We start from the raw sequence: 144,179 nt of genomic DNA, 5'->3' as shown, positions 1-144,179 counted from the left end.
TCGCTATTTAACTCATCTTTGAATTTCCCTATTACCTTCTTATTTTTAGTAGTGAAACATTCATGATCTTTTGGATAATCACTTGTATCAAAGTCATCTATATTTTCTTTAATAATTTTAAAAGGATCTCGTTTCAATTCTAGAAAATAACTGTCTGTATCCATGTAACACAGATTCAAATCTGGATCAAACTTCTTTAATTTGTTGTAATAAAACTCGTACATTAGCAATTTTGAGAGGTCGAGAACTGAAAATCCTATGTAAATCGGTTTGTTAAATTTAACCTTTTGTTTGTACATGTGACTCGCTATACAGTTGTCGTCAAAGATGTTAAAGCATTTGAAGTTCGTTTTCTTGGCCTGTTTCATTGAAAATTCTTCATTTCCTAGTCTAATATCACATCTGTTTCTCACATTTTCCATAGATTTTCCAAAAACTGAGTTGTTCATTAACTTGTAAAAGTCCTTCTCAAAGTCACTTGTAGCTTTGGTTCTCATGTTTGTGTTAAAATCAATGTAATCTTTCATAAAAGGCTTCTGATCGAATGCAATAACTCTATTCACATGTTTCAAAATCATACCTTGTTCCAGATAGAATTTCAAATTTCTCGAATGAACAACGTATTCAGTTTTATCCAGTAGAGTTGTGCAAAGTTTGTTTTTAAAATGTTCTGGAGCAAGAGGTAAATCCTTGTGATGTTCGTGTAAATTTGTTGGATATTCTAGATCGACTTCAAGAATATAGCCATAATCTTCGTCGCCAGTGAGTTCCAAAATTGTTTCTTTCCATTCTGCTGTTGTATACGTTTTAGGATCCATCCACTTGATTTCGTTATATGGTAAATTTTGCATAAGTCCATACCCATAAAGGTTGTTTGCATCGACGTACAACAAATAGTTTTCGGGCTTTGTCTTATCAAAATCTTTCAAATATTTGTTATTTGCTTTAACATATCGTTTAATACATTGAGAAATGCCTCCGCGAATACCTTTTTCGATCATCAAATACATATTATAATCACTAATTAACTGTAATTCTATCTTCGTTAATTTTAACATAGCGTCCCATGCAAGACTGGGAGCTGTTAGATAGTGTGCTGGATCAAGTTTATAGCAATTCAAACAAATATTCCTAAAATTTTCAAAGATATCAGCGAGCAATAGAACATCTTGAATGTTATAGAGATCAGAGTAATTTCCAAGATTTTTATCTTTTAATTTGTTCCAAACATTTAAGTAGTGTTGAAAATCTTTCTCAGATATGCTCTCATCTGTCAAAAGTGAATAGAAATCTTGAATTCTCAATTCTTCTGTGTAATCAAGTTTTTTCAATACTGTCGATAAATTCATAGGGAAATATTCCTTTTCCAGATAGAATTTTAAAGATTTCTTCTTCGTCATTTGGTTGTCTATCTAGAATTGCGTTCAGACCATCTTGTATAAAATGATTTGTATGTTTGAAATCATCTTTTTTGAGGTTTTTAGCTAACTTTTCTATAGACGATGCCATAAATCTGAACGTATCTACAAAAGAAAAACTTGATGAACTTTCTTGGTTTATCATCTTCAAACTCATACCCATATCCTGAATTTACTGAATAATTTATGTATTTTTCATCGGTGTTTGCGATCAAATCAACATTACCATACTGTTTTGCCAATTCTTTTATGTACAAATGAGCATCGTAATTTGACATATTGTGGCAGAAAACGGGAATATTTTGAGGAAATTTGAGATTCAAGTTACAAGATAAATGAGCAGCACCTCTAAATTTACCTGTTAAATGACAATGATCTCGTACTTTTTTTCTTGTTTGATTATCAAAACCCTCACATTCACAAATATGACAAAGACTGGAATTTTGGTACGCTAATTCTTCTTCTTCGGTCAATTTCATAGGTATTTTATTCTTAGAATTATACTTTTTAGCTATGTATTTCGATAATTTATTAAGTTCTTCAAACAATTTTGCAGGAACATTTGGCAAATCTTCTTCATTTTTTGCTCTATAACATATAGGTTTGTACATGCGATTTGTCACATTTGACACTAAATATAGAGTAAAACCATAAGGAATGTGCTTCTGAATCTTGGTTGTAATCGATCTTTGTGGATTGTTCTTGCATGTCGGAATTTTTTCTAATATGCTTTCAAAATCCATATAAATAACGTAAGGATGAGAAAATTTCTTTTGATAATTAGTAAATGTTGTTGTTTGACCTGGAAACGGCATAATTGGCTTACAAACTTCGTGTTGCTTGCAAATTTCTAAATGATCTGTTAAATCTCCAGATTTGTAGAAATGGCTTAAACATCTTCTGCATAGAAATTTTTTATTTTTACACTTAGATAACTGAGAAAATACAAGTTTGTTTAAATCTGTTATCAAAACATAATGAGATTTTTCATCTTGTTTAACATACAATAAATCGATTTCTAACTCGGCATCATAAATTTCTGAAATTTGTAACGGAACAATATTGAGTTTTTCATCAAAACTATAGACATTTACAGACATTTTCGGATAATTATACTTTGCTTTACTGCTTCGTTTTTCAAATAATTGTATATCTTTTAAGGACATTGGATACTCGAAACCTGAAAATATCTCGTCATTTACAAATTTCTCGTATTGCTTTGCTCTGTCAGCATTCTTTTCAGGTTTTTCAATAGCGCATCGGATAGAATAAACAAAACAGAAATCATCTTTATTTTTGATATTTACACAAGCTTTCTTATCTTTGATTTTCTTTGGCAAATCGATATATGATCCTGCGTTCATTATTTCGTGTTTATTAAGGCTCAAAACTAGTTGTTTGCAGCTTTTAAATGTCCATCCAGAACCCTTATTTGGATGATTTGTCTGTTCTCGATGTGTTAATTTATTAAATTGCTTAGTAATAAAGTCGTTTACATCAAAGATCTCGTCTGCTTTTATAGTAAAGTACATTGGACAAGTTTGTGTTTCACCGTTCACTAAAGTTCGTTCGTATTCGCATTCTAAAGAGAGATATCCTTTACTATTTTTCACAGTTTCTTGAAATTTTTCGATTAAACTTTTAATTTCTGGGCGCAAAATAGAAAGATATTTGTAAATTGACATGAAATTGTCGTTCAAATTTGTTAAAATGTATTGCTTAAATAGACCATGTATTGAGGATAAAACTTCTACATCAATGATATTTTCAGGTTTCTCATTAAGAGTTTTGTCAATTTCTTCGATAATTTCAGACTTAGTTTTATCGTTTGTTTCAATGGACAATTTCTCAGCGATTGATTGAATTTTTTCATCTTTAAATAGATTGAGATCTTTTTTACTTTCCTTAAAATTTTTCTTTAGTTCACGCAATTTTTCTATATTATACATGTTTTGGTGATCGGCAATTTGATTCTCTTTAGCCCAAGTCCTCAAATAATTTAGTTCTTTATTATAAATTTCTTTGTTCTTCAAATGATTTTTCGACTTATAATGTCGGGTAAAATGATGTTCGAAAACATCTTTTTTGCAGTACGGGCAGGATATCTTTTTCCTCTCCATTTAAATAGGGAAAATTTGAATCTGCCAAGTTTTACTTTTTAGTAAAATATCTTTTTATTAAGCTGAAAAATAGCAATAATTCAGTAGATTTCTAAGGATTTTTATCAAAATTTGATAAAAATCAGCACAATTTATGGTTGAACAGCCTTTGATTCTTCTATTTAAAGAAGAAAAATTTGTTTAAACTAACACTTTGAAAAGTACAGATTTTTACTAAAATTTGATACAAATCAGCACAATTTATGGTTAAACGGCCTTTGATTCTTCTATTTATATAGAAAAAATTTTATTTAGAGATTTTTTAAATTTCAATTTTGTAGTGATTTTTCGAGAAATATCGTTCACATTATCAACTTTAAAGCTAAAAAATTCGCAATAATTAGAGAAATTCAGTAGATTTTCAGGATTTTTCAAAAAAACTCTAGTATATATGCACCTTAAGAGCTGTGGTTTTGACCCTAAAAACACGTTTTTAGGGTCAAAACCCCGGTTTTTTGTGTATTTTGGAAGTATAGTGTTGATTTTTCACCTTAAAAGTGTAGAAGTATTAATTTTTTTTCTATGTAAATGGCACTGTTACAAGAGTTGAATAAGGTTGGTGATTTAACATTCAAAGAATACAAGAAATTAATAGAATTAGAAGAAAATAAGAAATACAAAATTGTGAATTTGGAGAAAATGAAAGATAAATTCGGGTTTACAATAATTGCCGAGTTGGAAGATTGTAAAGTACACTTGCCAAACAGATTTTTGACTGTTTTGGATGAAAAAAAGATTAAAGAATTGAACAAAAATGAAAAATTACACTTGGTTGTTACTGGAAAGAAGACTATTAAAGATAAAGACTGTGTTACAATTAACTTCGTGGAATAAAGATTTCGAAGATTTCTGGATTTTTTCATTAAAACAGCTTATAAATTAGAAGCCTACAATGAACAGTAAAACGGCTATAGATTCGGTTAATTTTTCATTCGTGAGTTACAGATTAGTTTATTGTCCTTTAAACAGTATTTTACGTTGATTTTCTGACTGTCCCAAAAGTGAGCTAGAACCCTCACATTCATATCTACTTATGTGTACCTTTCAATACTAAAATAAACAAAGCTGTTCGAAAAACCTTTCAAAATTCAAAATTTTCCATCAGTTACCAAACAAGAAATAATACGTTTAAAACTAATTGAAAACAAAATAAGCCAAAAAGATGACAAACAAGATTTATACAAACAATGTGGAGTATACAAAAATTAACTGTAGTGACTGTGAAAGCTACTATATTGGACAAACTGGCAGAAATTTTAATAAAAGGTTTAAAGAACATATACAAGCTTTGAAAACAAACAACATGTCTACAATAAAATCAAATTTCGCTGAACATTTATTAGAAACTGGACATAACTACAAAAATATTGAAAAGAACATGGAAATTTTGGATATCGAAAGGAAAGGAGAAAAATTAAACACTAAAAGAAGAATTACACATTTATCTAAATTATAAAAAAGATCCTCACAACATATTAAATAGCAATTTAAAAAATAAAACAAATCCTATCTTTGAAAAAATAAAACAAATCCTATCTTTGAAAAAATAAAACAAATCCTATCTTTGAAAAAATATCAAACACAGAATCTTAATCAAAATTACAACTGTGTCATATAAGTTTAACATCTGTTTAAATAGTCGACAGGTGTATATTTATTTGTTTTGTTTATAATTTAATTAGAGGTTAATGTTCACACTGAAGATGGTTTATACCGAAATACGTGTCTGAAATAAAAAAATTAAAAGGGTTTTAGTTTACGATTTATTATTCTAACATAAAGATAACCCTATAATGTGGAGTTCATAATATAATATATATATATATATATATATATATATATATATATATATATATATATATATATATATATATAAACGTTGAATCGCAAAAAGTACTTGCTCCGCCGGGACTCGAACCCGGATCTCTCACTTGCCGGGTGAATGTGCTACCATTACACCACAGAGCCCTCACTTTTTACGATTCAATTATTTTGTATTTGGCCGTTTCTTTCACATATGTGTTTAAATAACCAAACTAACATATGATCGGAAGACCAAACACCTGTCAAATGACTTCTATTTACATTCATTAAATTTGTATAACTGGCAATAGCCTAATTTAATTTCAATAAAACGTTGAATCGCAAAAAGTACTTGCTCCGCCGGGACTCGAACCCGGATCTCTCACTTGCCGGGTGAATGTGCTACCATTACACCACAGAGCCCTCACTTTTTACGATTCAATTATTTTGTATTTGGCCGTTTCTTTCACATATGTGTTTAAATAACCAAACTAACATATGATCGGAAGACCAAACACCTGTCAAATGACTTCTATTTACATTCATTAAATTTGTATAACTGGCAATAGCCTAATTTAATTTCAATAAACGTTGAATCGCAAAAAGTACTTGCTCCGCCGGGACTCGAACCCGGATCTCTCACTTGCCGGGTGAATGTGCTACCATTACACCACAGAGCCCTCACTTTTTACGATTCAATTATTTTGTATTTGGCCGTTTCTTTCACATATGTGTTTAAATAACCAAACTAACATATGATCGGAAGACCAAACACCTGTCAAATGACTTCTATTTACATTCATTAAATTTGTATAACTGGCAATAGCCTAATTTAATTTCAATAAACGTTGAATCGCAAAAAGTACTTGCTCCGCCGGGACTCGAACCCGGATCTCTCACTTGCCGGGTGAATGTGCTACCATTACACCACAGAGCCCTCACTTTTTACGATTCAATTATTTTGTATTTGGCCGTTTCTTTCACATATGTGTTTAAATAACCAAACTAACATATGATCGGAAGACCAAACACCTGTCAAATGACTTCTATTTACATTCATTAAATTTGTATAACTGGCAATAGCCTAATTTAATTTCAATAAACGTTGAATCGCAAAAAGTACTTGCTCCGCCGGGACTCGAACCCGGATCTCTCACTTGCCGGGTGAATGTGCTACCATTACACCACAGAGCCCTCACTTTTTACGATTCAATTATTTTGTATTTGGCCGTTTCTTTCACATATGTGTTTAAATAACCAAACTAACATATGATCGGAAGACCAAACACCTGTCAAATGACTTCTATTTACATTCATTAAATTTGTATAACTGGCAATAGCCTAATTTAATTTCAATAAACGTTGAATCGCAAAAAGTACTTGCTCCGCCGGGACTCTAACCCGGATCTCTCACTTGCCGGGTGAATGTGCTACCATTACACCACAGAGCCCTCACTTTTTACGATTCAATTATTTTTGTATTTGGCCGTTTCTTTCACATATGTGTTTAAATAAACCAAACTAACATATGATCGGAAGACCAAACACCTGTCAAATGACTTCTATTTACATTCATTAAATTTGTATAACTGGCAATAGCCTAATTTAATTTCAATAAACGTTGAATCGCAAAAAGTACTTGCTCCGCCGGGACTCTAACCCGGATCTCTCACTTGCCGGGTGAATGTGCTACCATTACACCACAGAGCCCTCACTTTTTACGATTCAATTATTTTGTATTTGGCCGTTTCTTTCACATATGTGTTTAAATAACCAAACTAACATATGATCGGAAGACCAAACACCTGTCAAATGACTTCTATTTACATTCATTAAATTTGTATAACTGGCAATAGCCTAATTTAATTTCAATAAACGTTGAATCGCAAAAAGTACTTGCTCCGCCGGGACTCGAACCCGGATCTCTCACTTGCCGGGTGAATGTGCTACCATTACACCACAGAGCCCTCACTTTTTACGATTCAATTATTTTGTATTTGGCCGTTTCTTTCACATATGTGTTTAAATAACCAAACTAACATATGATCGGAAGACCAAACACCTGTCAAATGACTTCTATTTACATTCATTAAATTTGTATAACTGGCAATAGCCTAATTTAATTTCAATAAACGTTGAATCGCAAAAAGTACTTGCTCCGCCGGGACTCGAACCCGGATCTCTCACTTGCCGGGTGAATGTGCTACCATTACACCACAGAGCCCTCACTTTTTACGATTCAATTATTTTGTATTTGGCCGTTTCTTTCACATATGTGTTTAAATAACCAAACTAACATATGATCGGAAGACCAAACACCTGTCAAATGACTTCTATTTACATTCATTAAATTTGTATAACTGGCAATAGCCTAATTTAATTTCAATAAACGTTGAATCGCAAAAAAAGTACTTGCTCCGCCGGGACTCGAACCCGGATCTCTCACTTGCCGGGTGAATGTGCTACCATTACACCACAGAGCCCTCACTTTTTACGATTCAATTATTTTGTATTTGGCCGTTTCTTTCTTTCACATATGTGTTTTAAATAACCAAACTAACATATGATCGGAAGACCAAACACCTGTCAAATGACTTCTATTTACATTCATTAAATTTGTATAACTGGCAATAGCCTAATTTAATTTCAATAAACGTTGAATCGCAAAAAGTACTTGCTCCGCCGGGACTCTAACCCGGATCTCTCACTTGCCGGGTGAATGTGCTACCATTACACCACAGAGCCCTCACTTTTTACGATTCAATTATTTTGTATTTGGCCGTTTCTTTCACATATGTGTTTAAATAACCAAACTAACATATGATCGGAAGACCAAACAACACCTGTCAAATGACTTCTATTTACATTCATTAAATTTGTATAACTGGCAATAGCCTAATTTAATTTCAATAAACGTTGAATCGCAAAAAGTACTTGCTCCGCCGCCGGGACTCGAACCCGGATCTCTCACTTGCCGGGTGAATGTGCTACCATTACACCACAGAGCCCTCACTTTTTACGATTCAATCATTTTGTATTTGGCCGTTTCTTTCACATATGTGTTTAAATAACCAAACTAACATATGATCGGAAGACCAAACACCTGTCAAATGACTTTTATTTACATTCATTAAATAAAACGTTTATTGAAATTAAATTAGGCTATTGCCAGTTATACAAATTTAATGAATATATATATATATATATATATATATATATATATATATATATATATATATATATGTGTTTGTGTGTGTGTGTGTATATTTAATAAAGTAATAACCTATTTAGAATGTTTTAAGCTTAAGAATTACTGCTTATAACATCTGGGCTCAAATTCTGATGTTTTTCTGAAGGAGGTATCTACATGCATGCAAGATTAAGGAAAGGGAATAATAAAGTAGTTAATTCATGATATCATCGCAACATAGTACCTATAACGTATAAACGTACAATCATCCTCAATGCTCTGTAGAGGGCGAGGACATTATAAGCACCTTAACAAATTAGCAGTTTTGTTAAATCAAATTCTTTATATCAGTTCTTGAAGTTCGGGTGTAAAATTTACAAGCAGCACGTTCTTTGATACATGTTATTTAATCTATTGTAAAATGATATCATAATTCAGATTTTCGAGTGCCGCAGGGCAAATACAGTAAACCAAGGGCAATTACAATATTGTACTTAGTAGTGTATTTGTAATTATGGAATCCATCATGTTAATCTTTTGGAATAGGAGAGTAGAATTTTGATTAATGCTTCCCCGGGTAACTGCTGCAATAACTCGTCATATTTTTGCCTCAAATGACATAATTCAAGCAATAGTTTTATTTTGTTCTATATTATTAGACCACAATAAGTAATTGTAAGGTTGGGGTTGTACGATGCACTGTAAGACGAACATTTACATCGACAAATAGCACGTCTCTGCTTCAAATCCATAGATAAAAGGTCCTCTAAAGGCACCACCATAGAATCTGAACCCATACACCAAGCACTACCTTAACATCCTTATATAATCTTTTGTTCCTCGCGATGAGAGAAGTATTTATTAAAAATTATGCTTTCTAGCAATGGAGTTCTTCAATATTTTTAATCTAAACCATCGTAGAGTATTACTATTTCATGATACAAAGTCTAAATTGTTAAATTACAACGCTTTTGGTTCGATACATTCTTGTATTTGTTGTAGTATTTAATTTTGAGCTGTAATGCTTGATATTGGTAGCAGTCAGGAAATGTTAGTCCACATTTGGTTTTTTTTTGCTATTTGACGTTGGTAATTCTGCAAGGAAAGTGTGATTTGATTTTAGTGATGGGAGAGAATCGAATACTTTAAAGAATCGAATACAGTGAATTCGAATTCACCCCTGTATTCGAAATATGTATTCGAATACTTTTGCTCAGCTGAGCGTTTCTAACAGACAGGTCTAGACCTGTCTTACTTGTTTGTCACGAGTTCATCACTGTATTCGAATACTTTGGCTTTTGGTGCCTCGTATAAACAAGTCATACCCATGATATATGAACTTCAGAAGAAATATCTTTGTTTACCTGCTACTTCAGTTCCGTCTGAAAGACTATTTTCCACAGCAGGTCCTGTCACTAATTACCGTAGAAATAGACTGAAGAAAGAAAACCTCAGTTATATAGTTTTACACAACTATATAAAATAAATATTCATATTATATAATATTATATCATATATATGATATAATATTTATTTTTAAATTTAATAATTATACAATTAATTATACTTTTTTTTAAGTATTAAAATTTGTAATTATTTTTTTAAAATTATAAATCTCCCCTAAATTATTCATTTCAAAGTCTCCATATATGTATTCATTTTAAACCTCATATGAATACGGAATACAGCTCTTGGATATTTTATTTGAATACTATTTGTCAGAATAAACGAATACTCCAGGTTTGAATTCAATTCTTCCAGAGAAATTGTATTCATTTCAAAAGTATTCGAATACATTTTGATGTATTCGAATATGTGAATACTCTGGCTGTATTCGAATACTATTCGATTCTGTATTCGATTCTCCCATCACTAGATTGATTAGAAAAGTGAAGTGGCCAGGAGGGGAAGTACGTCGTTTATATGTACGCTTTGTTTGTGTTAGTCAGGATAACCTCAAATATCGTGATTTTAACATAAATTCCACTAAGATCGTATTTTATAAGTTTTAAAATATCAACGGTTTTTAATTTACTTGTTTGTATTTGAATTTTTCTCTCCTTTCAACAGATAAAATGGCTATGATGCAGAAGAGAGCAAATGTAAGTACATCGTTTAAAATGCCCCTAGTTTTATGATATAAAGATTAATAACCGATCTTAGACTCAATTTTGATTGTTTTTATGTTGTGTTTTAGTATATAAGAGACAAAATGATTATAAGGTAAATTGTAGCCTAGTTAAGTTTATGCTTTTTCATTCAGTAAACAATGTTTTTCTCTATGATCCATAACCTCAACTCACATACTCGAAGGAAGCTGCCTATTATATATGTGAACCATTAGCTTATTTAGTAAATTCTTGCATTAACTATAATATTTTTCCTGCATGTTCAAGTAATTAAAAGTTGTACCTATGCATCAAAAAGGTCCTAAGTTAAAACCATGGACTATGGCCTTTAAGCATTATTAGTGTGATATCCAAGATTTTTGAAACCATACTTAATTGTCATATTGTAGGATATTTTGAGTTTATCTCTTTGTTCAGTAGACTGTAAATACGGCTTTAGAGCTAACCATAGCACAATTGAAGCTTTATTATTGTCTTTAATTCAGAGATGTAGATGTGTGAAGGCTTAGAAAGTGGTCTTAGAGTTTGGTGCCCAACTTTGTGATCTTACAAGAGCTTTTGACGAGGTTACTAACAGCATCTTACTTCATAAGCTCAATTACTATGGTCTCTGTAGTTCTAGTGTCTCGTATTAAGTCATACCTGAACAAATGGGATCAAACAGTTTGTAGTAATGATGTCTCATTATTGGCTGGTTGAGCATGGTGTCACACAGGGCTCTATGCTAGGGCCTTTTCTTTTTCTTGTTTATATAAACAACCTCCCGGCCAATGTTCGGAGTGGATTCACAGAGACATACTTTTTTGCTGATGACAGAAGTTTCCGTTTTTGGGAGCAAAGATATACACCTTAGTTTGAGGCTGGATGGCCTATCTGATACCATTAGAGACTGGTGTTGTGTCAACAGTGTTTGTTTGAACAGTACCAAAACAGTTGATGTTAGGTTCACTTCTAGTCGCACATTGAATTACTTCATGAATCTTGTTAAGTTTGTTCTGGATTGTTTATTGTATCCTATGTTAGGAATAATCTAAATAACTTTTTTGCGTGTGAAAATGTAGGCTACATAGTAATGAGAAAAGGCAAAAAAAGTAACCTTTATATACATCATAAAAAATATTCCGGAACTATGGAAAGCTAAGTAGTTATTCATTGCCTCATGGAAGGCCGTCCATTACTCGACTGCAGTGTGTTAACTCTAATACTGTCAATTATGTTTTAAAAAAGCTAAAACAAACTACATAACTAACTAAAACTAACTGCATAACATAACTCTATATCGTAACTGTATAGCACTTGGAACAAAAATCAGCTAAAACACAAATTATATTTGACATATAATACATTCACTTCTGTAGTTTAGTCACATATTTAGAAGGAAATAAGTCGTCTTGAAAGGTATTTTTGTGAAATTTTAAAGGGCACAAGTAGGTATGAACTTACCTTGAAAAATTGTTGATTGTTTAATCTAGTTATTTATGTAATTTACATACACAATACTATATTCAAATGTGTATAAAATACATTTTTGAAGTTTATACACTTAAAAAGAACAGCAATAACACAGTTTATATCAGAAACAGAGTGAAACAATATAAAATTCTTTGATCTTAATATAACAGTGACACATTTTTCTGATCTTGCTATCAATGTAATTTTACATTGATTGAAGAGCGGCAAGTGTAAAAAAAGATAATTAGAAAAAAACGTAATCCTTTCCTGGGTGAGTAAGATACATTGATCAATGGAATGTTTCAGGTGCGCTTGCCGCCTGAGGTTAATAGAGTTCTGTACATCCGCAACTTACCATACAAGATAACTGCAGAGGAAATGTATGACATATTCGGAAAGTACGGTGCAATTCGTCAAATACGAGTGTAAGTTAATTTCTTAGTGTAATTCATGGTCATGATATTATAATAGAGTTATGGTATTGTTTTTAAAGAGTGGCTGTTATCTTTTGTGTAGTTAAATCTTGTTTGACATGAAAATTAAGTTTTAAACTTAAAAATCCAAAAATTTGCAACTGTTGACTTTGCCCAGTCTCTACAGTCATCTTTGTTCTGTTTGTCTAAATGTGCCCTAATCAGGGGAAGCGACAAACACAGGTATGAGACTAGAGGCAGAGATATCTACCGTACTGGAAGACACAGAACGGTGGTTTATGAGCACTAACCTTCACAGGCAGGTGTTCATTTCATTAACAGATTGCCAAATTCTATGAAAAACGCCCAATGCGTCAAAAGCTCGTTTTAAGCGCTTTCTGGTGTCAAATGCATTCTAAAAACGTTGACGAGTTTCTAGCGTTTAACTGGTTGATCACCCAAGTCGATTACTGACTCCAGCACTAGAAGTGGGTTGAGATTGGCGAAGGATGAATGAGACTAAAATGTATGAAAAATGATGTAAGTTTGGATGTGGTGGTAATGTGTGTAAGAGTTTAAAATTTGTAATTAATTATCACGTTTGCCATACAATGTGCAATTGTTACGAGCAATTAAAGATTTTGATTTGATTGAAAGTATAGTAAGTAAAAAAGGTTTATAAAGGAGACGTAAAATGTAACATCCTAAACAGCATGCCTGCTTCCCTTGATGCCCCAGTTGGGAAGTTGGGTCAGTTCCATCCTAAACAGCATGCCTGCTTCCCTTGATGCCCCAGTTGGGAAGTTGGGTCAGTTCCATCCTAAAACAGCATGCCTGCTTCCCTTGATGCCCCAGTTGGGAAGTTGGGTCAGTTCCATCCTAAACAGCATGCCTGCTTCCCTTGATGCCCCTGCCCCAGTTGGGAAGTTGGGTCAGTTCCATCCTAAACAGCATGCCTGCTTCCCTTGATACCCCAGTTAGGAAGTTGGGTCAGTTCCATCCTAAACAGCATGCCTGCTTCCCTTGATACCCCAGTTAGGAAGTTGGGTCAGTTCCATCCTAAACAGCATGCCTGCTTCTCTTGATGCCCCAGTTGGGAAGTTGGGTCAGTTCCATCCTAAACAGCATGCCTGCTTCCCTTGATGCCCCAGTTAGGAAGTTGGGTCAGTTCCATCCTAAACAGCATGCCTGCTTCCCTTGATGCCCCAGTTGGGAAGTTGGGTCAGTTCCATCCTAAACAGCATGTCTGCTTCCCTTGATGCCCCAGTTGGGAAGTTGGGTCAGTTCCATCCTAAACAGCATGTCTGCTTCCCTTGATGCCCCAGTTGGGAAGTTGGGTCAGCTCCATTCTAAACAGCATGTCTGCTTCCCTTGATGCCCCCCAGTTGGGAAGTTGGGTCAGTTCCATCCTAAACAGCATGTCTGCTTCCCTTGATGTCCCAGGTGGGAAGTTGGGTCAGTTCCATCCTAAACAGCATGCCTGCTTCCCTTGATGCCCCAGTTGGGAAGTTGGGTCAGTTCCATCCTAAACAGCATGTCTGCTTCCCTTGATGTCCCCAGTTGGGAAGTTGGGTCAGTTCCATCCTAAACAGCATGCCTGCTTCCCTTGATGCCCCAGTTGGGAAGTTGGGTCAGTTCACTCATATGTGAGTTAACTGCCTCATAACAAGAGGATTCGGATTCCAGTACTAGACCAATTGCTATGCATCAGATTAAGCATCGTATAAACTAAAAATACCATAACAAGAGGATTCGGATTCCAGTACTAGACCAATTGCTATGCATCAGATTAAGCATCGTATAAACTAAAAATACCAGTTTTAAATCGATCTGTTTTATGGCTGTGAAATAACGTTTAACATGTTTTGCTGAATTGTTAAATTTTGTAATCGCTCTTGTATTTCAATGTGAGTCACAGATGACTCATATAGATGCATAATTTCATTTACATTTTATGGTTTACCGGTGAGTTATGTAGGTGACGGACTTTGATGTCTGACAGTTTCGTGTGAGACAGCACCAGAGCGCTCTAGGTGGAATTGTGCGAATGTTGAGTCTAGTTCCATTTCACCTTCTGCTTAGTGCAGTGTCTGAAATCTGATGCTGTCTCAAATTATAAATACTTTTAACCCTTTCCACGCCGTAGATGAATATATTAGAATGGTAAAATTTGATCAAAACGCCCAATACAGGTATGTCCAATATTATAGTTTATGTCTCTTGAAGAGTTTTTTTTATTTTACAAAAGGCCTTCAAATGCCCGGTGCACGCACGCTCCGTGCTTATTGCAGTTGCCAAGGAACTATTTATAAATGACCTTCAATCTGCGGTAGGATATCAATACCCCATACGCACATTTTAAGAAAAAATGCCTTGTTTTATACTTATTTTGCTTTTACCTTTTATAATTTAGTTATAATAAAAATTAGCTTTGAACGTAAAAAAAAAACTTGCTTGTGTTGGCGTTATAGGTAAGTTTAATGGATTTATTAGTGGCATGTGAAGGGTTAAGGGCAACGTACAAACAGTGATTGTGTTTACAGGGGAAACACTCCCGGACACCAGAGGCACTGCGTTTGTTGGTCTATGAAGATATTTTTTGATGCCAAGAACGCCTGCGATCATCTCTCAGGGTTCAACGTGTGTAACAGATATCTGGTGGTGGTTCTGTACTATCAGGTAATGGAATCAGTTAACCTTTATAAAAATTGATTAGTACTAGTTTATTGAAATTTATGCGTACGTTAAGTATTTTATTTCATGTTAGTGTGCAGAATCGATTCAAAACTCATTTACATAACAAATATTTTTTTTCATTTCTGCCTTAAGTTAATAATTTGCTTGTATTTCAGGCCAACAAAAGCATTCAAGAGGGTCGATGTCGACAAGAAGAAGGAAGAGATTGATAAAGTGAAGAGCAAGTATGGTCTTGATGAGAAGAAATAAACATTCCTCGCAACAGAACTTTGATTGAAACTGTACATAAAACTGTTTGATACTTGTGGAATTCTAGCATAAGTGAATTCATTTTTGTAACATAAAATCTATTATCATTTAAAAGCAGCAGTTTTTTTCTTGTGTTATATATTTAAAAATTCAGGTGTTTTACAAAACATATGTTTGATTTTTACCTATATTACCAATTAGGAGTTTACCAAATATAGTAATAGGCAAACAGTACAAAATAAACAGTATTATTAGTATTTTCTATTGTACTTGGCCATATCGGATCATAAAGATGAGTTTTGTAACCAGGCAGTAACACACTGATAAATTATAAAAACAACAACTATTAGTCAACAAACTTTTTTGGAAATGTAAAAAAAAAATTTTGCTATTTTTCAGGACATATTGAAGGTAATATTTCCATTTAAATAGTTGCATTGTGTTGGGAAAAGATGCTCCATGTCATAATTCAGGAAAATTCAAAAACAGAATCACACTTTACATTATAGCTCTGCTTTTTTACACTTAATTCTTTTATTGTTTGTCATCAGATTTGAGATAAAACAAAGAAAATATTTCAGCACATATAATGTTTCTGAATGTCCCGACGAATTTCAGTTATTTTATATTGACATTTTAAAAGGCTGCTATTTTTAAATCATGAATAGATCTGAATAGTTTTTAAACATTATGAATGTTACTCTGAAAAGCATTTATACAGAACTAAATAAAAAATTATTCAGTATACAATATTTACAAAAACTAAAAATAACAAACCTTACCTATTTTCTGCATACTTTGTACAATAGATCATTATTCCAGTATATTTTGACTTCGAAATAATTCCTTAGAATATTGATAAATCAGTTAAAAACACTCTATACGTAATAGATTTTTGGTTCAACTAGGAAATAAATAGAAACATTTAACTTAAGATCCATTAATTTATAAACAGTCTCATTTACATTAGTGCTATACTAAATTTTCTAACAGTCTATTAATAATAAAAGATTAAAATTGGGTTACTATATAAAAAGTTCCATTAAAAAAGACATAGACAGGTCACAAGGCTGTGTAAATGATGGGGATTAGAGAATATGAGGTCTGCCTCCTCCAGGTATAGTTATCATCTCCCCCTGCGCAGACATATAAGCGGTGTAGAAAACCTACAAATCTGTGTAAATTATGGTTGTTAAGAATATAAGATAAGCAGTGTAAACTCCTGCATATTCTGTAGGTTTTTCAATTATCAGCTGATATCTGTGTCCAGGGAGTCTGACCTTCACCATGCAGAATTGCTTGTGCTCTACCAGGTATAGTTATCGGCTTGTAAGCTGATGATACTATACTGTATTCTTATTTAATTACAGTATAAAGTAATTATATTTAAATAAGTATAATATCAATGGCCGGAAATAAAAATTAAAGTGACTTTACTTTTGAATTTATTTTATGTTCAGAATTTTTGAAAAACAACATACAAGGTTTTTACAATTATATAATAGCAATGGCCGATAATAAAAAGTAATGTCATTTTAATTTTGGATTTATTATTTTCAGAATGTTTGAAAAACAACGATACAAGGTTTTTACAATTATTCTTGTTTTTTAATATAAATTTCATTCACACACAAAAAAACTAAATAAAGAGTCTGGCTATTTTGCAAAATACAGGGTGATTCAAAACTAAACGGCAAATCTCTCCGAGAGCTTATTTCTATAGCTAAAAACAAGTAAAAAAGTTCATATAACCATATGCCCGGAAACGCTTCTTTAGCGAGTTACGCCTAGCGAAAGATTTCGCCTGGATTTTCAGAAACCCTTGGTGAAGTCAGGCCCGTAATAAAAATGGTAAAGGTAGTTACAAAGATACAAATACGATTGTTTTTTATGTTTTTTTAATTTTTGAGTTGACAATTTATCGTGCATTTCACAAGGAGTGTTAATTTGAACAAGTAGTGGCATTAGAAATGTATTAGTTTAGTGTGTCAGAAGACCAATGTTAGTTTGAGAGGTATGGGATGAAATTTTTATATATGACGGACGAACCATTGCCTAGTGATATTATTGTCCTGATCCTACTGATTTGGAAAATAGACTGGACCAAATGGTGTGCTGACATACCATAGGTCCAAATAGCCTATAGTGAAGATTATTCCTATATATAGGACATACGTGATTTTTCCACCGATAATGGAAATGACTATGAACCAAGTTCTACTTCTTTCTGATGATGACTTGGATGATTTTTTGTTGGTTTGGAGGAAGAAAAAACCCAAAAAATGCAACCCTCAACACCAAATTAAAAAACCGTCTTAAAGGTGGAAAAGGACGGACAAACACGCTCCCAGACCAGCCACACGTATACACAGGGTGTCACAAACTTCTGTGTGTGATAGTTCTCATTTCAAAACACAAAATGTCACATAAACATAGGTCGAGAAATGTCTTGTTTAGCTGCTAGCTGTCATTTTGTATTTTTTTATAAAACAATTATCTTTAGTTAAGGTAAAGAAATCAAAGTTCGTATTCAAACTATGGATAAGAAGAAAGTCAAAAAAATTGTGTTTATTTCCTTTAATATTAACAGAATGGCATCTGTTAAATATTTTAAATGTCAAATAACAAAAAAACCTGTATAGTTATAAAAATTTGCTATATACCAACTATTTTTAAATTTTTATTATAATTCCAATAATACTTGTTTCAACAAAATCCGTCAATGCATAAGAGAGCACATCCACTTTAAAAGTACGCTTGAACAAGCCGGGAGCAGCAAACATTTTGTCTTTTGATAAGAACCAGCTGTGTGTGAAATAGTTTATAAACATTTTACAAAATGTCAAGCTATTTTACAATTTTTATAACAAACCAACGGTACTTTTTTCAATGAAATCAGTCAACATATAAGCAAGCAGTTGTTTACTGTAGATGGAGCTTATATTGGTCGCTGTTAAATTACATTAAAAACATAAAACCAATATTTAATACATTTTATTGTTTTGTGAGGACTTTCGATATCCAAGATATCTTCTTCAGACACATCACACAAAAAAAAAAATTGTGATGTGTCTGAAGAAGATATCTTGGATATCGAAAGTCCTCACAAAACAATAAAATGTATTAAATATTGGTTTTATGTTTTTAATGTAATTTAAGCAGTTGTTTGTTGCTTCCGGCTTGTGCAAGTGTATCTTTAAAGTTGTACTCGCTTATGCGTTTGACGGATTTCTAAAGAATTGTTATAAAAATTACTAAACAGTTGGAAAATGTAAATGTTTTAACTAATGTAAACTGTTGCGCCTATCAAAAGACAAAATAATTTGCTGCTTGTTTATGCATTGACGGATTTTATTGAAACAAGTGCCGTTGGAATTGTAATCATAATTTTTAAATAGTTGGTTTTATAGTTTAATATGTTATAGCTATACTTGTTTGTTTTTTATTTGATTTTTCAAATTTTCAACAGGCACCATTTGTTAATATTAAAGAAAATAATATTTTTTTTCTCTTATCTATTTAAACCTATGTGCCAAATTTAGTTTCTTTACCTTAACTAGTTTGAGAGATAATAATGTTTTTATAAAAAAAAATGCAAAATGGCGCTAGCGGCTAAACAAGACATTGCATGGCCTAAGTTTATATGACTTTTTTTTGTTTGAAATGATAAATACTATCACCCACAGAAGTTTATGACACTCTGTATATTATATATGAGGAAAATAGAATCATATGTTTAACCTGTCTGGTTGCCTGGATTTTAAAATTAACTGATGACCTTGTAATAGTGACACTATCCTTCTTCTTTTAGTCTGTGTATGAAACCTTTCCTCTTTCTCTCTTCTGTAGAAGAACTAGATATTACATTATAATATTATAGTTGCAAGAAAAGTGTAATAAATTCATATTGAAAGCATAGCAGCGTAAGATAAGAAAATGTGGAGTGGAGGCAATGTAGTTGTGGGGTGTTACAGCTGCGGGAGACTGACGCTGAGCTCGGCCGCAGTTCACGCCTGGTGCAGGCAATGATCGCTCGCTCCCTCCAACACCGCTTCGTCTTATTGCTGGTCGGCATCGGGTTCTGTCTCGTAGTCGCCGTCAGCATCTACATCTCCGCCACCAGGGACAGATAGACAGCCTACTCACTCCACTCCAACTGTGTCCTGTATTGTTTGCTTCGTTTCATTCCCGGGCTGGTACGAAGTAGTTTCTCCGAGAAGATGGGAGATCGACTGTTGAAGAAAACTGACATTTTCAAACATATTGCGATTTGTTTGTAAATCACTATTAGACTTGATATATGAAATAATGTACAATAAAGATTTGTCTCTATGTTCGGATAATACTCCATTGTACATCTATTTAAGTTAATTCTGAGTGAATTGTACATAATGCATATGCTTAGTCAAGTCTTAATCTAGCAATAGTTTTATAAGTCTTTGAGCACCAAAATGAGTATTTTACTTTTATCCCAAATCGTACCTTGTTATTACATAAAAGTGTCACTGTTGTTTCGGTTAATAAACTAATTTTTAGATATAGTTTACATTGAATTTTAACAAATTATGAGTTATAAATTGAATTTGTTATCTAAATCTCAATTCATAGAATGTAATTTTTTGTCACATTTTAAATATTACACAAATATTAAATATTATTTTGTTACACAGTCATGTCATATTTCAATTATATCATTAACAGTATATCATAATGAACAAATATACCACCAAAGCAAATGTCAACATTCCTCCAGGTTTGCCTGTAAGTAAGCAGGCCCCTCTGTGTGTATTATAGCACAGGCTGTGATTGTTATTGCTAAGCTTGTATTGTAGTCGTGATTGGTTTATTTTAAATGTAAATATATAGCTAACAGCCATGGTTTGTCATATTTTACCGTTTTGGTATATTTTGTTATTGTTTGTATGTTTTAAGTTTACAATGCTATTAAATTATTTGTTGGTTTAACGATGTGTTTTATTTGAGGGATCCGATGAAAAATTTGTGACATCTGTTGGTTGTATAATTACTAATCCTGGAATGTTTGGGTTGTTCAAATAATTATTAGTCTTTTCACAATTGTGAACCTCGTCCAGTGTAAACTTTTCCCATCATATTTTACAACCAGTAGGTAGTGAATTTGAGGTTATGGTCATTGTCTCAAGTGAGGGCTGTGTCGCTGTGTGCTTTGTTCATACTGACGTTATCACTTAGATTTAGTGCAGCTGCTTAAAATGGCTGATGGTGTAGCACATGGAGAAAGTCTTGTAAATATTTAAATAACAGTCGAAGTGTTAAAACATATCATCTTCCAATCAAATTTAAATTTCAGTAAAGTAATTCTTAAATTAAGTATAGTTCTTAGTCTAAATTTATTATTGGTGGTGGATAATTTTAAGAGATAAAAGGATTACAAACATTTGCATTAACAACAGAAGAAAAACTCTTAAGAACTGGTTTCTGTCCTTTTCTTCAGATGTTACATTCTAAAAACAAGGCTACACATACGAAAAAGTAAACAACTCTAGTGCATGGTGATGAACACGCCAAAGTATTAAGTTGGTAACTAATTTTACAGAATAGAATACACTCCGCTCATTGTGTGAACTAATTGTACAAAATCCAATACACTCCACTGATTGTGTGAACTAATTGTACAGAATACAATACATTCAGCTGATTGTGTGAACTAATTGTACAGAATACAATACACTCCACTGATTGTGTGAACTAATTGTACAGAATACAATACACTCAGCTGATTGTGTGAACTAATTGTACAGAAATCCAATACACTCCGCTGATTGTGTGAACTAATTGTACAGAATACAATACACTCAGCTGATTGTGTGAACTAATTGTACAGAATACAATACACTCCACTGATTGTGTGAACTAATTGTACAGAATACAATACACTCCGCTGATTGTGTGAACTAATTGTACAAAATCCAATACACTCCACTAATTGTGTGAACTAATTGTACAGAATACAATACACTCCGCTCATTGTGTGAACTAATTGTACAGAATCCAATACACTCAGCTTATTGTGTGAACTAATTGTACAGAATACAATACACTCCGCTCATTGTGTGAACTAATTGTACAGAATACAATACACTCTGCTCATTGTGTGAACTAATTGTACAGAATACAATACACTCCGCTCATTGTGTGAACTAATTGTACAGAATACAATACACTCCGCTCATTGTGTGAACTAATTGTACAGAATACAATACACTCTGCTCATTGTGTGAACTAATTGTACAGAATACAATACACTCCGCTCATTGTGTGAACTAATGTACAGAATACAATACACTGCGCTCATTGTATGGACTGATTGTGTGAACTAATTGTACAGAATACAATACACTCCGCTGATTGTGTGAACTAATTGTACAGAATACAATACACTTCAGCTGATTGTGTGAACTAATTGTACAAAATACAATACACTCCACTCGTCTGAACTAATTGTACAGAATATTTTCTGAATATATTGCTTCGCTCACAAGAAAGGTTTACAACAAACTGTAAGTAAGATCGTAATAAGGAAGTAGGAAGTTATTTACCTGAAGAAGAGATCAGATTGCAGATCTCGAAATGTTGTGTTACTGATTTTTTTGTTTCACAGAACAATAGAAAATGTCAGGAAAAATCCTATTCCTTTCACAAATAAAATATTTAAAATTGCAGAATGTATTTCCTAGCCAATGATACTGGCCATCCTACTGTTGTAGGAATTCTGTGTTGGCCAGTCTTAGTGGCCATACGACCGCAGAGGACAACTCAACTGGAAACTAATATGACTTAGTGTACAGATGGTTGTGGCTTATCAGACTGTCCACACGATCTTAGAGGACATACTATAAGTACTGTATCCGATCACAAAGGGTTAAAAGAGAGTTTTTTCCAGATGTCCTTAAGATTTCTCGAGTCAGCCCCATCTGTAAGAAAGGTCCTATATAACAACCACGAAGCTGTCAACCTGTACTGCATTCATTCCAGTGATAGGTAAATTAATTGAAATCCTTGGATGTACACTTGACTTAATTATTTAATTTTAAAATAAAAGTAGTGTGCTGGATTCATCTGAACTTTGCTTTAGAAGAGGAGAGTACACCATATAAGCCTCGGATACATCGGTAAGGCAGGTTATTTTGAAAGAAAAACATTCAAGGTTTTGCGAACTGAACGAGGCTTTTTGTTGTATAGATAGTCAATTCTAAAAAAACCCAAATTCAATGGTTTTAAAGATTTTTTTCTGAATTTTTCAAATCCTACCTTAGCAATTGTAAGTTGCTAGTATTAATGGTAAACAATGTTCATGTTAAATGGTATGTTCCTCAGGGTTCAGTCTTGGAACTTCTTCTCTTTCTTATTTATATAAATTGCTTGCCCTCTGTATTTATTCAATCACTATTCTCTATGCTCTATACATAATTTTTTAAGTTATATAACGGCCTAATGAACTATTAATTGGTTATCACAAAAATGCTTGGACACCATAGTCTAATTTATTTATTTTTAAACCTCATTGCTGTGTATTTACAAGAAATAAAACCATTTGAGTACAACTTTTAACCATACTTAAGTCATTAATTACGATATCTCTAAATACAAAGATAAACTTAAAGATGAATTAATTATGTACATCAGTAATATTTTATGTAAACTAATCAAAACTAATAACTTACACTTACAATTACACATTAAAACATATTGAAAACTTTAAGAATAGTGTTAAAAAGTATAATAACAGAAAAACACTTTGCACTGTAAAATACACCGCAACCAGCCGTCCCAACAGACAAAGTCCAATTACAGGGTGAACCGTTAAGTAAATTAAAAACAAATATTTACATGCCAACCCATCTAGTTACAAAAAAACCATGAGGATGGCATGATCAGCTTTCCAAAAGGATAAAAAACTAAATATACAAGTGTGATATGGAGATTTAAAGAAATAATATCTATAGTATAGTAAAACTGTAAAATTTAATATTGCAATTTTGTAATTAATGTAATAATAACCAATGCTGTAAGTAGAGAAGAAAACCCCTAGGGAAAGGAATCTATTGCCATGCCAACACACAGAAATGGTGACAAAAAAGATTTCAGTAAACTATAAACACATTTCTCTGCTAAACTGTACATACAAAATATTGTCAAAACCAGAATAGAAAAGAATTCTATACTGCAAATATAACTGGAAAACATCATGCAGGCTTTAGCAGAGGCCAATCAACCAGCAAACAAAATTTTAATCTAAAAGAATGAATAGCCAAGTATTATCAATTCAACAAAACATTCTGTTGTATCTCCATGGACTTCTGTAATGCACATGACTCCATAAATAGGGAAATTCTATGGTGAAGTATGGACAGGTTTGGAATACAAAAAAACAAACTTATCAACCTAGCAAAGTGGAGCGAATTAAGATCCAAATGCAAAGTGAAAGAAATGGAGAAATATTTGCAGACTTTGAGCTGAAAACAGGAGGGGTTAGACGAGGGGATGGTTTTTCCCCATTACCGTTCAACACAGCCCTTCAATAAATCAGAAAAAGAAATGCAAGCATTAATATATTAACAAATATAAATATTTTAACATTTTCAGATGACGTGGTAATAAGAGCCAAAAATACAGAGGAACTCAAAAATGTTGCGATTATTTTAATTTACCACACAAAAAATAAAACTACAAATAAATAGGAAAAACAAAGTTTATAGAATGTGTAAGGAGGCAAAATGATGTTCAAGTACATCACCCAAATCAGGACTACATTGAGGTTTATGGTTATAAATTTCAAAAGGTAGGTAGTTTTCCGTGTTTATAGATATCCTCGTAATGACAATAATGAAGATATTGGAATAAAAAATTGATTAAACTTGCCCCAGAAAAGTTTTTCAGCATGCCACAAATTAATGAGTTATAAAATACAACAAAGATCTAAATTTACAAAACTATTATCAGACCAGTGTTACTATATGGACCTAAAATTTGAATATTAAATTTAATAAGAAAACAGAAAAAAAGATATTAGTTTTGGAAAAATACGATTAAGAAAAGTGTAGGAATCAACCTATGGAAATTGGAGGATCGAACCCAATCAGGAATTGAGAAAACTGTATACAGAGGTACAGGAGGTGCTGATGTAGGAGAGGATGAAATAGAAGGATCAGGTGGACAGGGCTCATCTTGAGTAAAGAGGACAACACCATGATAAAATTCTGGAGAAAACCCCGGAAGAAAGAAGACCCCTTGGACAACCAAAGATAAGATGGTAGGACCAGGTGGAAAAGGACATGAGAAGACTGGGAAGAAGGAAAAAGGATGGAAAATACAGAAACATTTGGAGACAGTGTGTTTGCAAGGCAAAGTTCCACCAGGAGTACCAATGGCACAGCAATAAGTACTGCCAACAGTTGGTTCCACAGCAACGGATTTTTATTTTATAATAAAAAAAAACAACATATAAATACATTTAAATGTAAAATATCAATTTCATATTAAAATCAAAATCTTATTTGTTCTTAAACTTTGCAGCTAAATAGATGAAGAGTTAGCATGAGTTAACCATATAGATTATTTAAGTATAGAATTTCAAGAGTTATTGATCTCCTATATAGACTTTGTGAGACTGTCCCTAATAGTTATATTAGAAAAGCCTATTTATCCTGCTTCAAATCAATATATTATGAGGTTATGAGGATTCTATAGGCTGACTATACTAGAGCTTAAGGAATTTTTATAATTCAAATAAAATCACTTAGAACTATAACAAGAGCAAAGCCCAGAGCTCATTTTGCAGGATATTTTGACAATAACAAATTTTTAAATTTTTCTATTTAGTGGTTTACATAATGACAAATCTAAATTACCTGAAATTTCATTCTGACAAACTTAGTTACAGTGCACAAGTAATATTAGAGCAATTATAGATTCTCGTCGCCTTAGTAAAACTAAAACTAATATCAATTAAAGTTTTCAACAGTGTATAACCTTTAATAAATTCATTCCCTTGGCATTAAAGAGAACCAAAACAACTAGTATTCATGAAGCCACGAGAACAGCATATCATGCGTTATTCGAAAGCCACCTGCGTTATGGAATAGCAGTCTGGGGTGCTTCTTCAGCTGGCAATCTCCACAGAGTTCTGGTGATGCAGAAAAAAGCAATAAGGTTAATGGCTGGAATAGGACCTAGAGAGAGCTGCAGAAACATCTTCAAAAACTGGAAAATATTGACAGTAACATCCATTTACATCATAGAAACCATACTTTACTGCATAACTAAGAATCCTCCAAAACAAAGAGATCTCCACGGCCACTACACTAGACAAGCAGGGGATTACACTCTACCAGTCCATAGAACAGCATTGTTCGAGAAAAAACCATCATATGCTGGAATGAAACTGTTCAACAAGCTACCAGATCATCTGAAAGACAACCCAAGAGCTATAAAGAGAACCTTAAGGTGTTGGCTGCAAGACCACGCATACTGCACGCTCGATGAGTTCTTCTCATGGAATGATGAATTTTAAATAGACCTCTCATTTAATAATACAATTCACTTTTAAAAACTGTTTGACTCTGTAACATGTCTTGATGATATTGTTAATAAAGCATATTGTCTATTGTCTATTGAAGTCTAAATTAAAATTTTATAAATGGATATTACCCACTCCTTTTATTTGATGTCTTAATGAATTTACAAATATACAATCTTTCCTTTAGATTTGTGTAAGGAAAATAATGTAAGTAGTTATAAGTTCTGATCATGTATCCTTTTATGATTACACGTTTTATAACAGTTTACTATATTAGAGTGGTTTCATTCCTGTGAATTGTTTCATAAAGTGAATTAACTACCTTATTATCCCTTGTGATTTGCAAAGTTTTATTTTGTGTTTTATGTAATGAAACAATTTTGTTGTGCCTTAGACTTAAAATTATTAGATGTTTTTAAAATATTTATAATTTATGATTTAGAATTATTCTCATTTTAAAGTAGTAATAATACTTTTGTCATAGCTGCAGTATACTTCAGATTTTGACTTATTCCTAACTGACTGAATTTTAACTTTTTTAACTTGTGTGAGTTCTTACTACAAATAAAATTGATTGATTGATTGCACAGAATATGCAAGAGTATCAAAATTAAATTATATCAGTGTTCCAGAAACTATTGAGTGTTTTTAATATTTTCTTAAAAATATCATTAGTGTGATAAGTGCTGCATTGGGGGCAAAAAAATCAGGAGTACAGGTCTGTTAGGATATTTATTTCATAATGAACTTTACTTTATTATTTACAAGACTATTTTTCAAAGTTATGCCTTACTACCTTTTAAAAACAGCCATGTCTCTATTATACTATCCATTATACAGAGTGTATATGGTTAATTATGTAAAAATAAACAAAAAGCTCCTCTAAAACTGTGGTCTATTTTGCTTTGTTTAGTGTCTGTCTGTATTTTTAATTTTTTTAAATAATCCTTTAGGTAGTGTGCTAAAAGTTACGCTGAAGTAAAATGTGCGGATGTAGAACACAATAACAATAACATTACAGAGTTAGAACGCACTTATTTATTACAGCGGGTAGTCACATGATAACGATGAATATTGAGTTTTTCTTTGAAGTACAACATTTTATTGCAATCTCTATATTATTCAAGTTTTTTTGGTATCCGAGGAAGCCATGTTTAGCTCACTTAATCAAACTTCTACTGTGTTTTAAATTTCGAGCTGTTCAAATAAGAATTTCTAAAAGAGAAAAAAGTTGCCATTAGTATTCTGATTTCTCACTGGTCAGTTCTCTGAACTTAGAGCATTTCTTTAAGACCACATCCTATTTCTAAAAACTTATCAATTTGAAATAATGTAATCTCCACAATTAGTGGTGAGTTGTGGGATAATCCTCTGATTGGTGTGGTAACAATTTGTAATCCTGATAACGGTGGGAAGTGGGATCCCACATCCCTCCACCTTACCCTCATTCAGTTTCCTGTTCTAATCGAGTTGAGGTTTTTACGTTCACCTCACAAAACCACAGGATGTTTTCTTACCAATAACGGCTGTAGTAAGATCCAGAATGAATGAAGATAAACTAAACTCGTTGGCTTTTCTAAACATCAAGGCTGAACTTTTGAAAGGTGACCAAATAAAAGTTGAAAGACTTAATAGAAGAGTTTGCAATGGTTAAAAGTAGGAGAAAACTATGCAAGAAAACATAATAAAGACTTCCCAAAACAGAACATTGATACGTTAGTTTATTTTTGGTAATTATTCTTTATATTCAAGTATTTTAATAATAATGTATTTTTTTTTTGTAAAAGTAGAGACCTTTTCAAATGTAATTAAAATCTTAAAAAAGTAACTCTTGGTGTTTTTATGGACTTGTTAGGTTTAGTTTTTTATTTAAATAATGACTGTAGCACACAAGTGGCATGTTCCAAGGAGGTGGCAGTCAGGATAAGTAACTTTTTTTTTAAAAAAAAGGAGACGCCAGTCTCCTTTTAAGCCTTACTCTGCCCGTCCTCATGGGCCACTGGCCTGTGCAAAGATCTTATCAAACAGAATAACGGGGAGAGTTGATACAGTACAAGGTCGATGGTACTGATAAAAAGTGCAACGATCACAGACAGGATTCGAACCTGCACTATCTCTATCTCAGACTCAAGTCCAGCGTCTTAGACCGCTCGGCCATCAGCACTAGGGGGGAAAAATATATAAATCCGACCCTGTGACACAGCCCTCATTCTTGCCAACAAAACAAAGATCAGCTTGACATTCTCAGTTTATTGCCTTTGAAATGACAAAGCAATGAAAACAACAACAATTAATTTTCACAGCACCTAAGAACAACCATGACCCTTCCACAGATTTCCATTACTGACTCAATCAAATACCTTAACTTAACCATTGACAATACTCTTTCATGGTCACACCATATAGATCAACTCTTTAAAAAACGAAGCAGTAGGATATATGTCATGAGACGAATGAACCAAATAAGTGATTCCCAAAAGAGATTGCTTACTTTGCCCTGTTTGAGTTTCACTTAAGATATGGCTTAGTGGTCTGGGGTGGAACAACAGCCCGAAACTAACAAAGAGTATTAGTTGTACAAAAAAGAGCTATTAGGGGCCTCACTGGACTGAACTATCGTAAAGCTGTAAGGAAGCCTTCAGAGAGCACAAGGTCTTGATGGCAGAATCATTGTATATCCTGGAGACCATCATGTATGCTGTCAGTTTTAATAAAACAAGACTAGCAGACCAGCACTAATACAGCACTAGAAACAAGCACAATTTTCTCCTGGATCATTACCATTTTAGCATTTATGTAAAAAACCTACATACAAAGGTGCAGCTTTATTTAACTCACTACCAGACCACTTGAAGAGACTTCCTGTAAATAGACTGAAGAAGACTTCCACAACCAACTGGCTCCTACAACACTCATTGTACTCAGTGAAGGAGTTCTTGGACTAGGAGGAACATTACATCAACACTGCCTTCATAGAACATTGGTTTTTTCTTCGTTTGTTTTGTACAAAAAATGACTTTATGTACACTTGCTCTATCATAAATTTGTACTGTGATTTACTGTATTGTACTAAATATAACTAATAATAATAATCTTTATTTGTCATTTGAATTTTTACAAATCATTGACCATGTTAGAGATTACACCACACAGAACAACAGAAACAACGTTATGTTATGTTGTTGTTGATTGTTCCAAGTCAACAGAATATCTCAATTACTAATTAATTACAGCTGAAAAGAAAATAAACTTTGAAATAATTTGAGATAAACAAATTTAATACAAATTTATGTTTAAAAAATAATGTTGTTTAAATTCAAACATTTGTTGTATTCAAAAACGGGGTTTTTAAGAGCCAAGAATAAAACTTATTTTGAAATTTCGTTAAATCAGGGTACCAAGTAATCATAGGTCTCAGCACATTAAATATTTTCAAAGACAAAACAATGAGGCTATTTTAAGGTCTTACTTAGGCAGTAATATCTTATGACAGCATAACCTTTTTTCTTGGTATCATGTTTATGACAATCATAATTAAATTTTAGACTATACTTGATGATGCGCTTACCAAGATCAAATAAGTATAAGTTAGTTACAGTTTTGAATTTGTAAATGTTGTGTATTTGTAAGTGTGCAGTGATCTCTTGGACATTCCTTGGTCATGACCCCAATCACTTTCTTTTGCAGAATCAATATGTCCTGAGTTCTGTTATAGATCCCCCAAAAAGTTAAATCATATCTAACCACAGACTAGAAATAAGCAAAATAAGCTGTCCTGATATAGTTTTGGGGTACTACATCATTCAAACATCTAATTAAGATATATAACCTGGAACAATGTAGAACATAAATAATGTCTTATTAACCAACTTGTCAAGCTCACTGAGACTCTTAGTAACATTATGAAAGTTTGTGTCATCTGCATAAAGAATAATTTTACATTTGACTGCCAATGTTATAATCATTTATATAAATTATAAATAACAGAGAGCCCAGGACTGAACCTTGTGGAACACATAACTTCACTATAACGTCATCCAACCGTCTGCCGTTCGTAGATACCATTTGTCTACGATTTTTAAGGTATAATTTTTTTTAATGCAGGCAAAAGCCCTGGAAATTGTAATATTTAAATTTTTTAATGAGAATTTTACTTTCAACAAAGCCAAAGGCTTTGCTTAGGTCACAGAGAGTAGTTTGAGCATATGTTTTACCTCTGAAAGTTTCATAAATTTGCCTGGCTAAGTGATCTAGTGCACAAACAGTTGATCTTTCTTTTCTAAAGCCATTCTGAGTTGGATTTAAGAGATTATTTGTTCGTATACTTTTGCTTTTCTCTAAGAAAATGTTAATAAAGGATTTATTGATTGAAGAATTCCTTGTTCTACAGGTTTTGCTCCAAACCATTATGCATAATGATCACATATTACTAGTTTCAAATTTGACTCTTGTTTACGGTAACAAAATCATGCTGAGTATAGATGAAGATAAGATTTTCCATCAAATAGTCTGATGTCATCATGATGACGTTAAATGTAAACAAAACTAAAACTGAGAAAATCTGTTTCACATAAACAAATACTAGATAGTATTTATCTGGCCTCTAAATTATATTTGTGCTGCATACAAAATACATATTTAGAGATAATCCAGAACTTGTTATTTGCTGATAAATGTAGTCACCAGCTTTTGTACCATGCTGAGTTTAACCTGCTTTAGCTATTTCATTGCCACCTTTTCAAAAAAAACATGTATTTGTAAATACTTCAGGTGTGAATTAGGTACTTCTTTAGATGATAATGCTTTGTGTATCAAGAAAATGAGCCCTGATTAAAATAGCTGCATACCTTTGTTTAAAATATTTCAAAATAACAACTTTTTAGAGTTGAATTTATTTTTGAGCAAAATTTCGACACAATATTTATTAGAGTTGCCAAACAATTCACCAATTAAAGGAAGCTTCCTCACCAACAGACATGTTAAAAAAATGTTAATGCCAAATATATTTTTCTGTACAGCAAATATAATTTTAATAGGCTCTATAAGAGAAGAGTTGTTTGTCAGATAAGTATACTAAGGATTTGGTTTATTGATGTTTTCAGCAAGAAAGACGTGGATTTTCAAATCAAAATTAACTCAAATGTTATTACTTAAATACTTAAAAATGGTTATCAAAGAGACATAATGTTTTCATTTTGGAGCTATCTTGTGATTAGGAACTACAGAAGAAATGAAGTCCTTTAGAATTTCCAAACAAAACTTTTGTAGAAGTTAATGAAAACTGGATCAATCACTGTTGTCTAACGTTAAAAGTAAGATTTTTCAAAAGTGACGATTTGTTTTGTGTAAATGTCTCATTTTTGGAATGACTTAAAATGAGGACGTTTCTGTTACATCACTTCATGGCATTGTCCCCTTTTCTCATCCCCAATTCAATGCCTAAAACCATCATAGTTTAAAAACTTTAATTATCAAAGTCGACTTAAAACTATTTTTAAATAAAAATTAACAATATGATGTAATGACTCTTTATGAACAGAAACACTCATGTGAACATACAGAAGACTATATGAGTTTTTCTGTAAAAAAGGTTTAACGACAAGGCATAATTTTGTTTCTATTCTCCTGAAAAATTGTGTTTAGGCACTTACACAATTTCATATTTGGGGCAACTAATGTGTACATCCCTGTGTTGCATTGCATTTCATTATTAGATATTTTGTCTAATATCACATTAACTAGATATTTAACCGTTTTTAGTAAAGCACACTTTTTATAAGCTAATTTACTGTCTTTCTTATAATTAAAAAAATAGCTGCATGTATTAGTTATTTGTTCCTTTTAAAGTTCAAAATTTACCAAAATAAAAATATTTTGAGTCATGGAAGGAAAAAATAAAATTTCCAGGTGGAAGAAGCATTGAGACTTGATGGACTGTGTTATTTTATGGTTTTTGACGTGACAACGTCTTAAATTAGGTTGCGGCTCGGAGTCACTCATGAAAAAGTGTAACGCCCGGTAACGTTACGATGCCCGTCCAGTGGGTCCGCCGCACAGGATCCGCACTGGATAAAGCAGATAACTGTGGGTCCGCCGCACGGGATAAAGCAGATAACTATGTTTATTCGTGAAAATGTGGAGTGCTTAGATTCGTCATTTACAACAACTACAACAATAAAGGTAAATAATTGTTACACTGATATTTCATTATCGTAAACTATGATTGATTGATTAATTGTTAGATTGACACAAAAGTTGAGAAACTGAGTTTATAGGTTATGTCATACTATTGACAAATGTTGATAGTGTTAAGTAAATTATTAGTTTAAATCACTCTGCAATCAATCGTAATTCAGTCGATTGAGAAGAAACAGCGCGTATTGCTAGTCAAACATTTAAAATAACAAATTATAATCTCTAACCTGTCATAACAGTGCGACCAAACAAACGAACTAAACCGACCAATCACCACGCGCGGAGTTAGAATTTAACTGTGTTTAGCAAGAATTTCAAATTCCAATTTTAGTAAATGTTTTATTCAACTTTACCATTTACAATAACAAATTTTAATTAATTTCAAATTATGTACAATGTTTTAGTAAACAAAATATATTTCTATAGTTAAAATTTGTGCAATTCTTATTTTCATTCAATTCCTTGTTCCTATTGTGCAATTTAATAATATTCATATCAATAAATATTCTACCGAGAAAAAGACATTGCCACGTAAAATCTTCGCCCGTAAAACCGACTTTACAGGCAACCATAATTTTTTGTTTTTTTTTCTCTAAATCAAAGTCACTTATTTTTGAACCATCAATACATTTTACTATTTCAGTCTTTCTTGTACAGTGAATGGAATAAATGGAGATGTAATGTGAAACATTTTACTAACAAATAAGTAATACTACTATTATTATGTCTTTGACTGTAAAGTTGTTGAGAGAGCTGTTCCTTAAACAGTGACTTATTACAAAGGAAAATGATGTAGTTTCAAACCAATAAATACTGTGCATCGATTATTATTGTCAAGAGTAAGTCCTAAAGACAGAGGAGAGACATTTTATAATCAAACTCATCAAGTTTGATATTTCTTTGTTATGTCTTTATATATTTGTTGTATTAAATAGGAAAGTAAAACACAATTCATGTTCGTATCAGTTATTCTTTATTTTGATCAAACATACTTTACATTCGTTTAGTTTCTTTTAATTAGTTTTTACTTATCAATCAATCAATTAAAAAGTGTTAAACAATTCTATTGCAAATTATTGTTATCTAAGTTGATATATATTTTACATTTCTTATTTCTTCTATGTTGAACATTTTAATATTTTTTATATTGAATTGAATTAAATTGAAATATCTTTATCCATGTTAGTACATAAAAAGTACATGAATGGTGATACAATAAAATAACAATTATATATTCTGACTAAGGATTATACTACAATTGTGTATTGACCCTTAACTATTAAATTATGTTCTTACCCTAAACAATGCAGCAAAAACAAATCTTGTAAAACAGTTACAATACTTAAAATCTCATAATCTCAAAATATACTTAAAATCTCATAATCTAAAAATATACTTAAAATCTCATAATCTCAAAATATACTTAAAATCTCATAATCTCAAAATATACTTAAAATCTCATAAACAATGCACAGCTGTGCAAAGTCTTCAAAATTGTATAAATTTTTGTTTGTGCTGTAAGACAATTGTAAAATGTTTTTGCTGTTGGAAGAATGAATAAATAAGTAATTTTTAACTGTAATTTGTAACATCTGTGCAAATAAAGATTTTGAATTCTGGGTCACATGTGGTTTAGACTACGGTTATACCACAAAAGGAAGTAGATGGAGATATCAAGAAGAGCGTGGCTGGAGCCCAACTCACTACCCTGTGGACCACCGCCGCCTCGACATGCTGCTCTGTCTACTGCTGTGTCTGTTGCCTGTTATAGTGACGGTAACCGAGGCCCAGTACCCGAGGCCTGGAGACTGCCCTCCTGCCTTACCCGTGGGAGTTTGCTACCCCAGCTGTTCCCAGGATGGTCAGTGTGAGGGATTCTACAAGTGCTGTGCCACGGCTTGTGGAGGCACGGTATGCAGCAGACCTGTCACCAGCCGCAGGTTTGCCAACTGTAAGTGTTACCAACAGCAGCAACATAACCTAACCTCAAATAGTTATAGGTTATAATGTAAAATATGAATAGTTAATTTTTTTGAAACTTATGGCAATAGAATTTAATCCATAACTAAACTTTATGTTGGTTTATAAAAAAAAAACTTTGATGTACACTTTCATATTTACCAAATTCAAGTTTTCAAGGAATTGTATTTTATATCCTGATGCCACTATGATGCTAATACAGAAAGGTTTCTAAATTTCAATATTTTAAACATAGATAAAGAACTACAATTTTGTAATTATTTAATAGATATATCTTTTAAATAATAATGAAACTATAGACTTAAAATTTACAATAAAAAATCAGAAATGGTACCTTGCACATAAGAAATCAATTGGTATTTTGCAATTTTATTCACAGTAATATTTTAAGATCTACTGGTCTTATTTTGATTTGTTGTAAGTGATAGTGTTCTTATCATTTGCATAATTTTTTTAATGTAACCTCTTTTTGGTTTTAATACTAATTTTTGTCCCCAAAACATCTTTTTCAAGAAATTTATTTAAGTAAAAGTGAAATATTAATAATTGAGTTTTGATACTTATTAAATTAATATTGAATTAAATTCCAAATATTTTTTGCATGGAAGAAATTCACCAAAAAGTGCAAAAAATTTCAAGGTTTAGTTTGAAATTATTTTCTAAAGCTAGATAAGAAAAATAACTAAGAATATTTGGGTGTAAAAATGTGCAGTAAAAAGCAATTACACTCATGCTAGTCAATTTTAACAATAGATAAGACATTTCATTGATATGATTGTTGGTGTTTCTACAGAAGAGAGTCAATACATGCATTTTAAATAATATAATTATATCGTTTTAAATTTGTATATATTTTAATCAAGCTTTTCTTAGCAGGTCAAAGCTAAGGATTAAAACATGTTCAGAATGTTTTTATTTATTTTTATTCTTTACAAATTCATTTTGCTAAGAATTTGTTATTTTTCTTGGTGGTATTTTACCAAGGTGTATTCTTGTTAATATTGTAACTGACCACTTAGTACTAAGGCTTTGAATTCTTAATTCAACATTTGTTTTAAATTGTTATTTAAAAATATCAGTTTTAAATAAAAATAAACCAATACATCAGCGTAACGAAGGACCTGACAGAACAATAAAACGTTGCAGGTTAAATTTAAATATTCTATCTTCATTTGAAACAAATTAATCCAAAAAATTACATTCATCACACAAATATGTAACAAACTGAAAAATGTAATTTGATTTTCTTTACAGTATACTCTGTTTACTATGTTTTTTATTTTGTATTTTTAGGTTGTGATCATGGTTACTCATAAGACCAAACTAAAAATGTTTGAATTTTAAACTTTGACTTTTCAACAACCAAAATAGTCTGTGACAGTTGAGGCAGTGCTGCCAAATCGCTGCTGACCAACAACTGTTCTCTGATGTTGAGTCAGATCAGTAATTTTTCTCTACACGTAAAATTGGAAACAGTGTTATATACAGGATGTAAATGCAGGATTAAAATGCAGCACCAACATCGTACTGTTTTTATGAAGGTTGCTCTATTAATTTTTTTTCTCTTAGAACAAGAAGCTTAGATATTTCACTCAGTCCCAAAAGTATGTTTGTGCTGTTTCTGGAGTGACAGGATATTCTGGATGGGTAAGGTTGGGGATAGAGGCAGTTGTCGAGATCCAAATTTCATGTGAACTTTTTTACAACACTTTTGTGTTAATGTAATTTTTAGCTCTAAAAATGTATGTAATTTTAAAATGACTTGTCCTATTTCTGTAAACAGATCAATGGAATAAATGATTCTTATTCTTATTCCATGAGGAAGGGTTTTGGATTAATCTTAGTCATGTCTCCTTGGAAGAAAGGGAAGCCCAACTCTGTACCAGCCTCTTCAGTCAAAGCAGGCAAGGGGGGAGTGGCACACCCTTATGTCTAGACTAGCAACAGCCTTTAACACTTAGGGATCCCCACCTACTCCAACAGTCATCCCCCGCAGTAGACTAGACTATCGAACTACCCTTGCACCCCAATATCTCGACATTTGCGGTTAATGATGTGCCGCTCCTGGACATCCATAAGGTTACCCAGATTGTGACACATCGGTTTTAGCTGTACCCAGTGTGGGTTCAACTGGAAGGTACAAACCAGCCAGAAGTGAACGTTCCTGGGACTGCTCTAGTGGTTAGAAATATAACATTGTCAATGGGTAATCCTCAGATAGATACAGATACAGAAATGTTGTGCCTCATGAGTTGTGCCACAAGTTCACTGATGACGTTGTGTTCCAGTGAAGAGTGGAGTGTGTCCTGCAAAGCCGACGGGTCCCTGGGTGTGCTCCAACAGGTGCGCAATGGACAGCGATTGTCGCGGGCGGCTCAAGTGTTGTCGCAACCGATGTGGTGCTCTGGCCTGTGTAGCACCCGAGACTGGTATCATGTTTCAGGACTATAACAATTTGTAACTCTGGTTTATAGTAACACAGATATTATTCTTTATAACATTGATAAAGTGAAACTAAACTGATTGTTTGTTAAATACTATGCAATATTTGAAATGTTCATTAGGAAAAATCTGTAAGATAAGCCAATGCATGTGTATATTTTCAGTCAATATTCTATCAATATCAAAAAGTAAGCAATCTTTTATTAACGTTAGAAAAAATACAATTTAGACAATTTAAATTTATTTGATTCAATAGCCAAATATTAGAATGACTGTATTGAAATGTAGACCATAGAAAGCTCAATTACTATTGTTCATGTCAATGCATCAAAACAATGCTATTTTGTACATTTAATTTTAATAGATTTATAGATAACCAATGTTAAAAACTGAACTTTTAAATCATACCCTATATGAAATATTAATTAAATGAAATATGTATTTTAACTTGTTTTATTTTCAATGAGTAGCTATATTTTCTATTTTTATAATTTTATATTTACCTAGATTTAGCTCAAACTGTTATTTTCATTCAAATATGCTGGAAGATTATAATTTTAGATAAAAATATTTTATTGTTTTTGGTTGAAATAGAAAAATTGATTTATTTTATCTTTTACCATTTATGGAAATCGTGACAAACTACCCCAATATATTTTGCTTTTTAATTAGCTAAAGAAAAAGGATGATGTTTGTTAAGAACATAAAGTTAGTGTAAGGTTTTTCAGTAAAAGAGTAGATCAAATCTTAAGAAGAAAACACTAACAAATGAATTAATTATAGAAATAATAAAATAGTAAGTGTAGTTTATCACCTTGTGTTTTAGAATTTTTGTAGTTTTTTGAGTTAATTGTGCATGTTTTGGTTTATTTTAGTGGTTTGATTAATAAACTTGTTTTTATAGGCTTTTATAGGTTTGTATGTGTGTACCAAATAAATTTATTCTTCCTTCATTTGGTTTTATTTTTGTATGAACTTTACATCAGTACATTAGTCAACTTTACAATACTGAACTATATAATATGCTTTAGAGTTTGTGGCTATTTCTGTTCCATATTCAATATAGTTTTGTTACATAAATCAAATTTTGGTATGATTTCCTCCACCGGTTGCGCAATCAAAAACTCTTTGTATAGCAAAAGATGAACTGATTGTGAAAATCATTTGAGGTTTTATACTTTTTAGAGCTGTTAACTCTTTCCACACATTCTATTCAGAGCTTACAAGAGCTAACTAATATGGACAGACCTCTTGGTTCTTTACTAATGGTTAGTTCAATACTTGAAATAGGTGTGGGGACTGGTTGAACAGTTTAACCACCATTCTTAATATCAGTATTCACATTCCACAATAAACTTTCTCAAACAATAGTTATTTCTGACTTTTAGAATGTGATATGTTGTGTTCTTTTTAAGGTAATCAGTATATACAACAAAACATAGTTAAAGTGTTTTATTGAGGCAAGACAATTTTAATAATCATAATTCAACAAAGTCTAATGTACCTAAATCTTGTAATGAAGGTACTAACTAGAGAGGTGATTAAGGCAACTAGAAGGATGAAGCTCTGAAGTTAGAGCAGCTATTGTGGAGATGTAGTAGGTGTTCTCTAGGCGTTGACATTAATTTAGTCTGTGTTGGCAGCAACAATGTCAGCATTGTTGCCATCACAAGTAACAAAACATCAATCATGATTTATCCATACAAGAAAAGTGATTTGTAGTTGTAAGAATTGGTTTAGGTGATTTTGCTTTAAAGAATACAATAGCTTTCTAATCTTAACAATTCACAGTTCTGTCTTTGAACAATTCTTCTTTTGTTGGAAGAAGTTGTACTGATAAGTGTGTCAGAGCTGAGTGTGGGTGGAGTTGTTGGGGATGAAAAACCAGATAGGGATGGTGTGCTATAAGTTTGAGACAGGTCAGGAGAGCGTAGGGAAGTTGCGTTGTTTCCATAGATTTCTATGACAGCCAGCACAGATAAGTCCGTCGATGACAAATGGATGGTAAGTAAAGGCTTACGTTCTTCATAGTGGCTCTCCAGTAGTCCTCTAAGTTTCTCAAGAAACTCTAAATAAGGAAGACCATCTCTTAATTCTCTCTTAGAATCCTGTTCATAAGACATCAATTAAGACAGTAGTATTAGTTTCTCGTTGAAACTGCACAACCTTCTTAAAATGTCCTGAATATATTAGACCTCTTATGCAGCCCATGGGAGTCCTCTTCTCTTGAAATCTTGGACAAGCTGTGTAAAGGCACCAATCTTCTTCCGTTACTTCCCAAAGTAGTCTTTCTTGGTAACTAGAGTATACACTGATGCACCTTTAGATGTTTTGAATGGGACTTAAATGTTTATTTTAGTGACATCAGAGAGAAGTTCCCCTATTTTCTAACTCATGCATCTACAGTTCTAGTATTCTCTACTGATTAATAACCTAGTATTTAGTATCGGTATCGTATGTTGCAATCTTGTTTTTTTTTTTTACATCTGTTTTGTGAAGAAATGCTGAGATATATACTATGTACTATGTCCTATATACGAATTTGGGTGTAACTACTGAAAAATACTAACGTCTGGGTATCAGAACGGTTCACATTTTAATTTTGTATTTTTAACTATTCAATTACATTATTTGTATTTACTATATACATATATTCGATATTTTTGAAATATGGGTTTCCTCTGACGTGTGTGATTGTAAGTAGTCTACAAATTATAAACTTAAAAGATTAGTGGAAAATCAAACATATACAATATTTATTCAAAGTGTCTTAAAAATTTTATTTTTATTGAAAAACGAATACAAATTTCTGATCTCGTACAGCCTTATCTGTAGTTTTGTGAAATAAGATATTTTGCATTTGAAATGTTTGTAAAGAATGTTCTTCCTTCAAAGAAGGGAAAGAATATTTTTGTATTTGGTAAGAACATTTTGTATTATCATTTTAATTCTTCACACATTGGTTTTATAAAAAATGCTGTGTTTACTGTTACAAAATTTATTTATGTACAATTTTTAAATCATTATTTTTTTACCGAAAATAAGGGATTTACAGACAAGACTGTAAATTAGTGCACAACAGTCTAAAAAGAGTGGATTATTCAGGCTGGCAAGTCACCAGTATTCTCCTCAGACACAAAGAAAAATGTTGGTTTGGTACCCAAAGGGTTAAACAGAATGCATATATCCATAGACATTCATTCTGTATAGAAATATGATAGATTGTGGATCCAGGAAAGTCACGATCCAAAATAGGACTTCATTTGGCTAATCTTAGAATGTTTACTCAAAGTATAAATCACTGGAAAGAACCAGACTCAAAAAGTACCTAATATTATTCCAGAATAGTTCCATCTGTAATAATATTAAGTGATACTAATTTTGGTTTTCCGAATTGAGATAAAAAAGTGGCTTTACTTATGTTAGTCTCCGGGTGCTGGCAGAGTTATGACTCCTTTCCAAAACTTTTCCAGATTTCTTAGTTATTGTTTCATAAAGAAAGTACATTTTTACTCCAAAATGCATAAAACTGTGTCTTAAGAGGTGTTTATTAAAACATTTTCCAAAGAAGGGACCCCCCCTTTCTATAGGGAATATTCCATACTCTCTAAACCCCCACCAGTGACCCCTTCCCAAACTTTATTTTAAACCGCCCCTGAATAACCTTGCTGTTTTTTTGGGCCATAAAAACTTAATACTAATCATTTTGTAACGGCAGCAATAAAAGATTACGAAGATTAATTTGAAAAAAACTTTAGTGAATTTAATTGATTTTGTTTCAGAAGATAATTTAATAAAACTACATTAATGTTCTCTTAAAGTAGACAATCCCAAAATAATCACATCTTCATTAAGGAACTGCAGTGACATAACTAGGAATTGGCTTTGGGGGGGGGGGGCATGAATTTGATTGAAGAGCATCCAGACCTTAATGAAATAAACCTAAGTTTAAATAAATTATGCAGTCCTAATTCAAAGTAAAACATTTAACTTATGTTTTTTCAAACATATTGGATTACTGCTATACAATTAATTTTAGAGCTCTTGGTTAAATTCTAACCCCCTTATCTCTCCTGTAGTTCAATTCAATTTGTTTATTGCCGTTAAATAACATATAAGTTACAATTGGCTTTGCCACATAAGTCAATTAAATGGTAGTACCAAGACATAAATAAAATGGTAAACATCAACTTCAGTGTAAATTTGATGTTGTAAGATAATTTGTTGTTTACCAAAAGTATTTTAATCTAAATATAACAATTAACAAAATATAACAATGAACAAATAATAAAAAATATAAGAATAATTTATGATATAAAAATATTACACCTAAATATTATGTCATCTAATGAAGCATTGTAGAATTCGTCTAAACTATAAAAAGCATTTTTAAAGCCATTTCTCAAGAACTAATTTAACTATTTACAAAGACTTTAAATTTAGAGGTAATTTGTTACAAGGCTCTATGCCAAATATGTATGTAACATCTTTTCGTCTTACTTAGATGTACAAATTGTTCATCAATAAGGATTTTATTTCTGATATTGTATATATGTTTACTACTTCTTAAATTAAATTCTACATAATGATCTTTAACATACACAATTGACTGCAACAAAGACACAGTGTAACGTTAGAATACTTAAATCAATAAAATGAGGTCTACACGAGTTACCTCTGTAAAGTAAAACTGCATTCAAAGCATTATCTGTTATGTAAAAAGATGCATTATAGCATTTAAATTCTTCTTTGTTTATTTATTGGAATACACAGATGTCATCAAATAAAGATATCAATCAGTGATAATATTGATTGATTGTCAAACTAGGTTAATAATTACTTTGTCTCCGAACAAAGTGAGCATTGTGAAATAGTACAAGCAGTGTAGTGACGCACAGCCACTATGAATAAAATCTTGCATTATCAGTTTAATGGGAGTGAATACAGTGAGCTCTTTAACGTCTAGCTGCACTTACACAATTTTTAGTGATAGGCCTACCTTGTATTCTTTTTAAGTTCATTGCTGACGATTCAATTCAAATTAAATTCAATTCAAAATATATTTATTCCAATTTTTATAACCTTGTACAGGAATACTGTCAATGTAAACTAATTATTACATAATTAGATATTACTATTTTGTTATGCTAGACAAGGCATTGAAGCAGAATTGAACACACATCTTAATTTAACTGTGCACATAAAAATCCATCAGTGCTATAAAAAGGATGACTAGTAAGATATCTTTTTAGTTTATTTAAAAAAAATATTTACATTATCTTCTTTTTTGATAGTCTAATGTTTGATAATTTTAATAAAAAATATTGTCCAATGTAGGTTGGTTAAAATTAATAAAACTCCAAAAATTTGGTCTGTCTGTTATATCCAAGGGAACGATTTCCAGTGTTATAATGATGATGATGGTGATAATTTGTGTTGACTTCTGTAGCTGATTCTTGGGTTGCTCTGAAATTTAATATCGTTTGATAAATATACAAACCATTAATGGTCATAATTCCAAGATCAACAAAAGCATCCCTCATAGAATCGTCCATCATAAGATTGAACATAATACGAATTGCTTTTGTTTTGCTATTAAAATTTTGTCTAGGATTGTTTTAGTAGTAGCTCCAAAGACAGCACACCATAGGATATATGTGACTGTATTAGGGATAAATATATGACATACGCCGTATGATCTTAAAGGCTAAAAAGGGGTTGTCCCTTAACTACGTACCCTAAAATCAGACTCTTCAGACTTCTCATCTCTTTGTAAAGGTAACACTAACCCCTCTCAAAAATTATGTAATGCAGCCAACAACCCCTCTCAATTAATATTATTTTAAAAATTGTAATATAATAAAGACAATTTCAAACTCCAAAGTAAACGTGATTTATTAACCCTAGAACTGGTAAAGTTTTAATTTACAGTGTATTTTTTGAAGTTGTGAGTACAGACTTTTGCATATTATAATTTAGGTGTTATTGTTGTATAGATGGTTTTTTAACTCTTAAAAGCTATTATTATGGTCATGATTCGATAATAAATATATATAAATAATAAAACATAATAAACATAATTTCTTTAATATTAAGGACAAAAACACCAAATGGGTGTTTTAGGTTTGGTACACTTACATAAGAAAGTCATTGGTCACATCAACAACATTTTTAATAATTAATACAAAATCATTAATTATTAAAATCTGAATAAAGAATCCAGGTCACAATAAATATTCACCTGATGACCAACCACAGACAACTGACCAGAGGCCAATACTATGATAAATAGCAACCATCACAGCAGGCAAGATGGCAACAAATCAGGAAATGGAGTGGCCCTTCTTTGTTTATTCATTTTAGATAAACTTCTTAAAATCATATTGTGCTCCACATTGATTTATTAGAAATCTCTATTGTTTCTATTGTTTCATTCTCCATGTTAAAATTGGAATAATTTTATGTTTGTATGGTGTTATTAACCATACTGTTTCAGTCGCTGTTTTTGTATTATTATTTTTTATTAGACAATTTTCGTTGGTTAGTAATTGTAGTATTGTTAATTATTTAATTATAATTGTAACATCGTTTGGTATTAGTAACTGTATTGTTACTTTTGTTGTTATAAACTTTATTTCATAGATTTAAACTACATGCATTAAAAAGTATTGATAACACAAATACAAAAGAGTCAGCCGCCTCGTAATGGTTACCATAAATTAGGAAATTTAGTAAAATAATAAGTATATATATGGATAGGCACTATATACATAAGTTAAACGTACAATAATTATCAATAAAATTATTTAATTTATAAATTGCTAGTAGTGAATAAATAATACACAGGATCAACAATACTATTAACGACTAAAATCATACTATTTAATTTGATTAACGCAAATGAACACAGAGTGAACGAGTTTATACTAGGGCAGAGGTGTAAGGCAAGTATAACATTATATTTTTGTTCATTAAACAACAAGATAAACAATTTTATAAAGTTAATACACTATTCTATACAATTAATGTACCGGTAATAATTTACTTAAAGAAACATTACTCATGTAAGTTTTAAAACTGTAAAAACAAACATGTTAAATTTTGTACAGACATGTATTAACATATTTAAAATACAGTAATTAGTATGCATAAACTATTACTGTATTAGTATTATTGATCTAAGTTTTACTAACCTACACAAATCCTTCTTTTACCCTCTAACACTTCCTCACTGACTATTGTGATAATTCACTATTTCCACCAGTTAGGGACTGAATTATGTGTAATTCTTATACGTTGAGCATGTCCTGCTTTGAAAAAGTGCTTATCAAATATTGCTGGGCTCCCTAAATCCTTACTATATCCAACATGTACACACTAAAATATCATAGAACCCACCTTTCAGTTTAAAATGTCAGGAAATATATCACCATATTAGAATGTAAAACTATTTATTTTAAACCTACTTGTTCGGTTTGAAAAATTAAACCTTATTTTCTTACCTTTTTCAAAAGAAAAATTAGCGTAATATGACATTTTCATTTAGTTTTCCAGATTGTATTTTGCAACATAACATTTATTCCTTAATATGTATATCTGCCACATTTTTTGTTTACAAAATGTTTAAATTATGTGTCGAATGGCCCGTATGTTGTTAAGTAAATTACAAAAAAATTAGTTGTCTGGCTCATTAAATCGAGCTGGGGACAAGGATATTTTTCCTTATCCCTTATCGAAATGAAGCGACATGTTTTGGCAGAACTGTCCCCAGCTCGGTAATTTCAGATGACCTCCTGACCTGTGATAAGATAGTCTCTCAGCGGTGGCCGCTATATTAGTGATATAAATGGCGGTGTGCTTTCTGTTTATCACTCTTCTAGAGTCCGCTGATGTGAAGTGTGGTGTCTTGCGAGTTCCGACTCCAAGTCTGCTATATCTCTGCGTCGGTTTACTTATCTTTTATGCTGTCCGGCTGTAGAGCTACAGAAAGTTCAAGTAGCCAAATCGGCGCCAGTGTCACACCCCGCCCCTTCTGCTCCTTCGCCGTTTTGGCTGCTCGACTGATCGATTTTCTTTTTTCAGGTGAGATGTCACGTTTTTCACATGCAAAATATGGGTTCCTTCGAAATCTCAAGCGAAAAATCTAATATGTTTACGTTATTGGCCATTAATGTCCCATGCCACCTTATAAACAGTTCTTGTGGATCACTGATGGCTCACGGTCAATATCCTTTCATGGACCACGAATGGCCCATGAATTCATATTTATATGTTGTTTTATCTACATCAGGCATTTAGTTAACTTAGTTAAAGTTAAACAATACTGTAAAGTAACTGATTTAAAAAATATTTTCTACCTGGAAAATATTTAAATGCTGTTCCTACAAATTCAAAAATGTTATATTTACAAACTATTTACATCGTTTAATACCATTCATTAAAGCAAATGAGATGTAATCATTACATGTAATGAGACATAATTTTTATATCACAGATCATTAGGTGTAATGATCTGTGATATCAAAATTACAATCATATAAAAATCAAATAAGTTACTACCTCCAATGTGGTAATATTTCCTTGACTTCTGATGTACTGAAAGTGTTGTTATTATTCCATAGTATCTTGTTTTTATTTACTTGTTTACATTATAATATAATAATGGATATATTATATCCTTACATTGATTACGTTAGTTCATTTATGTTGACTGTCATTTTATTGGTGGAGAAAATTTGTGAAAATCAATTTGGCATGTGGCATAGTTGTTTTTAATAATAAAGATTTCAACTAACTCAAAAATAATGAATTCCTATCTTCAAGAATGGTAAATTATTTTTCTTACACCACAAATGTGTTGCTAATTTTTTAATTGATTTCATGAGTTCATACCAGAACTATCTAGGAAGGAAAGAATATTTATGAGTGAAACTCATACATTCTGTTTACAAAATTAAAACATTCATTTACACCCCATAATGGTCTTCTTGGGCACAAATGACTGACATGGATCTCTTATGCATTTTTGAGACTTACATGCCGAGATAAATTATGTTGCATATTTAGACTCTGAGCATACAATTCTGTATTAATTTCATCCTCTTCAGTGATTAACCTCTCATCTTAAGTTATTGCTTCTAATCAGATTCACATATGATTTTTCTGAAAAGAGTTATTGATGCTATGATATTATCAATACAACAAGTAGAAAATTTAAAAATGGACAGTAAAAGAATTATAACTTTTAATATTCTCAACTCAATGTCATACTAAAGATTTTTACACTTACTGGCCTAGCTAATGTACACAATTTTGCATAGCAATACTAGACTGGCTCAAGTTCACATTTTTACATAGTAACACTGGACTAGCTAAAGTACACACTCTTACATAGTAACACTGGACTGGCTAAAGTACACAATTTTACATAGTAACACTGGACTAGCTAAAGTACACAATTTTACATACCACTGGACTAGCTAAAGTACACAATTTTACATAGTAACACTGGACTAGCTAAAGTACGCACTCTTATATAGTAACACTAGACTAGCTAAAGTACGCACTCTTACATAGTAACACTGGACTGGCTAAAGTACGCACTCTTACATAGTAACACTGGACTGGCTAAAGTACACACTCTTACATAGTAACACTGGACTGGCTAAAGTACACACTCTTACATAGTAACACTGGACTAGCTAAAGTACACACTCTTACATAGTAACACTGGACTGGCTAAAGTACACAATTTTACATAGTAACACTGGACTAGCTAAAGTACACAATTTTACATACCACTGGACTAGCTAAAGTACACAATTTTACATAGTAACACTGGACTAGCTAAAGTACTCACTCTTACATAGTAACACTGGGCTAGCTAAAGTACACAATTTTACATAGTAACACTGGACTATCTAAAGTACGCACTCTTATATAGTAACACTGGACTAGCTAAAGTACGCACTCTTATATAGTAACACTGGAGTAGCTAAAGTACGCACTCTTACATAGTACCACTGGACTAGCTAAAGTACACACTCTTACATAGTAACACTGGACTGGCTAAAGTACACAATTTTACATAGTAACACTGGACTAGCTAAAGTACACAGTGTTGAACAGACCCAAAAAAGACGATTTTATTAAGTATTTATGACATGTTATGTAAGCCACTAGAAGTCCTAGAAGTTTGTTTTAACGTTAAGCTGGGCACATAATACTCCTCTGTAATATTATTATGCAAGCTTTAATGAGTATATCATTAGTAAAACATGTTACATAATTTATTCTAAAAGTGACCAAAAAGGAGTAAGACCTACAATAAATTAAAACTTTGTCATTTATTTGAAATTTTTCATACTTTTTCCTTGCTTAATAGTTTGAACTTATTAGTGCCCTGATAAGGTCTAAGGTATTGCTCAGGTATTGGTTATTAAGGTTGTATTACCGTATTCACGGTTATCCTGACAACTTTCCATTTATTACATCATTCTATTACTACTCTATCCCCATCAGTCAGTTATAAAAGTAAAACAATTTATTGTATACATAATGTTTTCTGAAAGTAAAACAAAATATAAATAAGATTTGAACCAGTAGTGATTAAATCTGTGGACTCTAGAAGATAGTTTTCAAGATAAACCAGCTGATTTTCCTATCAACTAGTAACATAAGATATTTAACATAAGATAACAAAATATAATAAGGTGTAAGAATGGATCAGAAAATTATTGACAGAAGGTGAAAGTATTTCTCAAATATATACTATCACAAAAAGCAATTTATCAACTAATTAATTAAAATCAATCAATTCATTGTATTTCATTCATAAAATATTAATTGAAAATACAAACACTGTACATTAGAGATGGAATTATTGTAAACTTGTCGTTTTGTGATAAGTAAATAATAATATTTGCATTATTGAAAATAAAATTTACTTTCTGGTTTTAAATTATGTTTATGGAAATTGTAGAGATTAATGTACAGACAAAAGTCCCTTGAAAAGAAACAATTAGTCCTACAATTCTTATGAAATGAGCATCAACGCATGAAGATAAAAACATTGATAAAATCCATTTAGAATGAAATTGCGAGTTATGAAGAGTCACAGTATTATTATTCTATTGTTTGTAGGATTTACTTCATTTTTATTGATGTTCTGTTATCATAAGTTACCAAAAGAGAACGTATTAAACTGGCTTTGTCTGTATGGAGATACTTGCCAAAACAACAGCTTATTTATCTCAAAGCAGTGATTACATATGTAGTACTATTTCTGTGAATCTGTGAGTACTGTTGCAAAACATTAGAATACTGTTACATTGTTAGAATTTTATATTGCATTATTTAAACCAATCTGATTTTATAATCTGTATGTTTTATTTCCAACATTAATAATTTAAAAAAAAGCAATATAACAATAGATAAGTGTTATGATAGAAAAAGCCAAAACATTAATAAATATTAGACAAAAATTCAACAACAATGATATTAGTAACAATGCTTGGACATTATTTTGTAAGGAACTCTTAGTTTCATCAAAGAAGTCTAAATGTTCAACTGCTTCAACTTCAGTTCTAAGAAGTCAAGAAACTTTATTATTTATAATTAGTTTTATTTATTTGTATGGATTGAGTGTTAACAAATAAATTATAATGTTATACATTCACGACAACGTATACCCCATTGAATATACACAATCTTTCACTGTTGTTGTGTATCCAGTCAGGTACACACTGAGCTTTCGTAAAGCGTATTGTGCGCCCGATGGGTACACGTTGCTAGGAATTTCTAATTGCGTATTTATTGTTTGCCTGTCTTGTTAAGTTTGATCCTGTGCTTAAATAAATACCTTAGACTATTGTGTACCCCATCGGGCACAGGATTGCTTAATATTTTGGGTAAAAAGATTTTTTATATACTCCTTTAGGTACATGGAGAAATATTGAAAAAAATATATTTAAATATTTTTGTTGCACAAAATTGGAAAGCATACATACTTTTCTCATTATACTTTAACGTTTAAAGTAAAAAAAGACGATTATGGATTTTTGCCTTTAATTTATTAAAAAATTAAACGGCTAATAAGTTTGAAAATAAGCCATTAGTCGTTTTGAATATATTTCAAAATAAGTTTTATAATATTTAATAAAGTAATTATGTTATTTAGAATTCAAAATAATTGGATCAAATGCTGCTGTTCTGACTGCTATTTTTATTTTTCTAGCCTATAAGAACAAGCTATTGTTTTCCCTAATTTTTGGTTGAATGATCCCACACAGAAATAGACTGGCAAGGAAATAAAATGCTTAAAATGTATTTTTAATTTTGAAAAAATTAACTTCTAAAGTTAATTTTCATGTAAACAGAGAAATATTTTCAAATGGCTTTTTAGGTTTTCTTAACACGACTGAGATCCTTTTTTTCTTTTTTTATGGTTTGAACATTTATATCTGTTTATAAAATGAATTTCTGAGAGGAACTCATTATTGCCAATAAATAGACTGACCACACAAAATGAAGGTCACATTATGAATAAAAATCAACATAACCAAGAAAACCAAATTTGACCTTCTTGTACTAAATGACAATATTTCATTCAGAATTGAAAATTCTCAATCAGAAAAGTTCAACAGCATAAAACAAAACAAATACAACAAACACATTCTAAATAGCTATTTTGTTTCCTAAATCAAAATAAAATAAATAAAAAAGCAGGAATGAAAGGAAACTCAAAAATTTTTTTTTAAGACAGTCATTATTCTCACAAAAATATATTGATGGGACTGACAAAACGAAGAAACCCAAATTTTACCTACCTATACTAAAAGACATTTATTTGATTTTCTGAAGAAAAATCGAGCAATGATAGGTAGGTAATGCAAGTTTATTTAAAACAATATGTGATTGAGAATTTTCGTAACTAAAGAACTCAATAAAATGAACAAGAAATCAATTGACCATCCAGCACATTTTTGTTGTTTCCAAACTCTCTCTTATTTTGATAAATTTGTAATGTTGTAACTATCAAAAACAACATCCAAGTTTACCCAGATTGGGATTTAAATTATAAGTTTTCATATGTGTAACATTTTATTTCTGTACCACAATGTGTATTTGCGTATTATTTACTTTATCGTTATATTATGTTATGTTATAAAACTGTAGGAATTAAATAAAAAAATCTCTTGTTAAATGTGAAACTTGAATTGCCTTCATTTTTTCCAGTATACTATCTCGTAATGTCATCAATTCCGCAAGGGGCTTTTGCTGCTTTTAAGGTACGCCAGGGAATTGACGATAAACCAGCTGGCTTCCAGAGGTACAAGGAGGATAAACAGGGCATGCCTTACCCACCTGTCAATAAAAAACGTGAGTATAATTAATTATGACATTTAATATCTAGAAATATAATAACTTAATTATTAAACCGATAATGCATTGAATAATGCTTTTGCCTGTTAGTGTATAAATAGAGTGTTCTATGTTTTTAACACTTCATCTCAATAAAATTAAATAGCATAATTATTTTGGTTGGGAAAATTACTTATTAACAAAATGCTTTGAACAAGGACATACACAGAGGATTACAAAATGAAGGATAAACCCCTTCCTTAAATTTTGAAATAATACGCAGGTTTAACATGCATGGTTAAATCTCAGGATTACATGACCAAAAATAATAGCAATTCAGTAAATATTTGTGGCTGATATTAAAATATAAAAACAACTAATACAGTTATAAATAGCTGTGAGGTGATAAAATTAAGGCCATAGATTAATGAATGAAATGAAATGAAATGAAATGAAATATGTTTTGAAATGAAATATGTTTATTGTCCTTAATCAACAGTAGTTGCAATAGACATAGTCAAATGTACACAGCCTTAGTGTAATCTTAGATATTAAAGGTTACATGTCAAATTATATAGGTCAAATAGAATAGATTTGTAGTCAACAAAAGTGAATAAGATATGGTAAATCTACATTTAAAATGTATAACAATACGTGTAATAAGTTAAAAACATATAAATGAATAAAACCTATAAATAAATTAAACACACAAATAAATACAAAGATTCAAGTAAAAAACACATATTTACATAATATCTTGGATTACAATTTTATGGAATAGAAATTCCCATTTTCAAATTCAGCTGCACTATAAAATACTTGACTAATCAGCCAATTTTTCGGGTCAAATAAAATTGATTGCAATAAATATAAAAAATACACAACAATTCAATAATTACTCATCACTGATTAACAATACTAACTAATAAACAGTTATAAATAGCCATTAGATGATCAAATATGAACATATTAATTAACAAATACAAGAAAATAAACCTGAGTACAAGTAAACAAATGAATATATATATAGCAAATGTAGCGATAACAAGCAACATTAACAAGCAAGATTCGTTCAAGACAAAGATAAATCAGCAACCCAAGAGAAGGCATTGTTAATTCCATCCAAAATAAAGTTCTTGGAACACCCCTGGATTTGAACATGAATAGTTTAACGCTGCAGTAATATCACCATAGCCATCCCTAGTTTGGTTTGATCAATTAAAATACCAAACAAATAATTTACAATTTTGTAAATTATTTTGTAACAAAATAATTTACAAAATTTAATGTAAATTTTACAATATATTATTACACAACAACAAAACTGAATACAGCTGGTTGATTTGTTCAGTAAACGATTTTTTTTCAATATCACTTGACAGGCTAATTGAGTGACTTCGTAAATATAGTATATATGAAGATTGAGGTACACAAATTCTCGCTTAGGTGGAGCTCTAATCTGGATATTGTATTTGACATACAGAGTGTAAATTAAGTCCTAATACACCTGGATATATTCCAAACGGATTGAGATATCAATGTACAATCTTCATCATACTTATTAAATTACTTTTTTGGATGTTTTGAGGATAACAAAAATTTCACCCCCCTTTTCAAAGGGGGGTAGAAGGGGATAACTTTAAATTTTCAAATTTTAACCCCTATCTTGTAACATGTCGTATTAAAGGTCTATTCAATAGAAACACAATGACACTAAGAAAAAACCTCTACGCTGTTTCTAGCAAAAGTTATGGGCAAATAATGCAAAAAATCTGTACAGACCTTGCCAATATCTTGTGCATATCAACACAATGCATGTGTGATATCTTTTAGTAAGATTTTGAGAGGCCCAGCTTAATTCTTTACATAGTATCTATTGTTTCTTGTGTGCATAGTTTTGGTAAGAGGTGCCTTTTTCTAGATGGCATTACAATATAAGGGCTTATTTGCCTATAACTGTTGTTAGGATTGCCGTAGAGATGTTTTGTTCATACCATTATGTTTCTTTTGAATTTACCTTTCAAATGACATGTCACAAGATAAGGGTTGCAATTTGAAAATTTAAAGTGACCCCTCTCTTCCACCCTTTGAAAAGGGGGGGGGACTTTTGTTACCCTCAAAAAAGTCCAAAAAAGTATTTTAATAGGTATGGTGTAGGTTTTACATTGATACTTTAATCCATTTGGAATACATCCAGGCATACAGGACTTAATTTATACCCTGTATAAAATCTTTTGAAAGAGTGACCCAGTATGTCATTAATGTATACAACTCAGATCATGTAAATTAGATTGGCAGCACTGGTTGAAAGCCCTTTTTGTTTCTAACATGGTTTCTAAAATGTAGCATATATAGACCAAATTTGAACTACAAAGCAGAAATTACAACTATATTTTTATGAATTAATAAAATAATTATTAGATTATTTGTACTTAAGATAGTTTTTACAGTCCTTGTACTTGAGTGATTTGAAACAATATGTTTTTGTACAGTTTATAGAAGGGTGGACATTATCAAGGACGTAGCCAGTTTTTCAATTATTTTTTAACAAATGATTATTATTATTTAAATAACTCAGTATTACAGACATGTAATGATGAAAGATCATTTTCAACATTAAAATGGGTCAAGAACTTTTTAAGGAACAAAATGGAGGATGAACGGTTGACTGCACTTGCCTTTCTTTCTGGCCACTTACAAAAAATATCAGTCGTCTTGACCCCCCAACATTTTTTCCTGACTATGTTCTTGGACATTATTGAGGGGGCAGGGCAATATCTAACCCAAAAATCTCTCAATGCTGCCCTGTTCATATCAAAAGTATTGATAACGTTCATGATTATGATTGCAGTGGTGGAGCAATCTCCTCTCAAATACAACAGTAAGATGATGAACAGCATCTGGGGCCAGTACAACCGCTATTCTGTCCACAACATGAAGAAGAACACCGATGCCAAAGAGGTTCTGCTTTGGGCGGAGCAGCGGCTGTCAGTACTTCTTCAGTCTTTTTGAAGTATAGTATATAAAATATTTTAGCAAGATTCAAGCTCTATAAAAAACAGAATAATTTCAATAGCTTTAGAAAAAGTTAAGATTTTGTGTAATGTCGATGTAAAGTAGTTATTGAATCACATAAGTACATAAAATTGTTAGATAGATTCTCCAAATTGTTATTGTTTGTGGGTTGGATTAGCAAAAAAAAAAATTGATAGTAAAAATCGCTTTGATGACAAGAACACTGTTTTATATACATTATACAATGTTTCAATATATAACGTATTTAAAAATTCTACTAACTTAGTTTTCTTTGAAAATATAATAAACAATCTAAAAACTAGAGAGAAATTATATTTATCCGGATACTTAGTACAGTAGTAACTTAATGTTAAAAATTATTTAATTAAATATAAATTTTATGAAACCATTTTTTATTTACTGTTAGTAAATACCTTAATACAGTTTCATACACACCATTGGTTGCATTATAACCTCAAAGTATCCCAAAAACTCTAAAATATTTTAATTACTGAATTAAATACTGATTAATTAGTATATGTATTTTGAAGCGGGATTTTCAAGTTTTATGTATTCAACAACGGTAACTGACCACTTTGGATTCTCATAATTGTAAATTTAATAACGAATCCAACATGTTGAACTTTGATATCATTGATGATTATGGTTATCAAAATAGATGTTGTCTTACCAGGACTTTATGTTGCAAACTTTCCAATGCAAAAGGAAAAGTTTGGGTTGTCCCACAAAGTGAAAAGGAATAATCCTTAGCAGTAAATTAAATATTTTGTTAGTTGCAGTTTGAATTTCTTCCAATGATTTGCTTTACTCAACTACTTTCATGTCTTTCATTATAGTAATTTGTATTTTTTAATCAATAGAAAATAAAAATCTAATACTAGCTTCTTTTTTAACTATACCACTATTCAAATTATTTGTAAACAAGAGATAAGGTGGGTACAAATTCTATCCTATCCACAATATATTTCCTATATAAGTCATAAGTCATTTATTAGCACATAACATTTTACACTATTACAAACTATAATACAAAGCAGGTGCCTCGTCATAATATAAACTTATCAACTAAATAACTAATTTAATAAAAAACTATTATAACATACACACAAAAAACACACAACAAATAGTTTTAGAAATTTACACGTTTTGGAAATTGGTTGAATCTAAAAAATATTAATTTACTGAATAATAGGTTTTATCGAAGAGAACGGTTTTTAATTTTGTTTGGATATTGTTTGATCATACATTTTTGAAACATTGTGGTAAAAAATTGAATAGCTTAATTACTACATAAAATGGTGTTTGTTCAAATAGTTTTGTCCTATGAATTGGGATTAGAAGCAGATTTCTCTGTGTCTTGTATTATATTATAACTGTGGGGAATGACACTTTCTAGTGCTAAATGTTTATCTCGATACATAATAATATAATTTTATGTTTCCTAAATAATATAAATCCTTTTTGAAGAAAACACATAGATGAGTAGGAAAGGACTCAGGATGCTTAATTGTAGAAATTATGTGGGAGCAAAAAGGTCTGATCTTTCTTGTAGCTTTGCATTTTATGTTAGTACAAAAATATTTTTCCTTGCCAGTGTAATTTATGTGTAGTCTATCTTGATGAATCTACTTTTTTGTAAGGACTCCATACTGCCTTTTGGTGCTATTTATATGGTTTAATAACTCACCAGCAACCTTTGGTCTTATAGAACACACTAGATTGGCAAACTAAAACCTGGGCTTCTAGAAATGTTTGATTGATAATACAGGGTGTCCAAAAAGTTCCGGACTATAAGGATTAGAACGTAATTTGACTAATAACGTTGTTAATAGTTATTGTGTTGTTAAGTTGTATTATTGTAAGTTTCTTCAAACCCCTATGATATGGGAAATTTTGGATACCCTGTACAGATTGGTTTTACATGTAGTAGGAAGGATTTCTTTACACTTTAGTAGGTTCATTCACATCCTGTTTTTCTCATCAATCTTGGAAGGCAACTGTAATGTTCTAAGATATCTTCAGTCTTTCCCAATCATGACATACTATTACCTGCAGGAATATTCATGTCATCTATAGTACAAAAGGCATTTAGAGAATTGTAGTCAACTTGGTATGAGCTTGATGTAGTAAAACGGAACATTTTGAACAGAAATGGTCCCAACAGTGAACCTTGTGGGTTGTCAGAGCTTGTAACATTTGAAAACATGCAGAAGACAGAACAGACAATAGTTTCATTTGATTTAAAATAGCGAGCTTATGAATTTGAAAGTGGGTAGAAATTTGTTAACTATTTGGTTGTTAAAGACAAACCTTTGTTGTGCTGGACACAATTCTCAGGAAAAACACAACTAATGTTAACACAAAATAAAATAAACTTTGCATTACCTTATTTTTGGAGTTAATTGTTAATTACCATGGTAACAGCTCACCCACAGGCCTTTGCCTGTGTTCCCAATAGTTAAATAACTAACAATTTATTCACAGAAGTCTTTAGATTGTTTATTTCAAAGACGTTCAGTTTCATTTTAACAAATGAATCCCTCCAGTTGACACGCTCAGTCATATAATCTTTTCACGTGCACTAGATGTCAATATTGTATTCATAAAATAATGAAAACATTCTTATCTAAATTAAACACTCCCAATAAAGATTGCACCATTGCAATACTGGGAATACGGAGCTTCATTGAAAACATTTAATGGGATTGTTTTCAGATGGTTCGTGTAATATTAAAGAAGAGTTCTGTTAGTTATCAAGGTCTATCTCAATTGCCCTTTGAAACAAAACAGCTCTCAATCTTTAGCAAAACTATCATCTCAGCCATAAAGATAAAATCTGTTTACAGTAATAAACATGTTATCTATGTTGCCACTCATCAGTACTTCTTAGTTTTATTATAATTATACCGAACTACCAGGAACGTAGCCAGAGAGGGGGTCCAAAGGGTCCGGTCCCCTCCAAATTTTCAATTTTTCAATTTATTTTTAAACGATTATTATTATTTAAATAATTCAGTATTACTCACATGTACTGCTGGAAGATCGTTCTCAACAAAGAAACGGGTCAACAACTTTTTAAGGAAAAAAATGGGGCCTTACTCTCTGTCCACTACGGAAAAATATCAGTTGTCTGGACCCCTCTCCCCCAAATATTTTTCCTGGCTATGTTCTTGCGAACTACTGTATTTTGTTTATAAGGATTTAACAACTATTCACTTATTTATTTACTATGAAACATTAATTTTTGAGAAGTAGGGAATTTCTTGATACATGGGGGAAATATATAGAACAAAATAAAAATTCACTGATTATAGAAATTAGCTTCAGTAAAATTAAATTTATTGTCAAACATACATGTTGCATAAAACAAATTTTCAGATTCATTGGTTGTTGTTTATATTTTTTATAACACCATACAACTATAACAAAAGTTGTATTTTTTCAAAACCATCATATACAAAATAATAACTATACTTAATTATATCAGTTTATGATTTTGTTCTGAACCTAATGCTTAATTAATTTTGAAGTTATATTATTTATTTATTTAAAAAAATAAGTTACAGTTTTAACATCCAAAATTACTTTTTTAAATATGCTACATTTCGTGAATATAACTTACATCAATATACAGAGCCACAGAATATTTGATTTCTTTCCATATTATTTTTAAAACACATTGCTATTGCCAGGTTCATAGTAATGTAAAAAATATAACTAAATTTTATGCCTTGTTCATATATCAGATGCCCAAAAATTATAATTGTAATTAATTGATTACTTACTCTTATACATAACAAGAGTTTTACTGATAAGAAATTCCAAAATGGCTGTCACCTTAGAAAGGTATTTAAATAAAGCCTTGCTTACCGTTTTTCAAGATTGACATATGATTACATCTGTTTTTATTAAATTATTGGTAGATTAATAAAACTATTATCAATGTGACTTTCCTTATCAAAATCGATAATAAACTCAATTTACAATGAAGCTAATATTTTGATTTCTATTCAGTCCGTTCTTGAGAAACTACCTAACTGTAAAGTTAGGTCTACAGTAGTTTAGATGGAGGGAATCTGAGATTGAAAATAAGTAAAACAATATTTTATTATTCTAGGGCTACCGCTACTCCCCCTGCTTATCATGTCCCAGGATTCACCCCAAACTTCTTCAACTGAATTTGCTGATGTTATGAGGTAAAATATCTGATTATCAGTTGTTTAAATCCTTTATAAGCAAAACATAATCAACTTAGGGCCAAAAAAAGATCAGCCATTATAAACTTCATTGTTTTAGTGCTTTTATGTGACAGCTTATATTTTGATGTGGCAATTTCTTTGATATGCATGTTAAAAAAAACAAGGCCAGTGTTTACTATGAATTCAGTCAATAGAAACTGTAAAAACAGGCTCATAATAGTTTATGTAGACTACTTATTCATGTTGTCTATGTTGCTATAAACAACAACAAACACCATACTATTTCATTCTATGCCATAACGGAACAGTGTTTGATAGAATCCTTAATTATTAGAGACTGCAGTAGATTTAGATTATCAAATAATATTAAAAACTCTTTTAGCTATAGAATTTTCATTTACAAAACAAAATACTCAACACACGTTCATGGGATTTCATCTCCTACTCCTAGGCAGAAAATTCTCTCCTACTCCTAGGAATCTATATACTGTTGGTTTGTAGTTTAGAGGGTCTAACAATTTAGGCATGAGAGGATTAGGTTTGTAAGGGCTGTCTTTACTTTATGCCTATTTTTAATTTATGTAAGGAATAAATGTAATGAAATGGGGAATCTGAAAATCTCCGTAAGTTTATCCAATTCGAAATCGGAATACTTTGTTCACTTAGTACTAGAAGCTGATGAACATCTCACTTCACTTTTTATTCTTCTATAGGACGGCCTATTGCCATACACTTAAGCCTCAAGGGTCTTTTACGCACTCCGGAAGAACACCATGAGGCCAACCAGTCTACGGTTTCAGCAGTTTAAAAACTGCTAAAAACAACCGATCAGGTCCTCCTGGGGAAATTCGCCACCCTTGTCCAAACAACCAAAGATGGTGTACCACTCCCTTGCTATTGCAGGACAGTCAAAGATCAAGTGTTCAGCTGTTTCCTCCTGCTCATCACACACTCTATAGAGCACATCCTCCTGAAGGATACTGACTCTGTGAAGATGTTTCCTCAGGTGACCACGTCCTGTAATCAGACCCATAATCACTGCACTTAGTCCTAAAAGGATCTTTGGGTTTGCTTCCGGAGTGACAGGATATTCAGGATGGGCAAAATGGGATATGAGCCACCCTCCTGTCGAGATTCTATAAGGATGTTTAGTGAACACTATATTTTTTCAATTTTTGGCACATAGTTGAGCCCTACTAAGACATACAAACAAAATTACTTCTCATTGTTGTAAAATAATTGTAGCACTTTAGTTTTGTACCACAACAGAAAAGCATGTGCACAAATGGGCTATTTCTCTTATTTTAAACTTAACGAACAAAAACACAGTAGTATTGATAGGTAATGTGTTTTTAATGATTGAACAGTACTAACCTCTTTATAGCTGATCCTTATAGGGCTAAAATAAAATATTTAGTTTTGTACTTCAAATAGGATAAGGGGCATTTAGGCCCTTCACGAGCTACGTCAATGATGAGTGGAGTATTAAACACTGTGAAGACAATTGATATTTCACAAAACATTGTATATTTTAAGAGTACAAAAGTAATAATTGTTCTTTTTTTGTTTGTTTCAGGCAAGTGGCCATCATGTAGTCAACATTAGGGGGAATTATGGGGCATTGAAGACGTTGAGATATTATTATACTGTCAATGTTTTCTACTAAATAAAATGTGATATGATATATCAGTATTATTATACCAGGATACTGAGTTTTGTATCATCCTTAGATTTGCTAATGGTAGTGACAGACTGTCATTTTATGGCATTAAAACATTGGAAATCCCTCAAGAGAGCATACTTTGAAAGTACAGTCTTACTGACAGTAAACTAACAAAGGGGTTAGGCAATGGTAGATTGATTTATGAGACCACTATAATTCTATACATCGCAGACTGCTATTGTTAACTATAATAATTAGAGTAAAAGTTGTATGATTCAATCAATATCCAGTGGTTCAGAATACTTATCTTTGCATTTCTAGAAGCACAACAGACAGGTTACTGATGGAAATAGGTGAGTAAGGGATGTTACAACGGAAATGGATGTAGTAACAATTATGACCCTTTTGAGATTCATCAAAAACTCTGGAATACCTACCCTACATAGTTTCAGCAGGTGTGGTGATTTCATCTAGATATATTCATGTGGTGCCTCAGAAATCACAAGTGGTGCTATCTTAAGCAACTCAAAGTTGAGACCCAAAGTTACACAAATTTTGCTCTTTGAGATGACCAGATTTCACATCAAAAGGATCGCGAACAAGGGACATATTAATAATGATATCAACTTCAACATTATACTTCTGAGAAATCTATCTTCAGTTTACAAGAAATGAAGTCTCCCATATATGGTTCCTTGGATCAGAAGGAGAAATAACACCAAGAAATCCTTTCTTCAGATGAATAACAACCTTTAAAATAATTCAGAAGCCATCCAAAGCATCACAGGAACTCTGCTTACTATCTGACTACCAATAAAATGACTCCAGGAGTTCTGCTCACTATCTGTGAATATTAATAACACTGAAACAGGATCTCTATTCACTACATATCAATGACACTTGACACAGGAACTCATTATCTAACTATCAATAACACATGGCATAGAAGTTTTGCCCACTATCTATGAGTATCAATAACACTAAAAACAGGAAATCTGGTCACTATCTGACTGTCAATAATGCACACAAACTTGCTTACTATTTAAAATTAGTAACGTTCAGGTCATAATACATCTTTTGCGGACTATTTAGGTCCTTAATCAGTATCTAAAAAAGTTTTTGACAGAATTCAGCCAGTATTGGATAAAGATGTTGCCACCAATAATGCAATATCGTTATGCTCAACAGAACCACTATAAAATTTCACATTCTTTAATTTACAGATTTTTTAGTACCTCTAATTCCTGAATCACTATTAACTATTTCTGACTATCAGTTTATTATAACAAGTTTACTAAACGCTTTTAGACTCTTTTGAATAAAAATAACTTTATGCTATTATAAATTGTTACACACAAGTGTAATATAAATGAAAATATATTATACAATCATTTATTTTTGTCAGGTTTGAATCTCATCAAAACATTGCTAATACAGTTAAAATAATGATTCAGTGTAGCTTCCTTAATATTATTCAAGAATAATAAGAGAAACCTTAGAAATAACAAAGAAAGAAAATAACTTCAAAAAAGAAGAATGTATCAGATTATCAAAAAGATGGCAGTCTGTAATAAAGCAGCAATACTGAATCCTGATTGGTTGAACTTCATCCAACCATGATACAGCTTCATACCTCAATATTCAACTTTGTAATCAGATGTGCAGTACAGGCTCTACCAATTTCAATTATCCTGTTGACTGAAGATGACTTTCCACGGCAAGGCCAAAAATCTCCAGAATTGCATTAGCAGTGTTTCAAGTAGTGTGAACAAAAAAACTTAGATGATATTAATGATATCAGCTATGTAATCCTAAGAAATAAGATTATATTACAGTAAATTATATTATGTTACATCCAAGGTACTCAGCGCTCAGTCTTTAAGTCAGGCTCCACTTGATTCTACATGTACATACATCGACTCCCAAACTTCAATTAATTGGCGTCCAACATTTTCAATCAAGGCAAAACCAACAGCTGAGTCATACTTAATACATACTGGATAGTTGTCATAAGGAAGGAAGAACTCCAAAAGATCCTGCGAAAAGCTACTTGTAAAGGTGTAAACACAATGGTGGCTTATGCATTATTAGATAGCACCATGAACGCAGCCAGGAAAAATTTTGGTGGGTCCAGACAACTGGTATTTTCCCATAGTGGACAGAGAGTAAGGCCCCATATTGTTCCTTAAGAAGTTGTTGGCCCGTTTCTTTGTTGAGAATGATCTTTCAACTGTACATGTCAGTAATACTGAATTATTAATTGGAAACTTGGGGGGGTCCAGACCTCTTGGACTCCCTCGCTGGCTACGTCCTTGGATGGCAAAAACAGAGAAGAAACAAGACTAGGAGGTATCAAACCTACCAAACCCACTGTAACCACCCTTTTATACAAACCAATTTACAACCTGTGACTTAGCTAAAAACCTAAATAAACCTAAAAATATGGATACAGTACAATTGTTACTACTTTACTATAACTATTAATGAATCGATAGAGAACCAATAGAATTGATCCAATACTTAAAATTAAAAAATGTTCTTTCTAGCATATTTTGTTAGAATAACATTTAAAGGGCATTAGTGAAGCATAACAATTACCTATTAATTCGCAAGAGACATAAAACAGGCATGCATGATACTTAAACAGCTGACAACATAGGTAAGAATTTGTATAATAAAAACTTTTGACGACCTTTTAAAAGATTACCCTATGAAACTTTTATTTACAATCCTACTGATCTCAGAAATACATAACGGCGATTCTAGGAGAATGTTCTTCACCCACACTAAAAACTCTGTTGTCACCACAAAATTCATCAGTCGCTGATATTATTCTTCCTCATGAATTTATTTAGTCGCTTGAAAAGTAACAGTTTTGCAAATCCATTCACTGCTAATTTCCTGCACTTCATTCGTGCTATAGTCTTTTTTCCAGCATCTTCCAATATTCTGCAGCACTTTCAAAGCCAGAACAGTCAAGAGAGCAAATCCTGTTCTTAAAATGATTCAAAATTATTCACATATCTACATGTCATAGCACACAACCTTAATCCATCGTATTAATAAACAGTTCAGCAATGTTCCAGCTTCCAAATTGTGAACAGTTGCAACAGATACTAAAGTAACTTTTTTTTATAAAAAAAGTATATATTTAAACTCTTCAAACCTGTCTCTGTAAAAAAAACAGCACAACAATCAGTAAAAGAACAACTTGAGGTATGACAATAAAACCGTTAAGGGTTAAGAAGGGACCTCCTCTGGTTCTGCATTAGCCTCCAAACTTTTATCTGTAGATCTCTGGGTTTCATGATCCACAGCAGTCATAGGTTGACAGTTCTGTCCTTTTGTTGCCAAAACCGATGGTATTCCTTTCTGCGTACCATTTGTACCAAATGGTACCGTTTAACAGTGCCACAGAGGAGACCTCAACTCAGCAGTACCAAACAGCAGTACTCCTCCAAGTGCAGACTAAATATATATCTAGTTTTTACAGGGCGGACTGTGCGGAATTTAATCTCTGCTTTTCAGCTAAGAAACAAACTTTCAAATCAGGGACTTCATCTCAGATAGTCATCCCTTAGAGCCTGTCTGCAGGTTTGTGTTGCTGCACCCCTGATCAGATAATCGGGATCCATCCCAAATCCAAATTCTGTTATTTATTTAATTCAATGATCAGTGCCATTTATCATTTTACAATTTTTTTCCTCCAATTACTGCATTTATAAATTACAACATGCAAGTGCAACATGCCTTAGCCTAATCAGATCTAACACTACATCATCCTACAAGCATCCTTGTCTGCAGCACAGCAAGAGAGAAAATTAATTTTATTGTATTATATTTTAAACAAACTATGGTAAGGAACATCAAACAATTGAGCTGTTCAATAATTAACTAAACTTAGCATGTACAATAATGACTTACCATCTAAATCTAAAACACAGCCTCAAAGTGGAGCAGGCAAAGAAATAGCTACTGTAAATTTCCGAATCAACAAAACGATCATCAACAATAAAATATCAATAAACAAATACAGTAGATAAATACACATAAGGTTGCATTAATTTGTGCAAATACAGTTCCTAGCATTAACATCAACAACACTGGTAAAAACAAAGAACCAAATAAACACCAATATATCCACCAGATGACGACAAAGTAACAATAGTATATCCAGACAATCCAGATATGTGCAGAGTCACGTGCAATTCTTCACTAAATGGTAAACTCTAAGTGCAATTCCAGGATCAAACCCTACGATCAGCAGATATTTCGCTCTCCAGCCTCCTTAATCTATTTATCTTATAGCATAAACGAACAGTACAATAAATAAATATTTACATGGGAAGGCCCGATGCAGGATTAATTTTGTGGGTGATGCCAAATATGACTGGCCTCTGATATATTCACCACACTCGGGTTCTGTGCCTTCTACTGACTCACCAACTTCCATAAAAAAATCACCAAGAAATTTAAATTATTTCACGGTTCCTCTTGAAAATGTCTAACTGGAGTGTTCTTCTCTTCTTATAAAAAATATTTGGTTGAATTTTGTCAAATACAGAATAATATTTTTTTTAACCTCAAGACAAAATATTCTGGATCTATATCTAGCTCTTAATCAGGATACTTAATTAATGACTAAAAGAAAGATGGTATTCTTCTAAGATGTAATGGAATTATCATACTTTGTATTCTTATTAGTTCAGCCCAAAGGTGACATCCAGATATTGTCAGAAAAAGAATAAACATCTTCTCAGAGAATAAACTGCCTTATTGAAATAAATACTACAGTGATACGAATAGTAAATAGTGCATAATAAAGCAATAATACCAGTGAAATTATGTAGCAAATGGACTTTGAAGAATTAAATTTTAAGCAAAAACTCAAAAATTAGTGATGAATATTTGCTATTTTTAAACTAAATTGTGAGTATTGCATTGGTATTGAGCCGGTTCAATACCTATATCTCCCCGGCTCATGTGTGTTTTTATATAGTGTATGTGTGTGTGGTTTATTGGCTGCAGAGGCCACTGACCATTTGAAGGCGTTTTGGCGTCAAGACTCCGAGCCGTGGTGTACAAGTTAGGAGTAGCTCCAGTTTAAAATTTTTGTTTTAATTAAGTGTTTTTGTTAGTTTTGCTGAGCTGTTTTCCTTCTGACATGTGCGGCTAAGTTTACGGCCCCTCACTGATGATGTCCAAGAGATGAGTTGATTTCCTCCTGTCATCTCTCCATCATGCGTGGTCGCAGAGAACCTTCGCTTTTGCGCTCTGCTGAAGGACGGCCACCATGATGGACATTTCTTCTAGTCAACATCTGTGATACCCTGCTCATATTCTTTATTTATTTGTTATTGTTATTGTTGCCATTTATATAGTTTATATTTTGTTATTTAATTTTAAGTTAGTTTTAGATATTATTTAGTTTATTTCTTGGATTTCATTAGGAGCCCGCCCTTTAGCCGAAGGATACCGGGTGAATTGGCATTTCTTGATTCAAATTATGGCGTTTCTAATTTTTGTATGCAGGTGCACCTGACAAGGATTGTTTGAGGTATATACTACTGCAGGCACTTTTATTTTTTTTTATTTTTTTATTTATAGTATATATATATAAATATATATATATATATATATATATATATATTTATATTTATATTGACTGGATAGGCCTATGTTATGTCTTAGTAAATGAACCTGAGTATACTGACCACGTTCTTTTTTTTACCTAGTTTAGTTTTGATCCGGCATCCCGATCGCCACCATGGCGCGCGCTTCCCTGTTGGTTTGCTGTGGGTGTGCGAGCGGCGATGTACGGTTTCAATGGTAGCAGAGCGTGGTTAGCTGCTCTCTCAGCTGTCTCTCAGTTCTGGTTTTGTTTTTTGGTGTAGGTTAGTGTTAGGTAGGGGGAGGTTAGAGTACACAACTTTTTTTTCATTAGGACTCGCCCTAGCACAGGATACCGGGTGGAATTGGTTTAGTGTCTTGCTTCCTGCAGACTTACCCTTTGCAGGGAGCAAGGGACTCTAAATTGCTTAACCGCTAAATTTATCTAACTGTACTCTACTTCTCCCCTATCAATGTGTTGTTTTGTTATATTTATTGCTTCTGTGGTTGTAGGTTGTGGTTAGTGTATATTTGCAGGGTATCCTTCTATTAGGTAGCAGGTATTAAGTTTCTTCACTTGGACCTCGTCAGTTGTAAGCCCTTTGTGAGTTGAGTCCACTTAGGTTACTAAGTAATTGTTGCGTACGCTTTGTTGTTTTATTGTTGTGTTTATTTTGTCTTAATTGTTTGGTATGGCGTTTTCCCTGGTGCCTGAACATCTACGCAAGCCCGAGTTGGTTTTTGAGGTCCTGGCGAGAGGACAGAAGCCCGAGGGAGATGTGAGGGCATTAAGAGCTCAATTACGGGCTTGTAATAGCGTTGGACCGCAGCTGGAATGCAGAGTTCCAAATTAATACAGAATTTGAGTTTTGTAAAACCCGAATGGAGGAATTAGAAGACGATATTAATTTTGAGTCACTTCCCATGTCCGGGTCAGCAAAGGCTAGATTGGCATCTCAGCTTTTACATTGGCGTGACAGAATAGTTTTACTTATGTCAGCTCCTAGTTTTAGACTCTGATATTAAAAGTTGGGCTTTTTTCGGCCAGTAACAAATTAAAACAAAGCCTTAGATGTTTGAGTGAGGTGCGCTCGGTGAAAGAGAAGGGGGTTACTATTTACCCCGCTGTCACTCCAACGGAGGTTCCCACTACCATTACTTTTGCTAACCATCCACCGGCTCTTTCTTTCGAGCCTCCCAGGGTTACTATGTCTCCGATGGGTAGTGGCCCTCCTGAAAGCGGCTGGTGAGGCATCATCTATAGTTGTGCCTTCCTTTTCTAAGCTTTGGCAAACTGCCCCATCCTTTGGGGAGTGTTTTACAACACTTCCCCAGAGTTTGATGGGGCTTGACACTAAATTTACTTATCCATTTCCTTCTGGAAGTTTTTAAGCTAAGAGAATTTCCTGGTATGACAGATGCCATGCTTATGCAGATTTTAGCGCAGTTTTCCTTAAGGCCGCTTTTGATCGCCTTCTAAGACTGCCTTAAGAGAGTGCCACCTTTGACCAGTTCCACGCCGAGATCTTGGAGTTCTTTGTACCTGCTCGGGTTAGGAGCGCTTGCGGGTGGAACGCGTTTACCGTCCTCAGGCACCAGACGAGACGTTGAGCCATTTTGTCGGGGAGATACGGGATGTAGCCCGGGTGTTGCGCTTGAGCTTGAGCGAAACGGAGTTGGTGAGCCTTATTTTGGAGGGCATTAAAACCTGAAGAACGCTCCCCGTTTGATTTTTTGTAGCCGTCCCGCATCTTTGCGGATTTGGACCGCCTCTCCATCATCTCTAGAGGGGTTCAGGATGCGGATGATCAAAGGGAGGCCATGTCGAGGCATCTTCCTCACTTGCCTCCGGGGCCGGTCCATGCTCCGGTGCAGTCTGAGCCAGCAGCTGCTCCTTCCCGTAGGCAGCCTCCTACCTGTTATGGCTGCAAGGCAAGTGGGACATATTAGACCGTTTTGTCCACTTAATAAAAAAAAAACTAGTAAAGCTCTTGCGGACGAGTAAGCCCGACTCGTGCCGTAAAGGTAATTTTTGAGGGCAAATATGTACCTAATTTTGATGGTAAAAAGGTAGCTGGTTTAATACAGAACAGAAAGAAATAGACTTGGGGACAGTTATCATCGTTGGCCGAGAGGGGAGAGGTTGCTGCTCTGGCTGCGCAGGGAGTAAGGGCTGCCCGCTCAACCTGCCCACAACTGGATGTGCTTGTGGGGAATGTGGTGCAGAAGGCCCTGGTTGATTCTGGGTCAGCACGCAGCCTGATTTCTTTGTCGTTTTTTGAAGATCTAAAATCCTCTGGGCTAATACGGCAGGTTGAGCCTAGTTCACTTATCTGCTGGACTGCTTCACGCACACCTTTACCTATTATCTGTAGTGCCCAGATTCACATCAAAATTAATTATTTCTCTTGGGATTGGAGCTTTTTGGTGGCTAAGGACCTGACTTTTCTTTTCATCTTGGGAGCAGATTTTATCGTGGAAAAACTGGCATGATTTTGGATTTGGCCTCCAGTCATGTTTTCTTTGCTTTCGCCAGGCGGGTGCTCGTTCCCTTTTCAGATGTCGAGTCTCGTGGGACTGCTGCCTTAGAGATGGAAGATAAGAGCTTGACTCCTCCTGACCAACTAGGACATCTTACGCCGAAAGAGGCTGAGGACATAAGGCAGATTTGTTCCAGTTCTCCTGAAGTCCTAACTGACAAACTGGGCACGACCAATCTCTTGGAATACGAGATTCGTCTTACAGACACCCGTCCTGTACGTTCCCATCCATATAAGCTTGCTCCGCCCAAGATGGAAATTCTGAGAAATATGATTGATGATTTACTTAAGAGTGGGGTAATCGAGCCGTCTTGCTCAAATTTTTTCCAGTCCAGCGTTTCTAGTGCCGAAACCTAATGGGAAGTCCAGATTGGTCCTGGATTATCGAAAGCTCAATGCTCAGATAGAAATTGACTCCGTGCCTCTCCTCCCCGATTTGCATTCTGCTTTTCTGCTTCGACTGGTTTAGTAAGGCCAAGTATTTCTCCATTTTTGATCTTAAATCAGGCATACCATCAGATTCCTCTAAAACACGAGTCTCGACCTCTCACTGCCTTTTGTGTGCCTTGGAATTTGTACCAGTTCACCCGAGTGCCAATGGGCTTGGCTGTGGGGGCCCAAACACTCACCAGACTCCCTGGATTCTATCTTTCATGATGTCAAATTTAAGTTCGTGTTCAACTATCTGGATGACCTGCTTGTGTACAGTGAGAGTTATGAGGAGCACTTGACTCATCTAGAGGAAGTTCTAACTAGGCTGCGAGAGTCTGGCCTTACCGTCAATCCTGAAAAAGGTGAATTTTGCTCAGCCTGAAATATCGTTATCTGGGTCATCTTGTCTCTTCTCGAGTGTTTGTATTGATCCAGAGAGAACCCAGGCAATCAAGGGAGTTTCCTCCTCCTAAGGATGCCAAGGGGATTGGCCCGTTTTTGTGGGAATGATAAATTTTTTATCGTCGTTTTCATCCCCAATGTTGCTGAAGTGGCGGCCCCTCTGAACTCTCTTAGGAAAAAGGGTGCCAAGTTTGAGTGGGGTGAAGCGCAACAGACTGCTTTTGAGCAGCTGAAAGAGGCAGTGATGCAGCCTCCAGTCTTGGCTATGCCTGATTTCGATCGTAAGTTCGTCCTTGCAAACTGATGCTTCCTCCTTGGCCGTTGCTGCTGTTTTATCGCAAGAAGTAGATGGTATCCGGCAGCCCATAGCTTATGCTTCACGCACGTTAACCCCTTGTGAGAAGAAGAGTTGTGTCTGTTTATGAGCTGGAATGTTTGGCTGTCGTGTTTGGAATTAACAAGTTCAGGCGTTACCTAGAACATAAAGAATTTTTGTTGGAAACCGACAACCAGCCACTTTTCTTGGCTCCTTGCCCCACCCCCCGTCAGCTCGGGAAGATTGGTCGCTGGGTAGTCCCAAATTTCTGCCCTTAAGTTCACAGTGCAGCACGTGCGAGGCACCCAAAATATCATAGCGGACACTCTGTCACGCATGTAACACTTACCCAACGACCACCAGAATTTATCAGAGCCGCCATGTTTGTGGCGTGCTCCTAGACTTTCCTCTGCATTTGTCGGACATTGTTCCACACCAACTTAAGGATCCCGAGCTGACTGCTATCATCAATGAGCCTTAAAAACGGAGGTGCCCACCCTCCTTATTTTCTGTAACCGAGGTTGCTCTATGCTGCCGTGACAAGCAGCGGAGAAAACCTAAGTTAGTGCTGCCAAGCTTTCTTGTACCGATGGTCTTTCAGTATTTTCATTCTTCTCCTGTGGGCGGACATCTAGGAATTCATAAGACCATCGCGAAGATTAGGATCAGTTCATCTGGAAAGGTATGGACCGGGATATTGCAGCTCGAGTACGTTCTTGTGAACTGTGCTCGCTAAGCAAACCGGCTCAAAATACCAAGTTGGGTCTTTTGTCATCTGAGGTGGCGGAAAAAGCTTTGGAGAAGGTTTTCATTGACTATGTTGGGGCCTCTCCCGCGTAGCAAGTCCCGGAAATAAGTTCCTACTTGTTTGTGTGGATGCCTTCTCCAAGTTTGTTTGGTTGTTCCATTGCGGAGTGCTACCGCGCAGCTCACGGTGCAAGCACTTCGTAACCATTTTTTTCAACACTTTGGAATCCCCGCCACCTTAGTTTCCGATAATGGTTCACAGTTTGTCTCCAATATCTTTAAAAGAATGTGCTTTGGGCACGGAATCCGCCATGTGACTACTTCCCCTTTCTATCCTCAGCCTTCTCACTCACGCCGAACGGTTTAATCGCAATCTTCGATCTGCTCTCATTGCCTTTCATGCGGAAAATCAGACCACCTGGGATCAACAACTACCTTGGATCCAATTTGCCTTTAATACGGCCCAGCATGAAAGTCACAAGGCGGTACCTTTCGAGTTATTATTTGGCTTTCCGCCAAACAACCCTTTGGCGAACCTTTGGAAAATTAGCGATCTTCTGCCACCTCCTGGTACTCCCCAATGTGAAAGCCACTTGGGAGGCAGCCAGGCTGAATCTCATTCGGGCTAGGGAGTTAGTAAGGAGGAAGTACAACCGAGGTCGTATTGCCAATCCCTTCCAGGTGGGGGATCTAGTTTACTGCAAGGCTCACCCAGTCAGTTCGCTGTGGATAAAAGAGCTGCTAAACTTTGCTACAGGTGGACTGGTCCCCCACCGCATCTTTAAGTTTCTGACTCCGGTGACTGCCCGACTGGGAGATCCTCAGTCCGGGAAGATTTTCAGGAAGGCGCACATATCCCATCTGAAGCCTTGCCGGAGTCATCCGTGATTTCTCTTTAGTTCTGTGCGGGAGGGTTTTTAGGTCCAGAGGCCTGATCACCTCTGCTCCTTCTTCCTGATCAAGGTTCCTGTTTTTCTTCTTTGTACCCACGCAACTCTTGGAGGGAATTCTTGCCTCCAACTGGATTTTCTTGGTTTTCCCTTCTGCAGACTTCAGGGTTTCCGGTTTATAATTCTTCAACCATTGGGGGGAGAGGCATTTCGTTTGGTTCTTCATTTTGAAGAAATTAACAGAGGGGAGTTCCTCCTTTTGGGGGGGGGGAGTCTGAGCCGGTTCAATACCTATATCTCCCCGGCTCATGTGTGTTTTATATAGTGTATGTGTGTGTGGTTTATTGGCTGCAGAGGCCACTGACCATTTGAAGGCGTTTGGCCTTTCCGGTAGAGTGGCGTCAAGACTCCGAGCCGTGGTGTACAAGTTAGGAGTAGCTCCAGTTTAAAAAAATTTTTGTTTAATTAAGTGTTTTGTTAGTTTTGCTGAGCTGTTTTCCTTCTGACATGTGCGGCTAAGTTTACGGCCCCTCACTGATGATGTCCAAGAGATGAGTTGATTTCCTCCTGTCATCTCTCCATCATGCGTGGTCGCAGAGAACCTTCGCTTTTGCGCTCTGCTGAAGGACGGCCACCATGATGGACATTTCTTCTAGTCAACATCTGTGATACCCTGCTCATATTCTTTATTTATTTGTTATTGTTATTGTTGCCATATATATAGTTTATATTTTGTTATTTAATTTTAAGTTAGTTTTTAGATATTATTTAGCTATTTCTTGGATTTCATTAGGAGCCCGCCCTTAGCCGAAGGATACCGGGTGGAATTGGCATTTCTTGTTTCAAATTATGGCGTTTCTAATTTTTGTATGCAGGTGCACCTGACAAGGATTGTTGGAGGTATATACTACTGCAGGCACTTTTTATTTTTTTTTATTATAGTATATATATATATATATATATATATATATATATATATATATATAATATATTTATTTATATTGACTGATAGGCCTATGTTATGTCTTAGTAAATGAAACCTGAGTATACTGACCACGGTGTTCTTTTTTTACCTAGTTTAGTTTTTGATCCGGCGGCATCCCGTTCGCCACCATGGGCGCGCGCTTCCCTGTTGGTTTGCTGTGGGTGTGCGAGCGGCGATGTACGGTTTCAGTATTTACTATATGTACATACTCAGGATCAACATTACAAAATTCTATACTAACATACTGCTTATCATAATTTAAACACATAATAAGAACATAGAACCATATAAATCCAGAAATAAAATAAATTAAAATTTCAAGAACTGAACTTGAATTAGCTCTATATCTGAATCTGAGCTGGGAACAATGCCTGGGCTGTGAATGAAATTGAAAATTTATTTAAATTTATTAGTATTGATTACTATATAAATACAATAAGTATACACATATATTTTGTACAAGATATACTATCGTAACATAGACTTCATTTGCATGAAATTCTAATATTTCGACATTTGGCACTTTCAAAAAGCAAGTAAACAAAAATACAACTTCAAGTCACTTGTATTAACTTTGTATTAATACAACTTATATTAATACAATATATAAATATACTGCATTTCACTATAAAAAATATAAAAATAATAATTATAAAAATGGTAATAATATAATAAATTATGGTATGTAATAGTAAAAAAAATAAATGTAAGATTCAATCTTGAATTTTACATATTTTAAATACATATCATTATATGTAAATGTAATATTGCTGTATTTTGGTAATTATAATACAATATTAAAAAATGTCAAATTCAGTGTTAACTTGTAAAACTTTAACTACTAAGGGAACATGGTAATAGTGTGTAATGACACTGGCATTATCACACATTGAGTGTCTCAGTAGCCAAAGTGTTAACATTGTATACTGTAGCTAGAGTGGTATTGTGTATAACATGTTCTCTACAGTAGAGCAGAGTAATGGTGTATGATGACACTCACATTCTCAGACATTGAGACTCTTGGTAGCCAAAGTGTTAACATTGTATACTGTAGCTAGAGTAGTATTGTGTATAACATGTTCTCTATAGTAGAGCAGAATAATAGTGTATGATGACACTCGCATTCTCAGACATTGAGACTCTTGGTAGCCAAAGTGTTATCATTGTATACTATAGCTAGAGTGGTGTTGTGTACAACATGTTCTCTACAGTAGAGCAGAGTAATGGTGTATGATGACAGTCACATTATCATCCATTGAGACTCTTGGTAGTCAAAGTGTTAACGTTGTATACTGTAGCTAGAGTGGTATTGTGTATAACATTTCTCTACAGTAGAGCAGAGTAATGGTGTATGATGACACTCACATTCTCAGACATTGAGACTCTTGGTAGCCAAAGTGTTATCATTGTATACTATAGCTGGAGTGGTAGTGTGTATAACATGTTCTTTACAGTAGAGCAGAGTAATGGTGTATGATGACAATCACATTCTCAGACATTGAGTCTCTCTGTATTCAATGTGTTAACATTGTATACTGTAGCTGGAGTAGTCTTGTGTATAACATGTTCTCTATAGAAGAACAGAGTAATGGTGTATGATGACAATCGCATTATAACATATTGAGTCTCTCGGTAACCAAAGTGTTAATTTGTATACTGTAGCTGAAGTAGTCATTGCTATAACATGTTCTCTATAGAAGAACAGAGTAATGATGTGTGATGTCAATCGCATTATCACATATTGAGTCTCTCGGTAGCCAAAGTGTTATCATTGTATAATGTAGCTGGAGTAGTACTGTGTATAACACGTTCTCTGCAGAAGAGCAAAGTAATAGTGTATGATGACACTCGTCAGGCCCGGATTACCCTTAAGGTCAACTAGGCCACGGCCTAGGGGCGTTAGCCGAGGGTGGCGCAAATCACGGACCCAAAACATTGTTTAAACAAATAAAAAGGTAACACGCATGGAGATGTGGAAGGACGTTTTAAGTGTGGCTGAATTGCTGTCTGTTTACAGAGCAGAATGCGCAGTTTACTTTAAGTCGTAGCCTGCAGTGGGAGGGGGAGGGTAGCTGGTATGGGGCTAGCGTCAGACGATGAGTCACCGGAAGTACGGACGACAAGACGTCATCAGCTTCTCTTGCCTCTTAGATCGTTTTGTTCCTTGAAGTGTCAATGTTATTGTTTGTGTCGGTGAAGTGTTTACATTTTCCGCCAGCTGGGTTTATTTGGACATTACTCATCAACTGGGATGTGTTGGGGGCACCTGAGTGAATGTGGGGTAAGTTATATGGTATGACAGTCATTATCATTACTATTATTATTAACTATCACATTCGCATTAGGTAATGTAACATTACATTTTGTTTATGTTATTTTCTATGTCACAAAATAATCATAGCGCGGTAAATTGAAACTTGGTTTTAGTTACCGTACTAAACTTGATGATATTTTTTTGTAATAACCAAATGAAATTCTTCCAGAGACTATTCTCTATAGAACGCTAAATGTTTGAGATAAATTAAACATTTATAGAAAGTACTTTCTAACCACCTAACATTTCGGTTTTGAGCTTTCTAAATGAGCCAACCACGGAAACGTCAATCTAGGGCTGAGTTCAGGGTGAGAGCTAAAATTAAATCCGAATAGGTAAAAAAAGTGCAGTGGAACTTTGAAAACTGGTTTCTCACCACAAGAGCACAAACCTAAAACAGATGAATCTCCTTTAATCTGTGCAAGTACTAGTGGCATTTCTACTGATGAACTCTCTTCCTCTACTTCCAGTGTAAATGAAGAAGAATAACTTGAAACAAGTTTAGAACCCGAAAAATGTTGCTATGATCCCAATCCGGTGAACTGGATTGTAAATAATGCATTGTGTGGTTACGTATCCTCAAACGGATTAGTTCAAAATAAAAATGCAGATTTTCCAAAGACAAAACAAGATGTATAGAAACAGTTCTTGGAAATGTAATGTAAATAGTTTTAATAGACAGGTCGCGAATAGAGAAAAACAAAACAGAGCCTGGTTGGTGTTATTTGAAACTAAAAATGCAGTTTTTTGAGGTCCTTGCCGTCTTTTTCATACAGAATCACAACCTGGGTCGTCTTTTGTATAAGAAGGTTTTAGTGACGGGAAAAATGTATCGCCGAGACCCAAAGAACATGAAAACTCAGTTTCCCACAAAGCCAATACAATGATTTTAAAAGAAAGAGAAGAAAATTTGGGTTATGTGATTCCAGACTTACTGAAATGATTGATCAAGAAATGAGTTATTGGAGAATGGTACTGCAAAGAGTTGTCGTTTTGATAAAGGCGGTAGCTTCTCGTGTGTTACCGTTTCGGTGGTCAAAAGAAGTATTTGGTCCTAATTGAAATTGGAATTACATGATGATGCTTGAAGTTCTTACTGAGTTTGGCCCCTCTTTTATCAACCACATTTTAAAATATGGAAATCCTGGAGGAGGAAACATTTCGTATCTGTCATCCATTGTGTGTAATGAATTCATTGGTCTACTTGGAAAACAAGTACTAACCTACATTTTAAATAAGGCTAGGAACTCTCAATACTTTTCAGTGGTCGAGGATTTTACTCTGGAAATTTCGCATGTGGGTCAGTTTTCATTTGTAATTCGTTATGTGAATCAAAATGGAGAGCCAGTTGAGAGATTTCTCAAGTCCTTGCCAAAAGTTGGACACAAGGCTTTTAATATGTTTCTGCCATCACCGAGGCTTTTGAACCCTTTGTATTGGACATTAAAGTGCCGCGGGCAATCTTACGGCAACGCGTCAAACATGTCTGGGATTTATTCTGGTCTACAAGCAAGAATTATTGAAGTCAGTCCACTTGCATCATATGTCCCTTTTGCGGCCCATTCTCTAAACTTAGTTGGTACTCGAGTAGTAAATTCCTGCCTTGAAGCGGTACAGATCTCCTTCAGGAGTTGTCCATTTTTTTGTAGCTCAACATACAGATGGACAGTTGAAGCCACATACATTAATCTTCAGTATTTAATTAAAATATGACATTGTCATTGTTGTGAAACGATACCAAAAATCGTTTTAAAATCCATGTCACCACCGCAAAAAGGCAATGAACAGTTCCTGTTGCAAAAAATAAACAAGGCACGTATCATCTTGTAGTACAAACTCAAAATCTTGGCTGTATTTTTATGAAGTAATAAAAATAGCTCAGTTTTTGGTCCCTTCACTAAAGTATTTTTATCATCATGTTGAAAAGCTTCCCCCACTCCTCTACATAGTTTTCCATGATTCCCAATGTTTCCAAATGACCATTATTATTAAAATAATTCAGTATTACTGACATGTACTGCTGAACGATCGTTCTCAACATTAAAACGGACCAAGGCTTTAAAAAAAATCACAAAATGGGAAATGAGCGGTTGACTGTACTTGTCTTACTACAGGAAAATATCAGTTTCTCCAGAGCCAGTTCTAGAGATACGATGGCTCAGAAGTCAAGAAGAATTTTACTTTTGTAAAAAATCTTTTACGTACTCTATTATCATTTATCAATATGGATTTGTACACTATGTAGGCTACTGCGTTTTGCAAACACTAAAAGCATCTTTTTTAATTACATTATTACACAAGTCTAATCAATTTCAATTATTAATCCTGTACATCCTACTAAAGCAGTGCCTCTACAATCACTAACATCAATCGTCAACACAACCTATTCAGAGACGTAAAACCTTTGTGCAAAATTTACTATTTTGCTTCTTGAATTTGAAAGTTAAAGAAATTTGAATGTTTCCGGGGGAGACTTCCCGATTTCATCTTGACCCCCCAAATTTCTTTCCTGGCTACGTCCCTGCATTGTATATAAAATTGTCGAAATAAAATATTTTTTTTAAATAGAAAGAATTATGGCGGTATAATTAAACATGCGAGTATAAATTACGTCTGCACTGACATTGTTTCAAAGCGTCACATATTTGACACGCGGACTGCAATCTGTGTCATGGCCGCCGCGTGTCACATCGCTCGCGTCGATGACAACATTCATGGGGTTTGTTTACGATCTAAGAGTTGTATGGAACTAACTAATGTAAATCAATCGATCCTACAGTGGCGTAGCCCCATGGTTAAAGGGGGAGGGGGTGTTTACCGGGAGTTTGTACATATTTACAATAATACAACCCTAGCCAGGGCCGTACTCAGATTTGGCGGATCCCGGAAAAGATAATCGGCCACCCGCCCCCGTACAAGTGTGGGGGCCCTGGTAAAATTGTCCGAAAACCCGGTCTGACTACGGGCCTGGCCCCAGCATAAATCTAAGATTATGACGTATCAAGAACACATTATATGGTTATAAAAAGTATTATGGTTGTAGCGAGAATTCTTACCCCCATATTTTCATTTTTCAATAACATTTTATGGCCCTCTTATGCGACCTCAATGGAAGGGGGTTGTAATCCCCAATAAACCTCCACCTGACTACGTCACTGCGTTGCTTTATCGATATCTACGATTTTATTCGAGCTCATAATAGTGAAAACGAACAAGTGTTTTCTTGATTTTATACTAAAGTCGTTAAAACGTAAATCATTATTTGTAGAAATGTTATCGAGTGGTTTTCTGAATACGCCGTTATTTTGAGAAAAAAAAAACAATCTATAGAAAATCGAAAGTTATAGTCTTATAACAAAAGTAATATTATACACAACAGAAAGATAAGTATCTACAACTAATGTAACACATAATGTAAACCCGTCCGAGTAGTAATACAACCTAAAGTTTTTATTGTATACTAATTCGCGTGCTCCGCAAGCGTGATTCATTACAGGGACACAAATAATACAATTTCTATGACATGGGTCATATAACATATCTTTAGCACATTTGTCATGTCATATAACCCATATTTAGCACATGTGTCATGTCATATAACCCATATTTAGCACATGTGCCATGTCATACAGCCCTATGGGCCATGTGCTAAAGATAAATGATGTCTTGTATAATCTGATTATGTAAATATTATTTTAAAATACCATTAAGTCCAGAGGCGGATTTCCAATAGGCATACTAGTCTTACATAACTATAAGGGCCGCACGCGCAATTGGGGGATCTTTTATCGTTTATTAAGTAAATTTATTTATGAAATTCAACGATGAAATGAATGATTTAATTATGAAAAACTGACAATTGTTTTCCTAACACTGACGTAGACGTAGGTTTAATTTTTGTTTATCCACGATGTCAACAAATAAATCTCTATGGTAAAAGGACATTCAGTACGTATTTTAGCAATTGAAAATTTTCTTCATAACGCGACCACAGATGCCAGATTATAAAAACTGACCATGTTCTCACGCAATGCAGAAATGGTATCAGATATGAGCTTTGAAGATGTTATTAAGCAATTTTTGCCAAAGAAAGCAAGAAAAGTTATTGTTTACTTTGCTAGTCTATGCATAAATTCTTTTTTCATACTTTAGTTATTTATAACATTGTGTATTTTCTCTTAAGGTGCTTTAAATTCAACTAAAAGTATACGTTATGAGGATTACGAATTTATTAATTTAGTTACTTGTTAGTAGAACAATTTTCACAATCTCATACAAATTTTTAGCGGAGAGGCAGTTGCAAATTTGTTTAGACCTGCAGGGCCAAGAATGTAAAATCCGCCACTGATCCAAATATTGTCAACCAAATATTGTTAGTAATATGGAAACAGCTTTAAATAAATCGAGAGTACTCGGCTATTTTGCAATTTATTTAAATTTTATTACTATTTAAACAAACGTGTGTTTTTATTTTCATTTAAGAAATAAACTAATAATCGTTATATTTATTGTTTGCAATATACAACTCTTCACAAATAAACACTTATAATTATCAAAGAACAATCATGCCGTCTTATCAATTAATTAATTAATGATTTATTTCATTCATTAATTTGGACGCCAAATAACAAACAACCCGTGACAAAACTCCGTTTAGTGAAGCAACAGACAAACATGATTTGTCATAAAACGTTTAGCAATAAGACGAATGAAGTATATTTTATGTCTAAATTAAAGCAAAATGACTGAAGAACAGACAGACAGTTTTGTTATTGTTCGCCTAAATATTAGGCAACCCACAATATTTGGGCGCACTGTGGGTGTGTCTGTCTGCAAGGCGTTTCCCATGAATGAGCTGCGACGCGATGTAATCGATCCAGTTGTACGCCAGACGGTTCTGCGACGTAGTAATCGTAATCACGTCAATCGTCAGTCTGATCAAGAAATTGATAGTGTTTGTGGCTTTATTTAGTATATTCGGTGATTAAAATACCTCATCGTTACGTTTTATAAGTGGTCATTGTAAATAAAGTGTGTGCGTTTGCTATTTTGTTTCCTCGTTTTAAATAACGGTAGATATTTTTCTCTGCCAAAGGCAAGGCGGTAGAGAATGTCAAGGACTAATGCTGTTTCTTTTAGTCGCTGACAGAGAGGTATTCGTGGACGTCAGTGGCCTCGAGTCTGAAACATTTCAGTGTGCGAGCTGTTGTGTCTAATTTTATTATAATCCGTAGATGTGAAGATGTTTTTAAATGAAGTTCAATGATCAAGATGATTCATGCATGACGTGAATTCATTCCTAGCTGTGCCAGTATCGAGTTGTAGGCCTGTAGCGCATGCGTACAAGTTGTTTACAACCTCGGCCGACATGTACACAGTCACACATGACCTTTTCCACGATGTTTAGTGATACGTATTTTGTTGAAAATTGTACTCCAACAATCGTATTGTTTTCTCGGGAGTGTTCTTATTTTATGAACTCAGGTGTTTTAAAGTTGGTTATACAACAGTTTGGACGATTTTGATGTTGGTGTTATTCCTAGGAATCTATTAATTGCGCATTTTATAATATTACTTTGAAAGCACATTTTGTTTAGTTGGCTTAGAACTTGGTGTTGTTTTACATTAGACAATCACAACAGTTGGAACTTTCCGACTTTGTAAGGTAGAAATGAGTGTTTTGCGTTGGTATGGATTTCTATGGACAAACGTATACAGGAAATTCCATTCATCAACTTGGGAGTATTTACGTATTATGGAATTGCGCATGAAAAAATGCTGGCCTTGTTGCCTACATCATAGGCTGTAGGCATAATTCTATTGCGTACTTTTGATTTATTTGTGTCTGAACTTTTGTAATATAGTCTAATAACATAAAATTTACTTTATTCTAAAAGTGAACATTATATAAAACAGTTTTCAGTTAGAAAATATAAGTGACAGGAGGATTGGTTGAGAAAGTTATAGTGCTGTCAAGTATATTTCATTTTAAGATGGTGTCCTTGTAAAAAGACTGAAGAATCTCCAGTGTATTTCTCTGTAAGTTAACACAAAATTGAATAAGTAATGTAATGTAGCTTTAAATTACTTATGTCATAGTTTATGATAGAGGTTTCTAGGTTAGGATACATAACTAAACGTATTTGCGAGATCGTATGTTTGGCTAGTTAGTATAAACTTTGACTTATTGACTCGTCATGTTTTTATTATGGAAGTATAAAATTAGATTTTCAATTAACCTTGCTCTACTTAACCCCAAAACTCCTGTATACCTACGCCTCACTTTAAAATCTAACCTACAATTCGCCATGTGTTGAGAGTAATGTGCAGTCCACAACTGTCGTGGTGTGGTGACAGTTCACATGCATTCAACACAACTCTAATTGTACTACTTAAAGCTTTTATGCCTAGTGTTAGTAAACGTTTCATCACCAATGTGACAAGTGGATCGTCTGTATTAAGTTTCTGAATTCTCAAACTATAACCTTTTCCAACGCACTAGGAGTGGTACTGTTTTTGGTTAGAGTACCATAAGCGGATCCATTTTTTATATTGCTTACAATCAACAATACTTTATATGTTGAATAACATTTACCACTCATATTTAAATACTAAATTAATGTCACATGTTTCAAATTATTAGAAATAGTTTTAACAGTTATGTAATGTTATTAATGATAAAGGAACCATAACCATTACCAAACGATAAAATTAAGACAGATGGCAATAAAAATGTTGTTTAAATAATAAAGAAAACAACAAAACAAACATCTTGAAACCGAGAAAGACGCAGTAAATAATCTTAGTGTTATTTTTTATAGTTTTCTAAAGTTTTATCTTTTTTTATTTAAAAGAAGTTACTTATAGAACAAATTGTGTTTAGAATATGAAAATGACGTGTATAGTTGATAGATGATTTAGTTATTGTTCAAATTAATTACTATTTGTTGATTATATCAATGGTTATAATAATTAAATACTGATAATATCTATATAAAAAAACTGATCCGCTTATCATATTCTACCCTCATTTTCTTACGGAATAGAGTAAGGTTAAAGTGACAGGCTGAGAACTCAGCACACTGAAATTCCGGGCGTCCATGTGAACATTAACTAAGTTTCTTGATCCTCCATCAACCGTAGAGTTTTGGCATGCTGTGGGCGGGGCATGACTTGATGGATAGACTATATACTAAGGTAGGCTACCAATTTTGCTCCAATTTGTAGGGTCTACTTTAATAAGCAGTAATAATTAACTATTATAATAAATTCATTCAATCCAAATATTTGAAAATATGAGTGACATTGCAATGTTAAATAGAAAACAAAACTTACTTAATTTGTTTAGTCCCAATAAGTCTATTTAATGTTAGTAATTTAATTTTACACATGTAAAACTAAAAAGATAACATCAATTATTTTAAAGTAATGAATGAATCCTCCTCAAAATAATCTTTAATCACAAATAGTCCTGGTACTGCATGAAACAATAAAATATTGCCATTTAATTTCACAATAAAAAGTTATATTTTAAGTTCAGAGTAAAATAGTACTAGCTTACGCATTCGAGTTTCTTAAATTGAAATTAGAGCATTAACCCTCTGAGCGTCCATCGTCAATTATTTTGACGACTCAGACTTTCATTAATCGTCATCTCAAATCTTTTAATGATAAACATCCATCTCTTTAAATTTATTTCACCGAAGCTAATACTGGGCAAATCGCATTATAACCTATGCCGTTCAAAAGCCAATGAGTTTTTCCTTATGTTAAATGGTCTTCGGATTTCTCATGTAGTCTGTAACTTTAGTCAACATCGTTTTCATCAGCTGTTGTTTCCAACTTATATACATTGTTTGTTGTTGCTGAGATACGAATGTGTGAATTTCGCCATATACAATCTATTTTGTGCTTGTTTTCTTTTCAATTCATTGTTATGTAAATTAGTTACTAATTTTTAGAAATAATGTTATAGTATGTAAATATTTTTCAAGGTTTTCATAAAACACATTCCCTATTTTGACTTTTTATATATATATATATATATATATATATATATATATATATATATATATATATATATATATATGAATTTCTAAAATATCTTACAGCAATATATATTTCTGTGTTCATGGGAAATTTTGTTACAAGTAAGCATATTGTTGCTATATTTAGTGTAATATAAAAAGTAAAAATATTGTTGTGATGCGTTATATAATAACTGTAAGTAGGAACAAATTTCAAATGTACGCTTGTTATTAATATGAACTGTTCCAACATTAGCCTATACATTTCTGTCTTTAGAACAAACTTTCCTTAAATGTAGCTATTCTGAATTTCGAATATGTGTAATGTTTTCAATACATGTGTATACTTTTTTGCAAATTGTGTTTTTATTTTTTTTTATTTCTAAAATAAGAAATTGGTTTTGGAACTTCATTCTTACACAGTCTGAAAGCACAGTTCATTCCAAAAAAAGTAGTATATAACGTTATATTTAAGTTACTATTTAAATTTATTTATAAATTTTACAAGGAGAGCCTACAAAACCTCACAAAATGAGTATGCATTTCACAAAATATGGTGGTCGCTTGGAAGGTTAAAACCATATTTTCAAGCTATTTTTACAAATAGTAGATAAGGACAGAGAGTGGAGAGAGTGGCCTCTCTCGCTTCCTTTTGAGTGGCAGAAAACAAGAATCGAATGACATGTAATTTGTACAGTAAGCCAAATAAAGTATTTTCTTTCTAATAATTTAGTTGTTTTATGTCTTCTATAAGATAAACTGTTATAAAATAGTAGCCTCCTGATAATACCGAAGTACCTAGAATGTTTATAAATAAAAACTCCTCAAAACATATAGGCTTAAGTTTTAAGAAAAAGTTGTAAAAAAAGTTATTAACTTAAGCAGATATTTTTATGTTGCAGTTAATAGCCTATTTTTTATATAAATTTAAAATTGATGCCGGCTGCTCAATTTTATGTGCCGGCAGCGCGTACTGAAGAGGAACATGGTGGTCAGAAGGAGCTAGGTCATTGCCAAAAATATATATTACATCCTCTAGCTGTTCCAAACTAGACATCATGTTAAAAAAAGTTTATCTGGCTAATCAGATTAACACTCAACAGATGAAAATAAGTAAAAATGTTCAATTCAAAGTTTTAGTTTTCCGTTTAAATTAGCCATAAATCGGCTATTAGTCAAGTTCTCTAATGTCAAAATCATCAACATTTTGGGAAACTATTGAAATTAGAGCCTAAAACAAAGCTATAACAAGCCATAAACCAATAGCACCAATCCAATTGTCAAGCTATGTTTGCCAATGGCTTATTATAGTGGGTATAAGGGTTATTGCAAGATAACTGGATCAAGCAACGTCGAGCGTGGCTGCTGCTTGGATGGGTGACCACTGAGCAATCCTGTCCTTGCAAGCAAGCCCGCCTGCCTGGGCGTTGGTGATGGTTCGGAAGTCACCTTTAAGTCGTTGGTCCCTAGGAAAGTTGAGTTTAGCTCTAGTTCACCTTTTTTATTCCAGTGTGTAGTATCTGACGCTGTCTCAGACTTGACTCCTTGAATCTGGAGTCATGTTCGTCTGAAGAGATCCAAAAAAGGTCGACGATGAATAAGCTCAAACTGTATACCTGATGAGACATTGAGACCAATTCACCTATTATAGGTGTTTCTGATGTCGAAACGATGTAAATATATTCTGTTCTGGTATATAAATATAGATGGTAGTGTTGATCTATTGTATGAACTGTTAAAACAGGTGCGTGTCAGATCGACATTATAATGTCAATTGCCACTACGGAATTGATTCAGACCGACATTATAATGTTGATTGCCATTTCCTGGATTAACCTTTCAAATGATATAAGCTTCTATTTTTTTCAGGTAGAAACAAGAGGAAATGAAAATGTCCGTTAGAAGTTGGCCATCGCTGGGAGGCGGAGACAGTTCGAGCAAAGACTCCATGAAACCTCTACCTCCCGACGTTGTCAAGTGTGGAATACTCAAGAAGTACCATACGAGATACAAGGTATATGATTTATTTTATAAAAAGTCTTTATTTTTGAGGTGGGATTAAGGTTGTACTGCCTTCTATTCTTTGTTTAAAATTTGTTATTGATGATGGATAGTATGATAGGATAATACGATTTTAGACATTCACCAAATGTTATGTGTTACAAAAATAGAACATTATGTTTTGAGCATTAAAACCTACCTGAGATGCCAAAAATCCAATACATTTGATGCACATAAATACCTAAAAGTGTGGTGGTGAATTTGTCATACACTAAACTAAATTTGACAACATAATATATTGAGATTGAACCCTAGCTATGGCACTTCACAGAACCAATGATCATGATACAATACATTTGATGCACATAAATACCTAAAAGTGTGGTGGTGAATTTGTCATACACTAAACTAAATTTGACAACATAATATATTGAGATTGAACCCTAGCTATGGCACTTCACAGAACCAATGATCATGATACAATACATTTGATGCACATAAATACCTAAAAGTGTGGTGGTGAATTTGTCATACACTAAACTAAATTTGACAACATAATATATTGAGATTGAACCCTAGCTATGGCACTTCACAGAACCAATGATCATGATACAATACATTTGATGCACATAAATACCTAAAAGTGTGGTGGTGAATTTGTCATACACTAAACTAAATTTGACAACATAATATATTGAGATTGAACCCTAGCTATGGCACTTCACAGAACCAATGATCATGATACAATACATTTGATGCACATAAATACCTAAAAGTGTGGTGGTGAATTTGTCATACACTAAACTAAATTTGACAACATAATATATTGAGATTGAACCCTAGCTATGGCACTTCACAGAACCAATGATCATGATACAATACATTTGATGCACATAAATACCTAAAAGTGTGGTGGTGAATTTGTCATACACTAAACTAAATTTGACAACATAATATATTGAGATTGAACCCTAGCTATGGCACTTCACAGAACCAATGAATGATCATGATACAATACATTTGATGCACATAAATACCTAAAAGTGTGGTGGTGAATTTGTCATACACTAAACTAAATTTGACAACATAATATATTGAGATTGAACCCTAGCTATGGCACTTCACAGAACCAATGATCATGATACAATACATTTGATGCACATAAATACCTAAAAGTGTGGTGGTGAATTTGTCATACACTAAACTAAATTTGACAACATAATATATTGAGATTGAACCCTAGCTATGGCACTTCACAGAACCAATGATCATGATACAATACATTTGATGCACATAAATACCTAAAAGTGTGGTGGTGAATTTGTCATACACTAAACTAAATTTGACAACATAATATATTGAGATTGAACCCTAGCTATGGCACTTCACAGAACCAATGATCATGATACAATACATTTGATGCACATAAATACCTAAAAGTCTGGTGATGAATTTGTCATACACTAAACTAAATTTGACAACATAATATATTGAGATTGAACCCTAGCTATGGCACTTCACAGAACCAATGATCATGATACAATACATTTGATGCACATAAATACCTAAAAGTGTGGTGGTGAATTTGTCATACACTAAACTAAATTTGACAACATAATATATTGAGATTGAACCCTAGCTATGGCACTTCACAGAACCAATGATCATGATACAATACATGTGCTCACAAATTTTGTAATTTTTTTACACTCACCATGACTGAGATCGCTGTACAAACATAAGGCCAGAGGAATCTCCCCTTTACCCTTTCCTTTCCCTTTACTAATTGTATGATTTACTCCCCAGTCTTCCAACTTCCCTGATGTATGCGACATGTGTTGTGTTGTGCTTTTTGTTCTGTGAAGTGCCATCGCTTGGGTTCATAAGCACCAGTCCGGACTTTGTACCATTGTTGCTAGCACCCGAGTATATGCTTAGATTTTTTAGTTCCGATAATAATCTTGCCTATGTAGAAATGAAGGTTCTTACAAATTTCACTACAGATTCAACATTTCTGTGGATATCTTGGCACATAGATATCGTAAATTCGCAATTTTGCTCATTAAATTGGGTTTAAATAGTTAGTCTACACACCAAGTCACCATAAAATGATGTTGAATTGAGCTGCATACGTGTATGTTACCTGTTAAAATCTCTTGTGAAATGATTGTATACAGTTTGTTAACAAATTGATTTATTCTGCTATTTTCTCGTTGCCATAATAATTGTTACCTGTAAGACCAGTGTATAAATATTCCGTTACGCTCAACAAAATCTCATGGTAACATAAACGCTCCTTAATCAAACTCAGCGTTCCTCATTTCAAAATGAAGATTCATGTACCATTTCAAGTCTGTAGGTTTCGTTTTTGAGATATCGTGTGGACAGACACAGATATACAGACAGACAATGAAAAATTAAATTTTTCCAGTCCCATTACTAGATTTCACTAATGCTTAGCCAATAATTAGACTTTGTTAACTTTCCTTAACCCTTTAAATGCCAAGTCTGTATATACCAATGTTTAAAAACTACAGATAAATGCCAATGTCCGTATATACATATGTTGTGAAAATTACCGAAGAATGCCGACATCCGTATATACAGACGTTCATTGTAAAAATTCTACTGTGATAATCTTTTTATGTATTATAAATTGTTGGTATATAAACATTCAGAATAAACCAAAGTACAGGAAATAAATATTTATAGCAATTTTGTAAAATTAATTCATGTTTATTTAAAAATTTACTCTAAAACGACACAAAAAAAGTGAAAATGTAGCTTTCTAAAAACAACATAACTTGTACAGTTTTTAAAATATTAATTAAAACTTTTTATGTTTGTATATATTTTAATTTTATATTTTAATTGATATATGTTTTATAGTGGAATAATGTTTTCAAAGTGCTATTTCTCACACAAAACTGAAAAAATATATACTGTAGGTAAATACTTATACTTTTAAATGTTTTAAATTAAATTACATTTAAATATAAGATTAGTTCATTATTTTCCATTGTACTTGACAGTTTTATTTCTAAACACATTTTTCCCATTCAATTGCTCACCAATTCAAAACTCAGTGATGGCCTATATGTATTTTATAAACTGTGTTGAGGAATCTCAGATTAGGCCCATGGGAAAAAAAGTAAAAACATAGTTTTACACAAAAAGTAGTGTTATATTTACAGTTTTGGGGAAAATAAAATAATTTTTGGCGTGTGTGCAATTTTGTGCAATTTTAGTTGTAGTACATAGCAATATCAGTTGTTTTGAGGAAATATTTTTTTAAGTGCTATTTTGCATAAGAAACTGCAAAAATGTTAGAACATATTTTTGTGATTACCATTTGTGTGTTTTTTTATATAACAAATTAGCAGTATATGCATGTTTTATATGTTTTTAATTAAACAATTTATCTATAAAGGACATTTGTAAAAAAAAAGAGTCAACAAAAGTATAAAGCTGTTCTGATTTTATGAATGCTTTAGTAAAATGGTACAAAGTCGCTGACATTGGCATTTTTTTACTATGCTCCGGCACTAAAAGGTTTAATTCATAATTAGATCCTTTTCCATCTTGACATAAAATTCTGCTATGTAGCAGGCAGTGAGGCAGTGAAGCATATTCAGTAAGCTCTACCCTGAAAGCCAGCTTCAAACCAAGTTTCATTTAATTCCAATTATTAGTTTTTTATACAGTAGGAATAGAGGGTATATAAAAACTAGATAATGTATTAAAAAAAATGAAATTATCTGGTAGTATCCACATAAAAACCATATAATTATTGTGAATCTCAGAAAAATGACCCCACATGCTCACCCCTCAACAAAGCTAGGGGTATTTAATATTGTAATACCATACCATAAACGCTTTCACAAGTTACAATAATTATTTTTAATCTTGTAAACATTTTATGAACTAGGGAACACTTGTAGTATGAAATTGTTTTGTGAACATTAAAGTAAACACTTCTTAACAAAGTACATTCTCTAAGGGAAAGAACAGCTTAAAAGGATATAAAATGTATGCTTATATAATCATGGTTTTGTGTTTACTATACTTTTGTTAATATTTACACATATTTATTTCTCTTGAAAATGTCTTAATTGTAGACAAAATAAAAAGAATTTTCTGTTTTTATTGAGGGAGATATAAACAGTTTAACACCTTTATTTGGTTGCAATGTTTTGGCGAAATTAACACCCTTTTTCAAGTAATTATATTGATATAAAAGTTTTCAAATATAGTAAATGTTTTGTCTGTTATATTTTTTAATTTATATTAATCTTTCCTATTTGTATATATTATTAATCCACAATTTAAATGTAAAAAAAAAACTTTATCAGGGCTATTCAATATTTTAACTGTAGGATATAATAATAATGGTAGAGAGAGAGAGAGAGAGAGAGGAGAGAGAGAGAGAGAGAGAGAGAGAGAGAGAGAGAGAGAGAGAGAATATCTTTATTTTACAATCTTCAAGATTGAAAATGGTGTCACTTAATACAATACATTTGTCATGGTAATTTCAGTCCAGAACTTGCTTTACATAGTAATTTTGGCCAGTCCAGAAATTCATTTATGGTGTAGAACGGTCGTTGGAGCAACCAAGCTTGAAGTTTTTTCTTTAAGATAATTGGGTCAGCTCTCTTGATTGTGTCAGGAAGGATGTTGAAAAACTTGGCTCCAGCATATGAAGGCTTTGATTGAAAGAACTACTGCGGTGAATCGGCAGAGCAAAGTTTGTGGCATTCCTGGTTTGGTAGGTGTGAGTGTCCATGTGGCGCTGCAGTTGTCTTGAGGATGCCAGGTAGATCACTTCCAGCAGGTAGATATTAGTGACTGTCAATATTCCCATTTCTTTAAAAGCACTCCTGCAGCTGTCTCTCCAGTCAAGATCAGCCAGTATTCTTATAACCTTTTTTTGAATGATGAGAACACGCTCCAGGTTGCCACTCGCCGTAGCGCCCCACAAGACAATGCCATATCTGAGATAGGACTCGAACAGAGAGTTGTAAGCTGTTCTCACTGTATCCTCTGTGCCGACATGCTTGATTCTTCTAACTGCAAAGATGGCACTACTTAGTCTGCTGCACAGTTTATCAACATGGTCCATCCACGATATTCTGTTGTCGACCACAACACCAAGATGCTCCACTGAATTTACAGAGTCAAGGTTGGGGAATCCTGACAATTGTTCTTTCAAGCTGCCAAAAGTCATTGTTTTCGTCTTTGATTCGTTAAAAACAAGGTCGTTCACTGCACAGTACTCAACAGCAACATTCAACGCAATGTATGACTGTACTTCAAGTGCCTCTCTATTCTTTCCAGAAATCAAAAGAACCGTGTCATCAGCATACATTATGGTGTTACTGTAGGGTTCCATGTATCCTGGAAAGTCACATGTAAAGAGGACAAACAGAACAGGCCCTAGGACAGAACCCTGTGGTACACCTCTCTTTATAGGGAGTCTATTGGATCTATACAAGACTTTTATTCCTTTCATGCTCTGCTTAAGTTCAACCAGTTGGTCTCGATCCTTCAAATAGTTTGCAAACCATGACAAAGCAGTGTTCCTAAAGCCCAAGTACTCAAGCTTAGTCAGTATCATTGCATGATCCAAGCAATCAAAGGCCTTACTTAAGTCCAAGTAGAAACCTACGACGCTTTCACCCTCCTCGATCTTATTTATCATGTGTTCTACAAGATCTACGAGTGCAGTTGTAGTAGACTTTTGCTGGATGAACCCATGTTGCCCTGATAAAAGTAGGTTATTGGCCTCCAGATGGACCGATATTCTTGCCAATATTATTTTCTCTATCAACTTGGAGAATGTAGGCACCAACGAAATGGGTCTGTAGTTTTCTAACTTGTGTCTGCTGCCCTTCTTATGTAGGGGTACAACATTAGAGGTCTTCATTTTACTCGGAAATAGACCCTGGCCAAGGCTGAGATTGCAAACATGTAACAATGGAGTCAATAATTCATAACGGCAGTACTTGAGCATCAGTGAAGAGAAATCGTCCAGGCCAGCAGATGTCTTGCTTTTCATTGAAGAGATAATCCCAAGCAGCTCTTTCCCAGATGTTGGCGCCCATGTTGACGTGGGACTCTCCACCTCCCAGTCTTTGAACTGAAAGCGATGTCCACCCTCTCCCGGATTCGCCTTCAATGTCTCCTCTGCAATAGTGGTAAAGTAGGAGTTAAATTGGTTGGCAATATCAACAGGTTCAGTCAACGATAAATCTCCAAACTCTAGGCGTCTAATGTCCGCCGGCTCAGCTTTGCCTTTCCTCTCACTGTTGATCACTCTCCAAACTGCTTTGGACTTGTTGTCAGAATCAGCAATAAAAGCAGCACATGCCTCTCTCCTGAGGGTCCTGAGTTTTAAGTCATACAATTTCTTTAATTCAGATGATATTTTTTTGTCTTCATTTCGTCCACTTAGTGTATAAGTATCTAGTGCAGTAAGAAATTGTTTCTTGAAGTGACTTGCTTCAGCATCGAACATATGCTTTACTGAGCTGTTTGGTCTCTGTCGGAGTTTCCTTAATGGACAAGTAGTGTTAAGAGCTAGGGTGATAATCATTAAGAATACACCATATGCTCTATCCAAGTTGTTACATTCCAAGACCTCTTTCCAGGACTGCAACGAGAGGAAGATCCTTAGATTTTCCAAGGAGTTGCTATTTATGCATCTGCCTGTTGATGAAATTGTAAGTGTCCTCTTCATCTTGAATAATATGAATCTTGAGTAATAATAATGAAATCAATTACGTGTAAGTTACTAACGTTACTTGAACTTTCATAATGCAGTTTTATAAATGCTGAGAATATTGTGTGAGAGAATAGAAAGAAACCGGTTCAAGAATAAAGTAATTCATTCATGCCTTATCTATCTTTTAATTCTTGAGTCAATGTAAGCTAATTTAACTGTTCACAAAAAGTGCCAATTTGAATATTTTTTTGTAGTGATTCTAAAACTGCAGCAGTCAGCCTCATGGTGTGATCGGGTTTCCCATGGGTTCTGTAAACATGTTTGTATCACACACTGCAGCAGCTGTGATTAGCAAACAGCAGCGATGATAAACAATGGCAAGATAACAGATTAGCTCTTAATGGCACAATAATCAGTCAGTCGTATAGAAATGTGGCCAAATTCCAGCCGTGGTAATTGAATAACAATTGTAACATCCTTGTATTCCAAGGAGACGGTACCAACCATTTTGTTAAACAAACAATCCCAAAAGTTTTCAGCCAAAATTGAGTTTTTTACAGAGCTTTACTTAAAAAGTTGTAACTTTTTATACATCATGATATTTGCTTAAAAATTGTCAAATTGTTCTTCAGCCAATAAAACTGTCTTTTAGAGAAAAAAAATGTTCAAACGAATAAAAAGTTATACATTTTTATGTTTATTTACAGTTTATAATTTTTTAAGTTATTAAACGCATTTGATTTATTTTTTTATATTTATAGTTGAATATAAAATAAAGTAAATCTAATTATGAACAGATCTTGAAAACGTACTCAGTACTGTATGAAAATGTAAAGGAAAATACAAATGTTATTTTTACTGTGAAGAGAATTTTAATTCTTTAATCATTGGTATATAGTTGAAAAAATAACGTTACCGAAAAATAATTATGCAACAGCAAAATATTGTTGCAGTATAGTTTTCGGAAAAAACACACAACAATATATGGTTTTGAAACGGTTTTGGGAAAAAGGCGCACAACGATGTATTGTTGCAAAACAGCCAAAGGATTCTAATAGCTATACTTAAAAATATGTGTAAGGAAAATAGATAGTGCCAATATTAATATAATCTATCTTTGTAAGTTTTTTCTATGGTTTCCGTTGTATTTTTTGAACAAATTCAAACCGAAATACTATTTTTAAGAGAATTTTCATTCTGGTGAGGTTTACAAAACTTCAAACCATTTACTTGATGAAAATCATAATACTGATATTAGTTCCTTACATTATGTTTTACTGAAAACATGACTGTTCAGGTAATAATCATGATGTATTGGTTGAAAGATCTATGTTGTTAGCAAAAATAAGAGGTTGGACATTTGCATAAATTAGGCAGACATACAAAATTCAATAAATAGTAGTCCTATAATTATAATCAATCTCTCATAATGGAACAAGATATTTCTAAAAACAGAGTTTGTGTCACTTTATAAATATTTATTAGCTTAATTAAATGAAAATATAATAAAAATTATACTATAGTTGTGTCTTTTTCAAAATTATTTTTAAAAGAAACTTTTCCAGGATGTTTGACCAAAACATGATTGAAAATAAAATTATATTTACATTTATATATTACAGCCGCATTCCTAATTTGACTAAAACTGTCCGTTTGTTTGGTCAGTAGCGACACTTAAATTCACACATCGATGGATGAAAAGGTTATGTAAAAGCCACTATATTTGAACCTAGATTAGTTTGTTTTGACACAATTAATACATTCGCCTAATGTTAATGAAGGGATTTTTTGAATGTGTAGCAAACTTTAAAAATAAAATCTGACTTACTTGTATGTTATTCACACACAAAAACAATCCTAATCTTTTTATACAATTGACTGCATGGTACTAAACAAGATACCACTATATTTATAAACTTAAAAATACAGTTCTATATAATGTAGGACATAAAATACTTTGTTTTCAATCTGTCTGTATGTTTGTGTTTGCCCCTTAGAGAATTCATTTCTAAAAAAGTTTTAATTTATTGTGTCGCAATTTGTTATGAATATTTAACTTATTTTGTAAGATAATACTACTCTTAAGGCACTAATAACTAGCTCATAAAAAGACCAAACATTTAGTTTCTTTATTGTTACATTTGGATGTTAAAGAAAATTCTCTTGAAAAACGTTTTTTCATAGGATTTATATTGATTTACAAACACATTTCGCTTATGTATATATTAAGCCTTAATATTTAATAGTTTTAATTCATTCATTTTCAAAGATCAATCATCCACCCCCATGAATCAATTAATCTTTTTCTATGAACCAATTCTTCCATTCCCATAGGTAAATGACCTCTCCACATAGTCATTTCATCCATTCTCAAAGGTTAATCCTGATCTCCAAAGGCATTGTAACTATTATTTCAGCCAATAATATGTGCACAGAACAACAAAAATATTTCAGACAAAACATATATTTACCATGTTTGTAATTTTTTTAACTTAGCTTATATCACATTTCTTATTCATATACATTCTTAACACACTATACATGCTTTATTATATTTTATACGTTTTCTGAAACTAGATAAAATTTATAATTGACAAGTGAATTTGGTATATTTTTTTAACAATGTTTTAATAGAATCGTCTTGAAATGTCTTTTTGAAATGTTGTTATAAAAAAGCTTAAAATTTTTTATTTACATTTCTACATTCTATAATAATTTAATAATTGTGCAGACACAAATCACCAAAAATGGCTTGTAATTAAAGGAATTTTCAGCTACCACTTGTATAATTAAGGGACTGCAATCAATTTTGAGTTTGGAAAATATTTTTTATGTTAAATTCATTGAAATCTAGGATAACTTCACTGGATACAGAAAATGTACAAATAAATTTTTTATTAATTCACGTGAATTAAAGGATTTAAAGTAAAAAATTTAGGCATTTTGTAATGAAGCCCAAATAAAAACGGCTGAAGATAAAAATTTGAGAATTTTTACAGCATATCATGAATTATAGCTTCAGGGTGTGACATGTTTTTATTTAAAACTAAACTAAATTATTTTGTCAGGAAAATATATTTAAAAACTTATTTTTCTTAAATTCAAAACATAATTTTCTGTATAACTTGTCATAAATAAAAAATATTCTAAAGCCAAAATCAACTGCACCACCTTAGGAACATGTAACAGATGTCATTAAATTCAAACTGAACAAAATGAAAATAAAAACAATCTAAATGAGTTTATAATGACAGCAAAACTAATTGTAAGTCATGCATCTGTGTTGAATAAACCGTATTGTTATTTCAGTTCCATTGTGTTGATCGCAACCACACGAAATGACAAAGTAGCAAATTACAGTTGGAGTGCTGTGGGTTATCGTACATAACGATGGGTCACGCTAATTATGGCGTTCGCACCGAACCTAATTATATCACTTGTTTTGCATCTTATTGATAACTCAGCACTCTGTTTTAGCTAATTATATTGTTTTGCATAACTGAAATCGTGTAATTTTAGACTTTGAGAGTGACAAACAAGACAATAATTGGTGACGTGGCGGACGTTTAGAACCTGATTACCATCTGACTCGGTTCCGAGGTGTTTACGGCTACAGATTAATGCGATGATTAGTGTTGTTAACCTTTGCACCCTAATTAAATCACTGTTATCGGCAGTAGTTTGTTGGCAGACGTAAAGTATACCAATATTACTGTCGAGTGTGCCAAAAGATAGGCGCATCATGAAGCTAAATTACAGCTACTGGAGATATTAGGAATCGGAAGTTTTTCTTTAGTAGCCTATTTATAATGGAAGTTAGCGATTCATTTCTTTGCTCGAGCAGTTGTTTATTGATTGAAGCTGTTTAGGTATTTATAGAGCTTTTTTAAATTATTTTATTACAATTGTTCCAAGATAAAATTAAAACAATTTTTTTCCAAAAACAGAAAGAGCGTCAACTATGTAGTTAAAATGTGTTTTAAAGGACTGTAGCCTAGACTTTGTGCAACTGTCCTTTCTCGTTTCCCATCCTTGAAGAAACCTTTTGTAGGACCTTGGCATGGACTACCTATAGTATTCCATTGGTCAAGGGTTTTGTTATCATTAAAACCAGCAAAAGATGTTGTGTGTCTTCGTTACTTGGTTAACAGTTTTAATTATCTCGCACATGCATAGGTGAAAATATTGGGACTTTTAAATAATTCAGATTTTTGTTTTAGTACAAATTACACTTTTGGGATTTATGGAGTAAAACGAGGGGGGTTTTTGAAAACGTCTGTCTATCCATGTGTTACGAGAAACAGCTAGCAAGAGATAAGAGCAGACCACTAAAATCAAGTAATTTATTACCAAACAACTTTTAAGTATAGACATTCCTCATATTTTATATAAACACAGTTTGCTTTTTTTCTAAAACTATCCATTTCTCTCTAAATACTAATTAAAATTAAAACTAAAGTTTCAACACATAGATTTATTTTCTATGATATGGAAAAAACTATACACAAAAGCAGTAACTTTTATAAAAACAAATGATAACGTAAAAGCGTTTATTTTGTGTTTTCAATATTGTAATAGCAAATATGAAAATGAATGTATTTATTTTGCTTATATAACTCCCAAGTTTTTAGTCTGCTACTGTTATGTATAGATACAATATAAGATTTAGTGTTTTTGTTCTTTTATTTAATCAAACTTCTTTGTTTTTGTGTGTCTTGAACTTTGACACAAAACAGGGAGATAAATAAATTTAATTTAGGAATCATGATTATAGTATGACTAATGCTTACTTTTGTGCTAAAAGAACAAACCTTCTTGCCAGTCACAATCTTATTCTCAGAAATATTTTATTATATGAACCTGATGGAAATAGAGTCTCACTTTCTCATATGATCTGTATTTGAAATACAAGACACAAGTTGTCTGTTCTCTTCCTTGATTTTATCAAGATAAAATTGAAATATAATTGAATTTACAAATCCAAGAAATCTCCTATACAGAGTTTTTTATCTGTTTGAAATGCTTACTTATTCCTATAGAAATTTTTAAATGAAAAATGTAATATTAAGTTCATTTTTGTGTAATGCTACCCCATTTACATGCTCTATTAACTAGAAAATTATCAATACATCTGAGATTTAAAAAAAATGTGTCTTGCTGTAGTCATATATTTCTTTATTATAATAACTTTAAAATAAAAAGAAATATTTTTAAAGGATGAAACATTATTTTACTTGTGGCCTTTTTATCTTGTGTTATTTTCCATTTAGAAACCTTTCAGACCATTTATTCGTGAGCAGTTCACGCTTTATTCCTGAAAAAGAAATTGTATTTACCTTTTTTTTGCATGCACTATTTTTATGAGAAATAGTAGCCTATTTTCTATAAACGAACAATCAATTGGCTAAAAATACTTTGTTTTAATAAAAAAGTATTATTTATATGAAAATAATTCCTTGGCACATTTGAGGAATCTATAAAAAATTATCTTCAAAATTACATAGTAATTAAGAAATAAATAAAATGATAAGAGAATGTAAAAGCTGAAAATCTCAAATTTTTTAAGTGTTTTCAATAATATGTTTGAATTTTACCAAGCATATCTATACATTATATTTTTGAAGCTTGGCCAAGTATATTTTATTTGTTATTTTGTTAGATTTAATAATGATACGCAATATTTAACATCTTCACTGTGTCTATACTGACTGAGTGGTCTTGACAAGTGTCATAAGTTATTCCGCATTAGTGGGTCTGCCGCACTCTAATGCTGTGGGAAATATTATAAAAAATAATTTTAAAAAAGAATCAAAGATCATTTACACATATCAGTTTATGTGTGTAGTAGACATAGTAAAATAATGTGTAAACTAACCTATTTTCTGATAATTCGTGTTATATCTGCTCCCATCTGACGGAAATGTGTAAGCAAATAGATGTCTTTTGCATATTTGTTTTATGTGAAACCAGCCAAACATTTTTCACACAAATTTATATTAAAACAGAGTATATACTATATATTTAAAAGAAACTTGAGAATTATTTTTCTACAAACTCTTAACATTTTTACTGAAATTGCCATGGCGTTTCTCAAATGTACTCTCTAAAACCACCCTTCACCAAACAACTAAAAAAAATTAACTCTTAGCAAGCAAAGGGATATAATGTAATCAAAGAAAAATAAATACAAATTATGAAATGTTCAATAAATGTTTTCATTATAATGTCTTGTTTGTTTAACAGTATGTCCTACAATATGAATTCCAATAAAATATATGTATATATAAATCATGCTTAGTGTTGACAGGTATTATTGTTCCAGTTGTAGGCTAGGTATTATTCTATTTACAGGTTGTGTTCCCCTCTAGGTAACATAATCAGTAGCCTCTAATCAGTGAAAAGAACTGTCACAACTAATTGTATAATGATATATTCTAACCTCAATTCCAATATATAGGTTGTATTCTGCCTTAGTAGCCCCTAATCAGTGAAAAGTGAGACAGTGCCATGTAACATTTATTCTTTAACCCTGGAACTGGCATTTACTTTTTCTTCAGATGGTAGGTCATTTCTGGGTGTTTTTTACCCATACAAAAAATGCATAAGATACCAACTATTGACTAAATAGTCATTTTTATACCAGTTCCAACAGTACCTTTTGCAAAGAAATCCGTCAATGCATAAGCGAGCATGATCACTTTATAGATATGCTTGCACAAGCCGGGAGCAACTAAGATTTTGTCTTTTGATAGGCATCATCTGTTTTAAATAGGTTTTACAAATTGTACAAGATACCAACTATTTCAAAAGCTTTATGACAATTCCAATGGTACTTTTGCCAATGAAATCCGTCAACGCATAAGCGAGTATGATCACTTTAAATATACGCTAGCATAAGCAACAGCAGGAGCAACAAACAACTGATACCTCTCAACTAGGACAAGTTTGGTTAGCTTATATGATAAGTGTATTTTAACATATATTCATGGTAACAAAATTATAATTTCAAATTTACTTGAGTTTAGATAATTTCAAGATGACTTTTTTGTAGTTTAAAATTATTTACTGCTAAATAGCTGTATATTAAACAAATGTCTGTAAATTTTTTTAAATTGTATGTTTGTAAAAATATACATTACCAATATAGGAAACTAAGTCAGATTGGTAATAAAATAAGGATTAATTTTTAAAATGTTATTGTCTATCACACATAAATGAACATAACCCTCTCCAAAGACAGGTTTAGAAATTAAGTGACAACTCTGTTCAAAAATTACTTGCTTTGACAAATACAAGCACAAAAACATTCAACCATAAACTAGTTTTCTAAGAAGGCTCAAAATACAGCCATAAATAAAATAAAATATAATCCATATTTTAAATGATCAAGCACTACCATCATCATTGTATAATTATTGATGAAATGTGACCTGTATGTTCCAAATTCCAACATAACAAACAGGCAGAAAACAACACTCTAAAGCAAATAAACACCATGTGGTCAGGAAAGGAAAGATGATTCATATATTTGTTTCTTATCATTACTATTTGTTCCCAGTTCCTAACATAGGGTAGACTCCGATCCTTTACATCACTGCTGATGTTTGTAGAACATTCCTCTACCATTATATTTACCTTAACTTCAGCTAGCTAGTTAGATTAATTAAAAATATAAATTTCAGCATTCCGTGGTTTTTAAAGAAAGATTTATGTAATATTTAAGATAAACACAGTATTATAATATAATACAGAGTACAATAATGTACATAATCATTGAGGGTAAATAAATAGATATAATAAAATCATGAAATAAATTTTAATGCAATTAGTAAATATAAAACTTATGACAGATCTTCGTATATCGTATTTATTATAATCTAAAATTGTTCAAAAATTCACTTCTTTTGTCATTCATTTATATATATTTAATTTTACATTTAAGGATTATATATTTGTTAAAAACAACTAGTGCCCAAACAACTTAACCTTCTAACTAACTAACTGTTCATCATTTTTCTTAAAACTCTAAATATGGTGTAAATGATTTTCTTTTTACTCTTAAAAGCTATTGTTATGGTTATCATTAATTAATAAAGGTTTTCCAAAACAAAAAAATAATGCAAATAAAAATAAAATAAAACTGTTTTATTAGTACAAAAAAAAAAATGTAAAATTGATGTTTTCAGAATTGGTACACTTATACAAGAATACACAGATCCCATCAACATCCACCAAGCTTTAGATTACTTTAATTATTCCACTGCAATGATACTATTTTTTCAACAAATGGAATACTTACTTATAAAAAAAATGGAAATCTTATGGATTAATGCAAAAATGATGGTGTTTTCTGATATATCCATAAATCCAGTGCAGTAAAGAATATTAAAATTTGTCTGTATGCTATTTAAAGATATCCACTTCATTTGACATTTGGTATAAAGTAATAATATACAACCGCTTTTAATAATGTGTGTTTTTCAGAATTTTTGGTTGGATTATTATTATTTTCCTTGTGCTGTAAAATTAGTATGAAATAAACAAATATTGGAGAAAGCTGTAAACAGACAGAGTTTTTTATATTTTGTTCTGTTTTCAGACATTAAAGAAGAAATTCTTTGTGCTACGAGGAGATTCCATTGAGGCCTCGGCTAGACTGGAGTACTACGACTCCGAGAAGAAGTTCCGTTCTGGTCAACCAGCAAAACGGTTAGTTTTGGAATGAATTTATTAATGATATGCATTTTCTTTCCAAACAATGACTATGTGTTAAAACTGTAATTTTGTGAAACCGTGTTGCCATAAACAATTTTGTTTTAACTATGGAATGATTTTTGTGCAGTAATTGTACACAAATTGTTAGTAGTTTTTTCATTTCCTTTTAAATAATTGTGTAGCAGTTCTACTACTTTTTGTAAAGTCTATTTCTGGGAATGGGTTTGGAATGTTTCTGTGGTTAACGGTATTATTATTGTGGATGTTTATTCCAGATAATTGTTACAAAAACAGAAACAGAGTGTTTTAAGACTGAAGTCCGGTATCTTCTTCACACAGATGAATGACCTAACAAACAAGTAACGGATTAGGATGGAATTATTTGTTTACCTAAACAAATTATCTTGTTTGTCAAGTTTATGTATCTTGAGGATACGAGAAAGAGACGAGATTTCAGGTCAACAACGTAGTGACTGTTTTTTTTTTTTTTTTGTAAATGTCTGCATGTCCAGAAAAATGCAGACATTTTTGTCTGCATGTTTTTGTGTAAATAATACAAATGTCCGCAACAGTGCTGTTGTCCATTTAATTCTACTACATTACAGCATATTTTCTCATAACTACAAACTGTTAAGTGTAATCAAACATGGAAATCGCTTCTAAAATGTAAATTTAACAGTAAACGGTTGAAATTTATTACTTCATATATGTTTTGCTAGCCAAAGCAGTATAATAACAATTATTATTATTTTATTAAGTAGTATAGCGGATATTTTAAAATTTAATTTCTTTCATATTTGAGGCATTTTTTATAAAAAGAATTTACCATCCTGACTAGTAAGAAATATTACAAGGATTGGGTTTTTAAAACTCTGGTTGTAATGTTTATGTAAGCCATTAGGTGTTTTATTACACATTGGAAACTGTATACAACGTGTATTAATGTTTTAGTTAAAGTTTTAAGATCCACATAACAGGAAGAGCCTATGCACTTTTGGGTTTTATAATAAGATCTACAACAGGCTTCATATTTCCACTGAATCTTGTGATACTTTGCAAATCCATAGTATGGCTCGGACTTGAGTATTTGGCTCTATGATTTGAAGACCTTTCCAAAATGGACTTTCAGCCATGCTAGATAGGGTCCAGATGCATTTCATGAGAATCCTTGGCTTGAGTATTGTTTTCACATACTTTGGGACTCTTTATCACTGCTGTGGAGAACTTGTTCAATCTAAAACCCTCCTTCTTCTTATTCTAAGGGATAGCTTCGATGGCTTTAGCCCATCCTGGAAAATATACCATGAGGCCAACCAGTTTGTAATTTCAGTTTTTACAAACTGCTAGAAGCAACCAATCAGGTTCTTCCGGAGAAATTCACCATCGTTGTCCAGAATTCCAAAGATGGCATAGTGCTCCTTTGCCATTGCAACAATCAAAGAGTAGATGATCGGCAATTTCCTCTGGCTGTCACATAATCGTCAGAGCGGATCCTCTGAGAAAATATTGAATATGTGAAGATGCTTCCTCAGGTGACCACGACTCATGATTAGACCCACAACCTGAGAAGATAACGACTACTGAGTAGAGATCAGATGCCACTGTAGGAGAAGGAAACTTGCAGGTCCAATCTGCTCATCCTCCAGATGCAGTCTTCACCTTCTCTCATGTCCAGTGTGAACCCACTTCGCGACAGCCCTAAAGGATTCACACCTCACACTGAGAAGAAAATGTTTTTACCTTCTGTTTCTCCACAAGATGATTAATGGCACTCTGAATTGTACTTCAAGTGTGCATCAATCGTATGCAACTTTGACTTCTCCATTCCATGAGGCACCTGCTCTAAAACCATATTCCAACAGAGATTTATGCCGACATATTACTCGTAAAAATTTCAGCATCTCCAGTCTTCAAACTGGTAGTGAAGTGGCTGCATATGCTGTTTTCTTCACTTCTTCTGAAGTGTCTTTTAAAAGTGCTATTTTTGAAGTGCTTATTAGAAATAAAATTTAACTTATTTCTCATTTGTCCTGTTTTTTTTTCTTCTTATTGAATTTTACCAAGTTTTCCTTGACTGTTATTATTTATGCACTGTTAGCTGTTCTTGTTAACACAACCTATGATTACTACTTACCGTTCTTTATGGCTCAAAAATAGCCACGTTAATCTGTTAAATTGATATTTTGCTTTTTCTTGCATCTTTTCTCTTTCTAAGCTTATTTTATATCATAGTCATGTAATTTGTAATGTTTATCATGTAATCATGTATCATAAATCATGTAATGTTTATGAATATCAAAGTGATATCATAGTGTTATTTGCTGTATTTTTGTTTATATAATTGTACTATAGTTTATTGGTTGCACTTGAGTTATTTTCACTTTTCATTGTTGACCATAATGTATTGTTAGGGCTATTATCACATTTTGCCTAATAGAAACCTTTATTGTTTTTGTTCACAGTTAATCTTATCTTATCATCTTATCAGTTAATTATTGTCTTTATATTATTTAATCTGTATTGTTTTTTCAGCACATTGTTTAGTTATTATCTTTTCTTCATTATATTGTTATGTCCCTAATTAATTTTACCTTTCTTAAAGATTATGGCACGTTATTTTTTTATACTCTTAATGCGTTTCACTAGTTGTTATGAAAATCTTTTACTGTTTTTTCTGTATTAATATTGTTTTGGCTATTTTCACTTTTTTTTATTGCCAGGGCATGATCTAGCCCTGTTGTTATTTAGTTTGTAAACTTTTTTGTTGTTCTTAACCCTTTTACTGCCGACGTGCGCGATTGCGCACGCTGCCGTTTGTGCGAAAATCGCCAACGTGCGCTATAAAAGCCGTCTCGTATTTGTTTTATACTGGTTTTCAATGTTGTCCAAATGCATCGAAATTCAGCTGTGTTATTCATTACTATATGGACAACACACAGAAAACAGGTTTTATAATCTATGGAAGCCATTTTTGTTACTGAACTTCTTTGGTTATAACTCGAGTTTGGTTTGATGAGGTTATGGTCGATCTCATTAGTTGTGAGTTCCACTTGTGTTGTTTCGTGTTTTACACTTTATTTGACATTTATATTTGTAAATCTACATATTTTTACGATTAATAAAATGAGTACTGGAGGGAAGAGGAAGAGAACCAGGACTGTCTGCAAAAACTGTAAAAAAGGTGTTCATCCCACAAGTTTTGGGGAACACAAGTGCTAATCAGCAGGCCTATGAACCTAAAAATGTATATATATTTTTGTAAATATTGATCAAAGTGTCTTTTAACTTTAATTTTCTATTATGTATTATATTTTCATATCAATGGACAGTGATTTATGTATTATAAAGTGATTTATGTATTATAAAGCGATATAGTGTAAAGTTAGTTATGTATCAATAAACGTGTTATCTTGAAATTCGAGGATATTGCACCAATTTCAAAAATTCATCACAGCTTCAGTATTTTTCAAGGTATGTTCCTAAAACTTTTTGGGAATGTTTATATATAATTACTATACAATAAAAAATTATAATTATGGCGGTGGTTTAATATTTAAATATAGTTGTTAAAGTGCAAACTCAAAAAATAATTTTTATTTATTTAAAATTTTTGTTTCATGACATAATATATATATTTTTTAAGGACAGAAAATGTTTAAATTATTTTTTGTAGCAAATTACAACTTATAAGGAAAAAAACAAGATAAAGTTTATCAATTTATGATAAAAAATAATGAATCCATGATTTTTTTAAAAAAATCATTACATTTTAGTCAATTTCAGCCCGGCATTTTTCAACAAACTAAAAAAAGGTGTCCGGCAGTAAAAGGGTTAAATTCAAGTTTAATGTATCCGTGCTGTACAAACGGTGGTAATATGTGAGGCTACTGACGACGCTGCCTCTGCCAATACAAAGGCGGTGCTGTGATAAAACTAACGATGCACTCAGACTAACGTACCATTAAAATGTAAACAAAGTGTCTACATAAAAACTTATCAAATGTGAGAGATAGCAGTGGAACAGCGGGTCAACCGAGCGTCGAGGGCCAGCGATGGGTGACAGGCTCCCACTCGGGCGCTGCCATGCATTATTCATCCCACGGGATGATTCCGACTGACAAATGCTGTACACGGTGTCAGTGTTATCTGTGACTTACGTGATTCACTCTGTTTCATAACCTCCTGTTTTTGGAGCCCCGTGAGGGCTCGTCTCTGACCAGTCAGCAGCCGTCCGACTGAATGAATTAATCTGGAGGCAGCGAATGTGTTATCACTTGTTTCTGGGCCGTATCGTGAATGTCCCGAGATCAAATTCAAATAACTTTCTGGTAGTTTATTTCGTAACAGTTGTTAATGAAGTCACAATAAACTATAATGTAATATAAATAGAAAACTAAAACGGGTTGTTAATTAATGTAACAAAATAATAACTAATAGTGTGAAAATTGTATGAATAAAAAATAATTAATAGTAATATTATCAGCAAAGCAGTTGGTAAGAAAACAAATAGTTTATTAACCATCCATTGATCATATATAATGAAATAGGTTTTTGTCCATAAATGTCAAAATGAAAATATATAAAACTATCTTAAAACTATATAAGCCTAATTAAAATTAACAGTAAAACTATATTAGCCTAATAAAATCAACAGTAATCTCCAGAATCTCACAGCCAAAGAATTCTTTTATAGAATAAAATGGACCAGCTGTACATTCTAGTCCTAAACATACTTATAGGTGCAGTTCTAGCAGATATTGGTAATTTATTAAAAAAATGCATACCATACAGTTTGTGTGGTTTGGCAGTCTTTGTTAAACTATGCATTGGGATGTCAATTTTGCTTTTTCCACGTGTATTATGACTGTGTATTTTCTCTGATGACAAATTCAGCTAAGTCGTTTTTTATGTACATCACTAATAACATTATTGATGAACAATCTAAAAGTAATAGTATATTAGCTTAGTTTAAATTATGAAAATTCAAAAACTTTTCAAAATGAAAGTGTTTATATTAAATACCAGTGCTGTAACAAAGGAGAAGATGAGAGGAATAGAAACCCCCCCCCCCAAAAGCCTTACAAAATTTAAAAATTATATGCATAACAGCAATTCAACTTGTTTGAAATACAGTGGTTAATATTTTCCTTTGAATTAGGCTTATCTAATTGATTTACATTGAGATTTATTCCATCACCCATGGTATGATGTGCGCATCAATTAGATTCAGTGCCCCCAAAGCCATTTCCTAGTTACACCACTGAATAGGGTTAAATGTGAGTTTGACTTTGATAACTCTCTAGATCAGACATGAGTATCTCGATAGAATAGTGGATTATATAACAGAGATGATATCATAAATCAAAACCTATAACCTTGTCCATGCCTTATTCTCCTTTTTGTGGGAAAGAGATGCGATTTAGTGTTTGAAACTGAATTTCAACAGTCTATAAATCAAGTCAAGATCTCCATCGTTGTCTCCAACAATGTAGAACTGTGCCCTCAAGTGCCTTGGGTTGATGAGCTATTAATTAATGGTACTTGATAAGGAATATTCATATTTATCTTGAAATATTTAATTGTGTGTCAACATCATGAGATTATTATTGGTACGAAATGAAATAAAATATAGCGTTAGCGTAATTTATTAAGTGTTTTACACTAAGGCTGGTAATTGACACATTTAAGCAATATTTTAAAACTATTTGATTAAAAAATGGTTGAACTTTTTTATATTACGTTTTGATGTAATTTAACTTAACAGCCTAAGCTCTTTTGATCATTAAATAAGGTGTGATTGAAAATGTAGTCTTTATCGTCTCTCTTAGTCTTGTTAGTCCTAAGTTTCTCTTACGTTGTCGTATCGTTTCCGATCCAGTGGGATCCTAACCTTGGCCTCCCTTCATATTTTTCATTTGACAAGGTTTGTTTTTAAAAATAAAAATCTGTTTCCACATTTAAATTGTGATGATAACATGATCCAGAAATTTCCTAATTTCAAACCGTTTCAGATTCAACCTTTCCAAAAACTCAATAATTTATTTTGGTCCTAACTTCCATTATTTACCATTTACTTCCAAATGTAATAAAAAATTCATTCAAATGTAAACAGTTTCAAGAATCATTTAAAGGCTTACTTGATCGGAAGGCTTTCTACAGTCTCCACGAGGCTCTCGTGATACCCATGTCTTGATTAGACCGATTGTTTTTGTAGTAGGAATAATTTTAAAATTGTTATAAGACTTTATTGTGTTTTTGTATGTTCTATTGTAAACAGTTCTATTTTGTTGCTTTTCTATAATTACTTTTGATACTGATGTTTTGACTTGCACAGAAAACATTTGTGTTCTATTGTGTGTAAATAAATTATTCTTATTGTTATCGACTGTACAGGAGCATCACGCTCAAGACATGCTTCAACATCAACAAGCGAAGTGACATGCGATACAAGCTGATGATCGCTCTCTACACCAAGAACGACTGTTTCTGTATCGTCTTGGAGACTGAAGCAGAACTGGACGAGTGGCTCAAAGCTCTGCTGTGTCTACAGCAGGGGGAGGACATTCCTGATGGCGTGGAAGCACGGCCTAACTTCGGTCAGTTCAGCCTCTTCTTGTTGTTATTAACATATCGATGTATCCTACTTCGTGTGTTTATAGTTTTTAGAGACAGTAGTTTTGAGTAATTTTACATATACACAATGCAGCCATGGTAGGAAGTGTTAATTCAATTTTAATATTGAGTTTAGCTCCAGTTCACCTTCCTTTTTATTGCAGCATCTGGTATCTGACACTGTCTCAGACTTGACTCTGGAATCTGGAGTCGTGTTCATCTGAATAGATCAAAGAAAGACTGCGACGAAGAATAAAAAGGAAGGTGAACTTGAGCTAAATTCAACATTCAAAATAATATTACAGTTTTCTCCAGAAATCAACTATTGATGTTGTGATGCTGCCGCTGTGTTAATTCCATTTACTTCCAGTGCTCACATTACTTTTTTAACATTCTATAACAAACAAATCAATTTTGTTGTGACATAACACTAGTGCGACTAACACTTTTTTAGTTTAAAAATTTCAATTTATTAGTAATTAATTGATAGTTGATATTAGTAGGAATTAGTGACAATGAGTCCTGTAGGCCATTTTTTGAAGAACTGGGTATACTTACGCTTCCATGTATATATATATATATATATATATATATATATATATATATTACACAGTTTAGTTTTTGTTAAGGAAAATCTCGACTCTTTCAATCTTAGAAGCTTTAACCATGAACACAACACTAGAATTAAAAATACAATTGATGTACAATATGCTAGGTTAAGTAAAACTCAACAGAACTATGCAATAACCGGAGCTAGGCTATTCAATAAGTTACCATTAAGTGCTAGATCAATTTCTGTTGGTAGGTTTAAGAATGTTGTTGCAGAGTGGCTCAAGAGAAAAACATTTTATTCTGCAGATGAGATTGTTAATGCTAATTTTAGTGACTTACAATTTTAAACTTTTAACATAGATATAGATTGTATTTATTTTAGGCTCTGTAGGCCTACTTAGTGATATTTTTCATATCATATTTGACTTTGTCAATACAATTTTGTAATTGTTGGGCGACAATAAAATGATTCTGATTATTTTATGTGAAAATTTGTTACAACATTTTATTTATTTTGAAAGTACATTTTGATATTTCAAATAAGTAATCATTAAGACATTAAGCCTATTTCCAATATTATTGGTGCCATTTACAGTTCATGTACTATATGAGTGGTGTATGTAAAATTAAAAACTTTTAGGTAAAACAAGCATTACGTTGCTTTATATACATTAAGAAATTTATAATATTAATATTTTATTTGTAGAGTAACTCAAAGACTCATCACGTACTCAAAGTACATGAGTAGAAAAACTCGGTTATGATCAGTATGTGTGACACAAACTCCATCACAGTTATAAACTGCTGATGGACATTTTTTGTCTTAACATGAAATGTTCTGTAATAATTTCATAAGAATAGTTATAAAGTTATTCCAACTTTAGTTAATTTAAATTAATAAAATATTCAATTGTTTATTAATCTAGAAATGAACATCTAGACACTCAATTGAGTGTCTAGATATTCAGGACGTGTTAATACTGCACAATCTTTGTTCTAAGTCAAACTCAGCAGACTTTCCAAGTGTGTTATAATATTTTAAAGAGTCAGTTTCCAGTGGATTAGACAAATATCAGTTTAAAGAAAAGTAATTTGCTAAAGGAACAAATTACAAACAAATTATTATTTAATGAGATTTGTTACATCAGCTAGTTTTTAATGTTGAGTGCAGTGACATAACCTGTGCACTTTCCTAGGTCTCAAACAACAAAATTAATGTTTACAATTTAAATTTCAAAGTAGACTTTTATTTACATACTCGGCTATTTGAAATGATAATCCAAGGATTGTTTGTTTCAAATGTTTTGGTCCGACTTTCTCCATTTCCATATTGCGTTTGTGTCCAGGAAAAGTAGAGATGAATAGAAATAGGCTGAGGGTGTTGGTCTGGTTTATTCCTCGTTATTATATTTTGACATGTAATAAACATGTCATATAATTCGGCCAGTGCGACATTACTGTGTACCGACAAAATTTGTAGCCAATTAAATTCAAATTCGGTTCCTTTAGATAAATCCTGGCTTTTCAGGATTGTGTTTTAGTAATACAGTATAATTTTTTGATTTTTTCTGTAGGACTCCAAAACGAGTAGTAGTTTGTTTTTATTTGTAATTCTTTGCTGCTACTCAAAAGTCGGTGGTTTAATTGATTTTGGGTTTAGAAAATGTGTTTTTTTTTAATTCATCAATTTTTAAAACAAATTCCCTGAATACAAATAAAAGTATAAACATTTCTTTAATGACTTTGAGTGAAATTACAGGAGTTTAAAATAGAAATTTAGTCAGTTTTGTAGTCAGGCCCAAATAAACTGTTGAGGATTAAAATTTGAAATTTTACAGGATGTGCATGAATAATAGCTTGATGGTGAGATATCTATTTTATAAAACTTATAAAAAAATTAATTTTCTTAAAAAAATGTATTTAGAAACATGTAATTAACCTAATATATATTTAATGTAAAAGTTATAATTTTTTTAAGCCATAAATGTAGGTCTACTCAAAGAAGTGTAAGTCAGATGTCACTCTCTGAAGCTATATAACTCATGTATATACTGTACAAACTTCACATTCTATTCTTCAATATTTTTTATTTAATTGTGGTGTATTCATTACTAGGTACTCCATTTCTACAGATTTTTAAATTGGTTTTAGATTTTCCCAAGTTTAAGAACTAGGTTATTTTGATTTAAACATAAAAAACTAAAATGTGTATGATTTTTTTTATGTGACATTGTAATGAATTTTTACAAAACCTGCTCAAGCAAACGTCATTTCATCTGTGGTTTCTTCTATGAATCTCCTAGATGGAATGTATATTATGAAATTAGTGTAATTAAAGCTTATAACCTGTCTGTAAGTTGATATGAAATTTCGGCTTTGTGCTATCATCTTTATAAAGCTATCTTCTCAAATATTAAACTTCCTTACAGGCTGATATTTGACCTTGACATCTTTCCAAAAATATCATTCTTTTCATTGAGGAGATGGTTTAGGTAATAAACACAAGGAGAGTTTTGGGGATAAAATAAATTTTCCATAAAAAGTTAATTGAAATGTTTACAATGTGAATATTTGCTAAGTATTAGCATAACCTGTTGCACGTTATATACTGATACAATCAAAATAGATAGTCCAAAGTTTTGATGTACTTGCTGTTTATATGCTTCTGAAAACAAATGACAAATAGTATTAAATGTACTTCAAAAAGCAATTGTGTATTCGTTATTAACTGTATATGGTGCCAGTTAAAAGGCTTACAAAATGTATTTAGACTTTCAAATTGTCAAAAAGTCTCATGCGCTTTGAAATATGGAAAAACTGTTAATTTATGTATATAACTAAAAATACGAGTTTAAAAGCATCAAAATTGTACCGTTTTTGATAAAAGTATTAAATAAATAGGTTTGTTGTAATTAATCCACTAACAAGTAATTACAGAAACTGGTACTTCATGAAGCAGTTACACAATCAGTATTTAGTTGTCACTATATATCAGTGCAAGCTGCAAGGTTTACAAATGTATTTGAGTCTTTCAAACATTTTCTAAATTTCAAACGATTATGAAATCTGGTCCAATTGTTACTTAGGTCTGTACTCTATAAAAACTTTATTTAATTCACAAAAGTAAGCTAGCGTTAACTTAGTAACAAAATGTAACATTGGCTGCTTTGTGTGTGTGCTTGTAGGGAGGAATTAAAAATTGCTATGCATTGCTTTAAAATTTTTAAATACGGGTGAATGAGTATAAAGTAGATATTAGAGGGTCTGAAACATGGATTGTTACATTTATTTTTCTAAATTTATAATTTTGGCACCAATTACAAAGATTATATCTGGTGGGATGAGGAAATATTTTGTAAAGAACTAAACAACTTTCCCCTTTTTTAAAAATATTTTCCATTTTCTTGCTATGACGTGCGATTAAATATTTATGTAAACATTAAAAATTAAGTAAATATAAAAAAATAGCTGTTCAAAAGTATTACTTTATCCTTTAAAATTAGTAAAATTCAATACCGTAACTAAATTTGTCCAATTCATTCGCAAATTTATGTTAAATTTTTTCATGATCTGATGTAATATGATTTATTAATCACTCTATTAAAAACTTTTGTTTCGTCCTCAAATAGCATTAATAATACACTTATGCCATACAAGAGAAATGAAAACAAATTTACTGGTTAATGCTTTCCATTTCAGATGCGCGACGTAAAAATATATATGTAGATAGCGTACGAAGAAGCAGCGTTTGAAAAATAGAATAGGAATCAAATAAAGTTCCATCATCTGATTAACAAATGAACTAAATGATAATTGCGTGTGTAACAGAGCATGTGTGGGAGGTGGACGTGCAGGGGAAGGAGTTGGGCTACGTACGCAACATCCTGGGCCCGTACATGCTGTGTTTGACGGACACGGATCTCACACTTGTCAAGAAAGACGACAGCCAGCGGTACAAGATCCTGCTGCGGAACATCCGCTGCTGTGGCCACCTCCACTCGTTCGTCTATCTGGAGTTGGGCTCTGCTGCCTCCATCGGCCCTGGGAACCTTTGGATGCTGACGGAGGATTCCAACATTGCACAGAACGTCCACGCTGCCACCTTAAGGTAAAATGTGACACTGACACTTGGATAATAAAAAAATAAAAACAGTTTTTACTGTGATATGAGGTGCAAATTGTGAAATACAAATTTTTTTATGAAAATTTTGTACCTATGAAAATATCTAAAAAGCATTTTGATACATATGAGTTATAACTTTAAAATGAGACATTTCCCATACTTTTTTTTGACTAGAAATAAGGTTGTAAAAGTGCGTGAGGTTTTACGTTGTTCTTATGGGGTTAGAATCTGGCTCTTAAGTTTATGTAGGTAGATATTTCTGGAGTATAGAATAGAAGTTAATTGCATCTTCGTAATTTAATTTGACATACATCAGATAATGAACCGTTTAACTGCCTCGTTCCTGGATTCATGGCAACACCAGAGCACTGGGCTTAGTAACATACCTATCACATATTAACAAATACTGAGTTTTTTTCCCACGTTTAGGAGTTTTTGACATAACACATGAAACACGTTACTTAAAGTTGAATAGCGTAAGCAATTAACAATGTTTACAAACGTCTTAAATAATGTCAGTTTGTCAAATAATTACCACTATCTACGAATAATCATTGGAAAACACCTCGTAAAATATCGACACAACCATTCCCGAACTTGTGTACGATACAAAACACGTGGCGTCCAAGTCGTTTGAGTAATGTCCACAAGATTGCACCACCAACTGGACAGCTATCTTCTAGACATTTCTAACATAATGGAAAACTAAATAGCACAATTTAACAGCTGATACAACAAAATAAAACAGCTGATAATATGAAAACAAGTAAACTTGGGCATAGCGGTTAAAGGGTTAAGTATTAGGTAAATACAGAAACTCTCTACAGAAATAGTAACTTGCACTCAGTGTATAGAGCTGTTACTATAGAGCAAATAGTTACTAAGTACATGAAATACTACCTTGTTTCACAGATTTGTATCTTTCAATACCTAGGTTACTTAATTTGATATATCAAGGTGAGTCATTAGAATATTTTGATTTTTTAAGTAGATGTTTGAATTAACCCTTCCCACGCCGTAGACGGATATATTAGAATGACAGACTGACCAAAATGCCAAATACAGTTATGTCCAATATTATAAATTATGTCTCTTGGAGAGTTTTTAGTTCACAAAAGGTCTACAAAATGCCCGGTGCACGCTCCGTGGTTATCGCGATTGCCAAGGAAGTATTTATAAACGGCCTTCATTCTGTGTCAGGGGATCGGGAGCTTCCTTTGTCTGACTCCGACAACCTGCTCGGTTGTCACAAGTGAAATTTCCGTAAATTTCAGTGACATTTTTCTACCATTAGTCAAAGAAGAAATCCATTCAAAAAAAATATGAATTGCAAACCATATTTTTCTACACAATACTTTTATAATTTATTAGTTTTGGTCTTTACAATTAGTTTTGAATTTTAATCTAACTATTTTATCACATGTTTTTCTGTAAACAATAACTGATGATGCCTTAACTGGTGAAAGCGCTTTTAAAATAAATTTAAATTGTTGAAGAATAAAAAATGTGTTTTATATTAAAACCTGGTGACTTCCATCAAGCATACAAAGCAGGCAATGAAAAACTCTTCGAACAAAGCGAATCGGGATGATTATAGTACAATGTAATTAAATTGTTGAGTTTAGTTACATTTTACAATGAAATTAAAGATCATTTGAAATAAACAGTTTTGTGAATAGTTTCTTTTATTTTATTTTTTCAATAAATACGCAAATTTTAAGTAAAATGCCCTGATTTATACTTTTTCTTGCTTTTGCCTTGTATAATTTAGTTATAATAAAAACTAGCTTTGAACTTAAAGAAATCATTTTTTTTTTACTTGTCTTGGCATTATAGGATTAATGGATTTATTAGTGGTGTGTGAAGGGTTAAAATTACTTTAAATGTACTTAATGGAATATTTTGTTTCATGTACTTGTGTAGATTCGGTGGTCAGTATTAAATAAATTGATTTGGTTTCTGTCGATCCAGTGCTATGACAAACTGTGCCAAGAAGGACAAAGATATTATTATGCCAAAATCGAGGAATCGGTCATCGTCAGCGAACGAGGCCTCGAGACCCATTGCGGTCATCCAGCGCTGGCCAACCCACGCAGGTGAGTCCTCATCACTGGCCGATTTATTCCGAACACTGATAATAGTATTTACTTTAGTCTTGAAGGTGCAAGACATCAATGGCAAATCTCCATTCTTCATAGTAAATGTACATAATGTTTCTATTGAATTGTGTGCTGTTTGTGTTGCATCTAATATATAGTCGCTTAATCTAGCTTTGCTTAAAGCATTATCATGTTCAAATGTGAGCTGTAAAAAAATTATTCCAATTAGCGAGTAGATTTATAAATATGGATTCTGATGTGCAAAGTCTTTGTAAATCTAACTTGATTTGAAAAATAACTGACAATAGCAGCAGTGTAAAATCAGAACCGTAGAGTTAGCATTAAAATAACAGTTCTGTGTATTTTACTGTGCTATTCTATTCAAGTTTTATCCTTCTAGTGTTATAATTGTGAAAGTTTAAATGTATGATATACATTTGTTTTTCTATCATGAAAAACTACTGTAATGACCAAATACAGTAATTCGAGTTATTTCATCCTACGACTTAATGGCTCTGATACACTGTTCTTTAAAGTGAAGTATTCAATTACATGATAGTGATGACAAATATGGGAGTATCTGCGTAAATCATTACTGTTATTTATGCTGTGGTATTCCTAAAACGCCTCTTATGTGGAATTACGTGCAAAGCCTTCTACAACTAGAATCTTCGTTCCATTATGTGTTGGATAATGGTTTCAGCGACTTTAATTTGTATAGTAATTATAATTTCAAAGTTATTTTGCAGTAATTAATTCAATTTTTATTAATATTTTTACTAGTTTATCAAGTATTAACCCTTTTAGGACAAGCCAGAATTTTATGTGCTAACATGTTTTTTTCTGTCCACGTTCCAAAAACTGTGCACATGGAAAATGTGTGATTTTGTGTCATATTTATAATTATTTATTCACATTTTCTGGTTTTAGGCGTTATTTGTTTACTTTTAATATATTCCACTGATACATGTATAGACTTGTAAAAAAAATTAAATAGAAAAAAATCAATTTTATGTCTGAAAATTTGTTTTACCATGAAAAACGATTGAATTTAAACATATTTTATACAGGGTTTCTGTGTAATATTGTATAAATATTATATTGTATAAATATTGTATAAACCAAATTTTAAAACTATAGCATTTCAAATAATTAATCTGTGAATACATAATCCAATTAGGTTTATTTTGTAAAAGGAAGGTTTTATCATAATTACAGACAAACCCCTTATAAGCCTACTTAGAAAACAAAGCTGAAAATGCATCTCCATGAAGATGAAACTGCCTTTAAGATGAAATAAACAAATACAGGGATACATTTTTTTTTTTTCTCTCTCAGGACAAGAAGCTTATAAATTGCACTTAGTCCTGTAAGAACCTTTGTGCTGCTTCCGGAGTGACAGGATATTCAGGATGGGTAAGGTTAGGGAGTAGGTGCCGCCTCCTATCGAGATCCATGAGGAAGAATTAGGGCACTACATCTCAAAGTCATCCCGGAAGAAGGGGAGGCCAGCTCTGAACAAGCCTCTACAGTCAAAGTAGGCAGGGGGTGGCACACCCTTGTTGAAGTTAACAAGAACCTCTGAGGTAATGGAACAAACCCCACCAACTGTCATCTTCCACAGTAGACTAAACTTATCGAATTGCCCATGAACCCCAGAATCTCAACATTTGCGGTTAGTGATGTGCCGCTACTGGACATCCATAAGGTTGCCCAGATTGAAGTGGCACATCGGTTTTTGCTGTGCCCAGTGGTGGGTTCAACTGGTAGGTATAAACCAGCCAGAAGTGATCCCTGCTGGGTATTACAGGGATACATATAGAATACACAAATAATGTCATTATGAGTTGTAATTCATGAATATATATTATGAGAAATGATATAAGTTCGCCTGTAATAGATCGCTTGGCTGGTCTTTTTCACGTAAATTACGATCGGTGATAGATTGTACGGCTGGAACCTTTTGCTTAAGTTCTGGCCGGCGATAAATCAAACGGTTGGTCCTAAAAGGGTTAACATGATTAAAGGAGATTTTAAAATGAAAGTAGAAAAAATTACAAAGTAATGTATATATTATGTAGAATACAAAATTTTAACTAGAATACAAAATTTTAAGTAGAATACAAAATTATTAATAATATATTTCAGTTGATAACCAACTTATTAAGTTAATAAGTTAATAAAATTTCTTAACAGAATAAATTCCCTCCTCCTCAGCACATTCATCCACATTTTGTACATTCCATTAGTTTCAACAGCTTTAAGTTCGTTTTCCCTCGTTAATCATCGCCATCTCCACTCACATTCTCCTGAAATGTATCATCTTCGGTCACTTACCATTCACTAACCCCCATGATGATGGCTGCCTGTTGTGACGTTGGGCAATGATGTGACGTTTCAGAGGGATCGCTGCCCAGTCACAAGGGGGAGAGCAGTGTCGCCACCAGTCCGGCGTCCGTCACCGACTCCTCACACTCTGGTAGTGGTAGTACCTATTTACGTTTACTCTGGCGCGCCACCTCGCATGGCTGGGCTCTTCGTGTTTCTTTCGTGGAAATACTTGATTTATTTGTTTGGTTGTCCAGTAAATCTGGTGTTCGTTCTTTTTCTTTTAACTTCAATTGTATGTGATGTGATAATTCTTGGGTCGATGCGTTGCCTTTTAGACGTTGTGTTGATTGAACTCGACAACTACCATGGTTTTGTTGGAATCGCCCAATAGAAATAATGGAAAGCATGGTCATAGAATTGTTTATGTACAGTGCATCACTTGATAATACATACAGTAAAATCTTAGTTCTTGGGCTTACGTGGGTTCACACCACATTAAAACAATTACATTCTTGAAATATTTTGGTCTTGCTTCGCAGGTGGCTTTTTATAAGATGGCTCTTCACAGTGAAGCCAAAATATTTCAAGAATGTAATTTTCTAAGCAATGTTTCGATGCGGATTGAACCGGTAAAGTTAGATGTCAGTCATATCGTGAAATGTTTAGCCTTTGATTGTGTATGGTAACTGTCATCGGAAATAAAATGAATTCATTTAATTAGTTAAAGTGTTGATATAAAATTTTACTATACTGTACATTGTTATTGTTATTACAGTTGCGATGAACGTGAAATTTTGTAGAATGATATTAGATTTAGCAACTCATAACAGTTCCAAACTCAAACGTTTTTAGAGGTAATTGATCGATTAAGCTCTTTATTATGACAGGCAGTTAGGACCATTAGGTCCTTTCTTACACATAAATTGGTTAAACCTGTTAAATTTATTGTTTTATTAAAGGAACAACTCATCTGATTGTTTGTTGTTTGGGGCTTAGATACAACAGTGTGAATTAATACATACATGATGTTAAACGTTAATTACTGTTGGTAAAATTATTAACTAATTACAGTTGGTAATTTTACACCAGTAATGTTGATGTGTACATTCTTGTTGTGTATTTTTCTAAATTATAAATTTTTGATAGGAGATGTTAATTTATTTTTATTTTTGGAGAGTAATTTGATGTATTATATTCTCACAAATAAAAGTATTTTAAAATTCAACATAAATAATTCTCTAAATAAATAAATCTATCGTCATAAAAGAACAATAATATAAATTATTATTTTATTAATGTCTAAAAACTATTTTATGCAAGTTTTATCAAATAAAAAGTGAATGAAGTAGATTATTGTAATTGGTATTTCCTTTATATATTATACGAAATGCACTTCTGTTTTGATAGTTAAATTTAATTTATTAAGTATTGAGTTAGTTACACTTTTACTAGTTTTATTAATAGTTTTGAAATATAAAACTCTAACTCAATGTAATATTGGGTGTAAGAAAGTTTCTAAGAGACACTGCCATTTTGGCTCTATAACTTTTTCTTAATTTCTCTTTTAATATCTTGTATATTAAAATTTAATTATAACTGCCAATTACATATTATATTTTTATTAATAAAATTTAAAATAACTTACTATTTTATGTAGTTCAATAGTGAAAATTCTAGAGTACAGTAAACAAATCTTATTTTGGTTTGTTTCCTGAGTATTAGTATTGATACTAATTTATTATAATCCATCTTGATAGTACTAGTTTATAGTAATAGTGGACTGTTTGTTTTGTGTTGTTGTCAGCTGTGCTGTGGTTCTATGTGGCTTTCGCCTAGTGTGCTTAATAGTGTTGCTGCACTGTGTGTTGGTGTTTACATGCTGGATGTGTTACCAGACTGAACTCATCCTTGTAGTGCTTCAACCTCCGCTTACGTAGCTTGTACTCACTGCTTTCACTTGCATTCAAACAACAAAATAATATTTGCATTACTGAAATTCATACTAATGCTTCCCCAGAAATTGACGCGTTTGTTTATAAGTATATTTTTCAATAACAAGCATGAAACGGTATTAAATCGTATCTAATAATTTGGTAAAATTATTCTTAAATATATTTCTCTAGTATTAAATTAGTATAGTGTAAGGGAGTGAAACAAATTTTGAAGTATGTATTGCTTAGCCACATGGTTTATGCTCTCTAAAATTTACTTTTATTCTCTAAGAGCCTCGTTTTTTTATTGGGCCGATAAAAATTTTGAATAAAGAAGAAAAGCATTGCAATTGAGGATGTAGGGGTGAAAGGCTAAGGGTGTTGGTACTCTTGATGTGTGTGCTTTTTAATTCACACATGGTATAATGAACTTAATGACTTCATGCAGCACCAGTAGCTCCAGTAGGGTTCCAACTATTAAAGTGACACCTAAAGGATCATCAATGCGAGCCAGCTTGTTGTCCGTCATATGACACTATAGGCAAGGTAGTTGAGTATTTGAAGACACCGTTTTTCATATTGTTACCAAAAATTAAAAATATTTTTTGAGATAAAAGTGCACATTAAATTCACGTGTTTACTAGAAAAAGTGACTTTTTATTTCTGGAAGGTTGACGTTTTTTCTTATATAATAAAAAAGGAGATTGATGTTAAATAAAAGATATATACAAAAATATAATTCTAGTACATTGAAATGGCGAGATAGGTGCATAATTTTTACAAAATAGAGCTCCCCGACACATGAGATATAACAGTTAAATAAATTTAAAATGCAAAAAAAAACTCTCCACACAATCCATCAAGAAAATTAAAAATAACATGGTATATATTGCAACACTTCCTATTAAAGCTTGATATGCTTCAAAAATGTTTATTTTAATAGGATATTTCCATACTTTGTGTTGTTATTAAAAAAACTATTTTTTTAAGTAACCCCTTTTAGATTTCTAATACATACAATTTTGTTCAGTTTTCAGTAAATCTATCAAAACAATGAAAATTTTTAACTGTTCAAAAATATTTTGTGTTCCTGAGTAATTTTTAACAAATAATACGCTACAACCTGTAACTTTCTTCCTCTTTCATAGTTCTTACAAAAGGATGAAAGCTTTGGTGCATAATAAATGAAAAATCAGAGTAATGTTTATTATAATAAATATTATGTTATAAGAAACCCTTCTTTTTATAATATTTTGATTGACAAAATTGATAATTGACATTTTTGAAGGTCAAAATGAAAAGGAAAGAATAAGACCTAGCTCTAAAAATAAACCCGGCAGAGAGATGTTACATCACAGCCAAAAAAACTTAGTACTCAAGGGGATAGGTTTTAAGAATTTATTAAATTATGGTTTTTGCCTCATTATAAAAAAAAAATGAAAATGCAGTGTATTTACCAAACATGAAAGCGTGAGTTGAAGCACTAGCAAAGGGTAGTGACAATGTGGGATGGTTGGTGCATGCGTGTTGCAGTGGAGGTAATAGACAACGTAGCAGGAGCTAGCGGTAGTATGCCAGCATCCTGCGCCCAACACAGAGAGCTGCACGCGACGCGTTATAACCTGCGGCGACACTCCGTCTCAGGTATGCCCAATGTTACTAACGTCCTTGGGTGGGGCTTTGATGAGGATTTCTCCCACGTGCTTCCAAACTGTTTAAGGAATAGGGAAACAGATGGTTTTCGATGTACGAGACATATCCAGAAAGTAATTACTGAGGTTCTTACAGGCGGAGGGATTTTTTTTGACATGTTGGCTACACTGCCGTGTAGTCCGATTCCTCCTTTCCACATCTCCCGCCAAGTACGAAATACATTGAGGTATTGAGGTTGAGATACATAACATGGTGTATGAGGTGAAATTGCATAATTCCAAACGATAGATAAGAGAAACTTATCTTCGTAGAGTTTGTAGCGTCTCAAAAACTCTTGTCCGGCTTCCACTCGATTCAACTTGTGTTGGTCTGTCAGCTGTTTTGGGATCTACCTCACGTACAGTTTCCGATATCTAAGAGTTTCTATGATTGTTTCGTGTAGCAGAGATCGGAACATTTGCGGAAATATTGCAGAAAGTTCATCCACAGTCAATCTGTGATACGGAGCACACATTTTCAATTTTTTCCAGAATTTCAGTCACAATTAAAGGTTTTTTACTCTGTTCGTAATGCTCAGATGTATGACCACTTTTAAACTTGCGACACCACAAAATACTTGTACAGTTCATATCTTTATCACCATATGCAGTTTTTACCCCATTATAAACCTCAACTGGAGTTTTTACCTTCCAAAAGAGATAATGGACACAGTATATTTCACACTTGGCAGGAGATTTGGTTGTCATTTTTCACGAAACGTATTGTCACATCGACAGTTCTCAATGTACTGACCTCAAACCAGTCTTGTTGTGGAGAGAAGGAAACAGGCTATCCGGCAGTGTAGGCAACACGCCGAATAAAATCCCTCCCGCTGTGAGAGCCTGATTATATTTATTTTCTGGAGGATATACCTCATAAATTGTAAAAACTGGGATATGAAACTACTAATAATATTGCATGAGGGTTTATTCCAGATGTACACTAAGATATTTTATATGAATGAGGTATAAGGTTAAGTCAAGTGGACTTTTGTTTCTGATAATGTACTTTAAGAGTTTAAGGGGAGTACAGCTACAAGATCAGCTCCATAAACATTTTGCCATCAGTACAGCTGTGTGAGAGACACTTAGTAACACCACTGACAGTATGTCAATTTGTTTAAAAAAATGGTTCATGAATTCTCCACATATTGACCTTGCAGTTATTGAATATGATATAGTCACTTACTTATAAGAGAGGCTTAAGAAGTTCAGGAAGTTCAAACTGAAATCTAGATTCATATCGGTTTAACCTTTCAGCTTTTATAGGCCAAATGAAATGTCCTTCCGTTCAATCTACAATCTAACAATTCTTTTTACCAATTTTGCCTTAAAAATAAGATTAGAAAGAAATTTTTAGGTTAAATTTGTATAATAATCAATGTATTTCTTAAATTGAGTGTTTAAGAGGTCACCCTAGTTTGCTGTGCACTCAAGGCTCTAATATTAAAACGGAGATAAAATTAAAACCTGTGTGACATATAGCTCAAATCTTAGTCTCTGAAGAAATACATTTAAGAATTTGAAATGATCTTCTATTTATAAAGCAATTTAAAAGCGGATCCTCAGATGTCAACAGCTGACTAGTGTTCCAGTTGAAGATGTTCCATTTTAATGTAAGCAGTGTCTGTAAATGCCTGCATTTAGGAACAAAAAATTAAATCGTTTGGTACAATTCGCCTACCACTCATGAAATAGTTAAATTGTTATATTACGCATATAACAAAATTACATAATAATTGTAAATTTCATTACAACAAGTAGAGCTGCAAAATTTGCTTTGAAGTTTTAATTTTTCTTATTCAATTTATAGTATAGTTTGATTTTTAGAGAACATTCCCCCCCCCCCCCCGTCAACTGCAAGGATTTCAAAAAGTTAATGTTATTTCCAATTGACGCAACATTTATGTGGAGTAGATTTTTGTATCAAAGAAATAAGAATTGGCCAGGCACTATATAGTCCAGCTTTGTATGAACATCATGGAATTTAGTTCAGTTCTCGTTATTGTCTAGTGGGGTGGTTGTGTGTGTTCAGCAAATGTATTAGCATTGTGTTTTATTCAGATTTGGTGAAATACGTCACAATATCCAATGCCGAGGCAGTCTGTTTGGTCACAAGTGGTTCCAAGACAAGGAACATATTATCTATTAACCCTTCCCACGCCATACACGGATATATTAGAATGGCAGATTTTGACCCAAATGCCAAATCTGATATTATAGATTACATCTCTTGGAGTTTTCTAGTTTACAAAAGGCCTTCGAAATGCCCAGTGCACGCTCCGTGCTTATCACGGTTGCCAAGAAAGTATTTATAAACGACCTTCACTCTGCTGCAGGGAGACGGGAGCGCCCTTTGCCTTTGTATAACTCCGACCGCCTGCTTGTCAGTTCTGCGTCTCCTACAGAGCCATAACCAAACATATCCGTGGCGTGTATTACTGCTTTATCGGTTGTCACGAGTGTACTTCTACTATGTATCCCGTTATTATTCTTCATCGTGTGGTAGTGTTGTGATTAGTTTAAAATATTTATATATGTAATTAAACTTGTCAGTTTAATTAAATTTTACAATGAAATTGAAATTTATTTGAAATAAACAGTTTTTAAATAGTTCATTTTTTGCTTTTACCTTTTATAATTTATTTATAACAAAAATTAGCTTTGAACTTAAAGAAAAACAAAATTTTTTACTTGTCTTGGCGTTATAGGAAATTGTTAATGGATTTATTAGTGGCGTGTGAAGGGTTTAAAACTTGATAATACTGGAGAACCAATCACTCATGGTGTCTAACCTTGAAAGTCCATGTTGAAACTTGGTTAAACTGTTTTTTTTAAACTGGAAACAGAATTATTGTATCTATAAATATTCTTATTTTCTCCATGTTCCATGAAAATAAAAACCTTGTTTATATTTGACTCATCTGGTAACTAACTGGTAAGATAATTTTTAGATAGTTTTGTTAGGAAGCATGATTGCATGGGCTTTATAATAGTGCTTTTTGTTTTGCTTTTAGTGTTTTATGATATTTGTTTAGTTGACAAATAATGATAGAAATATTTATTTATCATTTTACACTTACAGAGTTTTTTAATTGTAATAAAACAAAATTGTAAGCACATTTTATTGCTGATCAGATAGATAAGTACATGCCGTTGTGACGTCTCAGACTATGTCCCATGTGAGCCTGTAGCATTGTATTGTTCTGTTGTGTATTGTACTGTATTCCATTGTATGTTGCAGCTGCTATGGTGTTGGCATGTACAGTATTTGCTACCTCTCCCACCCGTACAGCACTTGTTGTTTATTCATTATCATTCGTCTATAGTTCTGCTTTGTTCAGGCACATTTTCATTTTAAAAGTGTTTTCCAGCACGTGATGTCATGTGTTCCTTTTATTTAATTTTCTCATTATGTAGTTAAAGCACTTTTAATTTTCAATTATAAAGAATGATCTCTAAGCTTATTACAGTAGCGTAGATCTCGAATTTCAATGTTTAATTCTTAGCTGTATCGAAGTAGTTTCAATACTGGTTCTTTATTAGCCAAATTGTGTAGATTATTGTTATAATGTGGGTAAAATAATTATCTTCTGCCCCTACTAGTGAGGTGAATTAAAAGCAATGTCCGCCCAGTTACAACAAACGTTTGATAAAAGATAACTATTTAGTGTCCAAATGTATATTTCGGCTTTTGTTCTATATCAGTTTGTTCATAAAAAAATAGCGCATTGTTTATTTGTCATTTGACACACAATAGAATATAATTCAAAGATTACATCAATCGTATGGTCACTGATGACCGAATTTTAGTGAATCTTGTGACAAATTCGTGGTGAATTTGTTTATTTTCTTGTGGTTTGTTGTTGATATTAATTGTGCTTCATCTTATTATTATAGATCATTCTTGACTAAAGACACAGTAAAGAATGTTGTTGAAGAGGATAATCTCAATGAATAAGTTGTGATAAAATGGAGCGAAATTCAAGGATATATGGCACCCAAATGTAATTTATTTAAAGTAAATGAAATGTATCCTTCAATAAGGTTTAAATTTTGATCTAAGTATTTTTCTATGGTTTTACATTTAGGGATTATTTTAGTGAATTTTGGTCCTCATTTGCATTAGACCAAAGTGAAAAAAGGTTTTACTCATAACATCTTATTAAATAAATAAATATCAGCAATTTTACTAAACCTATGACGGCTCATATGAGTGCATTAAGTAAAATAAAGGCTGGCAACAAAGGGTTAAATGTTAGTTGTCACACTAATTTTTTTTAACTAGAGAAAGATGTGCTGTAGTCTTGAACAAATCAACAAAGCGTCTGTTTCTATTTCTGTTTCACAAGATTGTTGCTTGTTATGGAAATGATAATTCTCAATATGAATTACTTATTGAAGGAGGAGCTCTTCTTATTGGAAAACAAATTATTGCTGTAAAAGATTCTACAATAACTTATTTCACAAGGCCTTTTGATAGCATTATTTATGTCATGATGAGTTTTACAGAATATATAGTTTATGATTGTAACCAGAATAAGGCACTGAAGCTTCTATGTGGAACAGTAACTCAAGATTCTTGTGGGAAACTTCTTCACTCCAAGTTTTTCTTGTTTACATAGTTCATATCTCCTTGCTTAACGCTACCTAAATTGCATTGTATAGGAGTCAAAATGAGATGTTCTTCCTATAAAATTACCCTCGTAAAGTAATTTCATTACAGAGTCAAATTTTTTTAAATGAGAGTTTTTTGTGTAAAATTTGATATGACTATAAAATATTTTATGTGTTTCTTCTGTTTTTAATGTTGGAGGTTTTCTGGTAGGTTTTTCATGTATTTCATCCCGTTTGAATTCAATAAGCTATATAAATAAAAGTTGAATCACTAAGAATAGTTAACCCTTTGCGATCGGTCGTTGACTATAGGTCGACCGCGGCAGTTTCGCTGAACGCTCGCATGTCGACAATAGGTCGACCGGATATTAACTAACAGAAATTAAATACGACCTGAGGACAGTCGAAGCAATTTTTATTGAGACCTCAAAGGGTTAAGTCAGTGTGGTTAAATTTAGGAAAATTTTTGGATATTTAAAATGTGTTTGGAGTTGTGGAGTTTTGTAAATATTCTCAAAAAATGTAAGTGCTTGGATTGGAATTTGAGGCCAGAAATCTGAATGTTTTCACAATAATCTGGATTACAACAATAAGAAAACGCTAGGTCTTTGAGTATTTGCAAAGGCTATTGTGAAAGACAAATACCTTTCAGTATTATTTCGTGACAATAAGTGAGCAATGTCATTAGCATCTTTAGCTAACAAGTATATGTCAATTAACTGACGAAAGAATAAATATCCAATACCACTTTTGAAATACCGTTACCGGAAGTAGGAAATGTTGAAAGTATATTTAGAACATTTTGTTTAATAGCATCTTGACTTACTGAAAGGGGGTTTATCCCAAGGACGTATGACAATCCTGGTGTACCACTTATTGATGTCTGAAGTATAAATTCTTACGAGAATTGGGTCTTAATTGGCAATAAAGAAGGAAACGAATCTTCCGTGAATGCCGTGTTACCGTATCTTGTGCACACTTGGTGGAAAACACTTGGTAGAAGTGCGGTGTGTCGGTGGGAGAGTGACTGTGTGATGTTCGACAGCCTGTGGCCCGGGCGGTGGAAACCACCAGCGCACCTACTCGTTCCCACTCTCTCCCCTCCCCCCCTCACGCCGCGCCAGTACCGGCACCCGCCCCAACATCACGGCCCCAACACCCCAGAAAAGTGCAACGCATAGTACGTACTGCTTGTTTTGTTTTTATTTTCAGTATTGTTTTTTCACGGTACAAAGTATTTTTCACCAGTTAAAAAGTTTTGGATTTTGCCAAAACATTATTAATTTGTTTTATATTTTAAAATTTTTAATTGATTATAATAAATTATGTGCTTATTTGGTGGTAGAGAAATACTTTGTGTCGTGCACTGCACAAATTAAGAGTTGTTAGTGTAAGTCTGTGTCCTGCTTTCAAGCCATCTCGTCTTTGTGTTGTCTGAATTATTTGATTATTCATTTCTGATAATTTTGTTTTGGTTATAAAAGTAGAGAATGTTTTGCTGGGATAGACCTTACAAAGTTCTTATAAGAAATGTGTTTAACTTTTATTGTACTGTATTTTTGTTCTTTAGTTTTTTTTAGTATTTGGTTGCCCTTGACAAATCTGCCATTGTACACCAAACAGTCCTGGATAAAAGTAGTTTATGTCTCTTAAAAAATGTCTCTATATTTCAGTAAATGTTACTGGCTTCTCCAGTGTTCTTACACAGTTTACAAATTGGGAGAATCGTTAATGCTATTTCTATACAATGTTTTTGACTAAGTCATGTTCAGTTAAAAATATTAGCTGACAACTTCATTAGATGAGGACAATTGATCGAGTTGAAAGAATAGAAGGATTTCATTGAGGTTTTCATTGTTATATGTTTGTCCGAAAATGTGATATCCTTTTAAATCAGTGATGGTTACATGGGGGTTTCCCAGGATTTTGCCTTTAACATCATTCTCTTGATTTTGAGTTGTAAGAATTAGCCACGGAAAGTGATTATATAATATAACTTGATGGATTATACTTACTTGGATGTTTCAGGTCTGACGGGGGTGAGAGATCGCTGTGATAGTTTGCCAGGGCGGGCCCGCACCACCAGTGAAGGGCCTCACCACCACCCAGCCCCCCGCCACCTGGCCCCTGCCCACCGCCCCCACTCCATGTACACCCGGGGCATATCGTACAGTCCTCCAGTTGGTTCCAGCCCTGTTAGGTACTGACTCAAATAGTTACATTTGAAATAGGGTGCACTCAATAGTAATATTTTACGAATTTTTAGTTGACCTCTTGAGAAGTAATCATGTTTAGGACGTAATTCTTTTTAACTGGTGGAGAAGTAGCTAATTTTACACTAAAATACAAGTAAAGTATTTATACTATGCTATTTTTATAAAATCGCTTTTATAATTATTGTACCATTAAAATATGTATTTTACCTTTGAAAGTTGAACTATTCGTTAAAAGTTAAGTTTGAGGAAACAGCCTTTGCAAACTAAACAGTAAAATAGGTGGGAACTGGAACAGTTGTATTCAGTAAACAATGTGAATGGCAAGCTGTCACCATAAATCATAATGCACTCTTGCAGAAAACCAAAGGCCATTTTAGTGTCACAATTTAATACAAGATAGCACCACTATTGACATGAAGACAAAGTAGAAGTCTCTAAATGCCTATTATTAGAGGAAATATAAACAATTATTAGTGCTTATATTGTCCAGTCCCATTCCAGTCGTAACTAGATTAATATTTTGGGTATAATTAGTAAAGAACAGAACAATAAATCAAAACGCTAATATTTCCTGATGAAAACGGCTTAAAATGTGATTACTCCTTTACGGTACATTATATGTAAACGTCTGAAGGCATGATTACTCATCTTCGGTACATTACATGTAAACGTCTGAGGACGTGATTACTCTTCTACAGTACATTATATATAAATGTCTGAAGGCGTGATTACTCCTCTTCGGTACATTACATGTAAACATCTGAGGACGTGATTACTCTTCTACAGTACATTATATGTAAATGTCTGAAGGCGTGATTACTCCTCTTCGTACATTACATGTAAACGTCTGAGGACGTGATTACTCTTCTACAGTACATTATATGTAAATGTCTGAAGGCGTGATTACTCCTCTTCGGTACATTACATGTAAACGTCTGAGGACGTGATTACTCTTCTACAGTACATTATATGTAAATGTCTGAAGGTGTGATTACTCCTCTTCGGTACATTACATGTAAACGTCTGAGGACGTGATTACTCTTCTACAGTACAGTACATTATATGTAAATGTCTGAAGGCGTGAGTACTCCTCTTCGGTAAATTACATGTAAACGTCTGAGGACGTGATTACTCTTCTACGATACATTATATGTAAATGTCTGAACATGTGATTACATGTAAACTCTATGGTACATTATATGTAAACTGCTCAAGATGTGATTACTCCTTTACGGTACATTATATGTAAACGTCTGAAGGCGTGATTACTCCTCTTCGGTACATTATATGTAAAGGTCTGAAGACGTGATTACTCCTCTATGGTGCATTATATGTAAAGGTCTGATGACGTGATTACTCCTCTACGGTATATTATATATAAACATCTGAAGTCGTGATTACTCCTCTACGGTATATTATATATAAACATCTGAAGTCGTGATTACTCCTCTACGGTACATTGTATGTAAACATCTGAAGCCGTGATTACTCCTCTACGGTACATTATATGTAAATGTCTGAAGGCATGATTACTATTTAAGCATAAAAGTTGGCAATACTTGAAGAGTTTAAACAAGATAAGTGATGGTTGAATCCAAAATTTTCATATCAAATCATAATTCCAAATATTACAAACTAGATTCCCAATTCTTGAGTTAATCTGTTACAGTCCTGCGTCCGGGGCATGTTCAATGACAGACTCTGCCGGCTCCTCACTGTCCATGGATGGAGATGGGGACCACTGGGCAGTGGAGGGAGAGCTACGCTACGGACACTCTCTCACACCTGAGGAACCTGTCATCATGGAGGAGAACTTGGACGACTATGCGGCCTGGCCTGCCGGTCGGTACAGAAATATATTTGCACATTGTGCATGTAAATGTAAGGTCACAATAAATGGAAAGGAACCAAAAATATTAACTTAAAGTATTAAATGGTAACAATAATGTTTACAGAGAACCTATAATTGAAGCACTAATGCTCTGTCACATAAAGCTTGATACTACACTCAAACAGCCTACAAACTATACATTCAGATGCCTTACTTCAGATATAGAAGAAATACCTTTGTAATTGAAGAAATAAAGGACAGTTTGTCCCCACGCTTAGTCCTAAAAGGACCTTTGCGCCTCCCTTATTTAAATTTGTGTCCTCAAAGTCCGAGGCTTTTGCAGAAGCCGGTCAGATTTGAGGGCTCCTGTTCTCTGATGTCCTTGGGGCTGAGGAGATATGCTTCCAGGAATATTTTCCGAGTTTCTAAGATGGCAGGACAGTCTAACCAAATATGCTCTGCTGATTCCTCTTCTGCAGAGTCTACATTCGTCAGTCTGACTAAGGCCCACCCTCATAAGATACGGGGGCCATGACCTGTCAACATCCCTAATATCAGTCTTATATCCTCCTTACTCTGATCCAAGAGAGCTGCCCACCCTTTATCATAAGGAGAGATAAACATTTTGGATAGTCTTAATCCTGAGGCTCTACTCCAATTAATGTTTTTCTTATCTTCTTTTCCCAAACTTTGACCAGAGCTTTACTGTTGGAGAAGGCTATCCTGCAGCCTGGCTCAGGCCCCACCATTATGGACTCCGTTCCCTTTTTGGCGAGAATGTCTGCTTTTACATTTCCATGAATGCCTTCATGACCCGGCACCCAACCGAGTGTTACTCTGTTATTCGTTGCCAGCCCAGCTAGCTCTGTCCTCAATTTGTGAGTTCCAAGTGAGCCTCTCATCCAGGATTATACCCAGATATTTCACTTCCGTTGTTTGGTTTATTCTGATTCCTTCCAGGACAGGTTGTGTAAGCTGGAACTTTCTTTTCCTGGTAAAGGTTATCATATTTGTTTTAGATGGGCTGATCCGTAGACTTTCCCCATGACACCAGTTGCTTATGAGGTTTAATTCTTCTTGAATTAGGCGTTCCAGCATGCCTTTGTTTTTTCCTTTGACCATAAGCACTAGGTCGTCCGCATAGCATAGTAGCCTTGTTCCCCTCTTCTCTACTTTGCTAAGAAGACCGTCTACCACCTTCGCCCACAGGAGACGGGACAGAACTCCCCTCTGGGGGCAGCCTTTCTGGGCCGTGATTGCGGCAGATTCGTCTCCGTACTTTGTCTTCACTTGTCTGGTTTTTAGGAGGGCTACTGTCCATTTGACTACATCTGAGGGAACTCAAAAACGTTCCTTAGCAGTCTCCATGGTATATGCAACTCGGTCGAAAGCTCCTTCAATGTCCATAAAGACGCTGACTAGGGCTTCCTTTTCGTTGAAGGTGTTCGCCACCGCTTCTACTAAGCTGTGGAGAGCGGTTGTAGTTGATTTACCTTCTATATAAGCGTTTAACGGTTATATAACGGTTTGGAATACCTAACCTTTTTTGGAGAATGGTTGTGAGTTACCCTACATAATTTAGAACCCTCATATGTTTATTTATAAACTACTGATACTAATTCAGATTTTATATGTGCACTTAATAACTTTCTATACTTGAGTCTGAATCTCTTTTCCAAGAGAAGGATATAGAAATTTAGACTAATGGTGTGCACCGTTATACCTCTTTATTGTTACAATTTATCACTTTTATATACATGATGTCAACTTTAGTCGATGAACTAACAATGTGGGTTTACCGACAGGAACCGGCGAGGATGAGAAGTTGAACAACTACATGTCGATGGAGCGCTCTCTGTGCCTGCCGATACACAACAACAGCAGTCTTACCAACCTGCGCAAGTATTCCCACAGTCTCACTGGCGTGAAGCAGAGCTCTCCGTCACAGGTTGGTACACCAAACAATCGAGCTGCTTAAGATATCATATCACGTACAAGTAAACGAGTATCGTATCACGTAGTTGTTAATGCTGTCTTAATAACTTTGATTAGTAAAAACCGTTTACTCGCTTGTAAAAGTGCAGTGAACAAGTTCATCATCTTTCAGTAGTGGGCATCAGGAGTCAATTTGCACTGTTTTGGTGGAGGTCCATTTTCTTGGAGGAAATTTCTTTACCTACTTAACACTTTGAGTGCTGGCCCTAAATAACATGTAACTCTGTAGAATGCTGGGCGTTTTTGGTGGTTTTCAAAAATTTATTTCAAAAAAAGTATTTAAGGTATAAGAAAAATACTTACGTGCCTTAATTCAGCTTACTTTCGTTTTTCTTTTAACGTAAGATTGTTAGTGTTTTTTCAAAAATTACACACAAGTTTCTTTTTTGAAAAAAAAAATTATTTTTTGAGACAGTTTTTTTATCTAACAAACTAAACTAAGCATATATACAATTATTTACAATGACCCATTTACAAATATAAACTGTCCTTTGAATAATACAAATTATGTTTTGTAGTTTTTTGAGAAAAAAACTATGCCGACATATTGATGCGTCGGCATCGGCATCACTTTCGCTGTCAGTACTGTTTTCAGCATCTGTAACATAATAATATATATATTATGTAAAATATGAATATATTTTCATTTTATTTATATGAATAGAATATTAGTTGAATAAAGTTAATTTATTATAATACAAATTATAGTTTGATTCACGAAAACTGATGTTTATGTGATAAATAGACTTATTCTTACCTGAAATATGTGTCTCATCTTCTTCCATGAAATCAGGATCGATGTCAGAATCGTCAAAAATACTATCAACACCAATAAAACTATCTTCATCTAACACATCACTGATCGCAACGTCGTTCAAGCTGCGAGAAGCCATGATTGCGACATCGACTGCCGGCTGCAACGAACGTCACGTCAGCGGCACGTAAACAAAGCGACCGAAGTTGCTTTGTCATCAAGCTCATTCAATACATCTGACACTTTCTAGCGGTGAATTGTGTTACTAAAAACCCAAATAACATTGTAGAGTAGGCAAAACCCGTTTAAATACGGACAATGTAATATAATACCAATTGAAATGACAACCACGTAAAACTACGGGATTAGCATTCTTCGGAAGTTTCGCTGTTCCGTAAAATTACGGGATTAGCACTCTTAAGTGTTAAATATAAAGTAGATTGTATGCCAATACAATGCAAATTGTCTTCTGAGAGTAGATAGAGTTTACTGTAGAGTGGAAGTAAAAGTGGTGCAGATTGCAGATGCTACTGTCGTAGAGTATAGTTATGATGATATTAAACTGTTTTCAGGGCTCGTTCATGGACGTGTACAGTCCGTGTGGTTCATCCCCTCTCGAGGCTTCTGGCGCCTATATGCCTATGAGCCCAGGTAGAGTCCTCTAAGCTTAAACTAGTTTCAGAGATTCGTAATAAACGGTAGTACATTTTGTTTATAGTATTTTTTTCCAGATACTTCAATCAATGAAGGAATTTTGAATAGCATTTTAGTTCTAGTAGTTAAAAAATATTTAATTGATAGTTGAACTGTTACTGAATATTTTGATATAGTGACTAACAATTTGTAATATACAATTCGGTTTGGTTTGTTTTTAATAACGTATTTTTATCATTATAATACAGTAAGAAACTAAAGGGTCTTTAAAGCATAAAATGGATAAGAACTCATTGTGTTATTAAACTGTACATTGTTTAAAAACTGGAAAGCTTAGTAGTAAAAATGTGAGCGTAATTCAGTAGAAAACTATAGATTAATATCCTTACCATGTTCCTATCTCCCCAGAGATAAACTGGATAGGTGGATAGAGTTTCAGTGCCTCTTCAATATTTGAAATGTTCTAAACAGTGGTTTTTATATTAAATCAGATGAGTTATAAATTAGTATTTGTATTCTATTATTTCAATACACACACGCACATGTAGTAAATTGTGAAGATGTACAGGTACAGAGTAGGTGTACTTAGGCGTTTTACACATTAATTGAAGAAAAGAATGAAGGAGAAATGGTAATAGATTTTTTCAAATGTAAATTCTATAAAAATGTATTCCATAAAGTTTTCTCTTTGAGTAAGAGCAAGACGTGTTGCAGGAGATACAAGAGTGCTGTATAACCGCCAGCCCCAGTCCGCCAACCACTCCCGAGGTAGCAGTCTGGCAGAGGAAGGCTACGTACCCATGGCTCCTGGGTCCCAGGACGCCTACGTGGACATGGACCATGGCTCACAGTCTGCTCGCAAAATAGGTACTAAAATCAGAGTGAACTCTCGTTGGTTTGTTCCTTAGACCGTAGATCAAATTACGAGAACCGTGTCAGGACTAAGAGCAGGGCTACCAGGGTTTCTTCTGTTTTCGATTTTTGGTATTCTTGTTTCTGGTACTGACTCAGTTTTTACGTGATCTATAGAAAACAACTCTACATAATTACAGTGACAAGGTTTCAGTACCCTTTAAACTGATACAGAGAAAAATCAGTAGTTATCAATTTAAGCAACGATACCAATTGGAAGATTCACATATTATTTAAAAGTGGTGTAGAAAGTAATTAATATCGTTGTAGCTCCATATCAACCACAGTAAAATGTGATGGTTTTTGCTTTTGTTGTGAAATAAAGCATTCATCTTATATCGTATTACAGCACATGTGCTATGTATATTAGTTACATCATACTATGAATAGACTCGGTTTAATTTTTCAAGTATTAGTCTTTTGAGGGAGACTATCAATGCACTATATTTTATTCTAAAATTAGACAACTCCCATATTTTGAACAAACTATTAGGTATAAGTATGAATAAATAATTATAAATGCCTTTTTTTGTTCTCTTAGGACAAGAAGCTTATAAATTGCACTTGGTCCTATAAGAACCTTAGCGCTGCTTCCGGAGTGACAGGATATTCAGGATGGGTAAGGTTAGGGGGTAGGGGCCGCCTCCTATCGAGATCCATGAGGAAGAATTAGGGCACTAATCTCAAAGTCATGTCTCCCCGGAAGAAGGGGAGGCCAACTCTGAACCAGCCTCTCCAGTCAAAGCAGGCAGGGGGTGGCACACCCTTGTTGGGGCTAGCAAGAACCTCTGAGGTTAGGGAACAAACCCCACCAACTCCAACAGCCATCTCCAGACCAGACCTATTGAATTGTCCTTGAACCCCAGAATCTCAACATCTTTATAAGGTTGCCCAGATTTAAGTGACACATCGGTTTTTGCTGTGCTCAGTGGTGGGTTCAACTGGAAGGTATAAACCAGTCAGAAGTGATTCCTGCTGGGTATGTTAATTCAAACATAAGTAAATCTGTAATAGGTAAAAGAGAACATATTGGATATAGTAATTGTTTATATATTTTATGAACTGAATGAATTGTTATTTTTGGTAATACTGTGAACTGGTGAAACTGAGAATCAACTTCAACCCCAGTGATTGGTCCACAGGAGACGTGTCGTCAGGTAGCAGCTGCTCTCTAACGTCTGGCACTCCCTCAAATGACCTGCGGTTCTCGGAGTACAACCTGGAGCGAGTATCATCACTTATCAGCCAGGACGATGGGCCGAGTGAGCGACCGGCCCGAGCGTACAGTGTGGGCTCTAGACCTGTCAACATCAACAACACCACGGCTAACAGGTGAGGTCCTCACACAGTCATCTATCAGTCTCTGGAATTAGATGCAAAAAAGTGCTTAGGGATTGTGCTCCAATTAGATTTCCAATAAAACATATTGAAGATGGCCCACTCAAAAATTTGGTGATTATCTACATATGATGGCCGGGTCATTATTTCTTCTTCTTAACCCTTTAACTTCCAACCCACTTTGGAGTTCGCTTCAGCTGTAAAGTGATACACATCAGTCTCTAGTAGTGTACAACTGCTACAAATCCACAGTAGTGCTGTTTAATTACTACTACACTCTGATGGTCAACTACGTAACTATCACGAAAGCAAATAATGCAATTTTACCTGGACGTTAGAAACAGAACGTTATTGTTTTCTAGTATTTTCAATTGTGTTTTTGAAGTTGCTCTATTGCATGTTCTCAATTTGTCATCCACGAACTGACGAGACGATTCAAGAGATTAAAAAATCAATTACGTGTTTTGCATACTGTATGGCAACAGCTTGAAATTTCATACAGTGACTATGTACCAAAGGTAATTGAGGTTTGGCAATTCAATTACTTAACAGAATCGGTTTCAGTGTACTTGTAATGAGTTGTCGTTATGTTTCAGAAATGAGGCTGTGGCGCAGAGTGAACCTCAGCGAGTGCGGGCATTCTCTGTGGGTTCGACGGTCCCCAGGGCTCGTGGTGTGCACCCTCATCTCACAACCCCGACTCGCCAGTCGTCCCATTCCTCCGTGGAGCCCTCTGAGGACCTCATGGAGCTGGACTTCAGCAAGAACAAGTCTCGTACCCGCAACAAAAACATCTTCAAAAAACCGACAACATCAGTGAGTTCGGAGAGATTGACTCTACCGTCCTCTGCAGTGTCATCTGCCGCTTCATCTTACTCTACTGCTGAAGGAAGTTATATGGAGATGTCTCCAAGATCATCTCCGAAACCTTCCGACCTGGATGTGGACGTGACACACCTGGCTCCTTCACCGCCTAAGAATAGCAGATTTTCAAGCATCATTGGACGTTCTCCTCCTAAGACTAGTTATCCGTTTGAAAGAAAAATAGGATTCTTGTCATCTTCCCCTCCGATTAATCCCACTTCCTCTCCACTCTACAGAGTACCTGAGGCAGATTCTGGGTACGTCGATATGACAACAGGATCCAGAGATGATTTGAACATAGAAGAGCCGACCTTCAACAACCTCAGTAGTTCCCCCTGTGCTTCTTCCCTATCAACAGCATCATCTGCAGCAACTGTCACGTACAACCCTATCAGTTGCGCTAGACAGAACTCCCCCCTCAGAAATGATGAGTACCTCGAGATGAGACCCGGAGGCGAGGCTAAGCCGGTGTTACCAAAGTCGTCTCAGCCAAGGGTAGAAACATTCCCAATCAACGAGACTCGTCCTCATCAGTTCATCAAAATCAATCCAACACCTGCAATCAAACAACCGCTACTCACCTCTCAGAATCTCATACGAGCGAGAGGTTCCTTGCAGGAAGATTATCTGGACATGAGCCTCAAGAGGAAGAAGTCTCTGATCGAAGATAACAACAATACTAAGATCGTTGCCGGGCGAACCGAACCGGTCGACACACCCAAGAAAGCCCCTGAAGGATACGTAGAAATGTCCTGGTCGGGAAATAAGTCTCAGAGAAAACCATCTTTAGAAGGAGGAAAAGGAGAGGCTGAAAATTACATGAACATGAGCGGCGCAAATTGTAACAAACGGGACAGAAGAGGAAGTCGGAAAGACCGTAACCGATACAGTTCTCAACCTATTGCAATTCAAACTTCGAACAAGGAGGGGCAAACGAGTAGTCCGTTCAGTGGACGAAAACATTCAACCGGAACACCTCCTAAGATACCTTGCTACCTCCCACTGAACAGTTTCGGCAGCTCCTCTCCTTCCTCTAGTCCGTACTCGTCCCTGGGTAGGACTAGGGGCCGGAAGACAGCTAGGAGAGACAGCAAGGAGTCGATGACCGGCAGCGGCGTGACAACTCCCTCAGGGTCCACCACAACGATATTCCCGCTCAACTTGAACAGCCCGGGCTCGCCCATGAAACCCTTCACAGCCAAACAAGAATACGAACTTTCTATGTGTCCTGTGGACGCCTCTAGTGGCACAGTGAAGTTAGCCCAGCCCCAGGACACACAGACCAGTGCGAAACCCGTGATCGTCGACCAAAGTGAAAATGAGTACGTCAACTTCGCACCGGGTAGCACCAGTGAAGTGCCTCCTGCCACTGTGGAGACCGCCCAGGTGGACGCAAGGAAGCCGTCTGTAGAGAGACTGGTGACTGACTTGTCCAACCTGTCGTTGGCCGGTGTGGAAGACACAGTGAATACAAGACTGAGTGAACCGACTGCCAGTGAGGTGTCGAGCGAGAGTGTGGCTACAACATCGAATGCGGGGAAGAGCAGTGAGCCGGTCGTCGTGTCTCGAACCTCCTCAGTTAGCAGTGTCGGGTATGTTGGTAATGAATGTTTAGTTAAGTAAAGAGTTGCCATGTATCCTAATTTTTCAAATTTTTTTTTTTTGCTGAGAAAGGAATATTGATTATTATTATACAAATAAAATCATACATTATTTACAAATCTTCAATAATTTGCTAATTAGGATGTCTATTTATGGTTTTTGTATGACAGAAACATAAGCAGGGATTTGTGTACTACTAATCAATTAATAATTAATGACATGGCTAACTCCACACATTCAATAGAATCCGATCCTGTGTTGAATATTCAACTCATGATGAATCCTAATAGTAGTTCTAATGTTTTAATGATTCTGAATGTGTTAAAAAATTGTATTAGAAGAATCGTGGTTTGACAAATTGGCTGTGAATTTTTCAAAATTATTTCTTAACAAGCGCCTCCAGTGTTAAGTAAAACAAAACGTGTGTACAAAGTTTCACGTAAATTCATTCTATAGTTTTGTAGATTTTGTGATGAGTCAGTCTGTGGTATATGGCATCCTTGTATCTTACTACATTGATAGGTCTGCATGAAATGCTGTATATATTGTTCATATTCAAGAGAGTACATAATAATACTGTGTTCCACAGTATAACTGGTATTCCTTGGTTTGTTTGTGGTGCCCAGAATGTGGCTCCAACACAGTTTTTCTACTTATACAGTCAAGATTTCTCCTATAAATCCATATTTATATTGTTCTCTTTTGCTAATTTCCTGCTGAAGCCACCATGTTGCTAACAGATGCTCCAGAAGCTTCCCAACACTAACCGGAAAGCATTGGGTGTTCTGTAAATAATTTTACTCTACATAGATGGATATGTACAACTAATTAATCATAAAGAAATCAATTTTGTTTCATTTCTCGGCTTTGCTAAATTATTAAGTTTTTTACTTTTTTTATTTAAATTTGGGGTAATATAACACTAAAAGATCAGCAAACACACCTTTGTAAAGCAAAATTGTCACTTAATTAAAGTAGTACAAATAATGTCAACTCCAAAATTTTAATTTTTAATACCTAAGGATGTCAATAAAATTGAATTCGAATTCAAACATTTTCGGCCCAATAAAATGCCATTTAGCTAGTAACTGGAGTAAGACTTGTAGAACAATCTTTCTGATTTCTAATTTTCATATGTTGGATTGTCAGTTTGATTTGCATTCTGTGGTACTTGTACTGTAGCCATTCATGTACCATCTTCATTTACTCCAATTTTACTTATGGTACTAATTATTGTATTATACAAGTACCTGTACTTATAAATATTAAAGGTCAACCGCGTGTCTGAACCATTAAATTGTATTCTCTAATCTTGTTATTACTTCGTGGAACAACATACAAAATCGCTATCCCAGAGTCCTTAGCCTATTTAGATTTGCATAATCACCCTGCACCATGAATCATTGTTCCAGGAAACATGTTCAATAGTGTATCGACAAGGATGTAGGCCAATTAGTTTTCTTGTTTATTTTTTAAAATCTAATTACAGTAGAACCGAATTAACCCTCTCCCGCTCTCAAGGCATGAATCAGCACGGCCACGACATAGCCACTGCAGCCTAAATGGCACAGATCGGCACGCACTGCTTTATCTACTAGAACCGATAAGTGCTGCTCTCGAGTAGCAATAGTTTGTACTACTACTACAGGTTGTTTGCTATCAGGAGACCATTTACTTTACTTTTACAGTAGATTTATTCCATTATTTTGCTATTTGTATTAGTTGTGCGGAAACAATGGCGGGTTGTAGTCGTACACTTCATGACAGTGAAATCAATCTCGTTATTAGTAGTGATTGCGACGATTCAAGTGAGTGTAGTGATGTACCAGAGCCTTGTGAAGTGGTTGGTGGCATTGAGGATGTAGTTCGGAGTGATCACAGTGGCAGGGGGCAGTGACGGCGAGCCAGACATTGACCTTCACCAAGTAACTGCACAACAAACAACCCGGCGCCCAGCTGTCCGTGTGCCCCCTCCCTGGTCTCGTACAATCAACTTCATTGAACCAATATATAGTAAAATAATTAATATATATAATTATAGTTAATTACAATGACAGAACGTATGTAAGTTCAGACGCCGCGTATTTTGACCGAGCGCGACCGGCAGAGCGAATTAATTGAGGTTACAAACACCGTGAGCGCCTGGAAACAATGCGAGCGGGAGAGGGTTAAAGGGAGGCGGAGTGCAATTATTTGGGATAATCAGTTTTTTTGGTTACCCGATTGCATCTACAAATAACATATTTAGAAAGGATGTGTAGGGGAAATGAATTACGTACTAACAATTTGTGTAAGCTATACTTTTGGAATCGTGACAGTAATATTGGTGTGGAGGCAGGTGCTGGTCATCTGAGGGACATCTTATTTATCCAACCAGTTGGTATAGCTGTGTTATGCACGTGCCCACTTGTCTGCTAGGATGCGCAGCGTTCTGTTGTTTTATAGAAAATTTTGCTCAGTTAATCGTTCTTGGAACCACTTCGTTTGACCCAATTTCAGTTAATCAGGGTTTTACTGTAATTATAAACATGATTTTTTTATCCTTTCTGTCAAAGAATATTGAGTGTGATCCATTACATAGTTTATGTATATATATATATATATATATATATATATATATATATATATATATATATATATGTATGTGTGTGTGTAAGTTGACCAATTTTTTACTTATTCAGGGAGAAGGAGATTCAATACGCTTCACTGGACTTGGTGAGATCGAGTTCGGAGGACGACAGCGGTCAGGCCAGGAGTCTTAAGTCACAGACATCGCTGACCGAATCTTCGTCGACCTCCACGCCGAGCCCTAACGTAGCGGCCGACAAGACCTTCACCTACGCGGAGATCGACTTTGCGGCCAGTCAAAAACTGCTACGCCACTAAACCGCGTAAACACGTAGCTCTACTGAACGTTTGGTGCCATTTTGTTGTTCCTCAGTTTGACGAGTCACTGCTCACTTTTATACACGTATCGTCTACATTTATTACGTTTTGGAGTAACTTCTTTTTTTAGCAGTATATGAACCATCACGAGTGAATTTTACACTTATTTATATGATATAGTTGTTAATTTGACTGTATATTGGTATTGTAGGTTATTTAGTGTCATAAAACACTCATTAATGCCTTTACAACTGGTAACAAACCTTGTCCATTTGTACTTTTATATGAGTTTTATGATGAAAGTATTTTTAAAAGAACATTTTATATAAAATTGTCAACTCTTTCAAGGATTTTACAACACTTTTACCTGATTCTTATGAATATTTTATTTACATTTTTAATTGCTTTTATCGCTTGATTATACGTGTCAAAGTAATTTTGTAACACCAGAAACAGTATTTTAATTTATACACTTATTTTAATTGTTTTTATTTTATACTATGTACAGACTTGGAATTTGAAAGAGTTGAAAAGTAAAATTTTGAAATATTGAATTGAATTTTGTACAGTGGACTTATATGCAATTCAAAGTTGTTTTACCAAAGTTCCAAAATAATTGTTATTGTTAAATGGAATCAGCTGTTAAGATTTTTTGTTATGTTGGTCTGTCCTAAAATAAATGTTATTTTTTTAATTAACTAAGCCAAATTCTTATCCCTGCAATTAGGTGTACATTCATCTTAACATGATTTTTAATTGCAGAGTCTAAAATCATTTAAATACTTGTGAACATCGCTTACGTCAAATGCCTGTGACGGTGATATGCATTTCTTTTATTTAAACAACTATTTATTATTATCAAAACTCCTACATTACTATTGCGTATCCAACTCGATATTTCCTCTTCTATTGTAATGTTTGGAATTAATATAGTTTTTTATGTGATTTGACAGAATTTGTTTCATACTTTCCGGAATCAGACTTTATACACTCAGGTATGCATAAAGGACAATTATGCATGACAATAATTGCAACTTGAACACTTTGAGTGCTGGCCCCAGATTTCATGCTTTAAAAACTTCATAGTTTTAGTGATTTTCAAACAATCCTTTCAAAAACTATTAAATGTAAATACAAAATAATTACATACGTGTATTAGTCTTGTTTTCTTTTTTCTCTTGATCTATAAAATTCTGTTGTAAATTAAATTATATTAAAAAAATGTTAACAGTTCTTTTACTACAAACAGTCTAAACCAAACATATTAGATTTATTTTACAATGTCTTATTTGAACAAAGCAACTGTCCATTGATTTAGTACAAATGTGTTACACTTTTTTTAGTTTTATTTAACGTAGTAGACTTAAAATTTTTTTTTGCAAAGTGGGATTTTTCACGAAAATGGTACGAATGTGTAGGAATGCGTAAATGTATTGATTTACGATCATCAGTAGTGATGTAAAATACCCAGGTATAAGTAAGGGTGAAAACCAAATTTCCATAAATACCCGGGTATGTTTAATTCAAATTATAGCCTCGGAGTAAGTAGAACATTGGGAAATGTATGGAAACCCATTTTGTTAGAGTTGTTACAACACTAGAAATGTATTTAAATTAACATTTGGGACTTAGCACTTAAGTTAAACAACTATGAAATAGAATTAAATAGGTTTATAACCCCCTGTAACCTGAAAGAGTTCCAAAAAATGCTTTAGAAATGAAAAGTGCATTTTGATTCGTCTACTGTCTTATTAGCAAGCTGTTTTCAAATATTAAAACTGAAGCTTTGTTTAAAGTATTTGAAAATTTTTATTATAAATAAAAGCTAACTGTCGTTACCTAGTTGATTGAACATTAGCAAATCCTATCACTCTAGGAGTTAGAAAGATTTCATTTCTTTCTCTCTGTAGACACTGTATCTTGAGAACGAATTTACCCATAGACTTACTGAACATAAATCTTCATCTCTGTATATGCAACATCGAATTCAGTGATAGTGCATGTCACTCCAAAGGATTTTACTGAGCGCAAAAGCGAACATTTTTACATTTGTTTAATTGGTAACCATGATAGCGAGGATAAACAAACTGAGTACAGTTATTTTAAACTTTAAAATTTAATATAGTAACAGATGTAATGAGGTCGTTTTTTTTTTGTAAGACATTCATTACATTCCGTTGGGTACTCAGATGTATCGGTTTGTTTGTTATTATTTCATTTACATCATTGTAGTACACATACAATTAAAAGACAAACATTTCTATAAAAAATGTGGGAAAACAACATATAGAATAACAGGGATGCTACAGGTCAGGGAAATCAGGGAAGTCAGGGAAAAAAACAGGACTGGAAATCAGGGAAAAGTCAGGGAATCCGGTCTCAAGTCAGGGAATTTCGACGTTGGTCAGGGAAAAATATAAAATTCCTTTACACAAATAAATTTACTGCCGCCATTAAGTCAATCTTTTTGTACGTATTAAACTGTGTTCACTTTATTTTTTGCTTTTTTATATTTGCCACCCTCTGTTAGCCTCAACACCGCTTTTTTCCACCCATTAATTGCCAAAAACCCTGGGGATTGCGTTGAAAAAAGTCAGGGAAAAATGAAAAATTTGGTCTGGAAATCAGGGAAAAGTCAGGGAATTTCATTATTGGACTCCTGTAGCAACCCTGAATAAAAATTAAAATAATATGCTAAGACATTACATGGCAAAAACAATAGATATATGAGGCTTTAATTATCTGTCATAACATTTATAAATAATCAATTTTACATAACCAAAATTGAAATGATTTATTTCGACATAGACAAGATACGAGTTTGGTAATGGGGCATGAAAAGAAAGCCTATAAGTCGAAAATAAATTGAGCAATAAACTTGAAATTTTATATATTTTGCCTAGCTATTGCTAAGGGTCCTGGCAATATTGTTCTTTAATCTGTCTGTCTTTTTGTATTCCGCTAGATAAGTATACAATACCACTGCAATGAAATGATACGAAACTTTATACAATTCATCAGCATAAATTATAACAATAAAAAGATTTTTTCCCAAAATTTTACCTTAGTTTAAGAAAATAACCATTATAAAGCATTTAAAGAAATGAGAAAGACTATAGCAGTGAAAAATATTATAAATACCTTAAAAGTACCCTGACGTACTTTTCTTTAACTTTGAGGGATAATTGTTTTTAATTTCAATTGAAGGTTTCAGATGACTATGTTTTAATCATAGTTTGCTCAACACTTTATCAAAACAATAAAAAGTGTTGTATAAAGCTCAAAACTAAAGATGCCCAATTTATATTTTCCTTCCCGCTGGGTATTACACCACTAACCATCGGAAAGCTAATTGGACTGGGTGTGCGTGAAAATTAATCAAAAACCACTGCTATAGTTCTATTAACATTTCGTGTTATGATGCGAGGTGTGGCGTGCCCTGTTATACGGTCTAAGTGTAAAACCGGTACAGCTTTAAAAAAAATGTTTGATTTTATTTCTTCCAAGAAATAGAAATTAAAGCACAATATTTTTTAAATTTCTAAATGCAAGCTTTTTGAACCGATGCCAAATTTTCTTCAGCGCTTAAAGGGTTAATACATCGCAAACATTCTAGCAGTGAATTGTGTTCCAACATATCAATACCACATAGTAAGCTGAACCCATAAAAGTATGGATTAAGTAGCACAATTCAGTCGAAAATGTCAATCATATAAAAGTATGGGATTCCCGTCCTTCACGAGTTTGCTGTTCTGTAAAAATACAATAGCCGTACTCAAAGTGTTAAATACCCCAAATAAATATAGATGAAATTGTGTTAAAAATGAGTTTTCGAGCTATGAAAACATAATTATTACTAAAGTAATGTATATTTCATAAATATCTTAATTTGTATTCATCCCTGACTAATTTTCAAAAACATAACCACATGGTATATTTTAATTACATCATGTGCTTAAAATTGTATTTAACGATACATGTTCATTATTTATTCAATATTTTTGGTTAGTTTTAGCGGAAATAATTTTTCATAAGGGGAAATGGAGCTTTTCCTGAAAGGTAGCAACAAAGTCACAAGCGACAAAAACATGAGTGGTAGCAGGAATTGTATGGAAAGTTGAACCATTATAATTGACCATAATTATAATTTTTTTAAGCAGTGAAACACATAATTTAATTAGATATTATTTTACATTAAAATTATAAAAGATTATTTATAATATTAATATTATTTCAATCTTCAAAGTAAAGAAAATTCTTAAATTTGTTTTAAGTTTTCACTAAATATTGACTACCGAAAATCAGAATTTGATTAAAAATGTTCCTTATTTTAAATTCATAAGAAATTAACTGCCAGGGTTGATTTATTCTATTTATCTTGTCACTTAAAACCACTTTTTGAAGTCTAATTTTTTAAGATCAATTTATCGTTTATGAAAACTTCGAATAGAACTGCCTAATATGTTGTACAATCGAGTGATTTTATTAGAATTAACTTTCAGTAGAATGTCGTAATTGGGTCCTAGCAAATTTCATAGTGTATATATACGTCTATATTTGACATGAAGGGTTACGGAATGGAGAGACCCGTATCAAGCAAGGTTTGTTACGCAAATTGTATATATTTATCACTGTTGTTGTTAAGATATGTTATAAAGCTGTTGAGTAGAGTAGGGATTCATAGCTTCCAAAGCATCTGTCATATCCACAGCATCGCGTCGTTTAACATCGAGAAGGCGTTGGTCTGTTTATTTTTACATTTTGTTGTGTTTTACCACTTGTTTATTTCGTTCACAGACAGACAGGAAGCCAAGCTCCTCCATAGAACTTTTGTGTAAATCTGCAGTGTTGATTATTATAGATTTTTAAGCAATATGTTGAAGATTTGTTAGTTATTTGATTTTACACAGAATAAATAAATATAAATGAAAGTAATGCATTGTTTGTGGTTTGCCAGATACCAAGAGAAAGCTAAAATCTGAGATATTGTGTAATAAGTAATAAGGAAATCAGATGATAGTGTTATGATTATAAGCTAATGCCTACTCTTAGTTATCGTATAAGAATATTCAAAAATAAAATAAAAACAATTCTGATGCCTTTAGCTGGGCTGTCAAGCCCATCGTTATGATCAAATGAATAAATGTAATAATTCTAGGTAAAGTAAACGAAGGCATCTTGGTTGTTTTCTCAGCTTCAAATATAATTATTTATTAAGCAGTTAACCTAGTCACTGTTTATAATAGGGATAATCAGAGTTTACAGCCGCAGATGTTATTGTCCTGGGTCCTCATTTAAGAATTTGTTACGTCAGTCATCGTTCGAGACAACCGTACAAAAGTACTTAAAAAGCTTTAAATTTTTAGATAAAAGTAAATTACTTTTTATGTGTATATATTTTAAGTACTTGGTTTGAGTTTAAATTTTAATTCTGAAACTTAAATTATTGGTGTGATAAATATAATTGAGACATGAAAACACCAGTGAATGAAATCGTATAGGTTAAATAACATTTTTTGTTGGGTTTTAGCTTTTTTAACTTGAAATGTGTATACCTGTGAATTAAAAACTTTTTAACGTAACCTAAGATTTTTTTAATGAAATGTCTATACAATGGGAAATACCTACTCTACAAGTGTGTTAGTTCAAATTGTGTACATTTTACTACATCTTAAGGAGCCATTATTGTAACTGTAGACAGTTAAAATATCCTGTATAAAAATGTTATGAGTGATTTTCCTTTCATGAAGCTCGTGTTGTATTAATTTCTAGACAATTTTGTACACGTTACACGATGTATATGTTACAATAAATACTGGTCGAGTGGTTAAACCGTGTATATTACCGGATAGTTATATCAGAATCATACATAAATCTTTGTTAGATCTGTTTTCTATATTTTTTCTAGATCACTCATAATACAGAGCACATGTTCCTGCTACATCTTGACAACAACATTGTATTATTATTTGTTCGTGTTCGGTTGTTAAGTATGTATTATTGTACAAAGTACGATTATGTATAGTGGAGGTTATGTATAGATTATGTACACCACAGCTGTTTTAATGGCCAATTTGTACAATGTTATCTAAATTTGTAAAAGTTACAAGAAAGGCGTCAGGCTAAGTCGCATCACTACATTTGGCCTTAACTGGTGTAGTCTGGGCTTTCCATGCATCAATAAATACAGTTTTCTTTACACTTTACTATTGTGTTTTATTTTACCTCTATTAGTAAAATATTTACTATCCAAAACAAGTTGATACAAAAGCGCTTGACATTGGTACGTTATTGGTAGGATAACGTCCCAAACTTAGTGTTTTAATGTGTAATACAAATATCTGAGCATTGTTGGACAGCTGAGCGTATGTTGGCAGAATCGAGAAAGCACGTACACAGCTAAGCATACGTTGGCAGTTTGTGCGATTGCAATCTTTTGTAACTTTGTGTTGTGTATAAAAGTTGTACTGAATAAATGTTGTTACCAATTGATATTCTGGTTTATTGAAGTATTTGGACACTGAAA

The 144,179-nt window shown here is 33.3% G+C and overlaps 4 protein-coding genes and 1 long non-coding RNA gene across 14 annotated transcripts; all 5 read left to right on the top strand.

Moving 5' to 3' along the window:
* Positions 1-10,462: 10,462 nt before the first annotated feature.
* LOC124363971 (splicing factor 3B subunit 6-like) lies at positions 10,463-15,645 on the top strand. Its single transcript, XM_046819241.1, has 4 exons — positions 10,463-10,672; positions 12,458-12,576; positions 15,108-15,228; positions 15,394-15,645. The coding sequence occupies exons 1-4, from the start codon at positions 10,646-10,648 to the stop codon at positions 15,508-15,510; spliced, it is 384 nt and encodes a 127-aa protein (XP_046675197.1). The 5' UTR covers positions 10,463-10,645; the 3' UTR covers positions 15,511-15,645.
* An 18,232-nt stretch (positions 15,646-33,877) lies between these two features.
* LOC124363970 (waprin-Rha1) lies at positions 33,878-37,191 on the top strand. Its single transcript, XM_046819238.1, has 2 exons — positions 33,878-34,214; positions 36,532-37,191. Exons 1-2 carry the CDS (start codon positions 33,995-33,997, stop codon positions 36,702-36,704), a joined length of 393 nt encoding a protein of 130 aa, XP_046675194.1. The 5' UTR covers positions 33,878-33,994; the 3' UTR covers positions 36,705-37,191.
* A 7,343-nt stretch (positions 37,192-44,534) lies between these two features.
* On the top strand, positions 44,535-58,966 carry LOC124363288. Of its 4 annotated transcripts, none has more exons than XR_006922541.1 (5): positions 44,535-44,767; positions 49,922-50,065; positions 52,899-53,060; positions 57,201-57,279; positions 58,859-58,966. XR_006922541.1 is itself a non-coding variant. In XM_046818512.1 (5 exons), exons 1-4 carry the CDS (start codon positions 44,647-44,649, stop codon positions 57,259-57,261), a joined length of 462 nt encoding a protein of 153 aa, XP_046674468.1. In that variant the 5' UTR covers positions 44,535-44,646; the 3' UTR covers positions 57,262-57,279; positions 58,859-58,966. The 4 variants fall into 4 exon arrangements, 3 of the variants coding, with proteins under 3 accessions (XP_046674468.1, XP_046674470.1, XP_046674469.1); XM_046818512.1 differs by having other exon boundaries at positions 52,899-53,034; XM_046818514.1 differs by lacking the exon at positions 57,201-57,279 and having other exon boundaries at positions 52,899-53,034.
* A 14,052-nt stretch (positions 58,967-73,018) lies between these two features.
* Positions 73,019-139,980, top strand: LOC124363286 (insulin receptor substrate 2-B). 7 transcript variants are annotated; one of them, XM_046818506.1, is made up of 18 exons: positions 73,019-73,148; positions 83,078-83,222; positions 89,857-89,928; positions 98,530-98,639; positions 105,039-105,241; positions 109,638-109,917; positions 111,904-112,028; positions 114,433-114,510; positions 117,827-117,937; positions 123,647-123,781; positions 124,630-124,801; positions 126,487-126,659; positions 128,454-128,596; positions 129,970-130,048; positions 130,766-130,918; positions 132,106-132,295; positions 132,898-134,757; positions 137,449-139,980. In XM_046818506.1, exons 2-18 carry the CDS (start codon positions 83,094-83,096, stop codon positions 137,651-137,653), a joined length of 4,218 nt encoding a protein of 1,405 aa, XP_046674462.1. In that variant the 5' UTR covers positions 73,019-73,148; positions 83,078-83,093; the 3' UTR covers positions 137,654-139,980. The 7 variants fall into 7 exon arrangements, with proteins under 7 accessions (XP_046674462.1, XP_046674461.1, XP_046674463.1 ...); XM_046818505.1 differs by lacking the exon at positions 73,019-73,148 and adding an exon at positions 78,061-79,220; XM_046818507.1 differs by lacking the exons at positions 73,019-73,148; positions 89,857-89,928 and adding an exon at positions 78,061-79,220.
* Positions 139,981-140,222: 242 nt separating this feature from the next.
* LOC124363287 lies at positions 140,223-143,859 on the top strand. Its single transcript, XR_006922540.1, has 2 exons — positions 140,223-141,271; positions 141,310-143,859. It is a non-coding gene; the product is annotated as an uncharacterized LOC124363287 (long non-coding RNA).
* Positions 143,860-144,179: the final 320 nt, after the last annotated feature.

Source organism: Homalodisca vitripennis, chromosome 5 (assembly GCF_021130785.1).
Source record: "Homalodisca vitripennis isolate AUS2020 chromosome 5, UT_GWSS_2.1, whole genome shotgun sequence".
Classification (NCBI taxonomy): domain Eukaryota; kingdom Metazoa; phylum Arthropoda; class Insecta; order Hemiptera; family Cicadellidae; genus Homalodisca; species Homalodisca vitripennis.
This window is presented reverse-complemented; position numbering and strand designations above follow the sequence as displayed.

What these genes read in the sequence shown, in the direction of transcription:
- LOC124363971 (XM_046819241.1), top strand. Translation starts at nt 10,646, where the DNA reads ATGGCTATGATGCAGAAGAGAGCAAAT. An exon ending in GCAATTCGTCAAATACGAGT is followed by an intron (nt 12,577 to 15,107) that starts GTAAGTTAATTT and finishes TTGTGTTTACAG; the next exon opens with GGGAAACACTCCCGGACACC. An exon ending in GTAACAGATATCTGGTGGTG is followed by an intron (nt 15,229 to 15,393) that starts GTTCTGTACTAT and finishes TTCTGCCTTAAG; the next exon opens with TTAATAATTTGCTTGTATTT.
- LOC124363970 (XM_046819238.1), top strand. Translation starts at nt 33,995, where the DNA reads ATGCTGCTCTGTCTACTGCTGTGTCTGTTGCCTGTTATAGTGACGGTA. An exon ending in CAGCCGCAGGTTTGCCAACT is followed by an intron (nt 34,215 to 36,531) that starts GTAAGTGTTACC and finishes GTTGTGTTCCAG; the next exon opens with TGAAGAGTGGAGTGTGTCCT.
- LOC124363288 (XM_046818512.1), top strand. Translation starts at nt 44,647, where the DNA reads ATGCTGTCCGGCTGTAGAGCTACAGAAAGTTCAAGTAGCCAAATCGGC. An exon ending in GATCGATTTTCTTTTTTCAG is followed by an intron (nt 44,768 to 49,921) that starts GTGAGATGTCAC and finishes CATTTTTTCCAG; the next exon opens with TATACTATCTCGTAATGTCA. An exon ending in CTTTGGGCGGAGCAGCGGCT is followed by an intron (nt 53,035 to 57,200) that starts GTCAGTACTTCT and finishes TTATTATTCTAG; the next exon opens with GGCTACCGCTACTCCCCCTG.
- LOC124363286 (XM_046818506.1), top strand. Translation starts at nt 83,094, where the DNA reads ATGAAAATGTCCGTTAGAAGTTGGCCATCGCTGGGAGGCGGAGACAGT. An exon ending in ATCTGCCTGTTGATGAAATT is followed by an intron (nt 89,929 to 98,529) that starts GTAAGTGTCCTC and finishes TTCTGTTTTCAG; the next exon opens with ACATTAAAGAAGAAATTCTT. An exon ending in AGCAGAGCTCTCCGTCACAG is followed by an intron (nt 128,597 to 129,969) that starts GTTGGTACACCA and finishes AACTGTTTTCAG; the next exon opens with GGCTCGTTCATGGACGTGTA.